The sequence below is a fragment of the Bactrocera dorsalis genome, chromosome 4 (genome assembly GCF_023373825.1).
Source record: "Bactrocera dorsalis isolate Fly_Bdor chromosome 4, ASM2337382v1, whole genome shotgun sequence".
NCBI lineage: Eukaryota > Metazoa > Arthropoda > Insecta > Diptera > Tephritidae > Bactrocera > Bactrocera dorsalis.
Window position 1 is genome coordinate 4,638,530 of NC_064306.1, and position 118,805 is coordinate 4,757,334.

General features: G+C 30.6%; 1 protein-coding gene across 2 annotated transcripts; it reads left to right on the plus strand.

The window, feature by feature from the left end:
* Positions 1-46,000: 46,000 nt before the first annotated feature.
* Positions 46,001-106,138, plus strand: LOC105232231 (uncharacterized). Of its 2 annotated transcripts, XM_049456191.1 has the most exons (10): positions 46,001-46,707; positions 68,771-68,843; positions 74,135-74,151; positions 90,794-90,850; positions 100,922-102,053; positions 102,264-102,439; positions 102,974-103,247; positions 103,340-103,637; positions 103,709-103,827; positions 104,020-106,138. In XM_049456191.1, the coding sequence occupies exons 5-10, from the start codon at positions 100,922-100,924 to the stop codon at positions 104,169-104,171; spliced, it is 2,151 nt and encodes a 716-aa protein (XP_049312148.1). In that variant the 5' UTR covers positions 46,001-46,707; positions 68,771-68,843; positions 74,135-74,151; positions 90,794-90,850; the 3' UTR covers positions 104,172-106,138. The 2 variants fall into 2 exon arrangements, with proteins under 2 accessions (XP_049312148.1, XP_049312149.1); XM_049456192.1 differs by lacking the exon at positions 74,135-74,151.
* The last annotated feature ends 12,667 nt before the right edge of the window (positions 106,139-118,805 follow it).

Here is a 118,805-nt window from a genome sequence, read left to right on the forward strand (position 1 = left end):
TATCAAAATCAATGTACTAGCAGTTTCATCATGTGTCTACTCCCTTATTAGACCTGTATGTGTGGTAGTAATTATTTTAATTTGCCTATTCCCTCTATGCGGCATCATCCGTCGCGGATATGCTGATCATTTAAGTTTTCTTTGCTGATTTTCTTCGCCTTCTGACAGCAGTAACGGGTTCCCAAGTGCCAGAGTGTGTCCTTCTTTCTTCTAAATAAATGGGCGAGTGTGTGTCAAATTTAATTAAATCTAATGGTTTCATTACAGTATTCAATATTACTTAGTTATTAAGCATATGACAGCTTAGATCGGATCGTCTAGAAGGAACGGAACGCTTATGCGGTCTTAATTACTCTCTCATGACTCTGCTGCAGTTGGCAATTAGAATAATAATTGTGCTGAGTCAGTAAAGAGTTATTGTCGATTAAATAATTTATCAATATCTTATGGTTCCGCACTTAGTTCAACTTTAGGTGTCAACAACCCTTTGTTTGTCAGGTTAGATAGCTGTAGTTTAACTTAAAGTCAGTTTGTATGTTTAAGGCTCGAGTTAGGAGCTCTGGAATCCTCTATACTACTTTCAGATATACGCCTTCTAAGATAGGTTACTTCATTCGCCCAATCATGTATACTAACTTCCACTTTTTGTGGGCTACCTTATCTAAGAAAAATGTTCATAGTCACTCTTTCAGTTCGAATATGTTAGCTTATAAGACCATAATATACTCATCTAGGCCATCGAAATGTGGTTAAGAACATAGATAGCTAAACCGATCTCTAGATGAGGAAATCCCAATACTAAACCTTTGTGTTGGACATGTTTTCTGATATCCTATGATTCCTCCAGACAATATTTTCTATACATCGCGCACTACAGCACAGACCCCCAATGTCCAAAGGCGATTGGCTTGCTATCAAACCATTGAAGCTTTGCGGCTGTGGCTTCAAAATGGGAAGCTAGAACAAAAACAAAAACCTAGAAATAATGGCCGGTTCAAGTTGCAACTTGCAAGTTTTGGCGGCAACAATAAAAACCAAAAACCAAAAACAAAAGAAAGTAGATTGGAATAACAAGCAAAATCTTTAAGCTTCACCAAATAAAACTAAAAATTTAGGAACACTAAAAAACAACAACAGTGTGTGTAAAAATAATGGCAGTAAAATTGCTTTGGGAAAATGCATTGTTAGAAATCCATTAATCATTGTATACTTTGGGGCATTGCGGGTCATCATTTGGTGGTAATACATACCGCCGGTTGCACTCTCACACTCACAAAGCTAATCTGAACTGGAGCTCGAATGTTTAGCGTTGGAGGGAGCAAAGAGGCAACACCAAAGAGCGAAAATGTGAGGAAAATATCAGAAATGATAAATTAATTGAAAACGAAAAACGAATAAGTTGAGGGATAAGGTTTATAAAAAAATGTAAAAAATGGTTAATACAAAGTATAGAATCGTTTTTATTGAATTAAAAGTGGTAATAATTAAAAAATAATAATAAAAAAAGAATTAATTTATTAATTAATTAAAAAAAAATAATTTTTAATAAAAATTTAAAGTTTTTTATTTTAAATTATATTGGAATAATTTTACAAACATTTTTTTTCAATATTATTAAAAATTTAATTTTTTCCAAAATTTTCCAAAATAAAATTTTTTTTTAAATTTTTAAAAAAAATTATTTTTTCTCAATATTACCAAATATTATTTTTTCAATATTTTAAATTTTTTTCAGAGTTTTCAAAAATTAAATTTGTTTTTCAATATTTTTTAAAAATCGAAGTTTTTTTTATACATTTTTAATTACTAATTTTTTTTTAATTTTCAAAAATTTAAATTTTCAAAAATTTCAAAAATTTTCAAAAATGTTCAAAAATTATTTTTTTTCAATATTTTTAAAAAATTAAAAATAAAATTTTTGTTTAAATTTTTCAAAAATTTAAGTTTTTTCTCAAAATTATCAAAGATTATTATTTCTTCAATATTTTTATTTTTTTTTCAAAGGTTTCAAAAATTAAAATTATTTTTTTAATATTAAAAAATCAATTTTTTCATACATACATATATTTAAAAAAAAAAATTAAATTTTTTTCAATATTTATAAAAATTTTTTTTTTTAATGTTCAAAAATTAACTATTTTTCGAATACTTTTAAAAATTTTCAAAAATAAAATTTTTGTTTAAATTTTTAAAAAGTTTTTTCTCAAAATTATCAAGTTTTTTCTTTTTTTAATATTTTCGATTATTTTACAAAGTTTTCAAAAATTAATACAAAGTAATCAAAATTTTAAATTTTTTCAAAATATTCGAAACGTAAGCTTAAAAAAATTAAAAAAAAATATTTTCAAATGAAAATTTTCCAACAAAGTGACTCAATGTGCTACAACTGTGTTAAGCTAGAGTGGAAATCCGGAGCAATTATCACTACATTTTTATTACCGTTATAATTTTTTTCGAGTGCCAGTCTTTCAAGTAAAATAAAGTATTCAATGTCTCCATTTTATTGGACTTATTAAATAGAGGAAGGGCGCTATGCACTCGACAAGCGCGATGCGTACTTTACAAGAGTGTGAGTGACCGACACACTTTGCTCGTGCGCAGACGCACTCGAGTGACACTTGAACGTCAAGTGCTGAAGGGCCAAGCGCGAAAAGCAAACACGGCCACAGCGCATGCCTTCATAAATTATGTGCGTAGGCTGAGCAGCCACTAGGGGAGGGGCTGTTGGTTGCTGTGGCGGGTGAAGGGAGCGTGGCAAGTGACAACGCATGCGCCTGCGCGCTCAAATGTAACCGAGTGGGGTTCGCCGCTTTGTTTTTGTTTGGTTTGCTTTTCACTTGTGGGTAGTGGTTGGTGTGGATGATACCCACAATTAAATGTGACCTACAAATGCTCTGAGAATTGCATTGGCGCACATTTTGTTCATAAAAGTGAAATAAAAATCTAATTATCTTAGGAAAATAAGCAGAACACGAAACGAAATTTCCACTGCTCTGATTTATTTCTTTTTGTTTTTCATCAAATTTTTTTTTAGGTCAGTAGGGTGTTCTTTCGGTGCGCATTAAAGGGAAAGTAATATTTTAATTGCATTTATTATTGAGAGGTACACTTCCTATACGTACGGCTAAATTCAAAAAAAAATAATTATATCGTCACCTGAAATGCAAAATAACGTATCATCAAAAAATTCGAAATTGAGTGTCTTATTGATTACGCTTCACTACTTAAAATTGTATACATAATATTAAATATGTTCAACATTTTCTGGTTCTGCGGTCATATATAAACCAGTTTTAACCAATATTAATATTTTGTTTCACTCATGTTCCATTTTATTCCGTGTTTCATTCATGCCACTGTAAATTTCTGAAAATGTTGTTACGTTAATTTGCATTTCAGGTGACGATATATTGTTATGAATTTTTTTTTGTCATAACAGATATTTTTACTATTTTTTATTAAGATTTTTTTTTAATTTAAAATTTATTTTAATATTTAAATTTTTTTTTTTAATTTTTTTTTTTTACTTTTTTAAAATGCTCAGTTCAGTATTTTTTATAAAATTAGAGTATATTTTTAAAATTATTTTTAGACCAAATCCTTTTAATTAAACGCACAAGAAATGCACTTTTTTGTTGCTTCACACACAAAAAAAAAATTTCATGAACCAGTATTTTACTCTACACTACCTTCGCATCTATTTTTACCCAAATTTCGTTTTGTTTTCCACTTTTCTGCTCCTTTCTGCGCAAATTAGTCATGACACCGAAAAACAATTGTATCGAAGTCGTGACTATTTGCCACCTTAAATTGGGTAATCTGGCTGCGCTTAAAAGGGTGAAGGCGTTAAATTCATGTACAGCACATGTAAGTGGCATTGCTTACCTATTTACTACATATCAGTGGCTAAAAATACGATCGCATCCAGTTTTTGATGCATACATATGTACATACATACATATATCTGCTTACTAACGTACGTACAGACAACCGTAGGATACTCACACGATAACCGCATATGAGGTAAACGTGCACAGAGAAAAAATAGTAAGTGGTTTCTTACATATGAATATGTGCATAGAAACGATGGAATGGAACACCGTTTTTTGAAATAATGCACGCAAAAGATAACATCAAACAGCAATATAACAATAGGAACGAATTGAGAAAATGAAAAATTTTAAGAAACGGAATGGAAACGGAACATAATGCTCAAAGTAAATACTATTTTACGAAGAAAGGCAGAAACATTTTAGAAAAATATAGATATGATAAATTATAATGACATAGGAACAGTGGAATCGAAACAATTTTTATAGCTTGCCAAAATATAGATATGATAAATTATAATGACATAGGAACAGTGGAATCGAAACAATTTTTATAGTTTACCAAAGCAAACACTATTTTACGAAGAAAGGCGCAAACATTGTAGAAAAATATAGATATGATGAATTATAGTGACATAGGAACAGTGGAATCGAAACAATTTTTATAGCTTACCAAAAATTACTTTAAAATTATGCGTTTTCGAAAGAAAAATTAATAAAACATAAAGCTAGACGTGAATGGAATAAAATGAAAATGGAATGGAACGAAATGGAATGAAACGAAACGTTATGGAATGCGAAACAGCAGAAAATTACACGTCGGAAAGTTAAGGAAAAAAGTGAAACGTGTTTCGAAAATGTCAAAAACCGAAAATTTTATAAGAAACGAATTGGCATGAAACATTGCAAAATGTAAGGAGACGATTAGGATTCTGCGGAATATATTTAAGCATGGAATAATTAATCATTGCTGATAATGAAGTTTTGGATTTTTATGCCGAAGAATTTTTTCAGATTTTGAGTTTTTTATGTTTTATTTTATTATTTTTTTATTTTGGTCCACTACTCGCCTTCTGCTATTCTACTTATTGTCTACTGTACTCCTGTGGTTATTAGCCAGCAATAAGCGCATTGAACGTGTTCATAAATTAATGGCAACCCACAAATATACCGACGAACCCACCAACAGACTGCGGATTCAGCGTGGCTACTGATTGTCGGTACTTTGGGGTGGAGCACTTACAGTGGCGCGTTTTCCCGCATACAATTGTAGACTTGTAGGAATGCAGCGAGTTAACTGTGTATGTATATGTGTGTGTGTATAGATATATACTTTAGTAGTTAGTAGGCATATTGACTGTCACTACATGTTTCCATCCATATATGCTGATTGTTAGGAAATGTCAGTCTCTGTCTATTGATCGGCTCGTCGATGTCTTTGCGGCTTCTTGGTTTCACAATAGTGACCTAAATTTTGTGGCAGCCACATTCTTGCCATCACACACATATTTAACTACAACATAAATAAACATTCAGACTTTTGTATAAGTATACGTTTGGTATAAAGATATTGTTGGGAATCAATGAATTGGCGGCTGCAACTGGTGTGGCCAACCATTGTGACGCAGTCAACGATTTAGGCTTGTCAGCGCAGCAGTCTTGTAGTATTATATTTGCATACTACAAGTAAATGCTTAAGACTATGACCTAAAGTTTGAGGTTTTCATAGAAACAACTTGAAATGTTTTTTTTTTACTTCGAAGACTAAGCTCGTCCTTCGTACTGTGAACAGAGTACCGGAGCGGTATTCCTGTTGACCTTCGATGGTTAGTGAGCTCGATTTTCTCTTCTTACTGTGATCAAATTTCCGGAGCGGTAATCCACTTGACCATTGATAGTTAGCGTGCTCGATGTTTCTTGAATGGCGCTTTTCGGATTTCATATTAGTCTGGTTGTATTTAGATTCTTTATTTTTGTGTTTTGTTGACTCACTCAAAGCTAGAAATATTTTTAAAGTCTACAGACTTGCTTGTGACTACTTTCTCATAACTTTTTCATGGTTATAACAATAGATTTTTTTTGGAAAGTAATATATCTTATTCCAAATATTCTGATATCCCTCATTAGATTGATTTCTCTTTTTTTCTATATTTGTTTCTTCAGAATATTTGTGATATTTATGCCAAGCTAATATCTAGATGTTCTGTTTCTTCCTCTCTCACACCCTTAAGGTTATCATCGGTTTCTCTCTCCTTAATAATACTTTCTTTCGAATAACTAATCGGATTACAAAACCCTGTTTAATTTTCGTTCCCTTCACTTTAGTTCACGATCTCTCTCTCTTTCTTTGCGAAGCTTTTATTAACATTTCTTCTTCAGTTAATGAAACTTTCTCTCTCTCTCTTTCTATCTACTTATTTTTTAACAACTTTCTCTCTCTTTTTTCATTTCTTCTTTAGACCATTACCTTTTTCGTTCTTCTTAAACTATCATCTCTCTCTTTCTATCCATTTATTTTTTTAACTGCTATCTCTCACTTTGGTCCTTCCTCATTGCTTTAGGCTACTATTTTACTCTTTCGTACTAATTTACGTAAGGTATTATCTCTCTCTTTCTCATTTTTGCAGTATATTATCTCCCTCTCTCTCTATCTCTTTCTGCTTCCTAATCGACCTTCCTTTTCACCTCCTTCAAAAATTCTCCTCCCCTTTCTCTTCCCTCATTGGAATTCCAATAATTTTAATCACTTAATTCACTTTCTTATATTTATAATCTCATATTTCGTTACATACAATACCTTTTCTATAAATATTTTCATTCCCCAACAAATCTAATCAATTAATTTCATTGCATGATTGTAAATTTCTAATCGCTTTCATCTCGGCATTCATTAATCCACCCATATTCCATGCTTACACGCTAATAAACTATCGTCGTACGTGTACATATGTGTGTGTATGTATGTATCTATGTCTGGAACGTATTTTTTTTAATCCAACGCTTAATCTTTTTTTAATTAGAAAGCGAAAGCATATTCATGACAGCTCATCAGCAATTAATAATATTAATTTTGTTAGTGTGGCATCACATTCTACATGAATGACGGGCAATGTGAAGTGAACGTATGGCGATTTTTTGTTTTACATATTTTTAGCTGTTTTTTTAACCTTCAAAACCGTTATCTATCATTCCGCTAATTACTTGCTTATGTAGATAAATGTAATATCTTTCGTGTTTTTGAACAGCGTTGGTGTTTCGCCTTGGGCTATTAGTTCATTCATCACTTCATATGTTTAAGAATGCTGAAGTAAAAGAAATGTATGGACTTTGGTATTCGTAATGGCATTAGAGTATATTAATCAAGCTTAAGTAGGCTGTATTTGAGACCAGGGACGTAATGGGTTCATGAAAGATTCAAGACGCTGAAAGAATATGTACCTTCTAGGACTTTGACCGTCATGAAGGCGGATTTTGACATCAGCGAACTTCATATTTATTCCTCGATTTTTCCTGGAACCTTTCAAAAAATTTAACAGCGAGTTGATTTGGAGTTCTCAAAGGGAATATTTAAAAAATTTACATAAACAGCATATGAGTTTTTCAAGACACCGGATCAAAAAGACTCCACTTAACCGCCTCGGGAAAAAATGTATTTTTCTAATAGTCAGTTTAAGGACGAGTACTTTAGTTTAAAAAATATTCAAAGTTGCGGAAAAAATCGAGGAAAAATGGAAGTACGAGTTTATCTGTAATCGATTGCATATATATACATGTTTTTAAAGAGTCCAAATACAACACTGCGCTTCATCACACCTTCTTTCAGCCTTCGAGTGGCTCCATCGCACAAATTTTCATCAAAGTTGATCATAAGCACTGAGTTCACAACCACTGCGCGTAACGATGTGACCTTCTGATGACATTAGTTGACATATAAATCTTTCTCCCTCTCTCCATCTCTCTTTCTCTCTCCTATGCTTCTTCTAACACACACACTTAAATGCATTATTGAAGAATTATTTAAAATTTAGAGCATACAAAATGCTTGGACCCAGTAATGATACCCAACCATATTAACTAATATTCATGCTTTCTAGCCAACATGATTATATTACCGTTACACATATGTATGTATATGAGTATTAACGCTAATAATGCATTTTAAATTGTAAATACAAGTATAAGCAATGAGAAGATTGCTTGCACTAAATAATAATGTAAAATCCAATTGTCTAAGGTAAAATATATGTATATGTACATACATACAGACTCATATGTCTTTACGCCGAAAAAAGAAAGAGTCACTAGACAGGCTACTAGTAGTAGTAGAGCGAACGGCGCAGGCAGCCAAGCTTGTTAGTATTTTCAATTATTTTTTTCCACATATTTGTGGCAGTATCTTACTTTTGTGCTTCTAAAGGCATTTGGTATGTACTTCAAACGCATGCCGAGATATTTTCTAGGGCCAACTCCCATTCTAATTCTACGACTTTTCTGTACTTTTGTCTGAGTAATTGTGCAGCAGGTTAACGGTAATGTTGAAGATGACTATTTACTTACAAATAAACATATGTGTATACTTAAAATTACATATTGATACGTTTTTAGACCTTGCTGAGTAGATACCGTGTAGGAAAAGCCATCGCTTTAATACCAAAGGTCAACTTTTAAGCTACTGGGATGCAGTAGACATGCCTTAGAAGTACTTCAATAGCATTTTGGTCCGCCATATTCAGTTTAGTTGTAGATTATGTACTTCAACTGGCGCTTAACTGAAGTTTATTTGAGTTAATTTGTTTTATGTTCGTTTGTATTTGTTTTGGTAAATATTACTTAAGTTTATAAATTTTAAGTTAAGTTAAGTTAAGTGAAGTTACGTTAAGTAAATCTTTATTACCTTATGGTAAGTTCAGTTAAACTAAGTTATTTTACGGTAAATAATATTAAATATTTTAATTTTTCTTAAGTTAAGTCCAAGTAAAGTTACGTTAAGTTAAGTTAGTCAAAGTATTGTTATGATAAATTATTTTTAATTATGTTAATTTACGTTTAGTTCAATTTTCATTATGTTAATTTGTGTTACGTTAAGTCTAAGTTAAGTTACGTTAAGTAAAGTTACGCTACGTTAAGACAGTCAAAGTTTTGTTATGATGAACAATTTTTAATTATGTTAATTTACGTTTAGTTCAATTTTCATTATGTTAATTTGTGTCACGTTAAGTCTAAGTTAAGTTACGTTAAGTAAAGTTACGCTACGTTAAGACAGTCAAAGTTTTGTTATAATAAATTATTTTTAATTATGTTAATTTACGTTTAGTTCAATTTTCATAATGTTAATTTGTGTTACGTTAAGTTTAAGTTAAGTTACGTTAAGTTGGTCAAAGTTTAGTTTTGATTAATTATTTTTAATTACGTTAATTTACGTTCAGATCAGTGAAGTCTAAGTTAAGTTAAGTTATGTTAAGTTAAGTTTTTTACTTTTTTTCGTTTAAGTTAAGTGAGGTTATGTTGGTGAATTCAGAAAAAATTACTACATTATTTATACACAGCTTCCATTGGAATACAAAATTTTAATCAGCTTTTTCCAACAGGCCACACGGGCACACATGTGATTGATATATGAAAGTTAATTTGTTAAGGTATTTTTATGTTCTTTTGCGGAAAAGCGTACAAAATGCGTGATTCTTCTTTCTTTCGCTTCGAAGCATATAAAATTAATACAAGATAAATATACATGAATAGGGAATTTGTGATTCAACAAATTCCAAATGCATACACACATACATACATACAAACATATACATATATGTAACCACCTAGCGACTTTAACATATAAGTTCTAAGTCTAAGTTCAGTCTGTGAAGAAATGAGTGATGTATGTGTATGTGTGCGCATACCGAGTAGCTAGCAAAGGTAGCTGCTACTAGCTGCCGAAATGCTTCACTGACTAGCTGGCTGACTGGCTGGCTGGGAGACGGCTTAGTTGGCCTTTGTGCTTTCGCGCTGCTGCGAAAGTGGGTCACTGGGAAAATGTACACATGAGCTCATGAGATGCGCCTAAAGGTAATCGCATACGTTTGCCAGACATTTCCCAACGTTTGCACTATGTAGCCGCCGCGAGCAAAAACAACACCAATGCCAGCGTCAACTTTTCCACAATGCGCTGCTGAGAAGTCTACAAAGTATCGAAGTACTTGCATGGCTGGCTATATTTGTGCAGTTCTGGTAATGTCATACCAAAAGCATTAGTTAACACACATACACACACACATACATGGCTATGCACTTATATTGCCATTGATATTCTTCTAATACCCGTAATAGTTGCTCATGACCATGTTTTTCTTGTCTGCGTTGTTGTTTCTGTTTTTTGTTGTTGTACATTTTCTATTTTTTTTTGTTTTGCCTTTTATGCTATCATTGTGCAGCTTGAATATCTGTTTGAAATAGAATCGCAGCTCTGTGGCTTCTATCTCAGGCGTCGGCGTTGTTGGTATAGCGATTCCATCTTGTTCTTCAACCTCGGGTACTACTTAGTACTTTTTTGGCTGAGCTTTAAAACCAATCTTTATCTTATTCTCATTCATTATTCATTATTCCTCCCTGCCTTTGTTTCCCCTTATGATTCCATTCCAATATGAACCAACCTTGGACTTTGTCTCCATCTCTATCTGTATCTTTATTTGCCCCTATAACTGTTTCGAACTCCATTTCATGTATTGATTATTTCTCCTCATGAGCTCTTACTTCATTTCAGTCTCATCTCAAGTTGCCGCTATCGACCCCGCCCTTGCATCACATTCATTTAAGGGCCTTGCCTTTTTGTTTTAGTCTCAGAATTCGATCGCCGTTTATGTCTGTTCAGCTCGATCCACTCAGCCAAGAACTTCAGCTTCAGCTACGTCTTAACTGCATCTGAGTCTCAGCTAATGAATTCTTTTTCAACAATGGAATACATTATCTTATACAACACATTAGTCTCAATTTCAGAATCTGGTCTCTGTATCACATTTGTCTAACGATTTCCTCTGTATTTCAGTGTCTGTCTATGGTTCGGATGTTATCATTGCTTCCTTCTCTATGTTCCATCGACTTCTATTATACCTTTTTATTAACTTAAAACTGCAGTCTCGGTTTACCTGAGAACCCTTTACCATGTATCTATGGACTACTAATTCACCATTGTATTCCCTTTCTGTATTGTCATATGCGTCACTTCAGTCTAAAACTAAGTATCCAGTCTCATAACCAATTCAATTAACGACTTCCTCCTGTTTTTCTGTTGCAGTCTAAGATTCGCATGTCAGCAACACTTCCCTCTCTGGGTTTCATTCATCCATCATCTTTTATTATACCACATTCTCAACCTAGAACAATTTTGTCGGCTCCATCCCTTTTTATCATTTATCTATGGACTCCACCTTCATCATTGTATTACCTTCCGCCATTGACGTAGGCGACTCTTTAGTCTCAATCTAGAACTAATACCTTTGCGTTCGATTCAGTTATTGATTTCTATTTGAGTAAAGTTTAAGCCTAGATCTCTAACTCCGCTTCCGTCGCTAACAACATCTCCTTATTTGTATGCTATTCAGTCAATAATTCGGTCTCGGTCTAGGACTCCGACTTCATATCAGTATTCGATTCAGACATGGATTACTATCTCTTTTGAGTTTAGGTCGGACTTTGGTTCCAGTTGCGGTTTCCAACTATTCCTAACCTATTTCAACAAAAGCCTACGGCTTCCATTATATGTATCTCTATCTCCGCATCGGCTTTGACTGTTTCGTAGTATTAGATCTATAGTTCGGCTCTAGCTCTTTCGTTCTCAGGTTATCTTTCGTTAGAAACATAGCTCTTGCAAAGGAAAAGGAGATGGTCGCTCATTTCAGGGAAGGACGGAACTCTGCTTAACTTTGCTCTCTGATAAGGTATCGTCATCCATTCGACCGAAGGACTTGGTACTTCAGAAACGCTTCTCAAGAACCAGTGTAGCCCTTCTATAAGTCCTTTACCTTCGTTCGCATTCCCAGCAAGGCCAAAGCTCACACATTCCACACCATGACGTAGTGTCGCACCGTGTAGCTCAAGTGTCACATTTGCAATTCCCAGAGCTAAAGCCATGGCAGTGGCATGAATGAATTGCCAATGAAGTACACGCGTACCGCTGTTCCGACACATGTACATTGAAATGTTTGTCTGTATGTTCCAGTACTTGTACCTACTGAATGGAATTGGAGCAAATGTGATTATTTAATCGCTTATAACGGCACTGAGTGGCGTTAACGCTAGGCGGGAGTTCGGTAGCAAACAAAGAAGCTTGATGAGACGCGCATTGTTATTGTAATATTGTGGCTGTTGCGGTTGCATGTGATATGTAATTAGTTGGGCTTATGGCAGATAACATCGAACGACAACAACAACAGCTAGTCAAAACCGCAGTGTAATGTGCAAAAAAAAAACGAATAAAAGCGGAGTAGAGTTTGAATTCATTTCCTCAAGATGCGCGGTTTTATAGCGTTCTGCGGCTTTTGTCTCCCATTTTTTCTCATTGTTTCATGACTTTTCTGTCATACTGTAGCGTTGCGAATTTCTTCAGTCATTTAATTATGGCCATTTGTCTCTCCCACACCACACATTTGGCGGCACAACTCGCGTCTTCCAACAATTTCTCGCCTCTTCCATTGTTGCTGTGGCTTTGTCGGCTTTGCTACTCAGGAGCTTCGTAGTCGGAATTAGAGCAGCTCAGAATTACAAATTAAGATTGTCATTTTTAATTGTAAGTTTGGCACCCAAGCATACAAGACTGTGCGCGCTTGCGCATCTTCAGCCTGTTAAGCCATTTAGTTAAGCTAATTACGCAGAAACTTTGTTTACCGTTTGAGCTTTGAGCTGGGAATTGGGCAAGCGTGAAAGATGGTACTGTGATTTGATTCGTATTGTTCTTGCGGTTTGTCAAATCTCTTTGTTTTACGCTTGTAAGGAATTAGTGTTCACTGTACTCGGCTGTTACCGTGGCATGGCAGCCATTAAATGCAACTGTTCCGTAGACTACAGCTAACTAGAAGAGCATATTTAATCTAGTCAACTACCGAGACCGCTAACTGGAAGCTGAAAGCATTAATTGAATGGCAGAACTACAAAAATATAATAACTCATTCAGTGGCACGACAACTGGAGTTACAAACTGCGTACAGCCATATCAATAATTACAGTTAGATTTGCGAGGATGAGCATATGGCTTTAGCAGAAGCTCACTGGAGTTCGCGTTGATCTTCGCGGTTTGAGATTAACTTTGTGGATTATCATCAAATGGTGGATGTGGAAGATGATTGAACCCTCCAACCTGCTGGATCCGATTGAGTTCCACTCCTGTCGTCTTCTCATAGATCGATCATTTCTGGGTAGCAAAACCGACTCTAGCTTAAAGAATATATTCATTAGATGTATCATATAAGCGTCCTGCGGCATAAAGAAATTGGTGTATTATTTCAAACGGTACGCGGCAGAAAAAGCTGAAAGATGGAGATGAGATCGTACGAACCGTGAGTGCTTTAAACCATCAGAAGTCCTTTTGGTTTGCAATTATGTACAATCACTTTTTTCGTATAGAATATATGAGATAGTTCGATGGGAGATCTATCTGAAGTAAACATATCTTCCACTGCTTAAAACTCAAACCCGTCTTGAATCTAAAGTTCAAGGAAAGACCCGAAGACCCTGACTCTGACGTTATTCTATATATACCAAGTTTATAAAAGTAAAGTGGCCAATTTTTAGTATTCGTGATGAGTTTTAAGCTTCATAATGGTTTGTTACATTAAGCGAGGTAACCAAATATAGCGTGTCTCCAGTAAGAAGAAAGGCCTCTCAACAAGGAATAAGGTTCCGTGCCTATATACGATTTGAAGAATCTTTGAGTGGTATATTAAAGATTTAATAAAAAATCAAAATTAGAATATTTGAAGACAAAATCTTTAATCCAGAGCTACAACATGCTGCAAGAAATATGGTGAGCAACTTTGTTGCTGGAAGGTGTAAAGAACAATTTTGTATAGTATTCCTATATTGAATGGTTTGAGCTCTTCAACACAACTTATACATTAATATATTATAAATGTTGCTAGCAACATGTTGCTAGAAATAATTTTTCTATTCTGAATCGCCTGAACTATTGGAACGAAACTTTTCAGTATGTGGTATGCTTGGAATATTTCAATTCGTATAAAATATGCAAATGTTGCCAGCAACATTTATTTAGCAACATGTTGTTGAACTTTTTATTTTTTGTATTATATTGAACTTTTTATTTAAAAAATTACAATTTCTGTAAAACTCTCCAATGCTGCTAGCAACATTTTTAACAACATGTTGCTCAATTTTTTTGTTGCTTTTATCCAGTATTATATTCAAATTTTTATTTAAGAAATATCAATTCCTGTAAACTTCACCAATGTTGCCAGCAACATTTTTTAGCAACATGTTGCTTAATCTTTTATTTCAGTAATGCATCGAAATGTTTATATTAAAAAAATAAATTAATGTTAACAGTAATATTTCTAAGCAACGAAACATATTTATGTTAGCAGTAAAATAATAGATATTATATCTAGAAATATGACAATACTACTCTTGCTAGGCACATGTTGCTAGAGGGAAATTATGAAACTGCATCATTTTCTTTTGTAATATTGCGCCTATTTTATAAACTTGAATTTAACTTTTGACCAAAAAATATAAATTTATGACCTCAGATTCAAAAAAGCTTTCACAATTGCCTACATCTAGGCGCCGAAACGTACCAGGTTTAAGAATTTCGCTTAAAATTACGTGAAAACTAAAAAAATTGCCACAAAGTAATTACCAATACTTCAAAAAATCGCCGCTGCACGTTTGTGTTTGTCGCTTTTGTCGCTCGTGTGTCGTTTTTTTGTTTCCCACTGCGCAGTTGCAGTCTCTCTGGCACTTTTCGCTGTCAACCAATTTGCCTATTGTTGTTGGTGGCACACAAACTGCACCAATTGCCGTTGCAGTGCCACGAAGTTGCTCCAGTTCTGTCACTTGCAACATCAAACCATTAAACGGCACTTCTTACCTTCATTCATTCATGCATTTCTTTTCATACTTCCGTCCACATGGCCTTCACCTACGTCGGCGCATCGTTTCCTTACTCTCGCTTTCCCTCTTCCTCTTCGCTTGTTGCACTTTAGCCATTGACGTTGCAACTCCGCTTTGTGATTCTCAAACAATTTCAATTCGCTTGTTGCTTCTTCTTATGAGTTTCTTCTACATTTTCTTCTTGTTAACGGCCATGTGTGAAATTTTACAGAAATTTACCGCAATTCTAACTGCTTGATTTTCTATTTTGGTATCTCTTCACCGTTTGGGAATTGAACATTTATTTATTCTGAGATTTTTTTGATTTTTGAATTTCTTCTTTTTTTAATTTTTTTCTTTGTTTTCTGTGATTGCATTTAATTTGCGAAAATTTCTCATGCTTAAAAATTTACTTTTTCGTCACACATTAAGCGCTAATTGAAATGCATCAAGGCTCGCTTCGTTGGTGCGCATGTCAGCTCTGTCTTTACCGTTAAGGCAATAATGAACCCAAGTACAAATTGATATTAAAATTGCATGCTCTTGTACATCTATCATTTATACGTGTGTGTGTGTATGTGTCTGAGTCGGCATGCTTGGCTGAAGTTGGATCTGTCAACGCCTGACCTTAAACTGTCTAAGGGACCACTTTGCAGTGAGTTGCCCAATTTTCTGTTGGATTGAGCAAACGGAGCACATTTTTACGATGCCATGGCCTGATAAATTTTGTATGTATAAATTTTTATGCTTCGTAGGATACCTTCTTCGGCAAAACTTTGCTGTGTTTTCTTGAAGTGCTGGGTAGCAAAGAATTATACAGAAATTCTGAGGCGAAAAGAATACTGTACCTTAGCTGCCTTCATCCCTTGACGTTCAGTCTTTCTCCTTCTAATATCTCTCAACAGACGGCGTAATAGTTTCGATGTTATATATCATACTTGAATATATATTATATATACATCGCGTATGGAGTAATGCTGGCGGGTTGGACAGATTGAAAACTGGAGCTCTAGACAGCGGATGATTCGATAGCTAGATGATTATTTTTGTAGATCCAAGCTCTAAGGAATTCATTAGGGCTATCGAATTGAACTATAATCTACTTAAATGTTTTCAACAAACGTCGATAAAAATCAAGAAAATTACCTCTTTACACCTTTTTATGCTATAAAAAATGCACATGTTCAGGGTATTAAAGCCTAAGTCAACATTTTTTCTTTGTAAACATAACCTATAAATTTGCTTATAAATTTATTTGACACGAGGGATTACACCTTCAACTTTTATGCTCCTAATTAACATGCCAATTTCGGAATACCAGCAATAAAATGCACATAATAAAAGCGTAGGAAAAGTGTAATGGTAATAAAAAGTAATTTTATTGCTCTATAAATTACCAGTGTGTATTATACCAGCACTATTTGTCCTACTTTGGGTCTAACAGTAGTGGCTCAATGACTTGAAAGATATTTTAATGCATTACTCTATGCATAATATATGCTTGAATATTCATATGCATATATAGATATATGTATATGTATACATCTTGTATATTTATATACTTATGATTATTGTTGTTGTTGGCAGTCATGACTGACTGTTGCTACTGTAAATGCATACCGTTTCCCCTGCCACAAATGCGGGTTAATAAAGTTATTATTTTGTTATGTATACATATATATATGTATATGTATGTGTGTATGCACGTATGCGCATGTGTCGTGCAGCATAATTCCACGCACCGCTATTCAAATTCCAACATGAAAAAAAAACGAATGAAAAGCATAAAAATGAAACATATGTAAATGATACACGCGTAATTACAATTACAATTTCACGCAATGCACAGTGGGTTAAGGGTGGACAATTCGCAGACAGAAAAAAACACAAAGAGAAAAAAAACGTTAACTGCCGCTGCACTGAAACTATTATACTCTTCAAATGTACATTTCTTATAGCCTGAAATGATATAAAAATATTGTCTAATGATTTGGATCGGTTAGCTTGTATGGCAGCTATATGCTAAAGTGGTCCGATCTGAACAATATGTTCTGGGATTTTAGAATTGCCTTGAATAATATTCCATGCCAAATTTCGGAAGGACATCTTGTCAAATAAAAAGGGTTTCCATACCAGAACTTTCCTCTGAACGATCAATTTGTATGGCAGCTATATGCTATAGTGGTCCGATCTGAAAAATGCGTTCGGAAATGGGTGCTATATCTTAGACTAAAATGCACTGTAAATTTTCGGCAAGATATCTTTTCAAATAAAAAAGTTTTCCATACAAGAACTTTCCTCTGAACGTTCAGTTTGTATGGTCGATATGTACATATGTACTATAGTACTCCGATATAGTTGACTCCAACAAATGATTAGATTCTTTTCGATAAGCCCAAAGTTTTTGTAGGCATGTGAAGAATTTACCCTATTTTACTTCTTATTAAAATATGTACAACCTTACATCTCCAGAAACAATTTTCAAGACTTTAAGAAAAAATTTAATATTGTCCACAAAATCGTCTTGTCCCAATGTAAGTCTTTATTTAGACTTGAACCAAAACTTCAATATACAACGACACATACATCAACAAGCAATAAAACACAAGGCTCATGCCAACGTAGAGTTATTTATAGAGATGTAAGTAACATATCCATGTGACGTTCTGGTTCATGTCACTGACATAATAAAGTGTTTTCTATCGTCGGCGTGTGATAGAGGGCAGATAAGGTTTAGAATATAACAAAAAAAAGTCACCCACATAAAATTGTGCAACAACAATAACAGCAAGAAGGGTTCAAGAATGTCGGAAGACTCATCATACTATGCGTGAGGCGGAACGCCTATATTATATGAGGAAGCTGACAACGGTATGCATATAAACAGTTGAAATTAATAGATCAATCGTAGAGATAAACGGTAGCCGACAGTTGGGAGTGTTAAAGAGCCGCGCACGTAGATTTCAAGTTGATGGATTACGTACTTTATTTGCTGACGAAGCTGGATTTGCCGACATGCAGCTCGTTTCTGAAGATTTTCATATACGAGTACAAGTAAGTTAGGAATGCGACGCGTCGTCGACGTCGCGACGTTCCTGTAGACGGCCTAGTAAGAAAAATAATAGTGGTGAGAGAGTGGTGTATAACAGAGCTCGCCTAAAGCTCTTTTAAACTATTATTCTTCCTATTTGTGCTCTGGAAGTACCACTTTGAACACCCTCAAGAATTTTATGGTACAGTATCTTCGGTTTTGTCATAACTCAAGTTAAAAAGCTTTCAAAAATTTCGGAGAAAAAGCTTTCAAAAGTGCACTTGAGAACTTTTAAAGCTCATTGGCTCACGTAAAGGGGATAATTATTGAAATATAATTTAGAAGTTTCAAAAAAGTTTTCTTTAAGTACTTTTGAAAGCTTTTAAAGCTCGTTAGCACTTGCAAGCTAGTTTTATATTTTATTTATATCCAGATTATACTGGATATTTTATGATATATTAAAAAATAAATTTTAAAGCTTCATAAGATTTCGAAAAATATGCCTCAAGAAAGCTTTTAAAGCTCTTTAGCACTTGAAGGTTTGTAGTTAAGTTAAACCAGCACAGATAAAGGCGGCTTTGTTAGGCCTTATCGAAGTATAATTTGTAAAGCTTCTTAGAACTTCAAAGCCAAGTAGGCTTGAGAGCTTTTAAAGCTACTGAGCACATAAAGAGTTATATTTAAGTAACAGAAGTACGGCGACTAAGAAAAGAACTTATATATTCAATTTGCGTATTTTTTTAGCTTAGTGACTTTGTATATGGCTATTAGTATACAGATTCTGAATTCGAACACACAAGTCTTGTTTTTTTTTTAAACTGGGTAGTTATAATGCTTCCGCCAAAATTTCCCTGCCAGATCGTGCAACAGGTGTTGCTTGAGGGCAACATTTTTTCTTTATTTTGCTGTTGTTGTTGTAGAAATTAAGCGCGTTGTTCTCCAAAATATGCCAAAAACAAAGTAAAAACATAATAAACAGCAGCTGATGTAGATAAGAACAGCTGGCAATCTCGCTGAATGTCTAAATTCTTTTGTTGCAACAACAACACAAGCAACAACAACAGCAATGCTAGCAGCTACAACAAACAAAACGGCCGACAAGCAAAAACAACGGTCTGCCAAGAGCATGACGACAATTTAATTTGACATATGGCACGCCGCTACCAACAACAATAACAACAACCATACCACAACTGCGTCTACCGCTTTTTAATGAGCAGCGAAGCGCAACGCTGCAGTTGAAAGCAAAAACAAAGCAAACAAAAATTAAAAGATTCTTGGCCACTTGCCACACAAGTGCCGCTACAAATGTGTGTGTGTATGTATATTTTTATTTGTAAGTGTATGTGGCAGTGAGCGCCGGGTTCAAATGTTAATGCCATTGGAAAGTTAAATAAAAGAAGTGGCACTCTACAAAAAGGTAAAGAACCAACCCAATAAAAAAATAAAATAAAAACAACAACAAAAATTTACATTTTAAGTAGAAATAAAACAAAAGAAAACGAAACAATGCCACACTTGGCGGCATGGTATTAGAGCGAGCGCCTGTGAAACATTCGTATAGCTCGACTGCCATTTGAACTTTGCGCGTTGACAGAATTTTCAATGCTTTCGCCGTCACACAACCGCCTTTCAACTGAGCCAAATTGTTTTGTGGCAGCGTAGAAAGCCATGCCTCACCTGGTGCATGTATCTACATATGTATGTATGTATGTATGCGCTGACACACAGCATGTGTTGGCAGTCGTTGCGCGCGTCGCGTCTATTTATTAGATTCTTTTAATTGCTGCTGCCACCCGTTGACAGGCCGCGCATGCGCATGCGTGCAGTCGCTCGAAACGCGCATGTAATTAAAAATCACTTTTCTCACACTGCCGCCCCGCAAACGCTGTCAAAAAGCAGCTCATTTGTGTGCTTAACATATGATATGGCTATTTCTAGCTGCAAAAGTAAGAAATTACGATTTTTGTATGAAAAAAATTGTTCAAGATTAAGTTATTTGGAGAAAGCGGTATTAGCGGGGAATTTTGAAAATTTTTTTTGTTAGGCAAAGGTTTGTTTTTAATTTGGGACAAGAAAATTTTTTATGAAAGAAATTATTTTTTAATATAAAAAATTTAGTTTATTTACTACTTTTTATTTATTTTAATTTTTAAGGTCTTATTTTATTTTATATTATTTAGCTTATTTTTATTTAACATTTTTTTTTTGATAAAAGTTTAATTTTTTCATTAAAATAAAGGAAAGGAAATTCATTAATTATTTAAAAAAAATTAAAAATTAAAATTAAAAGAAATTAAAAAAAATATAAACTGAGTCACGACTAAGTCTTTATTTTAAATAAAAAATTGGCAATATAAAATTATAAGCAAAAATTATACATTTTGTTGTAATATTTGACTTATAAACTTAAAAAATTTTATTTAATTAAAAACTAAAAAAAAAAATTAGTTTAATTAAAAAATAAAAAAAAAAAATGAAAATGAATTAAATAATAAAAATTAATATCAAAAAAAACAAATTTTGAAAATATTTGGAATTTTTTAATAAAAACCTACAACCTTTTTGTATAAAATAAATTAAATAATTTTTTATATTTAAAAATTTATAATATATTATTTAAATATTTTTGAAATAAATTAATATTTTTCTAATTTTTTCTTAATATTTAAAAAATATTTCATATTAAAATTTTATAAAAATTTAATTAACATTTTAATTAATAAGTTAAAATTATAAAATAAATTAATGAGTTTTTTTATGATAAATTATTTCATAATTTTTAATTAAATTTTTTGTATTAAATTATTTTGGTGTTTTTTAAAAGCTTTTTGATGTTGGGTTATTTTTTATTCAAATAAAAACTATTCTCTTGAAATTTTTGCCTTTTAAACTAAAAAAAAAACTAAATTTAATATAATTAAATTTAATTAAAAAAAAATTATAAAAAATTAAAACAAGTTAAATAACTTTTTGTATTTTAAAATTTAAAACATCTTATTTAAACTTTCTTGAAATAAATAAATATAAAATAATTTAATTATTTTTTTTAATTAATTTTTTTTTCAAATAAATTATTTTATAATATTTTTAAAACTTTTCTCTTACAAAATTTTGTTTACAATATACTACATATAATATTTGATTTATTTCCAAAATTGTTTATTAAAAACTGCATTAATACATACATATAAGTATATTTAAAATTTTTTTTAGCTTTTTTCCCATTTCTCTAATACCTTTTACTATCTCCCATTCACTTCCTTTTCTCGTTACTCTTCCTTTACATCTTCAGCAACAATTACGAAATATTCACTTATGCATTGGCGCGTGCGTGATAAATCTTTTCTTCAATGCACATAAAGCAATGAAATGCTAATAAAAAATTCAATTACATACAAACATGCATAGATATGCGCAACTTCACACCTGTGTGTCATATTTTCATTATTGATATTGTATTATTCTTTTACAACAGTTCCACATGCGCCGGAGTTCAATGACTCGGGTGTGAAATGCAAACAAGTAATTAGAAAAGTAAATACAAAATAATTCAAAGGAATAGGAATGAAAGAAAGATTTCAGGAAATTTTTTTTTAATATTAAAATATATTTTTTTTTAATTTCCTTGTTCAAATTATTTTTTTTTTATATTTATTTAACAATTTTTAATGAAAATTTTTTATTACAATTTCATCAAAAATTAAAAAAAATATATATATTAAAAAGCAAAAAAATTTTAAAATATTTGGAATTTAAAGAAAAAAGTAATGTCAACATTTTTGTATAAATCTTAAAAAAAAAAACTTATTAAAAATATTTGAAATTTTTGTTAAGGGAAACTTAATTTTAACTTTTTTTGTTTTGAAAAACTTATTTTGAAGATTTTGAAAAAATGTTTTTAAAAAATTTAACCTTTAATTTTTTTTTTCAAATATTAATATCAGTTTCAAAATATTTTTTAGAAAATGTTTATGCATTGAAACTTTTAATAAAAATGTATTATTGAAAATATTTGAAATTTTTGGTTTTTTTTTTATAAAAAATTTAACTTAAATTTTTTCAAATTTCAATATCAATTTCAAAAAATTTAACTTTCAAATTTTAAACACATCTAATTTAAATTTTTTTAATTCAAAAAATTTAATTTAAATTTTTTTTATTCATAGAAAACTTATTTTTAAAAAAATTAGCTTTATTTTTTTTTTCAAATTTGAAAATGAAACAATTTTTTTATAAAAATTAAGCTTTAAAATTTTTTGCCTTGAAACTTTTAATAAAAATTTATTATTGAAAGCATTTGAAATTTTTTGGGTTTTTGCTTAAAAATTTAACTTTTAAATTTTTTCAAATTTCAATATCAATTTCAAAAAATTTGACTTTCAAACCTTTAAAACATTTAATTTAATTTTTTTAATTTTACAAAAATTTAATTTAATTTTTTTTATTCTTAGAAAAATTATTTTTAAATGTTTTTTTTCAAAGTTTAATTTTAAAAACATTTAATTTTAATTTTTTTTTTTCAAGTTTAGTTTTTGTAATAAAAGTATTGCTTAATATGTACACTGTCTGTAGCAATAGCTATCGCACTACAACTATACATATTTACAAATGTACATACATACATACTCATGCATCTACAAACATAGTTCACTATCACTGCCATAACAACAACAAATTCAAAAGTTCAATGAACACTTAAAAAGTTTCCAAAATTCAGTAGTCATAGAAACGTGTATGATACCTGACAATCTAGCCAACAACAACAACAACAACAACATGCAAGCTTGTCTAATTCACTTTCACACCAAGTACTTATTGTTTGTTAAATGCCCAGCAACTGTCACCATATCATTGACCGTCAAATTTTCACCCTTTTTGGGCTTTTACTTCAACATAAAAGTAAAAGGTTGTGAGTACAGAAAAAAAAATTAAAAAAAAATGTAATAAAAAAAATAAAAATTTATAAAAAAATTTATAAAAAATTAAAAAAAAAATACAAATAAATTTTTGAAAAATAAAAATTTTATGATATTTTAGAATATTGTTTAACATATCTAATTTAATTTTTTAACAAAGCTTTTAGTATTTTTTTATTTTTATTTTTTACACAAATTGGAAAAAATGTTTGTAATTTTTTTGTAATAAAAAAAATTATATACATATATTATATTTAAAAAATATCAAGCAGCATTTATTTTATCTAATTTTTCTTTTTATGTTATTTTTTAATTTTGAAAAAAAATTAATATAAAAGCAACGTGGAGCAAAAAGTTTAAATATTTTTCGCTTCGTGGCATATTATTGGTATTTTTTTAATTAATACTTAGTCAATATTTTTTTCCAATTTATTTTATTAATTTTTTTCAAAGATAATTGCAATATTCATATTTTTTTGTAATTTTTTTTAGCGTTATTTTATAAGATATTTTATTTTTTAAATTTTAATTTTTTTATTTTTTTCTTATTTTTTTTTCTTAAAAAATATGTTTCATTTACTTCAAAAATTTTATTAATTTTTTTTTAATCAATATTTTTTTTTTCAATTTTTTCTATATACTGAAGCTGAATTTTACCACACATGCCAAGCTATTACTTAATTCACAATAAATTTTTAGCGAAAATTAAATAATATTTCCACTCATCACGCAATTGTAGGAATTTTTCGCACAAAAACTATTTATTATTTCAAATTATTATTACCAAATCATGACCGCTGAGCGCGACTGTAAACACGTGTGCCGCCCCGCTCGGTGCGCTTTTGTTGAAGTGAAATTTTTACACCACAAATTTTTCAGCTTTTTGTATGAACGCTTATTGTTATTGTTGTTGTTTTGTCTGGTGGCAGCACTGTACTTGTGATTTCATTTCATTCGGTGCATTTATTTCGAACGCACAGCAACAAACGGCCAACAATGTGCAGTCTAACGCGTTTCGGGTCTTTTCATATTTTTTTTATATCTTGGAAAATTTACCATTATATTCAAAATTAATTGTTCCAAAGTTGCTTGCTTGTTATTGCCCAGTCGTTAAAGAAATATACTTGGGCAGCAAATGATTTCTAAAAAAAATTATAAAAAATTGGAAAAAAGTGAAATAATTTCATTTTCATTTGAAGTGAAATTGCCGCATGAGCTTTTAGCGGCCGCGTTAGCCACACACTTGTATGTGTGTGTGAAGCGTTTTTTGTTCGGCGCATAATACGCATACATACATGTATGTATGTATGTATACACACCCTCAGTGCCGTATGTGCGCTTGCGTAGCTTGAACTCCCTGTGCAACAAGACATTGTAACGGTGTTTCAAAGTCATAATCAATCACAATGTGCACTAACACACATATCTGTACATATGCATATACATATATGTACATATATAAATGTATATTCAAATGTATTTCTCTTAAAATCACTTTGAAAGTCCACTTTTGCTTTCTTTTCATGCATAAATTGGTATTTTCTTTCTTCATTTAGCCCAAATTGGTAATTTTTTTTAGAATTTAGAATTTTTTTTTTATTTTAATTTTTAAATGAAACTTAGTTTTTATTTTTATTCTTATAAAATTTTAATATTTCTTATTAACTGTTCAATTTTTTAAATTTTTCTTCTTTGACAATTTCGAAAAAGCTTAAAGCATTGTTAATTACTTTATTTGTTTATTTACAATAGATTTGGAATTTGGAAAATTTCGATTTTTTATTATTGCTCTAAATTTAAAATTTTTCGTAATTTAGTTATTCAATTTTAACATTTTTTTCTAAATTTTTAGAATATTAAAAAATTTTAAATTTTTGAAAAGAAAATTTTTTTTTTAAATGTTTTTGTTTTGAAATTTTTTTTTAACTTTTAATAAAAAAATAGTTTTCAATATTTTCCAATTTCATCTTTCATATTAGTTATTATTTGGATATTTTTTCATTCATCTTTGTATTTCTAAGTATTTTCATTAATAGTTTTACTTACTTATTATTTATTTTTTCTAAATATTTTCGGCTTTAAACTTAATTTTTTTTTAATTTTTTATTTAATTTTTTTTCTGATCTTATATTTCTAATTAGATGTTATTTTGACATTTTTTCATTAATTTTTTTCTAAATATTTTTAGGTTTAAGCCTTTTAGAATTTTTTTAAATATATTTTTTTAATTTTTTTTTATTGAATATTTTGATTAAAAATAGTTTTATTTATCTACCGATTTTATCTTTCTAATTAGTTATTATGCTGATATTTATTATTATTTTTTGTTTTTTTTTTCTAAATATTTTCGGCTTTAAACCTTATGAAAATTATTTTTTTTTTTTAATATTTTCCGAACAAATTTTTTTTTTGGAAAATTTTTTAATAAAAAATAGTTTTCTTTATTAACCAATTTCATATTATTAATTTCTAACTTATTATTTTCTTACAAAATTTTTAATTTTCTCGCCAAATTTTTTATTGAAATTTTTTCCTGAATATCTGAACAGAAAATTGGTTTTTGAGCTTTCTGGCTGCAATTTTAATAATTATAAAATTTAATCGAAAAATAAAAATAAAATAATTTTTTTTTGATTATTATTTTGTATTTGACTATTATTTGATTAATTTTTTTAAATTTTGTTTTTGGCCGTCTCGTTTCTCTTGTGCTCTTTTGTGTCGTTTACTTTTCAATTAAGTTACTGAATTACTTAAACCTAATAAATTTCCGCTCAATGAAAAAAAAATAGCTCCAATTGCTGTAGTTGACATTCACTTTCGTTACAAATTGATTTTCCATTACCGTTATACAGCACTTAATTAGTAATTTAAAATCGCTTTGATGCGTCCGTTTTCTTTGCAATCTTCCAATTTGGCAGACAAAATTTCACTTGCTCATTGAATTGATGCGTTTGTTTTTGTAGTTGTTTTCATTTATATGTCTCTGCTTCGTTGTCACCACTTTGTGTGACTTCAATGAAAATGTATAATACAATTTTTGTTTGATAAATTATTATTTGTTGTTGTTTTTTCTTGTAGTCAGCTAATTGCTTATGCGCAATATAGAAAACACAACAAATATTGTGCAATAGTTTTGAATTTCACACGTCCAGTTGATTTTGACCGAAAGCTGAAGGGCGCTGCAAATCGAAGTAAGCTCAGCTCACGTGGTAATTAACGGCCTCAGGGTGATACGGGCACTAATCCTATGACCTAACATTAGGCTCATTAATTATATGCTAACAGGCCATCATAAATATGCGTAAATAAGATTAATTTTTACCACTAATTATAGTGTGAGTTGAGTTGGCCGATTATTAAAGCGAGTTTCGTAATTTACAAGTGTGAAAATTTTCAAAGTGACGAACTACATATATATGTAAATAATTGAATGATTTTGACAAAAAAAAAGTATATTTTTTTATTAAAAATTAAAAAGGAAAATATTAAATTTTTGGAAAATTTTAAAATTGAAAAATATTTTACATTTAAAAAAAAAGTTGAAAAAATCATTTCTGTTTTAGACAAAAATATTTTTTTTAAAACTAATTTTTCAGACTTTCGAAAAAATAATTTTGATTTTTGTAAAGAAAAACTTTTATTTTTAAATTTAAAAAATTAATAATGTAAATTTAAAAATTTAAATTAAAACTAATTTAATTCAGTTAATTAAATTTTTTTCAAATATTTTATTTTTTTTTTTTATAAATGAAAAAGTTAAAAGTAAATAAAAAATAATTTTTTTTATAAATAAAATTTTTGAAAACAATTAAAAAACAATTTTTTTATACAAAATTCAGTTTTTTTCACAAATCGCATAGTTTTTATAATGAAATTTTTTTTTATTAAAATTTTTTTCAAACTACATTAATTTTTATAAAAAAAGTTTAAAAAAATGTTTAAAATTATAAATATATTTTTTAATGTAAAATAATTTTCTTTCTGTTTTATTTAAGAAAACTATTTTTTTTTAATAGCCTTTTTATTTTAGTTAAAAAATTATATAAAAACATATTTTTTAATGTAAAATAATTTTTGAAATAATTTTATTTTTATTTTATTTAAGAAAACTAATTTGAAAAATAGCCTTTTTTATTTTAAGTAAAAAATAAGTTTTTTGTTTTTAATATTTCTGATATTTAATTTGATTTTTTACTTTTGTATAATTTTTAATTTAATTTATTTTATTTTTAAAATGTTATTATTTTTAATTTTCCTTTTATCTATAGTTTTAGTTTTTTGTTTTGTTTTTGATTTTTTTTTTCAATATTATTTATATTTACTGCAATTTTTAAAATTTCATCATTTTTTATTATTTGAAATTTTTTTTATTTTTTTCATATTTTGATGTTTTTACACCTTTGCCACCTAATAAAATTCTTTTATTTCTTTGGAAGCCGAAATTTCACTCAATTCACTCAGCCAACGCTAATTATTCCTTTGTTTATCTTATTAGTAACCTGTGTGATATATTTCTCTAATCTACTATTTGTTGTTGCTTTTCTTGTTGTTATTGATTTCTTTATTCACCTGCATAGCCGGCAAATAACCGTACAAGTGCGGTGATTAATTAGCATCTAACGTTCTTGTGACCGGAATTCAGCTCAGCGCCCGCAGCTCAACGCTTTCGGCTTCAGCCGCAACTCCACTTTGGCTGTCTGCTGCCTTTTATGGATTCCCTATTTCTATTTGTTCGCACAACAAACATTTATTCAAATTAAATTAGCATAGAAATGCCAGCGTACAACGGTTTCCAAGCGCAGCTTCCCAATTCTCGTATCGATTACGGCGACTGCGCGGCTTTGTCTGGCATTTGTGAAGCTTCCGCTGGACAATGACTCAGTTCCAGGCACATATATAAAGGCGCAGCAGCAGCGAACTCGGCGTTTTTTATGTTATGCGGCGAAACCGTTTAGAATTTATTCGCTTTTGTTGTCATTTGTTGTTGTTGTTGTGCGCTTTTTGTTTTTGTAAATTTACATTTTTCTCGATTACAGCGATTCTATAGACAAATGTGCGTTTGTGTGTGTATGTATAATATGTTTGTGTTTATCTTTTGATTTACATATTTTCACTATTCCTTTTTATGGCGTTCTTAACATTGCCATTAAGTTACCGAAATATTTTCGTCTGTCGTCTGCTGTTTTGGTCATAAAACGCTTTCCATTTTTGCTTTGTTTGGTTATTAACAGCTCTCATGCCATCATTGTCTACATAATCCGGTGCTGTCGTCAATTTATGATGCTGACTTGGTGAACAGGCACAAGAGCTTGGGGTTTGAACAAAGCCAAATAATAAATAAGTATTAATTTTTTATCCGAAATCGTTTACCGATAAATATAATATGTTCTTCTATACATAATGTACATAGGGAATCGAGCTGGGCCGGTTTAGCCAAGACCGCCTGTCTATCTGCTTATTTAAGCGAATTAGCCCCTCACTTTTTGAGATATAAGTCTGAAATTTTGTACACTTCCTTTTCTTCCTAAGTAGCTCTTGATTTGTCGGTATCACCGATATCGGAGCACTATAACATATAGCTGTCATACAAACTTAACCATCGGAAACAAGTCCTTGTATGGAAAACTTTTTCATTTGACAAGGTATCTTCACAAAATTTAGTATAGATTATTGCCTAAACTAATGCTACAATTTGCAAAAATTTTGTTTAAATTGGATGCCTATAACATATAGCTGTCATACATACTGATCGGAAAAACTCAGGTCCTTGTATGGAAAACTTTTTTATTTGACGAGATATCCTCACGAAATTTGGCACAAATTATTTTCCAGGGCAATACTAAAACCTGCGAACATATTTTTCAAATCGGACAACTATAGCATATAGCTGCCATACAAACTGACCAATCAAAATCAAGGTGAAGGTCTTTTTATACACTTGTTGCTATAAGAAATGCACCTGTGTAGGGTATTATAGTTTCAATGCAGCCGATCTTAACAGTTTTTATTTTTTAGCTCTTATAACAACAACAACAATACCCATATTACGTCTGAACTCTTGTGGGTTTTAATGTCTTGTTCAGAATTATGATTATATACATACATATATGTTGCCATAAAAGCCAGCTATTATTATGGGACTCAGAGTTCTTCTATATTTTCTGAGTAAAGAAAGGGCTTAAAAATCCTTTAGTGTGCCTTTGCTACTCTCATGATGACAGTGTAAACTCGATATTTGCCGAGATCTTCAATTATCCAATTATTAGAACTGAACTCAGTTATCTAGTTCAGCGAATTACTGAAATCTAAAGCTTTCTACGTAAAAGAACTCACCAATGTCTTAAGTTGTAAATTAAAAACCACATCATTCCTATAAATATAGCGGAAAATTATGTCCCCCAATTTAAAAATTGAGAATGAGCTCATTGCTATTGTCAACCCAACCATACACTTATAAGGTACACTCTGCATATTTGTGCCATTTTACTTTCTATTTTGTTTTAGCCAAGCTTCTTTCACTTTCCAAGCAGAATTTTTGAAGGCAACAAAAATAATAAAAAAAAATAAAAACAAGAAACCTGTACGAGCGGTGTAAAAAAATAAAAAAAAATTAAAAAAAAACAACATAAAAAAATAGCAAAAAAATATATGTATAAGAAAACTTAAATTATAAAAAACTAATTTTTTTTAATTTAATTTTTTTTTATTTAATTTTTTTTTTTTTTTTTCAATTTAGGTGCAAAAATTTCCTTTTCTTTTGTCACCTTAAACGGTTAGCGTTTGTGTTAATTCTTTATTGTTTTTATTTTGTTAACACATAAAGCAGTGTTTATTTAAATACACATTTGTTAGTGTCATAAAAACGCTGCGACAACTCCGAAAAAGTAGCGGTGAAAGAATAAAAGCAATTTGGCACTCATACTGACTAAATTACACATCTCTGTGGTGACCCAGTGAACTACTTTGCATATTTGCGCTTAAACGCGCAGTTTTGTCTTAAACACACACACACACACACATGCTCTCGCAGGCATTTAGCGGCACGCAAGTGTATTGTAAATGCTTAACAGTTGTATTTATTTTATTCCAACGCTAACGGTGACTATGCATAGTTATGATTTTGTTGTTATTTTTATTCCACGTGCTTTTGTTTGGTATTTATGCACAAATAAGGCGTTTAAATGGCTAACGAACCGTTTTACTTTCACATTTGCATAGAACGCGAGCGAGTGTTCAACGCTCTTGTTGTTGTTTTTTTTTTATGTTACACATACATATGTAATGAGCGTGTGTAAGTGGGCATATATTGTATGTAATTGTATATTATACCAAAAGCAACATATGCAAAGCGTAGTTGACCTTCTCAGCCTCTCAATTTCAATTGAATGCCGAGCAAGTTCGTTGCTTAAGTCTTTTGTGTGTAGAGTAAAAGAAGGATATGCATAGAGGGGATAGTTTTTGTAGTGATTTTTTGTTAAGAAGTTTAAAGGATATTGATTCAAATTCGGAAATAATTCATATTTAAAAAAAAATAAAATAAAAATCGCGAAAAAATACTTATTGAAAATGTATGTATATTAAAAATACTAAAAAATTAAAAAATATATATTTTTTATTTGTGTTGAAAATTTTGAATAATTTTTATGACGATTTTTTTTATTAGGGAAAATTTTTTTATCAGAAAAAATTTTAAATTTTTATAAATAAAAAATTTCAGAAATTTTTTTTTTAATATTTAATAAATTTAGATAAATACAAATATCGCATACTTTTTTTTCAGTTAACAAATATATTTACAACTTTTATTTTTAATTTTAAAATAAATTTATTATTTAGAAAATATTAGAAACAATTAAAATTTTTTAGAAAATAAAATTATGTAATAATTTTCAAAAAAAAAACTGTATAAAAAAACATTTAATAAATTTAAATAAATTTACCGCATAGTTTTTTTTCATTCCAAAATATTGCAAATTTTTTAATTTAATTTGTGTTGAACAGTTTTGAACAGTTTTTATAAAGATTATTTTATTTTAAAAGATGTTTATTATGGAAAAAATATCAGAAAACATAAAATGTTTTATGAATAAAGAATTTTGAAATAATTTTCAGAAAAAAAATGTTTATGAGAAAAAAAGTTTTTTATTATATCGTTTAATTTTTTTCAATAAAAAAAAAAATATTTGCAAATTTTATTTTTAATTTGTGTTGAAAATATTTTAAACAGTTTTCATGACAATTATTTCATTTAAAAAAAAATTTATTTTATAATAATTTTTAGAAAAAATTTAAATTTTTTGAAATAAAAAGTTTAAAATAATTAATAAAAAATAAATTTTTTATACAAAATTCAGTTTTTTTATATATGTATACAATGAATTTTTTTTCAAAATTTTATTTTTTGAATTAAATTTTTTTAATTAACATTAAATTTAAATTAAAAAAGTTGATTGATTTTTATCAATACCTGTATATAACAAACAATAAAAAATACAAGCATAGAAAATGTAAATTTTATACACATATTTTTTTTTTTAATTTTTAAAATTTTAATTTAAAATTTTTTATTTATATTTTTAATTTAAACAAATTTTTTTCAATAAACTCACATTTTTTCAAATTTTTCTGGCAAAATATAATAATTATACAAAATTTCAAATAATTTCCAAATTTTTAAAGACAAAGTTTTAAATTCAAAACCAAAAATCCATCTATAATATATCTCCTTTGAAGAAATTATAGAAAAATTTGGTTTTCATAAAAAATGGTTGACTCTGACATCTGTCACACGGTAGAGTAATACTTTATTGCCTAAAAAATGTACACAAAAAAAACAGAGCAATAAATATTGCCTTTTCAAAAATAAACAAAGTATTAAAAAATTTACTGTAACAAATACTCTTTATTTATTTTACAATTGCTCCGCTCTTAAAAATTTCAAAACTATCAATCCTCTGCTGCCTTTAAATGCCCTTTAAGTGTTTGTCTTAAGTTACTAATTGCTTTGCTAATAGCCTGTTTGCTCCAATTTGTACACCTGTTGCTTAATTTCGGATCATTTATAGATTTACTTTTCCACAAGCGTTTAATATATTTGCCTTCGCCCTAGTTCAGCAAATAAAATTTTAACAGTTCTGCAAAATTCTTTAATACTTGCTTTTTTTCTTTTTCACCTCAGTCTGCATACAGCGAAATGCTTTTAAGCGCGCTTTCTTCGTTCAGCTTGTAAACATTTTTGTTGCTTAGCTGGGTACTAAAATGAAGCGAAACATGAAAAACATAAAAAGTCAAGATTTACTTTTACTTTGAGTAATTTGTTGCAGTCTAATTGTTAGCATGAGAAAAATCAATATTTATTTATTTTATTTTTTTAGTATTTCCATATACACATACCATACTAATGTACATATTTATTCTGTTCAAACTGTTGGTAGTTAAATCAATATTAAGTTTTTGGCAATTTTGCGGGAAAAGTAACGCTTAGCTTAGAAAGTTGGTACATAAAAGAATTGCCACATTATTGCTGGCGATTAACGATCAATAAAAATACTGCTACAGTTCGAAATTACTATACTTAACTCGAAAAATGTTATAAAGTATAATGATCCAGCAAAAATCCATAAGTTGACTTTCACATCATTCGTTGTATTTTTTCCAAAACAATTTTTGTTTACTTCTTAATACAATATTTTCGAAAGAATTTCGTTTCACTGTTTCAAAGATTCTTTGTATAAATTTATAAAAAAACAACTGCGCCATCTACCGGATAAATATTTTTTGCGTTGTATTTTTTTGCTCATAAACAAAGCTTTGAACTGCACATATGCGACGTAAATCTGAGTAGATTCATGATGTAAATATAACAAAATATAATTCTATCCATCAAACTATCAAGAAATATTTTTCTAACTATTTTTTTTCTTTTGCAATTATTTGTATGTCAACAATCTCATCATTTCTAAATATATCTTGCATGGCGTCAATTAGCAAGTAGCTTCTTCACACTGCGTACGGACGAAAAGTATGCAAAACAAGTGTCGGTCGCTCTCTAGTGGTTGTCTCTCATTCAATTAACAGCAAATACAAATGTGTATGTTAATTTTGCAGATAGTTTTAATGAGAAAATAGATATTTTTAATAAGAAAAACCTTTTCCAGCTTTGACGTATTGTGAAAAATTGTGAAAATTTAGTCGATGGTGGATTTGTCAAGTCTAAAGTCACTCTGATAAGGTCCAACCAGTTTATTTGCAATGAATTAAGTCTATCACACAATACTGCCGATAGAACCTTATACGTATACAATGTTAATAAGTCTGATGCCGCGATAATCAGCGCAGACTTGTGGACATAGCAGACCACACTCATATTCCAATTATTAAGCATGTATTCATTTGACCAGACCCAATCATGTTTAGCAGCTGGAACGTGAGCTTCTTAAGCTCCACATCCCCGGCTTTATGCAGTTCAACGAGTAATACATCGGTCCCTGATGCTTTGTTGCCGCCTTACAGCTACCCATCTCTATAAAAAAAAAAATCCAAAAAAAAGCTTAGTTTCACCAAAAATGGAGTTTTTTTCAATATTAGTGCCACCTAGCGGGTAAACTACATCAACTCTTATTTAATATCAATTATGTGTTAAGAGTATCTTACTTAGTTACTTCAAAGATGGGTGTTTTCTGAACAGAAATTCTTATAGGAGGCTCCAAGAGAGATTGTTTCTGAATATCTAGCGTCACCTAGCGGACGTTTTTTGCATATTAGATATTATATATTAACAAACTATATCGAAAAAAATCAAAATAACACTTAATTACTAGGCAATGGTGTTTTCTTAAGTTGATGACAATAGCGCCACCTAGCGAGTATATAGTTTTCTAATAGCAATATCATTTAAATGTTTTTTACATATGAATTGAGACTGAAACCATAGTACGAAGCTATTTTCTGCATATTTTTGCTAAATACCATCAAAGCAGCTACTTATCGGGGTTTTACTGTTTTTACATAGTACAATAAATCGTTCGTATTTACGCGCACTACTTCCTCAGTTTTTGAGATATCGATCTGAAATTTTGCGCACCAGAGGTGGTACATTTGTCGGAACTGCCGATATCGGAGAACTATAGCATATAGCTGCCATACAAACTGACCAATAAAAATTAAGTCATTGTATAGAAAACTTTTTTATTTGAAAACATTTCTTCACAAAATTCGACATATAAAATTGTCAAAGGAAGGGGTACAATGTTCGAAAAATCGTTTAAATCGAATAACTATAGCAAGTAGCTACCATACAAATTGATTGCCCAAAATCCAGTCCTTGTATGAAAAACTTTTGTATTTAACTAGTTATCTTCTCGAAATTTTACATGCATTATTTTCCCAAGCAATGCCCTAACTTTCGAAAAAATTATGCAGATCGGTCGTAAATAGCATATAGCTGGCATACAAACTGATTGATCAAAATCAAGTTTTTGTAAGAATTTTTTTTTATTTGTGCAACCGAAGTTTAGTTTCTTTTTATTTTTATTTTTTTTCTTGTTTCTCATTTAGGTTTCATGCTCTGCCAGACAGTTCTTTTGCCGAAAAATAGAATTTTAAAAATCTCCCTCTTTTTAATTGTGCGTGCATATATATGTTAAATAACGGTGATCAGTCAATGATAAACACAGCTTATCATGATTTGTGTTTTTATTTTTATTTTTGTTTTACTTTGACTTCTATGTCAATTCTACAACTCATTCTGTCTGTGTTTCAGTTCAGCTTTAAACGCACATTAAAACAAAACAAATTATTTTCATTTGCTTTTAAATTGCTTCGCCATTTCATTCATCAAGCAAATTAAAATGAAATGAAGTTAAGTCAGAAAACAAGAAAAAATAAATAACATTTAAATGACTGCAAATGCCCAAATGAAGAGTATATAAGTCAAAGAGTAATTTATGTTTACAATATCAATCACTCAATCAGCGGGTTATAACAGTAAAACAAGGCACTCAAATGTCTAGGCATGAGGTGCGCAGCAAGAAGTACATTGTATGTGTATATGTGTGAAACAAAATTTTCATTTCATTACATTTATATGGGGAAACAAGAAAGTTCTGAAAAAAAAAATTAGAATAAAAAATAAAAAAAAATTTAAAAAAGTTAAAAAAATATATATTCGAGAGATATATTCAATTTCACTACATTTATATGGGGAAACAAGAAAGTTCTAAAAAAAATTAGAGTAAAAAATAAAAAAAATTTAATTTAAAAAAAGTTGAAAAAAAAAATTCTAAAGATATATTCCATTTCACTACATTTATATGGAGAAACAAGAAAGTACTGAAAAAATTAAAAAGAAAAAAAAATTTTAATTAAAAAAATTAAAAGTTGAAAAAATAAATTCGAAAGATATATTTAAAAAAATCGAAAGAATCGAAAAAAATTACTTTAAAATAGTTTGAAAAAACACACTTACAACACCAGCACCTTTATCGTCTGCTTAAAATCAATTCTCACCCAATTCGTTCGTTTAATAACCACGTCCATATCCGAAACTGAAAATGATAGCAACTGCACGCTTGCAACCCGCTGGTGTTTTTTTTTTTACCTGTTTTCTTTCCTGCTTGTTCCTCAATGATATGCCGCTACTTTGCTATTAACCCATTTCTCATTTCTTCTATTTGTAGTTAATTGTGCTTTAATTAATTTCTTAACAGCAAATTCTATTCTTTATTGTTATTGCGTTATTGTTGTTGTTTGCCAGCCACCCATTTCGTTGCGTGTTGCAATTGCGGTATATTAGCCGCTCGTTTGATTTGTGTGATATGCGCTTTAAGGCACAACTAACACCATTTTATATTCATTCAATTGGTTTGGCTGTGCAAGTTTGTCGCTTAAGTCTTTAGCTTTTAGGCAGCATAGGCGGAATAAGACTAGTAAATGTGTTGGAAATGATTGTTTGTAGTACGTATATGTTGAAATTGTTTAGGAAATTTGTAGCTAAGTGAAATTAAAGTGTAGCAAGAATGTTGCACCAATTTTCGAAAGTGTTAAATTAATGAAAATAATAGAAATATTTTTAGATTGCGATAAATGTGTTGTCAGTGAGTAATTCTTGGGCAGGTGTTTCGGCATTTTTTTTATGTATTTTTCTTTGTAACAGGAAAAAATTTTGGAAATGAGTTTTTTAAATTATACTTTGGGAAATTTGCAAATATTTTTTTTTTTGCAAAAATAGAATATTTTAACAATTTTACAATGTAAATATAAGAATAACTTTTTTTAATTCCTGTATTTTTGAAAAAATCCTTCAAAATATAAGTTTTTTCCACAAAAATCAATATTTCAGTTTTTCGATAATTTTTTTTTTGTCAAGAATACATTTTTTTAATTTTATAAATTTATATTAAAAATTTCTTGTTTTTAATTTTATAAATTTATATTAAAAATTTATTTTTTTTTTAATTTTTTCTTTTATGTTTTTCGGAACACGTGTAAAATAACACTTTGATACACAATTTTCTTAATTTTTTTCTAAATAAAAATTTTTATTTTTCAAATTAAACAAAACAAAAAATTATAACAATATAAATTTCCTTTAGAAAAAAAATTTATAGTGCAACATGTTCTTTAAAGAAAAAAAATTTATTTTTTTAAAGAAAAAAAAATTATTTTTAAGGTTTCTATAAAAAAATTTATTCAGAAAAGTGTTTTCAAATGTGCTACCATGTTTCAGCTACGTGAATATATATATACAATATAACGGACCTTCCTTGTTAGTCAAAGCATTAGCACCAGTTTAAACAATAATTGCTATTTAATTCCTTGGTAATAATTATTTATAAGATTTTCTATTTTGCCTTGAGCCACACACACATATACACACACACTCTCGAAGCGTATTAAAATTCAATTTTGGAAAATTTATTCGTTTTCTTCAAGCGCTTCGCTATCAAACTTTCCAGCTTAAATTGCATTTGTGCGTGCTAACTTCATTTAAGTACCGTTAGGCCGGCATTAAAGATTATTTACATGTACAAACACACACACAGACACGCGCGCGCGCATATGAGCGCAACAAATATGCGCTGTGGCCTAATCTGCAGCTATCTGCGCTTCGAATGACTATAATTTCAACGCAAAAACAACAACTTTCACAATTTTTTATTCGACTTTGACAAAATTGATTTGCTGTGCAGCGTTTTTCATTCTTTTTGCGTGCCGAAGATGCCGCGAGAGTGGGAAGTGCGACGCGGCAGGCAGCTTGATTAATCTGAAAATGGGTGTTAATAAAGAGAAACACACATAGAAATACAGAAAAAGCGCATACAAACACACAGAGCCACAAAAAACTCATACACACACACACACGCGCACTTAGAAAATTGGCGAATATACGGAAAACCGTAAAAATTGCAGATAAATTTAATCACTAAGTGCGCGAAATGTGCGAAATACAATAGTGCTTGGACCAAAAAAGCGAAAAAGCAACAACAACAACAGATGGCATGCAGAACCAGCAGAACTTTCTCGGCAACAGGAAAACCACACTTCAGTGGTTGTTGTTGTTGCGGCAGCTAGAAAAAATGCCATGAAAATAGTTTGCGCTCAATGATCGATGTTGATTTTGCATGCGGGCGACCGACGACTGGCGACCAGCTGCCAACTACTGCTAGCCAAACGAGCGCGTCACAGTTAGCATGTTTATGTCAAATTGTGCAAATATGTGCATGTGTGTGTGTATTTGCTTGTGCTTGCGTTGAAAATGTACACTGCCCGCATAATATGTAATGAGGCTTGCGTTTGCTATGAATTCTTTGAATCTTTTGCAAAAAAAAAAAAATTGCAAAAATTTGAAATTTCTTAATTCGGTATTTGGTGGTATGGAGTTGAAACTTTTATTGAAAATTATGAAATAAATTAATTAAAAAAAAATCATAAAATTTAAGTTGCTGATTTATAAGTTTCTAATATTTAAAATTATTACTAAAAATTCTAAAAATTAAAAAAAAATTGGAAATAACGTCTAACCGAAGAACGATTCTGAGGAGATTATACTTTGCCCTCGACACTAACCTTTGCCAAATTTCGTGAAGATATCTCGTCATATGAAAATTTTTCGTACAAGGTCTCGCTATTGATCATTCAGTTTGTATGGCAACTATATGCTACAGTGGTCCAATCTAAAAATTCTGCGGTTATTGTAGCTTTGTCTTGAACAATAATCCATACAAAATTTCATGAAGATATCTTGTCAACAAAAAAGGTTTTCCATACAACGTGTTGCAACGATTTGATTTTGGTCGATCAGTTTGTATGATAGCTATATGCTATAGTAATCCGATCTGAGCAATTCCTTCGGAGATTGCATTATTCCTTCAGATAATATTCCATGCAAAATTTTGTAAAGAAATCTTGTCAAATGAAAATGTTTTCCATAGAAGCATTTAATTCCGATCGTTAAGTTTGTATGGCACCTATATGCTGTAGTGATCCAATCTGAACGATTTCTACGCAGATTATAACGTTGACTTGGAAAATAATTTATGCTGAATTTCGTGAAGATATCTTGCCGAATGAAGAAGTTTCCATATAAGGACTGGATTTTTGTCGATCTATTTGTATGACAGCTATATGCTATAATGATCCGATCTGAGCAGTATGTTCGGCGATTATACTACTGTCTTTGATAATAATCTATGCCAAATTTCGTGAAGATAAATTAACAAATAAATAAGTTTTCCTTACAAGATGGATTACGATCACTCAGTTTGTATGATGGCTATATGTTTTAATGGTCCAATTTTGGCGAAAAGAAAGTAATTCTTACTGAATTTGTGTATTACACCTCCTTTGGTTACTATTTTTACTATAGAAAACATATAGGAGGAGAATTTTGACTTGTCGCTTTACTTCATCGTTGGCAAGGTCATTTAGTATCGCCTCCAATCGGAGAGTTGCAGCTGTTTTTAAAATCGATCCGTTTACTTTCTTCCCGAAGTACTTCCTTATTCTCGAGTTAAATTTTATGGAAGGTGAAGTAAATTCTTTCATAGCCTCACCGAACCCATTCACCTGCAACAGCAGAGCATCAACTAAATTTGTACAAAACTCTACAATAGTTACATGCAATTATCTGGCATTTAAGTAGCTGCCGTGCGCTGTAATCCTCGCGATTAATTTTCCACCAACACTCAAGGCGACTGACACCACAGCAAATGCGCTATGACATTTGTGGCCGCAGCCATTGCCAACCAGCAGCCGGCGGGTATAAATGGTAGCAACGACACTGCCGCGCTGTGGCGCCACAAATCGCCGATTCGATGAGAAATGACAGAGTGTCGTGCAGCAATGCCAGCGACATTAGTATTGGTGACGCTGCCGTTTGACGGTCGCACAGCGGCCGCAGCTGCAAGGGAGTGCTCAACCGGCAGCCAGCTATGCAGAAAGCTGGTAGCAGGTGGCGCAAGAAGCTTAGTCAGGTGGAAGCGACTAACATTTCTATTCGCCAGCCCAAGCAATGGTGGAAGAATTTTATAGTTTGTTGCTGCAACTGCCACTGCCACGGCGGCTGTTGCATGCTATCATTTATATGAAGCATTGCGGTGATTTGGTTTCTCAAAAAAAAAAGTGTAGAAGAAATATTATTGGAAGAAAATCTCAAGTATTTGCGCTGCCCAGTGGGAAAAACTGGAATCGTGCAAACAGATATTGGCGATCATGATGACACGTAAGCTGTACTTGTGTGGAGAGGTGAGGGGAAAAAATTAAAATTCGGTTAACTGTATTGACTGAGTATTGCAGTTGGGTCACGTGGGACTGTGAGTAAAAAAAAGAAAAATTTGGTTTAAATAAAGAATGTAAGGAATTTTGTTTATGAAGTTTTCCATACAAGGATTTGTAATTGATGGGTCAGTTTGTATGGCGGCTATATGCTATAGTGGTCCGATTTAAACAATTTCTTGGGAGAGTGTACCGTTACATTGAAAAATAATTCGTGCTGAATTTCGTGAAGATATCTCGTCAAATAAAAAAGTTTTCCATACAAGTGCTTGATATGGATCGTTCAGTTTGTATGGCAGCTATATGCTATAGTGGTCCGATCTAAAAAATTTCTTGGGAGAGTGTATCGTTACCTTGAAAAACCATGCATGCCAAATTTCGTGAAGATTTATCGTCAAAGACAAAAATTTTACATACAAGGACTAAATTTTGATCGATCAGTTTGTATGGCAGCTATATGCTATAGAGGTCCGATCTAAAAAATTTCTTGGGAGAGTGTACCGTTACCTTGAAAAATCACGCATGCCAAATTTCGTGAAGATTTCTCGTCAAAGACAAAATTTTTTCATACAAAGACTAAATTTTAATCGATCAGTTTATATGGGAGCAATATGCTATAGAGGTCCGATCTAAAAAATTTCTTGGGAGAGTGTACCGTTACCTTGAAAAATCACGCATGCCAAATTTCGTGAAGATTTCTCGTCAAAGACAAAATTTTTTCATACAAAGACTAAATTTTGATCGTTCAGTTTGTATGGCGGCTATATGCTATAGTTGTCCGATTTATACAATTTCTTGGGAGAGTGTACCGTTACCTTGAAAAATCATGCATGCTAAATTTCGTGAAGATTTCTCGTCAAAGACAAAGATTTTTCATACAAGGACTAAATTTTGATCGATCAGTTTATATGGCAGCTATATACTATAGTAGTTTTATCTGAACGATTTTTTGGGAGATTGTAAAGATGGCTTGGGTAGTAAACTATGCCAAATTTCGTAATGACAACTCGTCATTTTAAATGTTGGCCATCGGTATATACTCTTGTATTCCGAGCTCCACCACTAGTATATAAGTTTCTTCTTCCCCAAAAAACATCAACCACATTTATCTCAATGTATATGCCACACTAAAAACTTATGTATCCTTATACGTATGTACATATATGCACTACCAACACCACCCACCCGCCAACTCGCTGCCACATGCCGCTGCATCGCTTGCTGCCACACACTTACTTTGTTATCATTCGACAGTTCTAATGAATTTTAATGGCTCTTGATTTATCTAGCGACCAGCGTGTGTATGTGTTGCTAAAGCTCATATAAACACACATATATACTCGCATATATATGTATGCATGTGCGCGTACCGATTCTGTGCAGCTAGCAGCATACTAAAACACTTTTGCCATGACGACTTTCTTTTCAACTTTTTCGCCGCAACACCCACCAGCATAAGCGGGTTTCTGTTTTGTTTTTGTTATTATTGCTTTTTCTTTCAAAATATGTATATATTATATTTGCAGTACCAGTATATTTTCACTAAGTTTTGCACATAAATTTATGCAAATAATTTTAGTCATCAGCGCTTGCCACACAAGTTTTCAGCATTAACCGTTCAATATAGCAGCGTTGTGGCTTTCCGATTGTTGTTGTGGTTTTCTGTTGCTTCGTTTTAGTCAGATAATTGCCTTTCACGTCCGAATCGGCGTGTTTACCCAAATTCTTAAAGTGCTAAGCAGCTTCTTCGCGCTGCTTTTACTATTGCTAATGAGCGATTTTCACTACTCGAGCCGTTGCGGAAACAAACCGCAAACATACTGACATGCGGTGCCGTTATGCTAGCATAAATATGTATAGTTGTGATGTTCTAACGCATTTTTGCTAAATAAATATTAGATTGGTGTTCATTGTTTGCCTACCTTTCTGGCACAATTATGTTTACTAATGCTAAATGGGTTGCCACTTGGTTCGATTTCGACTATGCTCCTCACCAGTAGAGCCCTAACTTGTATCAGGAGAGGCGAGCTTGATTTGAGAGTGTTATGTGGTAGGAAATTTTAACAATTGGAAAAAGCATTCTAGACCCTGTACGGTTGGTACTCTTGAACAAGAGTGCCTGCTTCTTCTACTGGCTGTAAATTGATCTGAAGTTCTGATATTGTTTAGCACCTAGCACTTTCATGAAATATCCAGAGAACTCCTTAGATCGTATTATAAACATAAAAATATTTTTTTTTTTAGATTAGTTAAAGCGTTCTTACATTTAACATGGAAACATAAATAGGTAAATATCACACAAAACCCAATGAAGGTCATCCTTAGGGCTTGAATAATTTAAAAGGTGGGAGAACTCAAAGACCACAAAAAAATGTTTCTAAAGGCTTTATGAATATTAGAAATGATATTAAAGCGGACTATAATCAAGTTAGAGCAACATTAGAAATTTATTGCCAAAACTTACTTCTAAGCTAGATATGTAATACAAGAAATCCGATAGGCGTCTTGAATAGCGAGAATGTAAAACTATAGACAGAAGCTTCGTTGCCAAGGACTAGGATCATCGAGAATAGGTTTAACAATGTTTAAGTTGTTATAAGGCCAACGGTATGTCTTTCTATTCACTTTCACTTTTTCTTGGCCAACTTTATTATATAGCTTGGTCAGAGTTCCATGGCATATGTACATATAGTATATCAAGCAACAGCATTACTTGGCGGCCGGAGGAACCTTCCGAAGAATAATCGGGGATCTTTGATCTTCTATAAAATGTTTCTAGTCCACTTGAAAATTTTAAAAAGTTAATATTAAGTGAGATGCTCCGAGTAATGTATAGTAGAACTAAAATTTACTAGGTCTCATTAAACTTTACGAATCGTAAACCTCAAAAATCTAGGCAAAGCTAAGCCCCACAGTCTAAAACCTAGAATTCTGATAACGCTGTTTAGTACACAAAAATAACACGAAATACTGACTTAATTTCTTGATTAGAGGAGAAACGATTTGTAATTCTCAACCGATTTATAAGAGGTTTTTATCTATTTAACAATAATAACTTTCTGGATGGAACTCTTTACGTAATATCAATTCTTCAATGTAAAAATCGTGCCATGAAAAAGTTTTCCATATAAAGACTTCACTTTGATTGTTCACTTTGTACGACAGCTATTCGCCATATGCAGCTGTTTAACGATAAACTCGTCTTTCATTCATAATTTTAACGTAATATGAGTTTTTCAGTGTATTAAAGTGCGATATAAAAACATTAAATTAAATTTCTATAATTCTCAACCGATTTATAAAACATAAAAAACAGTTAAAAAAGCTGTAAAAGTTTCTCAAACAAAATTTAAACTATTTCATGTGTAAATATGTGCGGTATCTAAAACATTATTACTCCAATTTCATTCGAACTCTACTTCTCAACGGATTTATAAAATATAAAAACAGTTAAAAAAGCTTCAAATGTGTCTCAAATAAAAATTTAAACAAGTGTGTATAAAGTCCGGTGTGTAGAAATGTATTATCGAAAACATTAATCCTCAAATTTTATACGAACTGTAATTCCCAACCGTTTTATTATAAAATCAAAAAATAGTTTTTAAAGCCCCAGTTGTCTCTGAAATCAAAATGTGAGTAACAAATCTTACAATTTATGCCCGAAGCTAGAGCGAACAAATGAATACTACTAACAGTGCTAATATACTATAAATACCAGTGCGAAAAAGGTGTCAGTGTATTTTGTTCTCCTTGAAAAAAACTCTGCCGAAGTCTCACAACAGGTGGCAGGTATTTGCTTTTGTTGTCACATATTTTCGTTTCACTAATACTTTTTCTGTGTATTATTGTACTCTTAACCTGTTACATTAATATAATATTATTATTTTGGCTTCTTCTTTTACCGTGAGCGACCACTTTCCACAATAAACGCGTGCTAAAAATCTCATTTTCGCAACACTTCAACTATTCACACGCTTCTCTAAACGCTCGCACGAAAATTCTAAATTTAGACCACAGCCGTGGGCAAAAATAAACACGCTTGACCGACAGATGGGGGGAGAAAAGGCGAAAAGCGCGCATTGTCACCTGCTGCTGAGAAAACACATTAAAGAAACAGGCGCTAAATGGCGCAAAACTGGTATAAAAGAATTTAGTTAGATGAAAAATGTCATAAAATGATTGTTGGCATGAGATGCTTTAATGATATTAACAGCTTTTTGGCAAATCACGCAAAAAACTGTCATCGAGAAAGGCAATTAGTGAGTTGGCGAGTATAGTGGAGGAGTTTTTGAGAGTAAAGACGGTAGAGGAAGCGGATGAAGGAACGGGAGGTTGATAGAGAAAGGAAACAAACTATGCTTTCTATGACGAGAGATATATAAGAAGGAAAAGTCATCGTGAAAAGCAGCCGAAAGTCTAGAAAATTGTAGTGAATCTTGAATTTTTGTTCTGAATTGTACTGAAAGCGACCTTGAAGTGTAAAGCTCGCTGGAATTTTGCACATATTTTAATGTATTTGACGGGACATATCAACATAGCATCTATGGTATTTTTGTATTTTTGTTCTTTTCCGGTCTTTACTTTCTGTTTTCCCACTTCTGATATAGTTTGAAGAAGGAAAGACTCCGCATATAACAGTAAAATATGAACGTCCTTGTGTTCATCGCTAGCCAGCGGGCTCTGCTCATTGGTTTCTGTCTAGATAAGTTAAGTAAATGAGGATTGCACTGCAACCTATTTATGTACTTATCCAGGTTTCTAGCTGCTCGGTTTATGTAGATTTAATTTTTTGCATACAGGACTATTAACCTTCTCTTCTTAGAATTCGGGTTTTATATACCTTAAACTCCAATTTCTTGAAGCCAACTATTTCTAAAGAAAATCTTAGTTAAGTTTTTGCAAAAAATTATTCGAAAAAGCAGGTGCGTTGCTTAAGTCTTTTGTTTCGATATGTGATTTAGAAGTTTTAACTTGCAAAAAATACCATCGTAAATATTTTTCAGCATTAAAAACAACAAATTCATAAGTATGTGTGGATATCACACGCGCCATCCAACAACCACATATGCTGCCTACAATAATGGCCAGCAACAAATGCCAATGCCAGAGCTGCTACCAAAGCATTTATAAACAACTATATTGCCAGTAAAATATTTGCTGTAGAGCCACTTCGGCGCCACGCTGCTGCCGCTATGCTTTAAACAACAACAACCAGTTTGCTTAACAGCTAGCGCGCTCCACAACAAACAGTGCACTACATAGCAAAGAGCGCTCTCCTCTGTTAGCAAGTGTTCGTCCCAACAAAGCGCGCTCTCCACTGCACACTCATGCTGTTAAGCTGCTGTTAAAGCCACTACCCAGCCAAATATGCGGCATGCAACATTGACGTTTGGCTGGAGGACGCTGTGGAGTAACCTTGATCTTGTCAGCAGCGCACGGCAGTCGGCAGATGCGCGAAGGTGAGCACCAGTTAGTGTTCAGTGTTACGCTCTGCGGTTCAAGTTCAATGCTGGGAGCGCAATGTTGTTGGAGAGCCAGAGCGCGCCATCGCACGAGCGCTCATTTAATGAGCGCGTAGCTTTTCCTCTAATTATAGAGTTGGCGCTTATTTTTGAGCATCAGCGCCACTCATTGCGCTCAGCGCTTGTTTGACAAAAGTCTCCAAACCTATTTTGGCTTTATATTGCTAGCTTAAACACTGCTTTCTAATAGCGCTCTAAGCGCAGTGTGGCGCGCATGCGTTTGAGTATGCTTACCATTAACAACTGAGTGCCGCGCTAGGCCTTCTCTACTCATTTCTTAACTCTACACTATTCTCCAAAGTGCGCTCTATGCGACTTTTGCGCTCTTTTCTGCCAAACTTTTCCCTAAACGGCTTCTAAGCGCCTTCTTCGCTGCCACTGCATTTTCTTCACTGTCAAAGAAACTTCTTTAAAGCGCCATCGCTGACTTTCTCACCGCAACGGCAGACTGGAGCGCTTCGCGTTTTTGAGAGCGCATACTGAGCGCGCTGCTTTTTGCGTTCTTGTGCGCTTGCCACTTCATCTTACAGCCATTCTTGCGCTGCGCGCTACCACTTTTACCAACTTATCTCTCCATTGCTTTCTCCTTGTCAGCGCAGGCGCAAGAAAAGCATCACGCTGTTGCTTCTTTAATTGTGACTCTGTGCTCTCTCTATTCAACTGTGTGTTTGTTGTTGCATTTTCTTAACTGAGCTTACTATTTGGCTTGCTTGCTTAGCTATTTTGGGGCCAACTCACTGGCAGCGGGCGCTGAATGGCTGGCTGACTGACTGCAGCACGAACGCTGCTTTGGAGACCTTTGATGAAGGCATAAAAGAGACAAATTTACAGGTTCAAAGTCATTGCCCATGATGCAATTGATGTGGTAACAACGCTCGAAACGTTCGCCGCAAGTCCACACACAGTTTTTTTTTTCAACTGAAAAAAGCAAAACTTTTGAAAAAGTGCAAAAAATCATTTACCGAAAAAGCATCCCTGCGTAGTGTTTGCTATAAAAACTCAATAAAAACCAAAAATTTGTGTTGTGAAAGTGCGCTTTTGTGGCAAATTGTAACGGTCCCCCAAAACTAACGTGCAACAAAAGAAAATACTCACACCATTTGCTGGCTGCTGTGTGTCGAGACTCCTTTGAAGTGTTTTCGAAATATACACATATATATTGTAAATAAATATATGTTCCGTATATAATGCGAAAAGCAGTGCAATAGAAAACAAAAACGAAAATTCAAGCAAAAACGGGCAATCTCAATATATGAAAAAATAACTGCAAATAAGTGCCGCATCCTTGCTGTGCAACAAGAAAATAGAGAAAAATATATAATTTCGTTAAAAATTAAAAAAAAAATTGCGAAATTTTGCAAACTACAAAAAGTGCTGGAAAAGTACGAAAAAGTGTTTTGAAAATTTTTTTGAAAATATATTCAATTTGCTTTTGGATATTTGAAAAGCTGAAAAAAACTTTCATAAACCACAACTGGATACTTTTGCCATTTGGATACGCTTAGCGGATTTGCAGTTTCTAAAATCAGTGCTAGAAGGTATGTTTAGAATTATGATGGTTGTGTGGCAGAGAAAATATTCGAAAATATCTACTTTTGAAATAGCTATTTCTTTAATATAAAGGTTTGCATAATTATTCATCATTAAAAATATGAATGATGTGTGGAAGATAAAAGATTTCGAAAATTCTATTTGAAATAATTAAAAAAACAAGTTTATTGTTTTGAAAATTTTGAAGGCTGTTTAGGGAGTAAAATATTCAAAAAAAAAACGCTTTTGAAATGATCAAGTTCTTTTATTTAGAAATTTTGATATTAAGGAGGCTTTGTGGGGAGTGAAATATTCGAAAAACACTTTTTGAAATATCCAAAAAAAAAATTTTGAAATTTAGAAATTTTCGATATGAAATATCAACGAAAAATAAATAAAACAACCATAAAAATAAATAATTTTTGAAATATACTTAAATTTTTTGAAAACTATACATTACATTTTCTGACTTTTATTCAACATCAAAAAAAAAAAAATTCTGAAAAGTTAAAAAAAAACAAAAAATATTGAAAATCCTTAATTTTATATTTTAATTTTTTCCGTGTAAATAATGGCAAAAAATTAAATTTTTTGTTTAAGGAGTTTTTACAACGCTTTTTTCTGAATTAATACTTTTTGTAATAAAAATAATTTTCGAAATATGAAATTTAAAATTATATGAATGAACTGTTTGGAAATTTTGCAATTATTTTTTTCGAAATGAACTTTATTTTTTTTAATGAAAAATTTGTGGACAAAAAATTAAAAATATTTTTACGATTATCAAATTTTTGATAAAAATATATTCAAAGCTCTTATTTTAAAATTTGGTTTATGTTTTTCATTAACCTTTTTTTTATGATTTCAAACAAACAAAAAAAAACAACCCCATAATATTCAATCCAGCGTAAAATTTTTAAATGTTTTAAAAAATTTTATTCAGTAATTTTTTTCATTGAAATTTTAATAATTGAACAGCCAACAGTCTTTACTCAAACTACTTAAAACAACTCATTAGTTCTTCTCATATTAAAATACCCTCATGGACCGTTATTTGTGCATTTCTTTGAGGCATTTATTCCAATTACTTTGTATTTCATGCAAACGCGAGTTTACTTTACAACAACAATTATACGAGTATACTAACCGGGCATAATTTTTTGCCCTTCTCATTTTCAAAGCCCTTGCAGGCGCACATTTCTTAGAAAGTGCTGTAATATGCGCTTACACCTAATTAATTTCATTATAATGCCTTCATTTGTATAAATTCATTCCATTTTTATAAATACCATGACCGTTGTTAGAACTGCAATTAAAAATATGAACGTACAACATATGCTCATATTTGTACATATGTACATATGAACAGTCAACAACAATTAGAAACGCCAACAGCGTGATTCTTTGAAAAATTGGGGTGAAGAATGGATGTGTAGAAATGGAAAAATCTATTGAAGGAAAACATTTTAGAAAAATAAAAAAATTAAAATAAAAAAAAACAATAATAAATAATAATCAATAAAAAATATTGAAAATTTTCTACTTTTTGAAATTTTTTAAAATTTTATATACATATTTGCTAAAAATTAAGATTTAAAAAAAATTGTTAATTATTATATATTTTTTTTAATTTTTCGAAAATTAATGTTAAGAAGAAATTTTGGTATTGCCAAATATTTAAATATGCATTTAATAATTTAATAAAAATTTTCCAAAAATTTTCCCAAATTTTTTATACATATGTATTTAAATTTTTTTTTGAAAATTAATTTAACTTAATTTATGTATTTGAAAATACTTAAGTATTAAATTTATTAATTCGTTGAAAAATGTCTTCAAATGTTTATAATTTTTCTATAATAATTTTTTTTTTAATTAAAAATATGTTTTTAAATGTAGTATAAGTTTTTTAATTTGCTATAAAATTTCTTAAATCTTTAAAAAAAAATTCTATGCATTTTTAGAAAAAAATTTTTAATTAAAAAATTTATTTAATTTAAATAAGCTATTTATATTTAAATAAAAATTTATTAATTTCTTAAAATTTTTTTTATTATATTTATAAACTTTTATAATTATTTTTTTTTTAATTTTTTGAAAAACTAAGTATAAATTTAATAATTTGTTAACAATGGTTTTAAAATTTTTATGAATTTGAGACGATATGATTTGAAAAAATCATTGAAAAAATTCTTAAATTTAGCAAAAATAGTTTTTGAAGGTAAAAGACTCATATACAGTGGTGTCTAAAAAAATTAAAAAAATATATAATTTTGATTAAGGATATTAGAAGCCCAATTAAGAAAAGAAAAAAATTAAAAAATATATAATTTTATTTAAGGAGTAGAAGCAAAATTAAGAAAAGAAAAAGGGAAAATTAATTAAAATAATTAAAATTAAAATTAATATTTTCTTTAAATTAAAATATTTTTTTTAATTATTTAAATTTTTTTTTAATTTTTGCTTCTACTACACTTCATAGTTCCATATTGATAAGCTTTTCACTCATACTTCATTTACTTAAGCTGTCGAATAAATTGTGTGTAATTAAATTTGATACTTCCTCTCCCCCATTCACACTTGCCTTCCACTCTCAAGATATGCATATCTCTAACTTCCTTCATTATACATTATTAAGCCATTCAGTGCTTCTCAGCTCTCAGCAGCTTAGCGTCCACAATTAGAACACAAAAAAAACAAAAAAAGATCCTTACATTTCCTCCACTTACCATTCTTAAGTGCTCTGTTACTGATCTAGGAAATTAACAAACCCTCTCCATGCAACCGGCTCAATTAACTCGATTTATTGTGCGTCACTTGAGACGCAGCACCAGCTAATAATGTTATAAATTTACAGCAACAACAAAAAATGTAAACAACACTTGTATTTTGTGTGCGCTGCACTTATAAATGCATTAATATATGTGCGCAAGTGTGTTTGTGTGCGCATAATAATTTGCCACGCATGCGCGCGAGTTCGTTTCCTGAGTCTTTTGTTCTGCTTAGTTAATTTGTTTGTTCATACGTTTGCCTGCACACTAATTTGCTTTGGTAATTGAAAATTTATGCGGGTTTTGAAATTTCTGCTGGTTTTTTTAATTTTTTTTTTTGTTTATATGTTTGTGGTAGTATGTGTGTATTCGCTCACGTGTTGAAGTTTCTGGGTAAAATGGTCTTTAATATTTCTTAAGTAAGAATAAAAGCTGAATAATACAAAAATATGTAATTATATATTATATATGTATGTGTATATTTTATACATAGAAATTTTATATATAGATTATATACACGCCTCTCCAGCCGATTACGTCACAAAATATCGCCAAAAATCCGCCACAAGCAAGTTGATGGTAAAATTATTGCCATTTAATTATGAAATCCAACATTTCTAAGTCACTTTTTGTCATTTTTTTGCCGTTAACTGTTGTCCACGCAAAACAAAAACAACAACAAAGCAGTGGCGGTTAAAAAAATACCCAAAAAATACTTGCGCAGTGCATTGACTGCGCGGAAATGTCGAAAAAGCTGACAAAAAGTGCTACCAAAAATGTTTTCATACACACACTTACATTTACACGCATTTTCTAGTCACTTACTATATATGTATGTACTATGCGCGCTTATGAAATGATAACTGTCACACTCGCTGCCAACCTGTTCATGTCCACCGTTTTTATGGCCGCCGCTCCACTCAAGCGCCTTTCCTCGCACAGCGCGTTAATTAGGAGAAAGGAAAAATGAAAACTGTTAGCAATAAGAAAATCATACACATACTTACTTACATACATGGGTATGTATGTTTGTATTTGTCGTTGAAAACTGGAAATCACTTGTTGCAGCACCGCAATCACAACGGTGCTTCGGTAGCATTTTTATGACATTTTTTATGCGTGTGACACTGCTGTGCTTTTGTATGTTATTCTTACCATATACTAGCATGTATCTATGCTGGTGTTAGTGTGCGTGTGGCACATATGCATACATACTTTTAAACTTAGATATTTTTTACTGTTTGGCTTAGAAATGAAACTCTTACGTTTTAGAAGCAATAAGTAACTGACTGCTGAAGCATTTCTGATAAATTAAAAATAATTATTAAAATTAAAAAAAAAAGAAAAAAATTATAATTTTTTTTATTTTAAAATAATTATAATTTGTTCTAATTTTAATTTTTTTTTTATTATAAATATTTTTTAAATATAATTTTTTTAAGGAGTCTAACAGTGTAATAAATATCAAGCTAATTAACTTATATTGAAAAAAATATAAATTTTTTTAAAGAGTTTTAAAAATTATATTTTTTTTAATTTTAAATTTTTTCAATTTTATGCAAGTACCATAATCTGGGAATAAGATTTAAGTCCCCACAATTTATGCCAGCCATGAGCATTAGTTTAAATAACTTTAGTGACCTGCTTTTATCATCATCAATATACCGTTAAAAATTGCGGTAATTTGAAAACAATTTATTTTTTTCTATTTACCGTTAAAACAATTTGGCTAAACAATAAAAGTAAAGTAAAAATTTCATAATTTTTTGGCACATTTGCAATTCTTACCAGCCGTCAGAAATATAAGAAACAAAAACTGAAAAAAACAACAAATTAACCCAAAAATGCTACACTTTAAATGGCTAGCCATAAAACCGCAAAGAATTGTAATAAAGAAAAGGCAAAATAAAAGAATTTCGAAAAAAGAATCAGTGAAAGAACCAGCAGTGCTGTATGCTGCAGTAAAAAGTAGCAACAACAACAAGCACACACATTACAGCTGCATATGTGTGCACGCGCGTATGTGCAAGTGTGTTTGTTGCCGCCATAATTACAATGCCGCTGAGCGAGTGCGAGTGTGCATGCTTCGGCTGCCGGTCTCGCTAGACTTTGTCATTTCCGAAAAGTCATTAAAGCAATCAACCGTTGGCCGCACTAAACGGTCACCTAATTCATTAAGCGATTAAGGCGAGCTGCCATTGGCACTGCTGCTGTTGTTGCGCTTGATGCACCAACAACAATCGAGAACAAATGAAATGTACAAATTTGTGAGCATTCTAACAGCAACAAAAACAACAATAAATCTAAAGAATTGAAAAAAAAAACATTATTCTGCCAGCTGCATTGCCACAAAAGTCCGAGTAATGCGCTACGGCACGGTATGCTACTCAACTTGCTTGTTGTTTTTGTCGCTAAGCGCAGCATGCCGGTCAGCTAGTAGCATAACTAGCTAAGCTTGCTGGTTTGGTTGACTTGCCAGCCGCTTTGATAGGCGATTCTCCACACAACGGCAGTTTGCCGCGTGACAATTCACAAAAAGATTGAGAAAACTGGAAGAAAAATATAAAAAAATGTAAAATAAGTAAAAAAAATTAAAAAAAGCAAGAATTGAAAAAAAAAATGAAATGAAAATATAAAAAAATGAGTAAAACGAAAACAAAAATCAGAAAAAAAATCGGAAATAGAAACTCTCAAATTTTATACGCAGCTTTGCATTGTTGCTGCAGCTTAAAGCTTCCGCATTTTAGTCGCATCAGTTCTTCTTTTACGCGCACGCATTTTCTACTCAATATCTCTGTCCCATCATTAAATTAATGCAATGTTGACAACAACAAAGTAATTTTGTGAAGTTTTAGAAAATTTTAGTAAATGTACTTTGGAGCTTAACGTTTTCTTACAGTAAAATTGATGTCATTAAAATGACTTAGAAAGCGGAGCCGAGCTTAAATAGCTGCATTAATGCGATATTTTGTTGTTGTTGTGTGAGATTTATGTATGTTTATTGAGAAATCTTTTTATTTAGAATTTTCTAAAGAATTTTTACAAATAAGGAAATTGAAAATTCTCTAAAATTTTAATATTTTTTTGTTCTGTTTTTTTTATTTTTAGTTCTGCTTTTCGAGAAGCAGAAAACTCAATCGAAAAAAATTAATCTTGAAAAAAATATAATTTTCGTAAAGCAAAAAAAGTTTTAAAAAACAAAAAATAAGTTTCAAATAATGTGAAATTTTTTTATTTTATTGAAATTGTTAATTCAAAAAGTCAACTTTTCAAAAAAAATTAAATTTTCAAATATTAAAAAAATTTTTAAATTATAATACAAAAACAAAAAATAAGTTTCATGTAATATGAAATTTTTTATTTGTTAATTCAAAAAGTCAATTAAAAAAAATATATTTTAAAAAAATTTTATTTTTCGAAAATTGAAAATTTTTTAAATTGCAAAAGAAAAAAATTTTAAACTTTCAGATTTTTTATTCCAATCAAAATATTAATTCAAAAAATCGAATTTTCAGAAGAACATTCTATATAAAAAAAATTTAATTTTTCATATTTTGAAAAAAAATCAAATATTATAATAAATATTTTTTTTATTTGAAATTTTTGGAATAAAATCAGCAAGTTTTAGAGGTATTTCAGTTCAAATATATATTTAAAATTAAACAAATCTAATTATTGATGATCTTCTTCACTTGCAAAAAGTAATTTAAAAGAAACAAGAACTGAAAAATATGGCTTTTAGGCGGTTTCTTCTTTCTTTCTTAATTAAGTTGCTAATTTTGGAGAAATTTTAATTTTAATTACTTTTTTTTATGAAGCTTGTTAAAAGTAAGCAATTTTTAGAAAATTGTTAAAAAAATATTTTTAAAAAACACCAAGAAATATACGCCAAAAAATAAAAAAAAATTAATTAAAAATAAATTAAAAAAAAATAAAGAAAAATTAATTAAATTATTAAAAAAATATTTTCTGAAGAAAAAAGTATTTAAAAAAAGAATTTTTCGCCATTTTTCTGTAAAATGTTCTTAACCTTTTAATAAAAATTTATTTTTAGAATGAAAAATTTATTAAAAATAAAGTAGAAATGAATTAGGTTATTAAAAATATTCTTTCGAAAAAAAATTTTAAAAATAAATTAAAAAAATTTAAAAAATAAATTAAAAAAATTAAATTATTTCTCTTTTTTTCGAAGAAAATCGTTTAATAGCAATCAAAATTTATTGTTAAAAAAATTATTTTAAAAATCATCATTATATTAAAATCATTATATACAAATTTTACAAGTGAAAAAATACAATAAAAAATTAAATTTAAATGATATAATTAAAAAATATTTTATTAAAAAAATATTTAAAAAATTTTTATAACAATAATAAATTAATAATAATTTCTTTATTGCTCTTGCTCATAAATCTAATTATGACAATATTAAAATATGAAAGTGCCCGTCATATTTATATGCATCTAGATTTTACATACTCACATCCAACTATACTTACATATCATACATGTGTATATGTAAATACGGACATATACATATATGTATATACATATATTTATTTCCTTGCCCATGTGTCCATAAAGCATCTAAGCACCCTTGTGAATTCATTGCCAGCGCTGGCTGCGTGTGTAAAAAGTGCATTAAATCACCGCTGGCATTCAAAGAGCTCATAAATCATATTATCGCCCCACTACAGCAACAATAAATACAAATTATCCCAACTGCACTTTTACTGTAGCGAAATTTTTGTATAGAAATCGTTTAAATTTAAAACGAAAAAACACCCAACACTTGAACAATACGAAAAATGCAATAAAAGCAGCACACAGAAAAAAGTCCAACACAGTGAAAGAGAAGAGAAAATTCTGATTATCAGCAGCGACTAACAAAGGCAAATGACCATACTTGGCCAGTACACCACAAACAAACACATGCGCATATGCACACAGGAAAGCTCTAAAAAATATATATAAGCCAATAAAAATAAGTTATAAATAAGTGCCAACATTCACCTGAGGCGCTATAAAAACAACAAAAACATTAAAAAAAAACACTGTGGAAACATTTTTTCCCCAAAGACTAAAAATGTGGTTCGAAAGTGCAGTTGAAAAGTTGAAAGTGAAGGCAGCCAGCAGCCAATGCACCGCTACGTGCACACATACACATGTGCTTACTCGCATTTGTATGTATGTGTGTGTGTGTTGTCCACTGGTCGTCGGTGCGACGCTGGCGGCGTTGCTGCTTGCACTCGATGCCACGATGACCTTAATTTGCTGTTGCTGATGTAGCTTTTGAGCACTTGAGCTGATGAGGCTGATCAGCGTGTTGCATACCGCTTGTGTTGTTGTTTTTTTGTCTTATTTTTTTATTTTATTTAGTTTGACTTACTTGAGTTGACAGTCAACGAGTTGTAATTTGGTTACTTTTGTATGAAATTGGTAATTTCGAAGCGCTTGAGGGTGAAGCAGGAAGTGAAGAGAGAGTGGAGTAGGAGAGATTTAAAGAGCGGTGTTGTGCGATTTAATGAGCCTCTGACATTTTTGTATATAAGATATATATTTTTTGGAGCTTTCTTTAACTTAGTTTAAAATATTTTGAAAAAAATAATATAAAAAAATTGGAAATTTTTGACAATTTTGTGAAAAAAAAATTTCAAGGAGTATTTACAATTAAAAAATAAATAAAATATATTAATAAATGAAAAATTAATATAATAATAATATAATTAGAAAAAAAACGTATAAAAATAATTAATAAACGAAAAAGTATGAAATTATTTTTTTATCAATATTTATAAATAATAAAAAAATTTAAAATTTAATACATACATTAAAAGTCACAAAATATATTTTTTTTACTGAATTAAAAAATTTAATTTGCAAAAAAATAATTAATTATAATTAATTAACAATACCTTTTAATCCTTTTTATTTCCTGTGTTTTTTACATGAGAAAAAAAATTAAAAATATTTTCTTAACAAAAATTAATTTCAATTTTTTTTAATTAATTATAATTAATAAAAAATACTTTTTATTTTTTTACATTCCTGTGGTTATTTACATGAGAAAATATAAATTAAAAATATTTTCTTAACAAAAATTAATTTCAAATTTTTTTAATTAATTATAATTATTAAAGAATACTTTTTATTTTTTTATATTTCCTGTGTTATTTACATGAGAAAATATAAATTAAAAATATTTTCTTAAAAAAATTAATTTCAAAATATTTTTATTATGTTTATAATTGTTTATATAAATTTTTATTATATTTATATTTCAAAGGGTATTTCTCTTAGGTATCCAATTTCTTACTTTGTATCACTTTCTCAGCATTTAATTAATATCAACATGTTGCAAGATTATAAAATCAAAAACAACACCTACCAGAATCACACACAAAAACAGTAAAACAACAAAAAAGTTCCCCCACTGACCAACAGCCGCTGCGCACTTGATTTATTCTAATTTATGCAATTTGCTTTGTTTTTATTTTCATGTTTGCTTCCAACTTTTTTCTCTTTATTTTTTGCTTGTTTAATTGCCGTTTTCACTTTATTACATGCAGACACATAAATATTTATATGGGTGTACGTAAGTTCGGGCTCTTCTGGCTCTTTTGGCTGTTTTGCCGAATTTGCTTTGCGGCTTCGCTGCCATTGAACTTCAGCGCCGTTCGTAGCGAAAGTGTTGGCCAAATTGGTTTGTGATGATTTTGCGCATTTTTAAGGCTCACTTTTCGCATTTTTTTACATTTTTCGCACGATGATTGGCAAGTTGTTGTTTCAATTTTGCTTTTAATTTCAAAAGCGGATTTGTACGGTTTCTTGTCATGTCTGCATGACTTTATTATTAATTTTTTTTGCATTTCATGTTCCGATTTTTACTTTTAAATCAGATCAGTATTTAGTGTTCGATTTTTTAGCGAAAGTAGAGTAAATTTTCATAAAAAAGATAATAATAAATTTTTTTCCAAAATTTATTAATATCGATTTTTTTAGGTTTTGTAATTATTTTTCAAAAAATTTTCCAATTTTTTAATTTTGTAATTTTTTTCAATAATTAAATATTTTTATAACTTCCATTAATCTTAAAATTTTCGTAATATTTTTATTTTAATTTTGATTGAAAACTAATTTAATTTGAATAAAAAGAATTTATGTAAAAAAAATATTAAAAAAAAATTTTCAAAAAATTGTTTTAATTAATTAATATTTTTTTTAAGTTATATATTTTTTTTAAGTTATATATTTTTTTTAATATTTTATTTTGAAATTTTTTAAGTTTTAAAGCCATAAATTAAAAAAAAATCCTTTAATCACCTGAATATCATCACCACTTCAAAAATCACCACTCCTAGCGCACTTAATTGAAGATGCTACCACTTGTTGATAATCACATTTGAGCTCATCCAAATTTGGAGCAACACTTTCAAGTGTTCTCGTTGGCGCTTGCGAATTGAAGCCGCGCTTTTATTCACGCTCTTGCAATAATAATTGTTCGTGGTCTTAATGTTTCTCACTTCTTTTAATCTTTATGTCCGCGTAACCACGCAATTCGCCACACTTTTCACACTTGTCTTGCTCCATGCCCCGCTGCTTGTTGTTCTTAAACGCTCATGCTTTAATGGGCACTTCTTTGCGGTCAAACGACGAGCGTTTGACGCTTTTGTCGTTTTTGTTGCTTCCGCTGCTGGTGTTGTTTTTGCACTTTTTTGCTTTTTTTATGGTTTTTTCCATTGTTGACAAACCTTTTTTATTTATAGTTATTTTAAAATTTTTATTTTTTTTTCACTTGCTTTCTAATGTCCCTTAATTTTTGGTAATTTTATATACATTAGGCAGACATTTTTACCATCGATGCAGCAAAATATTGTTTTTATCATATTATAATTGTTTTTACAGTTCTGTATTTTTTGTTTTTGGTTTTCTAAAAACTAAAAAAAAACCTTTGTTTAATTTATTACTATTTTTTTGTGAAATTGTGTATTTGAAGGGATTTTTTACTGAAAAGGTACTTTTTTTTATAAACAGTGCTGCTTTTTGTTGACTTTAAATAGCTTTCTAAAGCCTCCACATTCTAAATTACTGAAAAATTTAATACAATCAAGTACAGTTACCCGTACAATATCTCACACCTCATCTGCCTCATCTCTTACACTGCTCAAATCGCCCAACACTTGTCACATTCACGCTTACAGCCATTAAATCTGTTTTTCTATGTCAATCGTATTGTTGTTCTATTAGAGTAATCCGCTTAACCGCGTTTAATGCCGGTGTCGCTTTGCCGAACTGAGCGCTGACTTCATAGAAAAAAGTTTTTGTAATAAAAAAAAAAATTATGTTCATTGATTTCTTTCACAAGTGATGAAATTTTTCCCGGAATTTTTTTATGAGTTTATGAAATATTATTTTTTTAATTAATCAATTTTTTCATATATATATTTTTTTTTAAATTTTTTGGTTCATATATACAATATTTTTTAATAATTTTTTGTTATTTATCATTTATTTTAATATTTTTTTTTAATATTTCCTGCTTTTCATTTTTTTTTTTTTCATTTTGATTCCCCAAATTTCTTTCTCAATTCTCCATCACTCTAGAAAATCACTGCAAAACCGCATAAAATCAATTTCTATGCTCGAAAATCACATCACACTTTACTGTTAATTCCTTTTGTCACTCCATCGCCGTGCCTTACCATCTACCATAATGCACACACACATCCGAACACATCGATATCTCTGCATTGTTTGATTTGCGCTCTGTGGCGGGCTTCATGCCGCGGCGTATTGATGGCATTAGAGCAGGCCAGTTGGCTACTGAGCACACTTCTTTGCTTGATATGAAATGTGTCAGCTTTTGTTGTTGCGGTTTTTGTTTATTTGCCCATGCTGCCGATCGCTGTCTCTAGTCTTCTTCAATCAACCTTATAACCCACTTTTTATAACAATTTTATTTAATTTTCTCATATTCGTGAGACATTCTTTCGCTGCTTTTTGTGTGGTTTAGTCTCATTTGCACGGTGATTTTCAAAAAATTATTAACAATTTTTTGCGGCAAGTAATTTTTTAGAGCACGTGTACTGCTTTCATTTTTTCTTAATGGCGTCATTTGGCTTAATTGTGTGATTTTGTGGCGAAAATTTGAGTTATATGGCATTAGGTGGGATTTCTCTTCGTTGAAAATTAAATTTGGGAAAAAATATTTTTTTAAAATATTAAAAAAAAAGATTTATTTTTAAGAAAAATAATCCGACATTTTTTTTAAGAAAAATTATTTTTGAAAAATTTATTAAAAAAATTTAAAATGTAAATCTCTTTATTCAATATTTATGTTTTTATATAAAAATGTTAAAATAATTTAAAATAAATATATTAAATATACAATAAATGATTTACTCTTTATAACAAAAAATAATTAAAAGTTTGATTTATATGGAATTAGGTTGGATTTGGAAAAAAATTATTTTTGAAAAATTTATTTAAAAAATGTACATAAATGATTAAAATGATTTTTTCTAAATTTCCGTATTCAATATTTACGTTTTTATAAAAAAATGTTAAATCAATTTAAAAGAAATATACTTTCTTGACTTACTTTTCTACTTTTTATAACAAAAATATTAAAAAATATAAAAACTAAAAAAAAAAATTTTTTTTTAGTCAAAAGTACAAAAAAAGGTTTTCAAAATGTTTAAAATGGAATTTTTAAAATTGTAATTTTTTATTTAAAAATTTTAAATTTTATTATTAAAATTTTTTTCTAAGTCAAGATTTTTTTCCAAAACATTTTGCTTTTGAAAAATTTTTCAATTTGTTTTAATTAATTTTTAATTTTTTCGCTCTTCAGTCGGTTGTGATATCTCAAAGCCACAGAGTACTCCTAGTACGCTCTAACGGTCCATTCTTTTATCTCCGCGCACCGTGTAAGGAATTTACATCAACAATTCCATCATTACCATTTTACATTTTAGCAATTTTTTACTCTTCTTCGAAGGAAATTCCAACAGCCGCACTAAGCAGCTGACCTCTGCTGACCTGAATTGCAGACTTTACATTACTGGTTAGTTAATGCAACATTGCATGCAATGGCAGCGCGCTATTCAGGTCATGAGCAAGTCATTACACACACACACATACATACAAACACATTTGCACCCACAATTGCACCGAAGTATGCAGCATATCGACAATGTTGCAAGCCATTGAGAACATGTTGCAAAGTTTTTCTCCTATATTTTTTTGTATTGTATTTTAATGGATTTACCAGAACAATTGCTACCGCCGCTGCGGCTGCCAATGCAATCAGATTGTAGTGGGAAGCGCCGAAGAAAGTCCCGACCAACGTGCACGCTCGACAAGCACGTCAATCACGGCGCCATTGTTTGCATACTAAATACCAAATAAAGAGATTGCTACTACAAATATAAATGAGGGAAAAACAAACACAAAAAAATAGCAGTTATTTTGTGGAAAAAAAGTTTTAATTTTTTTTAAATTATATTATATGATAAGTTGTTTAAAAAAAATATTTTTAAAATTTATAATAATGTTTTTATTTTCTTTGCTTCTTTTTCTTTATTTTTTTAATATAATTTTGGGTTAAAAAAAAATTTAATTTTTAAAAATAATTTTATTTTATTTTAGTTTTTTTTTTTAATTTTCAATTTTTAAGAACTTATAGAGATAAATTTATTTCATTATTTTTATAAAAAAAAAATTGTTCAATATTTTCTAAATTCAATTTTTCAATATTTTTAAAATATTTTTTGCATTTACAAACACAAATAACTTAATCTGTACGCTGAGTAAGCCATAAAATAAGCAGCAACAATAACAATAATAAATTATTGTCAACGAAAGTAGCCAAATGTCGCCGCGAAGCATTGAAATTGAGCTACACGACAAACACACAAATTTATGTGCATATCTACATAAATATATCTGCTTAGAAACTTACATACATACACTCATACGTACATCTGCATATAAATAGTATGTCGTGCAATCAGCAGTCAGCAATCGTTGCTGCTGTGAAAGTGTTCTCATTTCACCAGCGCCAACGAGACTAGTTTCCATAATTTACAGCACCGATAAAACGAAATACACAAACACATATAAGTATATGCGCGTGTCGATATGTATATTTTTCACTCTTACCATTTATTGAGTGAAATGTCAACGACAACTGTTGCTTATTTTATGCGGCAATTAAGCAAATGTATTTCAAGTAATTTTATTTAATTGCAAAAGTCGACATCTTAAGCGGCCGCCGAGGAAAGCAGCAACTGTGACTGCCAAATACATACATACACTCACTTAGTCTTATACATTTACATATAGTTGGTGAATTTTTGTGCGTATGTGTCATGCAGTTCGTTTCCAGGTCAAATGTCGTCTCACTTTCATGCGCATGCGTCACTGTCTGTCAGCGTTTCGACGCTGAAATGCGTGACAGACGAGATGAAAAAGAAATTGTTTGCTATAAAACTGTTTGTGTGTTGTGGAAATAAGAGAAAATTTTTAAATTAAATTAAATTGGTCAAAATTAAAAAAAATATTAAATATTGAATTTAGTTGAATTTAAAAAATTAATTAAATTAAAAAAATTAATTTAATTTATTAATTAAAAAAAATTTTAAATTTAAATTTAATTAATATTTTTTTTAAATAAATTAAATTAATTTTTTTAATTAAATTAATTTTTAAATTCAATTAAATTTAATAAAAAAATATTAATTAAAATTAATTTAAATTTTTTTTAAATAATAAATTAAATTATTTTTTTTAATTAAATTAATTTTTTAAATTCAATTAAATTTAAATATAAAAAAATAAATAAATTTAAATATAAAAATATATATATAAATTTTTTTTTAATTAGAAAAAATTAAATAATTTTAATTAAAAAATGAAAACAAAAAAATCGTGATAGAAAAATTATTCCTAATTTCAAAAAAAATTTTCTCTTTTCCCACTCAACAACAGCTCTCTTGTCGAAAAAAATGGCAATCAATCAATTTAAGCGCCCTAATTGCCATTACATATTTTTTCAAACCAAAAAAGGTTCCAAACTTGCTTTACAAGTTTTTTGCACTTTCGCGCGAAAATTTATCTGCCATATAGTATAATTTAACTCCTACCTATACAAACGAATGTTTATGACTTCTTTGCCAGTATATTCCCAAGACAAATTGCTTTTATTACATGTGTGGCAAGTAAAATGAGAAACTTAAACACTACTCATAGCTTTCTCGTGACATCAACATTAATGTGGCACGTTGCTGTAAGGCAAGCAAAGCTTCTTGTGACCATTTCCTTTGCAGTCTTCTAACTTTATTTATGGCGCAAAATCGCTGCAGTTTTAAGTTGCACGCCATGTTGCATGAAAATCGTGGCTAAGGCAGCTGTGTGGCGAGTTGGTGAAGTGTGAATATTTTTTCAATATTTTATGTATAGAAATGCATATATTTGCCTTTGTTCATGCATGTATGAAGGTAGTATATATTTATATATTACTTTTGTTTCAAATATATATCGATATGTTTGTAAGCTTATCTTCTTATAAGTATGTATGTGTGTTTTTAGTTTTTGCTTGCTCATATAGCAGCAAATTTGACCCACTTCCAATTGCATTTAGCTGCGTAAGCTCATATGTACATATGTATGTTGTTGTCTTGCATGCGATTCCAGCGCGATAAACTAAAGACTTAAGACAGCAACTTGTTTACATTGCTTGCTGTTTTTTGTTTATTGCTTGATTTTTTTCTTCTGTGTTTGCCTGTTTCACTGTGTTCTGGCAAATTTTTTGTGTGGACTTGATTTAAGTCTTTTGTTAATGACAAAAATAAAATTTCTTATGAAAGGAAAAGAGAAAAAGTCCACAGTATTTTTTTCAAAAATTATATTTTAAGTAGTAGAAATATTTTTGTTCCGATTTGAAGTTAGATATTTTATAATTAAAAAAATATTAAAATTTTAAATTTGAAATAAAAAATGTTAATTCATATTTAATATATTTTTTAATCATTTTTATGTTTTTTCTTCAATATCTTCAATTTTTTATATTTTGGTAAAATTTTTTTTTTGTTTTTTTAATTTTTCTCTTAATTTTGTTTATTTTTGGTGTATATTAAAAACATTTTTAGTCGCTTTTTAATACATTTTTTCATTTTTAATATATATTTTTTAAATATTTTAATTTTTTTTTAATATAATATTTTTTTTTTTATTTTTTCTATTTTTCTAATATTATTTTATTTTAGTTTTAATTCTCTTTATTTTTATATACTTTTTTTTAATTTTTTTTTTTTATTTTCTCCGTGTTCAACAATACCGTGACCTTTTCTCCAACGAACAAGTGCATTTCCTCAAACCCATCCAACTCACTGCCGTCAAGTTCGTTGCTTGAGTCTTCCGTTTGCGCAGTGACTTTGATTTTGGTATGCTTTATTGTTCTTTTGTTGTGTGGCTCTCCTGCCGCCAATAACATGTTGCATGCAGGAAGTGCATGCACCACAATAATTACCCATGTAAGCGCACAGCAGTCACTGCCACGCCTCGTACACGCTGTACTACGTGTTTTTGTTGTATTTGCTTTTCATGTTGCGCTGCAAGAATATCAGTTTGCCATTAAATATAATTGCCATAAATTTTTCCGAGCTTTTCCAGCGATTTCCCTGCTGTGATATGCTTGCTGATACAAGAAAAGCAAAAAAACAAGAACAATAACTGCAGCAGAAAAAACAGCAGCTGATGTGCTGCCACAATATTTTTCCTTTGGCGCACAAGTGTCCCAGTGTCGATGAAGCCGAGCGGCATTTCTAATGCTTTTTAATTAAGCGCATACGTGCGTCTGTGTTTGTGTGTGTGATGCTTTCTTCGCTGTGTGTGTGTGTATGTGCGTGTAATGAAATAGCTGTCGGGCAAACAGGTTGCACGCTGTCGGCAGCTGCGAGCAATTCGTGGCATCAACAGCTCATTACGGTCAACGTTGCCGCATGCCGCCTTTATAGGCGCCTCGGAGCATGTGTGTGTGTGTGTGTGCTGTCAAGAAAGTTGTGCCGTTATGTTCTGATTTCGATTCTCGATCAAGGCTTGCAACTTTCTTGACACCAACAGGTTGGCAGAACGGGTCGCCCGTTTGCTGCCTGCCTGTGGCAAGTCACAGTAGCTGCTGCCAACGCCATCTCGCCAGCGAGGCTATCATTACGCAGCAGGTTTGCGGCCAACAACAGAAATAATAAAACCTGGAAAACGTGGAAAAAAGTAGTCATTGATTGCTATGCGCTTTTGTGGCCGCCCGGAGTGTCTTCTATGTGTTTGTTGTTGTTGCATTTTCATTAAAGTGGCAACATGTGTCAGGTGCTCGCTGCTTCAACGCCAAATTAAGATGCAGCATCACCAACGCATCGACAATGAAGTGAATGGTTGCGCTTCTGCTGTCGCTACGGTCGCTTCTGCAGCTGGTTTGCTGCCCCACAAGCTTCCTACGCTGCCATGCTTTGCTCACCTTAGCAATTTTCTATTGCTTTTATGATACGCTGACATTGATTGCATGACTCTTTCTGTTGCTGCCTGTCCATTTTCGGCTCTAAGTAAGCCAGTTAGTTCGCTTTGTAAGCCATTGAAGGAACGAAAGACTTAAGCAACGAACCTGCTCATCTGGATTAAAGTAGCTGGTGGAAAAGCTTCAAAGGTAGACCACATATTTGATGAGCCGCGAAGAAAACGTTGCATAAAAACTTAGAAAAGGTAAAATAGTACTTTGTTTCAATGCAAATAAATAACAGTGGTGGAAAAAAATATTTTTTTTGAATTTTTTTTCTTAGAATTAAAAAAAAATTATCAAAATTATTTTTTTATAAAATTTAAAAATTCGAAAAACATAAAAAAATTAAAAATAATAAATAGACCAAAAGCATATATTTTTTGGTTTTTTTTTAATTTTTAATAAATAAAAAAACTTAATTCGAAAAAGCATTATTAATAGAAAGAATCTAGAAAATTGTAATAAAAAAAATTTTAATAAAATTGTTGTTGTAAAAAATATAAAATAAAGAAAATTTTAAAGTCCTAAGTAATAATTAATTTTGTTTTTCAAAATTAAAAAAATTCTAAATTTTTTTTAGATTATTTGAAATTCCGCAACAAAAAAATATAAACTCAAATCCCTGCATTTACCATAAATAAGTTTTCAAACGCCGCAATGCCAGTACAATTGTTGCCACAACATATCGCAGCCTCTATGCACTGCCACCGCATCGCGTGCAATAAACATTTACTTAACAGTTTCTACGCGTGTAGAGTTAATAGCACGAAATTGCTGAGCAATTTAGGTGTTGCAGCCTAATGGAGTTGGCGAATGAACCTATTTTTATGGCTGACAGCCAACCAGCATTGTGCTAATGTGCTGCTCTGAGTGTGTGTGAAGACATAAAAATAAAAAGGAAGGTTTATAGAACTCGGGTAAAAATAGTTTTATATGCCTTAATTTGAATATGATGGACAGTGATGGACGCGAGGTGGCAAGTTCGTAGCTAGAGTCTTTTGAATTTTTGCATTCAAAAAGAAACTTTGAGAATATAGTGGAAAGGATGGAGTTCGTTGCTTAAGTCTTTTGGTTTCAAGCGGAACATGTTGATAAAGGACAAGTTTGTTGCTTAAGTCTTTAGATTTTGGTAGATATTGTGTTATATGGTGGCAATGGTCGAGTTCGTTGCTTAAGTCTTTTGATTATTGTTGGGAAAGTGAAAAATGTTGATACAGTACAAACGTTTGTTGCTTCACTCCTTAGATTTCCGGCAAGAAACTGGAATATGTTATAGGTGATCGAGTTTGCTGCTTAAGTCTTTATAATTAAGACAAGGGATTGGGAAAAATGTTAATGGTAATGATCAAGTTTGTTGATTAAGTTTTTTGAATTCAGAGCGATTATTAGCAAATAAGTTGAGAAAGGTGAAAATTTTTGTTTCGAAAATTTTTGTAAATTTTAAAATGCAAAATTTATGGAAAAAAATTAAATAATATTTCAAAAATTTAAAAAGCCGTTCTAATAAAATAAAAAAATTAAAATTTTGAGAAAAAATTAAATAACAATTTCTAAATTAATTTATTTTTAAATCAATTATATCGATATTGATTGATTGATATATTGATATCTTTTTTTGGCAAGGATTTTGTTTTTAAAAATAATTTTCCTCTTTTTCTATAAAAAAACATTTTAAGTTTTTTCGAAATTTTTTTAAATTAAAATTCCATTGTACAATAAAATTTAATTTACAATTTTGAAATTCTTAAAAAACATATTGTTCTCAAAAATAAAATTTTTTTCTAAAAAAAATGTTTCTATTAATTAATTAATTTTAATTAAATTTTTTAAATTAAATTAAATTTTTTTAAATTTAATTAAATATAATTATATAATTAATATAATTTTTAAATTTGATTTAGATAATTTAAATGTTAAATTTATTTTAATTTAATTTCATTTAAAACTTAAATTTAAAAATTAGTTTTTTAGCTGTTGTTTAGTTTAAAAATTAAATTAAAATAAAAATTGTTTAATTAAATTTAAAAATTATTATTTTTTATTTAAAAATTTATGACGCCAGTTTTAACGTACTTTTTTTAAATTAAAAAAAAAATTCTACAAAATTAATTTTTTTTTAGAAAATTATATAATTGCATTTTAATTAATTTTCAATTTGTCCCGCTAATTGATTGTCATAAAAAACGCAGTTAGATTGCCATATACATAAATATTCATATTCATATACTATAAAAACATTTAATTACGCCGTCAAAGCCAAATCCGCTAGAAGCACTTGGCTGCTTCCGCACACGCCCACATTTATGCGCAAACAATGACGAACACATATACACATGCACTTAGCTTTTCAAATGCCGCACGTACCGGCAGCAATCATAATTGCTTGCCACACGGTGTGTTTGTGCAACACGCACACTCATTGCCAACTGTTTTGATTGTTGGCAGCAAACATGTTGTAAAAATAATTTTATTATTGCTAAGCGCACTTTTTTTCTTAGTTTTTTATGTGAATTTTTCACCAAATGCAATGCGCATTTTAGCTTTTTACGTCTTTAATGGCCACTTAAATGCATTGAAATGGGCAACCGAAGTGCTTGCCGCAGACGACATCGTGCATTTAAGTGTACATAGAAGAAAATTGTTTAACATGAAAAATTACATTACGCACACAAACACACACACATGTGCATACGCATGTAATAATAATAATAATGTAAAGGAAAATAGCAATAAAAATTTGTTGGGGAAAAACGTGTGGAAACATGCAAACAAATTAAAACGTCGCTTTGTCGCATGACAGGCGCTTATTATACTGTGTACAAGTGCCGCCTGTGGCGCCACAAGCTGCACAAATACATTATTTTCTATTTTTAGTTGTTGTACTTGCATGGAGTTGTGGCTGTATTATTGTTATTGTCTTTATATTGTGTTGGAATTTTTTAAAGACATTGAGTGTCGCTTGTGGCATGCCACTGCAGTTTTTATGTATGCTTCTTTAAATGTTAAAGAAATGCTATGATGCTTTCTGCGATTCCGTGATTGACAAAAATATTGGTTTTCGTACAAAAAAAAATATTTTCTAAAAATTTTGTCTAAAATTAAAAAAAAAATTATAATTTTTCTATTAACTTTTTAAATGATTTATCATATTTTTACTCCTGGACCTTTTCATTTCTTGTAAAAATTATAGCATTATTTATTTTATTAATATTTTCCACATTTTCAAATATTTGAAAAAAAAAATTAATATGGACGCATTTCAATTCATATAAAATTTTGTTTCGCTTCAAAAACTTTTTCTGGGAAAATTTTGAAAAAAAAAAGTTAGAAAAATAAATTTTGAGAAATTTCGAAAAATTTTGTTTTGGGAACTTATGAAAAAATTGTATTGGAATTTTTTTTCATATAAAATTTTGTTTCGCTTCAAAAACATTTTCTGGGAAAATTTTGAAAAAAAAAGTTAGAAAAATAAATTTTGAGAAATTTCGAAAAATTTTGTTTTGGGAACTTATGCAAAAAATTGTATTGGAATTTTTTTTCATATAAAATTTTGTTTCGCTTCAAAAACATTTTTTGGGAAAATTTTGAAAAAAAAGTTAGAAAAATAAATTTTGGGAAATTTCGAAAAATTTTGTTTTGGGAACTTTGGAAAAAATTTGTCTTGGAATTTTTTTTCATATAAAATTTTGTTTCGCTTCAAAAACATTTTTTTGGGGAAAATTTCGAAAAAAAAAGTTTGGGAAATTTCGAAAAATTTTGTTTTGGGAACTTTTGAAAAAATTGTCTTGGATTTTGTTTCGGGAAAATTTTGAAAACTATCTTGGAAAATTTATAACAAAAAAATATATTTTAAAAAATTTTATTTGTAAAAACCAAATTTAATATGGACGCATTTGAATTTATATGTACATACATACATATATGTACATACATACGTATGTACATATTTTTTGCGCTTTAAAGTTTTTTTTGGCAAATTTTAGAAAAAAACTTTGAACGAATAAATTTTGAATAAAATTTGTCTTGGATTTTGTTTCGGGAAAATTTTGAAAACTATCTTGGAAAATTTATAACAAAAAAATATATTTTAAAAACCCTTATTTCTAAAAAATTTTTTTTTTGGAAATTTTAGAAAAAATTTTGGACGTACGTATAAATTTTGGAAAATTTTGAAAAATATTTTGGAAAATTATGAATAAATCTTTTATGGAAACTTTCAAAAAAATTTGTTTTAGAAATTTTTTCGCAAAAATTTGTTTTAGAATTTTTTTAGGGAAAAGTTGTTTTTTATAAAATTTCTTTTTTTGGAAAATTTGTTTACCACTTATTTTCGAAACTTTCGATAGCACTAGTTTTGGAATAATTGTTTTTTTGTAAAATTATTTTTTGGACAAATTTTTTAGCCTTTACTTTGGAAACTTTTGTAAATTACTTTTCGAAGTTATTTTTGGAAACTTTTTTTTTGTAATTTTTTTGAAAAGTTTTTTTGTATGAATTTTGTTAGGTAACACTTATTCAACTATATTTTATTTTTATTTTTTTTCATTTTTTTTTAATTTTAATTTTTTTTTTTCTAATTTATTTTGCCTGATTTAACAACGTGATATATTTTTTTACTTTTGTGAATTTTTTTCTACCTTTTCCTCCATTCATTTTTTCGAATTACCCACACGCACTGTAATTTTATTTGATTTTCCCATAACATTTCATTAAAATCATTTATTTCTTCTTCTTCTTTACTTTCAGCGCTGCTACACGCTGCCCAAGCAATCAATTATTGTTGTTGCAGCATCAAATAAGGCTCATTGGCCGCAAAAAGGTGAGTAGAAAAAGTACTTACAGAGTCTAGAGAAAAATTACAAATAATTAACACACACACGCATGTGTATGTGTATATGTAATTAGACGCATGCGCACTACCTGCAACCCAACTGGGCGGCTGGTGCAACGCACGTTGGCAGGAAAATGTCGAAAAGAAAACTTAAAAAGATTGTTGCAACCTTCAGTGTGGCGCGCAGCAGGTGTTGATGCCTCACACGTTCGATTAATAGAAATCTAATTATTTATTTTCATTCTTTTTCACACAAAATAAAGCAAATGTAAGTGCGTGTGTGTGTGTGTCGGCGCTCGCGGTAATACATGTGAACGCATTGCAGCTGGCCAGCAACTCAGCTACGTCTATTTTGTTTTTGTTGTTTTTTTTACACAAAGCACTTAATATATTGGCGCATCAAAGCTCATACCAGCTGCCAGCTGTGCTTGCCACAAAACGCTGCTCTGCTGCCCACTCCATGCGCACGCCAACCAACTATTCAGGCATTTTATGCGGTCACTTTGCCTCTGATCTCGGCAGGTGGCTGTTGTTTCAGACAGTTGTTGCTTGCAACAAAAGGCGGAAGTTGCACATTGCTTAGATGATTACTGCTGTAGCATGCAGCCGCATGCGTGGTGAACTGAAATATTTATATATGTATATGTATATATGTATACTGCTGCTCTCAGCGTGTGTGTGTTTGTCTCAAGCAAATAGAGCGTCTTCAGCGTCTTCATTTATCGCGCCAACAACAGCTTTTAATTACAATTATTAAACACACACATGCATTTGCGTCACACATTCTTCACTTATCGCTTTTTTACACGCTGGCGTGTGTGAGTGTGTGTGTGATTTTTTTTTTCCAACAGCACATAATTGCCATTGTTTGTAATCACGAAATCATTTTCATTTTCAATTTTTTCCAACATTCAATTATTTTATCTAACCAAGTGATTTTCTCAAACGCGCTCGCACATACACACACCAACACACATATATTTACATGTGTACATGCCTGGTCTTTATCAATCAGGGAAGTGTTTTTCTTAAGTGGCAATTTAATATTATTATTAAGTTCTAATTTGTGAGCGCAAAATGCGGGAAAATCGCTGGAGTTTGTGTTAAAGTGTGGCAGCAGCGTAGTTATTATAATAAAAAAGGGAAAATTATGCATTTAAGCGCTTGTAGGAAGTATTAGAAAACATAATAATTACATTAGAATGGAATTTGACGGGCTTTTGTTCATCTTTCTCCAAGCAATTATGATTGTGACAGCTCGTATAGGCCACCGGTGCTTGGATGGATAGGCCTCAAATATATGCAAAGTACTTAAGGAGTTATATTCACTTGTGATTTTTATTAATATTTCATCATTTGCTCATCTAGTTCATATTCATTCATACATGTTACGGCGCTTGAAACACTCTCTTTCTAAGTAAAATTAGTAACGTTTTAATATTAGAAGCATACTTTCAGGGTCTTCCTACTTGTGAATTTGAATGGTCTTTATGGTTGCCGTCCAAACTCATAGCAAACGTCTCAAATATGTTTTTACAGAGTATATTTAGCATAACTTGTATTTTGAACGGTCTTGAAATGCCGCATTTCTCTACAGAATTCTTTCTCATCGTGATCACTAGTATAGAAAGCTGGACGTAACGATTCAAAAAAATTATTTTTCGCACTTAGCTGGGCTTGAAAGTCTTATTGGTTATAGATCTCTAGAGCTCTGGCTGGGTTTTCACATCTTTTTCTTGTTATATATATCATTATCATTTAGAATATCTAGCAATTTGTACTATATTTAATCCTTAAATCCACTGACATTTACTACTTTTTGAAAAATAAATTTCATATTTAAAAATCTGTGCAAAAGTAAAAGTTTTTTTCCAATACTTATAATTTTTTTGGATTTTTGTCAACGTTTTTATAATATTTTTTACAAAAATTATGCAACATGGTTGTCTAAGGGTTAAATAAATTAACAAAAATTGGAAAAAAATTAGAAAATTTCTGTAGTAAACACTGTGTATATAATCTCGTTTGACATTATGTTTACAGTAATTTTTTTATTACATAAAATGGTAGTATAAGGGTTAACAAAAAAAAAAAATTATGAATTTAGAAAAATGATTTTTTTAGATTTATATATTTTTAAGTAACTTCCAAGACTGTAAACTTTTAGGACATTATTTTTAATAAAAATAAAAAAAATGGTAGCCTAAGGGTTAAATATATTAACAAATTTTTTTAGAAATTTAGAAAATTGTTATTTTTAGAAGAAAAAATTAAATAGCGTTCGCCCATATAAACCTTTTTGGCAACCTTTTGAGCATATTTTCATTAAAAATTAAACAAACTGGTAGTCTAAGGGTTAAAGAATTTAACAAAGAATTTTAACAAAATTTTAGAAATTTATCAAATTTTTATTTTTAGAAGAAAAAATTAAATAGATTTCGCCCATATAAACCTTTTTGGCAACTTTTTGAGCATATTTTTAATAAAAATTGAATAAACTGGTAGTCTAAGGGTTAAAGAATTTAACAAATTTTTGAAATTTCGAAAATTTCTGTATTAGACAAAATTTTAAAATAAATTTCTTGTGGATTTTAAAATTTTTTTATTAATATTAAATAAACTGGTAGTATAAGGGTTAAAAAAATTATATTTTGTAAATTTAGGAAATTGCCATTAAAAAAAATTGAAATAAAATGGTAGTCTTAGGGTTAAAAATAAACAAAAACCAAATTTACAAAATTTTTATATTTAAGAGAATTTAAACTTTTCCTGAATTATTTTGAAAGCACACTTTTGCGCTTGAGTGTAAGAACGTGCTCAAAGCCCGTCTATAAACTTTCATTACGGCTAATACCTCAGTATATTTACTATAATAAAGCACTCGATGTCTCAATCCAAATGATTTTCTATAAATCATGGTTGATACACAACGTCGCTGGCACTGGTTAGCTGCCTATTATTTGCAGACTCAAAGGAATTCCAGCTTCAATAATGGCCAGTGGCTCAAAAGACTTTCAAAGCGCTCACAAAGCAGCGGAGTACAATAAAAGCAAATACCAATAAAGAAAATAAATATTACTAGAAGCACTCTACGGCTAGCAATAAAATAAAAAGCTAGAAAGCAAATGCAAGGCTATTAAAGTGCGGCAAATACCTGTGTTTATGAAGCAGCAAAAGCAGAAGTTCGCTTAAAAGAAGCAGCAGCAGCAGCGTGCCGCATTGTTGCAGCAACTAAGCGACAGCTCCTCGAGCACACAATAAATATGCGCACATTTATTACAATAACTAAGCAGCAATTCTTAACCAGGCTGCAATATTTGGTTTCTTGCAAGTTTCATATGATTACAAGCGGCACAAACACACACACTCATATACACATACAAATGTGCTTACCAACAAAAGCTGTCGGCTTGCGCTTGCTGTCTCTTTATTTATTATGTTAGGAGCATTTGTATTGCGCGCTTGCTATTTTTAAATGACCACGCAGTGCCCTCTAGCTGCCAGCCGCCACCCAGCCCCCGCTCGCAATCGAAATATGCTTTTAATTTCACTCCAACTTGCCGCTACCATCAAAGTCGGCTTGATTTACTATTTCACTAAAGTCACCCAGCTCAGCTGCAGGCGGCCGCGTAGCGTCAATGATAGCGCATCTTTTTTTGCTAGAGCTGGACTTGGTCACTTTGCTTGATAATTAAAGTGACAGCTGCATTGTGTTGCGCGGCGAGCCGTGGCTTTGTCGCTCTTCGCGTTTAATATTGCTTGAAATTACTTTGGGCTTCCTGAATATTGAATGGCGCTGGTACAGTGTCTAATCAGCGTGATCCCTCAAGTAGGTGCAACAGATATTTTGAAAGTCAGATGGCTTAGCCGTCTCCTCAAAACATCATGAACTCCTTTTCGGCTTCAAAAAATAAATATTTTTCTTACTTTAATCCATAAATATCCTTACTCCTCACTTCAAAGTTGATTTTTCATTGATTTGGGATTTTTCTGCTCTTTTTATGGATTCTTCATTAGAAACGCACGCTGAAATGTTGTTATTAAGTATTAACGTATATTTCATTAGTTTCCAAATCTTATAAAACTCGACTCTATTTTCCGTAGCTGTAGCTGTTTTGTACTCATTTCCTATTCTCTTCCAATAAATATGAGGACAGAAGCAAAGAAATCCCCGCTTGGAAACTAATACGATCTTATGTATGATCTCCTTCTTCCAATATTTTTATTTTCTTAGAGCCCAGAACCTAAATCCTAAACTTCTTCCGATTATCGTTAGCTCATACCGTTTTGTACCCAATTGTTTGAGTTTTCCCAGATTAAAAAAGGACTACTATACTTTTACTGTCTGATCTTCATATAAGTAATACTTAGTGAAGCCAACATCAGTTCAGCGATGTTAATTATTTTCTACAGAACTACGCTGTAAAAATGATTGTGAACATGGCTAACGTCGCGACGCGCCGGTTCGAAACCATGATAAGGTCAATATTTAAGAACGATTGGCAAATATCTAGCGTGTTTCCCTGACACTTGAGCAAGTCAATACCAAATTAGATATATTAGACTTTGTACCTCATCTCTGATATTCATTCGGTTGCGAAGTTAAACAGAAATCGGTTCGAAAATGAGTTAAGTTTCTTAAGTTACTTTTCACTGAGCAAACGAGTTCTGTAAACAAATGAAACCTCTGTTGTTGTTGAAACAAACATATACTTCCTGAGAGAGCTTTTCTTGACATCAAGTTGACTCTACACACAAATAAGACTCTTTCATGAAATCTTGCTTGATCTTGAAAAATCATCACCTTTGCCAGTACCCTAATATTACTTCCGCAAAATGTGTGAAATTATTCTCAAAAAACTCTGATAATTAATCAGTTTAACTCAGCGTACACAAAAATCTAATGAATGTCAGCTTTGTTGAGACTTAACTGAGGCTTTCATTGTTCCTTAATACACAATCGCCATCAAAAAAGCATTGAGATTGTGTAAGCTAGTACAAAGTTCAAATGACGATGCTTTTTCTATGAGAGTAGGTTGGTTTGGGAATGCTATAACAAAGCAAAAAGTTAATTTTGGCTACACATGTTGACGTAAATTCATGAAGCCTTCGAGCTTTTAAAGCGCTGCAAGCTCAATATGTGGTCTCTAAAAGCTGCGGCACCCTCTATGCATCTTTTTTATAAAATTTTGACCTCGAACTGCAAAATTTTTTGGAAAATTTAAAAAAATAATAATTATTATTTTAACAATTTTTTCTTTTTCTTTTTTTTCTTTCAGGCACTTTTCAAAGCAAAGTAAGTTTAAATAATTTTTGAAAATACATATTTGTAATGTTTTCGTAATTAGAACTGCAAATTTTGGAAAATATTACGAATTCTAAACAATTTTTAAAAATAAAATTAATTAAATTTAATTAATTTAAATTAATTTAAAAATTAAAAAAAAAATTAATTTAATTAAATTTATTTTTTCCGGAACTAGTTTTTGTTTTAAGAAAAAAATATATATATAAAAAATAAAAATAAAAAAAATAAAAAATATATTAAACCTCAATTTTTTTTTTGTAACAAAAAATCAATTAAAATTGTATACTGCTCACAACAACAAAAAAAATCTTCTCCTACAAGAACTTGCAGCCAGAGTCAGGGCAGCCAATCACTTCCGTCGCTCACACTCATGTTCGTGACTTATTTACAAGCCAGCACCGGCAAGAGAATTCGATTCTGACACGCTGATCTATTGCTCTTGCTGCTCTGCCGCTGCTGCTGCTGCTGCTGCTACCACTTGTGCAGTTGGCCACCAATCAAATGTCATACGAGCAGATTGCGACCGCTTGACAATGAATGTCAAGAGGCAGCCCAAAAAATGCACAAAAACACTACAAATCGCATGCAGCGGCTAAGTTGGCAATGCTCACCAACGCACACGCTTGCATGTATTTAACCGCAACTGTATGGGTGTATGTGTGTGTGTTTGTTGTAATTTATTTATGTATGCCTGCCAGTCCGCGGCTGATTGAATGCGACTTCCGCGGTCATACATTAATCAGCATAGCCATCGATTGATGACACAAGTGTTTGTTATTGTTGTTGTGTACTTTTTTGTTTTTGTTTTTGGCTACTGTTTGCTGTTCGCTGCAGCAGTCCGATTGACTGACTGTCTGACAGTCAGTTTGGCAGGTAACATGCCAAGCTCGTCAGCACGCCGTAACAATTGATGACATGTGCATGTTGCACGTTTTTGCTGCCAGCCAAATGGCCAACGGTTGCATGCTAAGCTGCGGCCTTGTCCAGTGGACTATTCTGGAGGCGCTGCAAGTTGCTTAGCGGTGGCACGCTGGCAGTATTGATGCATTGTGTGGTTCGATAGCGATCTGCATATTAGAAAAGCGCACATTTTGTGGCAAGAACGAACTTGCAACATTTTATTTTTAGTTTTTTGCTTAAAAGTTTTGTATTTTGCAACATTTTGCGGCACTAAGGAAGCATTTCGCTGTCATTTCAACTATAAATATTGCTCTCTGCTTCCCGCTCTCTCTCGCACTTCAATTTATTATTGTAAGACCTGGTCCATCTCCTGCCACATTTTATTGCTTATGCTAATATTTTTAATTTTATCACTTTAAAATCTGAAATGAATGCTTTGACTGGAAATTTAAGAAAATATTTTTATAAATTAAAATTAATCTACATTTTAAAAATTAAATTAAAAAAAATAAATTTAAAAAATTTAATTTAAAAAAATTTCTAAATTTTAAAAATTATTTTTTTTATGATTTGAGTATATTTTAATATTTACATTTTTTCTAAATTTTAAAAATATATTTTTTTTTAATTATCTAAAATTTTTTTCTTAATTTTTCTAAACTAAAATTTCGAAAAATTTAAAAAAAATATATTTTTAAAATTTAGAAAAATTTTAGTTTAGAAAAATTATCATTATGATCTTTTTTTTAATTTTTCGAAAATTCTTTTAATATTTATATTCATTTTGAAAATAATTTTTTTTTTAATTTTTATAATTTTTTTCTTTTTTTATTGTGATATATCATATTGAAGCAGTCTTCACTTTAAAAGTAATAGTCTGGCTTGAAGTATAAGATACTTTTCTTTTAATTTTTGGTAAATTTAAATTTTTTTTTTAGTTTTGTTAATTAAACTTTTTTAATTTTTTAATATGTTATAAAATATTATGAACTTGAAGCGTTTTCCAAAGTTTTTTTTTCCTTTTTCTTGCTAGTTATTGCACTGCATCAGCAGTCCTCAATAGATGCGCATAAATTTGAATTTTCTCTAGTCAAACGCATATCGATTGATTTGCCTGTCCTAGCACATATGCATTATTTAAGTTCCAGTAAAAACGGTAGCAAAGTTAATGGGCCTAACGAGCAACAAGGACAATTGTAATAAATTGACGTAGCAACAGCAAAGATACAAAAAGAAAAAGAAAAAAAATATTAACAACAGCTCGAGTCAGCCTTTAAGCAAATATGTTGCTCAGTTAACAAAAGACTTAAGCAACGAACTCGTTGATCTGACAGTGTTTCATTACATTATACAATATGTGATAAAAATTATTTATAACAATATTTCTGAAATCAGTTAACTATTGCAGTTTCCATGTATTTTTTTTATATTTTTCGCACATGTGATATTTTTAGATCACTTGATGTTTCGTCATATGATATTTTTGGTTGCGAAAATCCGCCAAAACCAAGCAAAACCGTTGGGATTTGTGGAAAATAAGCTTAAATATAAATTTTTAAAACAATTTTTAGTTATTTAAGTTCAATTAATAACATGTGATAATCACATGATGTGCCAGCTTTATATAAAATTTCGTATTAAAATCTCACAATCAGCACAGAAAATGCACATATATATTTTATTATGATAAAATTTTCTTCATTAATAATATTTAGCGCGCATTTGTCTTAATTTGTTTATCATGTGACTATCATATGATCTTAAGACTTAGCTTATGGCGCCGAAACGTCACGGCATCTCCTCATATTTACATTTTCTGTGTAATATATTAAAATATAGCGCTTTTAATATTCATAAATATTGCTGTATGTTTGTTTTTAAACTCGCGTGATAATCGCATGATCAGCGAGCTTAGTTGCATATCACATTAAGCATATCATATTAAAATTTTTTGTGAAAATATTTAAAATATGGCATTTTTGATGCTTTTAAATTTTACTGTATATATGTTTTAAATATCACGTGAACATCACATGATCTTGTGATTTACTATTCGGTACTAAAATGTCATATTAACGGCTCAAACGCACTCAAAGTTTATTCTTCGCTCAAGTATTGTCTCCCCGAAGCTTGTTTTAATGTTTTTCTTCTGAAATTAATATCACTTGATGATCATATGATTTACCGACTTAATTTTTTGCATTCAAATATCACATCAGCACATCACTAGCACATACCTGCTAGCATACAATACTAGTATTGCATAAGTAATGCTTTTATAAACTAATATTGCTTCTTTTTAAACCTCATTTGACAATCGCATGATGCCTTTTACACTATTCAAGCCAAGATTTCTGCGTTTTGACACACTGTGCCGCACACCAGTGCCTGTACTGAGCGCTGCGCGTCGAAAACAAATTACCAACTATGCTCTGCACTCTTATTGTTGTACTTGCTGGCAATTTTTTACGCTGTCAAACTTGTTGCAGCATTGCGCTTCAATTGCTGATATTTTCTGTCTCGCTGCTTGTTAATTTTGTAGACTATTATTATTGCTATTGTTGTGCATGTTCCCTACTGTAGGCATGCTTGTTCGATATTTTTCATTTTTATTTCATTTTTACAATCATGTGTTGCTTGCAACACGCACAATTGCTGCTTTAACACCTCAATTTGCAGCTAATGACAATACTGCGGCATAAGGCATAAGAAATAAAGCAAAACACAGCAACAACAACTAAAACAAAGTCAGAAAGGAGGAATTGGCAAATTAAAGCGCGTTGCGTATGCAAAAAGAGGCAGATCGAAATAATAGCATATATCGAACGTGTGTGTGTGTGTGTGAGTGCAAAATCACAACAAGCATCTCAGCTGCGCAAACAACGGCTCCGCATACCTCAGCGCATAGCGATATGTGGCTGTGGCTGTTGCCGGTTGTGTGGTTGTTGTATGTTGCACACGCATGCTGCTGTGGCAGGTAGCAAATATTTAAATAAGCGCTGTTGCATGGTAATGAATCATCTGTGTGGCAACAATACGTAGGAGTGCGCTGGCACTCAATGCATACAGGCGTCGGCATGTGAGTGTGTGCCTGTGTGGCAGCTGTCATTTACAGGCATCTGCAACATGCAGCAAGCAACAGCGTTTCGAAATGCAACAGCTAAAATGTTGCTGTTATTGTTGTTGCAGCTGTTAGTGTTATGTGCGAAAAGTTGTTATTTTTGTTGTTGTTGTTTGTTGCGACTTTTGTTGTTGCAGCTGTTATTGCTGTTTTCTTCGCTGATTTTGATTTTATTTTGTTGTTGTATTTGTTTCTTGTGTGTGTTGTTGTTATTTTTGTTTCTTGTGTTTGTTATTGTTGCTGGTTTTGCCAACATACAAGCAATGACAAACTTATCTGCCACTGTGACATGTAGCCAGCGAACTACAACAACAACAAACCTCAATATAATACAACAACAACCAGCATGCATGCTGTTCTAGCTTCTAAAACCAGTAACAACAACAATAACAGCCGCAAAAAAATGTAAAATGTAAATTTCTGCATGCAAATGCAAAATGTTGCTAAGCAAATATTTGCTGCTGAAGACATTGGAATGTTGCTGTTTGCTTAGTGGCTTGTTTCGCTGGTTGATTTTAGTTGTCTTCTTCATCTTCTTGGCAAAAAAAAAAAAAACAAATGCTGACTGCCATACATAGTTTGATCTATGAAGAAGATGTATGGGACATTCTAGTCATATCAAGCCGACTAAAGAATGAACTCAGAAGATCTGATAACCGAAAGGCAACGAAACTGTAGCTAAAAATCTTAGTAGAGTTCCGATAGGGAGGCAAAAGAGCTCAGAAACTGTAAAAAAGTTCCTAAACTGAAGAAATTCTCTCTGAGGATATGAACTTGTGAAACAGAAGCTCTCATACACGAACCAACATTGATTTATCTTGCTGAAGATCGATGTTCCTTACTCGTTGGACTCATCGATTCGCATGCCAAAAGAATTTAACACATTTTTTATGATTTTTTCCAACCAAAAACAATAACAACAAATGCGATACCAATCGATTTGCCACACCATTGCACTGGCCTGGCAGATTTTGTCACGCATAATAGCTGACATTGATTGAGAACGCTATTTACCACAAGCAGGCATTTGCAGGGAACTCAAAAGGTAAAAAGAAAAGCTCAGTAACAAAAAATTAAAAAAAATATGAGGCAAAATGGCAGCAAAAGTACCTGAATATAGCATAAGCTTTTGCAGCAATACTTGCGAGACATTTCCAAGCCGACAAGCGTCTGAAATTGCATTATTTCCGCTGCATGCCACATGTTGGGGCAAGCAAAAATACCAATAATCAGTATAATAATAGTAAAATTTTCGCATAGCAAACGCTAATTGCCAGCATTGGACGTCTGCTACACGGTCACAACTGCCACAAGCAGTTTAACTAATGATGCATCAAGCAATAGCATTTATGCCACATGCAACATATCAGATTTACGCACATATATCAGCGCAATAAAGAGTCGAGACTTGTTGCACATGCAGCTGTGAAGCTTAAATGGTTTATTTGCAAACAAAGGAGTCACACACACACACATACACATATACCAATGTTTTGTGTTGTTGTGCGCCATTTGGCATTAATAAAAAGGCGCCAGCGCACGATTAGCTAGCACACGCTCGTGCGTGGTCTCCCTACCCTTTGCGGCACTACACGACAGCATTTTACACCGCGTCTCTCGCCCCTCTACCCGTTCAATAGTCTTTTCGACTCTATGTGTCTAATTGTGTGCCCAGCAGCGTGTTGCTAGAAAATTTATGCGTGCCACATAAAGTGCGCTCGTTAGGGCCAAAAAGCCCTTTTTATTGCCAACAACAAACGCCAATAAAATAACCAAAGCAACAACCACAACAACAATGTATAATACTAACGCCATATATCAAAGCAGATGCTGTGCAACATCTTTGCATTCGTTTTTTCGTGCAACATTTGCTACCATTAGTAGCTGTTGCTGTAGTTGTACAACACTCTTGGCAAAATCCCACGTTGGTATGTGTGTATAATTAAATGCTGTGCGCTTATTTGATAAAAGTTGCCATATTAAAGTCACGAATTCGCCATAAAATTCATGCGGCAAGTTGCCATGTTTGCACACTTAGACATTTATATGTGTAAGAGATATCATAATGTGGCATTGTTGTTGTTTGTTGTAGCTTCTTGCGACCGACAATTAAGTTTGGCAGTTGTAGTGTCCACTAACCGACACTTTTATGGTAGTTGGGTACACGAGCGCGACTCGCAAAATAAATTCTAATGATGTGGCAGTGAAGATGGTAAATAGAAAAGCGAAAATAAAATAGAAAAAAATATAAAAATAAAAGAAATTAAAAAAGCCTTCATTTTTTTCAAGGGATGCAAATATTCAGCTCTACATACAAACAAGCCTCTTGAATATAAGCAGATTTTAAACACGTTTTTTAAATAATAATAAAAATATTTTTTAAAAATTCATGGCAACCCTATTCGTAAATTCACTTTTAAATAAAATATTTTTAAATATTTCTGGTAGTCACATTAAACTAAAAATATATTATTTTTTTCCAAAATTTATATGGCAACCCTGCCCGTTAATTTTATATAAGAATTAAGCAAATTTGTTTTTAAATTATTAAAAATTCTTGTGGCGACCATGTGGTGCTTAAAATGTAGGATTATTTTATTTTCAAATTTTTATGGCAACCCTGCTGGTCAATTTTATATTAGAATAAAACATTTGTAACTTTTTATGGTAACCTTGTTTTGTTAATTGATATTTGTAGTAACTTTATTTTGATAAAAAAATTAATAGTTTTTTTCAACATTTATATGGCAACCTCGTTTCACATTTTTTTTAAATTAAATTAAAACGTTTTTTTAATATTTTACACCATCGTATGTATTTAGCCTTGATTTATAAAATTGTTCTATACAAAAAAATTCGAAATACTGAGATAGTGAGGGGAAACGTATTTTAATTATTTTCGTATTTTAATTCGTTTTCGTTAAAAATTGTTTTAATATTAATAATTTTAAAATATTTGTGGCAACCCTATTTTGAAAAAAAAAAAAAAATTTTCTAAAATGTACATACATATGTATGTATATGGTCACCCTGTATGCGAATTTCCCTTCAATTTCAAAATTTTTAAATAATATTCTGCACCGTGCTATGCTGCTCAGCCTTTTAATCGAAGCTAAAATTGTTTTAAGCATTTTAAGAAAATTAAAAATTCAGTGGCAACTCTATTCCAATTTTTTTCTTTTTTTGAAAAAAACCTAATTTTAAATATATATTTTATGTTTCATTTTGGAATGGCAACTATTTTCGAAAATATTTTTAATAAATATGTACATATATTAAAAATATTAAGTGGCAACTCTATTCGTGTTTTTTTATTTTTATTATATAAGTCACACTTTTGTTTTCTAATTATATTTAAAAAAAATTAGATTTTAAAAATTATATTAAGTGGCAACTCTATTCGTATTTTTATTTTTTTTTATATTTGCCAGCTTTCTATCTGTTTCTTTCCTTCTATAGCTTTTATTCACTCACAACAAAGATTTTTTTACTAAAAATTTTTTTAGTATCTATCCAAATTTTTTTTTTAATTTTTTTTAATTAGAAAAAGAAATTGTTTTCAACGAAAAATTAAATTTTCCTTCTACAACTGTCTGTGTAAATCTAGTCGCAACCCAATTGCAAGCACTCTCACAAACCCACAACCACGTCACCGTCCCACTTGCCACATACCAAGCACCACCTCGTTTGCAATGAACTTGCAACATTTGTGGCACATGCAATCAGTAGCCGAAACAAAGGAAAAGTAGTTAGCTAGCAGCAACTTAAGTGGAACTAGAAGCTGCGCACACTCACAATGTCCGGCATTGCACAGTTGGCATGAAGTCGCATTGTGGCAGCACGCTTTGTTCTTGTTGTCAACTCGCAATGGCCATTGTGGCCAGTGAAGCAGCAAAGTGGTAGAACTAGTGGTCAACACCAACTAAGCAAGTTGCTGTGCAGTTTTTCTTAACTCGTTTGCTGTGTTCTATTTGTTAATGCTTATGTGTGTGTTTGTGTGTGTGTGAGAAGGAAAGAAATGAGCACTGGCGTCGCTAAAAATAAGATTTGACCACAAAAAATCATGAAATCAATATTTTTTTTTAAATTTTTTACATTTTCTCCACTTTTCCTGTCAGGTTTTATTTTCTATTTTGCCGCTTTGTCACCAGCATTCAATCTCTTAGCGTTCAGTTCTAGTTTTTGATACCATGTAGTGGTGTTAAACCCCCCTCTTACGCCTGCTTTGTTCATTCTCATTGTTTGCAAGCATTTTCTAACTGTTCACTGCTGACTGACCAGCCGAAGCTTCTAACTGGCATCGGCAGCAACACCGGAAGAACGCCTATTACTGCACATATATTTATATGTGTGAGTGTCTTTTTGTTTTTTTACCGCGAAGTTGTATTTTTCATGCAACATTTGCTATGGTAGATAAACGACGGCACTTGTGGAAACCTAAAGTAGAAAACAACTATGAAATATTTGGAGAAAAGTTAACACCTTTATTTGCATGAGGTCTCAAATTGAAAATACTTCAGTACAGGTAGTATGAAAATAGCATATTTTAGACTTACTAACATGAAAATTCTTGGAACTAACCCTAAATGTAGGCAACGATTTTCTTTCAACTGATTTAAAAGATAGTGTGGTAGATATATTAAGAAAGAGAACTATTAAAACAAAATGTGTCACAGCTTGCTTCAATTTTTCGAAAATGCAAGATTACATTATAAAAATAGAAATAATATTAAAAAGAAATAAAGATTATATAATAAAAATAATAATAAATTTTAAAACATTAAAAAATTATAATTCTAAGTAATTTAGAAAAAACAAAATTTTATTACTGAAAAAATTTCAAAAATATTAAAAAATATTATTTTAAGAAAATTTGAAAATTGTATAAAAAATAATTTTTTAAATATATGTACATATGTATATTTTCTTACAAAAAATTTGAAAAATTGTTATTATTTCAAAATATCTGGAAAATTGATACTTTTTTAACTTTCATTTCTTGAACTTTGAAAAATATTATATATAATAAAATTAAAATTATTTAAAAATTTTAAAAACAAATTAATTTAAAAATTTTAAATTAAAGACAAAAATATGTTTAAATATTTTTAAATAAAAAAAGTATTTTATTTTATTTTTTTAATTTTTATTTAATTAATTAATTTAATTTCTTTTAATTCTAATTTTTATTTTTAATATAAAAATGTATTAATTCTTTTAAATTAACTTTTTTTATTTTTTTATTAATTTTTTTTTTAATTATTAATTAATTAATTATTTTAAGTTATATTTTTTTAATTTTAATTTTTGTTTTTAATAGAAAAATGTATTTATTTTTTTATTATTTTTATGTTAATTTTTTTCATTTTTAATTAATTAAATTAATTTTATAATTTTAATTTTTGTTTTTAATATAAAAATTTATTTATTTTTTTTTATTTTAATTTTTGCTTTTAAATTTTTTTAATTATTTTAATACAAAAACTTAAAATTAAAATAAGAAATTTCTTTGTATTGAAAATAAAAAATAAAAAAATTTATGGAAAATTATTAAATTACTTTAAAGCCATTAATAAAAAAATTAATAAAAAAAAATCACGAAAATCAGAAAATATTCGAAATTGCTGTGAAATTAACAGAAAATATCTTAAACAAAACCACGTAAAACCCATTGAAATGTTATACAAATGAGGCAAAGATAACACACCGAAAACTAAGGCAAACAAGCTTTAAAAATAGAAAAAATAAAAAAAGCAACAACAACAATAAAGCAATAGCAACAGCGCTTCATTAGATTGCTTGAATGAGTGATTGCATAGAAGACAGACATAATCGAATCATTAACGGTAACACCGTTCCAACCGCCGACGTATGCAGCTTAATTTATTGAGAGACAGGAAATGAAAGTGGTAAAGCTTAAAGCTTTCATTTCAGATTTTAAGCAGATGATAGCAAATGTTTTGCTGTGGCTTTAATTACTTATGGCACATACATATGTGTGCACGTTGTATTCATAAAAATTGATTAACAGCAGCTTAATGATTTAGACTTGTTGATTTCTTCATTAGATATCCAAATATTGCAAATTTCACTCGCTTAAATTAAAAAAAAAAAAATATTTCATATAAAAAATTTTCTAATACAAAATATATAAATATTAAGAATAGTCTAAAAATGCACAAAGAAAATAAAATAATAATAAAATGAAAAAAGTATTTATAAATAAAAAATTGTAACTGGTTAAATTACAAAAAAAAAATTTTAATATTTACATTTTTTTTCTTAAACAATTTTTTTATTTATTTTTTCTTAAATTTTTTTTTTAAATATCATTTTTTCCATATAATGAATATTATCTGTATCCCTTTACTTCGAAGTCTTTGATAACTAAATAATTTCTCCTCCCTTCCCTTTTTGTCCAAAGTTCACCCTATCAGCCATTTTTATTATTTTTTCTTTTTCCATTCTTTCGCTTGACTGATTTTCGTTCACAGTAAAGTTTGTTTAGCAACTTAATCTTGCGCTACTTATATTTTCCAACTTGTTTGCTGTTTTGTCTTCGCTTTAGCCCATCACCTGCTTATCGCTAACTTCTTTTCCGCTTGTCAGCTGTCACCGCCTCATTGTAAACCGGTCAGTATTAACCCACTTTTTAAAAGCGCGTTCTGCCGGATAAGCATTACTTAAGCGTTAAGTGGAAGATTAGTTGCTGATAAGTCGGACTGACATATATTGTTTTTCACTTAAATTCTTGGTTATATCGATATTATGTATATTGGAAAATGTTAGATATATAAATAAAAAAAAAAAATCCAAAAAATTTTGTATAAAACCAAAAAAAAATTATATATATAAATTACCAAAAAAAAAATTAAATTGCGAAAAAATATTTAAATTAAAAAAATTAAAAAAAAAATTAAAAAATAATTTAAAAAAAAATTTTAAAAATATCAATATAAAAATAACGAAACAAAAATCAAGATTTTAAATTTCATATAGTTTTTCACATTTTCTCTTTTTTTTTGAGAAAATTTGTCTTCACTTGAAAAAGTTTAAATTCTTCGGAAATTGATTGAAATTTTCAAATATGTCTTGACTTGCAAAATATTGAAAAAATAAAAAAAATATCAATGTTTTACTGTAAAAAAATTTAATTATTATTATTTTATTTTATTCAAATTTTAATTTAATTTAAATTTTTAATTTTTTTAAATTTATTCAATTCGAATTTTCGAAAAAAATGCTAACAGTTTTTTAATTTAATTATAATTTAATTTATTTTTTTTATTTTTTTTTAATTTATTTTAAATTTTTAAATATTTATTTAATACGATTTTTTGCCTGCAACAAACATTTAAATACAAAAAACACAAAAATGCCACCAACAATTTTCTAAATTAGTTCTATTTTTTTAATTTGTTTTTTTTTTTATTTGTTTTTTTTTTCTACTCTTTTTCTGCAATAAAAATTCAAATGCGCCAAAAAGCACAAAATACGCCACCAAACCTCATATACTACCTGCATGTTTGCGAAAATTTGCATTTCACGCCCGCGCATGTTACCAGTAACGCCAGCAGAAACACCGCCAAAACAACAATAATGACACTAACAACAACAACTGCACACCTCAGCTACTACTACTAGCAGTGCTGTTATCTGCCTGCCACAAATGTTGTTGAAAAACGAAAGAAAAACACCGCCAAACAAGTACCACAGGTACTACTTATTGTTGTAGTTATGTAGTTGTTGTTGCCCTTTGGTCGTGCCATACATGTTTTATCGCGACTGTTTAGTTTGCATTTATTGCCACTAAAAGGCGTCCTGTACACCAATACGCCCAGCTTGTCATTTATATATTGGCCGACAATGTGAAACAAAAGACTTAAGCAACGAACTCGGTCGCTTGTACTTTTGCCACTGTATGTCTGCAGCGTCAATGCAACTATAAACAATGTCAAGCGTAGTTGGGTAAAAGTGTTTTGCTGCACGATGTGACTTAGTGGCAAATAGCACAAGTGAAACAAGGCGACACAGTGACAACAACAACAAAATGAACAACAATAGTAGTAAGCGTTGTGTTAGGGAAACATATCTAACAAGAGAAAAGCAACTGTGCTGCCATAGAAAAGTGAACTTTATGTTGCTTTCTTGAGCTTAGACTTGAAAATATAATTTCTAATTTAAAAAAAAAAAACAAATAAAAAACTGTTTTATTTTTCCAAAAAACAATTTTGTTTTTGAAAAATTAAAATAAATTGTTTTAAAAATGAATAAAAAAATGTGCCGTATTAAAGAAAATATGAAAATATATGACAAATTGCTTTTAATAAAAAGTTTAAATATTTTATTTTTAAAATATTTTTTCCCTTAAATTCTTTATTTTTAATTTTTTTTTTTATAAAAAAAAGTTTGGTCTATTCTTATTTTTATGTTTTTCAGATTTCATTCGTAAATATGTTTCTAAGCTGAAAAAATATTAAAACAAAATTTTAAAGTAATTTCGAAATTTTAAAAACTAAAAAAATATTGAAAATTTTAACATTTTTGCCTTAAACTAATTAATGGAAAAATTGTAATAAAAACAATTTTATAAAAAAATAATAAAAAATAACTTTGGCTTAAAAAATTTTATGAAAAAAAAATTATTGGAAATAAAAATTTTAAACAAAAAATAATTTAAAAATTTTTTTTTTTTAATTTAATTTTTTTATTTTTTTTTATTTTATTGGGAAAAAAAATTTAAATAAAAAATAATTTTAAAAAATTTAATTTTTTAAATGATTTTTTTTTTTAATTATGGTCAACAGAAATCGATTTCCAACAGTTTCCTTAGCTACTTTGCTTTTTTGTGGCATGTTGCAGCAAAGCATGCAACTTAAAAAGTGAAAAACCTAAAAGCTTGATGCCCTCACATTACCGCACGTATACAAAAACAACAACAAAAAAATAAATACACTGCAATAAAGTGAGAAAAATAGGAAAACTAGCATTAGAGTTCCCAAACAATGGTCAACAACGAAGCTGTGCTGTTCTGCACCGCTGTGGCAGCAATAACTAACCAACCGCATGCGGCGTTGCAAAGCGATAAATGTAGCAAACTTACAACGAACGAAACCCAACTAAGCACCAACAGAAATATACATATATGTATATATATATATATATATATACCCTCGTTTGTATGTATATTTGTATATGTGTACATATGAAAGTATCGACGACGCTTCGCCCAGCGGCATGCTAGCGCTCAGCAATGCAGTTAGACAGCGTATTTACTATTATTGTGGTGCTTGTTGTTGTTTATTTTTTTTTTGTTTTTGTTACAAGTATTCCATTTGGAAGCATTGTTACCATTATGTGCTGTTGTTGTGTTTGTGCATTTGTGCAGTTGTTGTATTGTTGTTTCCGTTGTTGTTAGAAATATTTTAACAAGCCACAGCGTTGTTTATGACACCAATGAAGCATAAAGTAGTCGAGTCGGCGAGCGCATAAATAAAATTTATGGTCGCAGCAATTGTAGCAGGAGTTGAACGACTGTTGGCCGAAGAATGTTGGTGAAGTGGAAAAAAATTGTTTTAGTTTTCTTTCAGTAAAATTTAAAAATTTCATTTTTAGCAGAAATCTAAATTTTTCTTAGAAAAAAGTCAACAAACAATTTTTGTAGTATTTTCTTTAAATTAAATTTTTTAATATAAAATAAATTTTTTTTTAGTATGAAAATTTAATTTTAAATTTTTTAAATTTAATTTAATTTAAAAAAATTTTAATTTTAATTTTTTAAAATTCATTAATAAAAAGACAAATCAACCTTTATGTTATTTTTTTTTAATTTTTTATATAATTTTCCATAAAGAAAGAGTTGGCAACCTCGATATTTATTTTAATTTAAAAAAATGTGGTAACTTTCATACCTTCTTTTCTTCAATTCATATTTTATTATTATAAATTAACATTTTTCGTATATTAAAAAAATATGGCAACCTTGGAAGTATTTCTCAAAATTTTTTTAATTTTTGTAAATATTTCCGATATTTTCATTATTGTTTAGTCAAAAGCTGAAATTTGCAATTTTATTACATATTTCATATTGCAATTACTTGGCAACTCTTATTAAAAAAAAATGTATTTACAGCGCTGAAAGCTGCTTTAATATATACATTTTTATTTTTCCTACACTTACATCAATTATCTCCAAACAAACATTCCAAATTTTTGAAAAAACATTTCCAGAAGCACCACATAAGCTCCCTAGTCTCCTAAGCTATTGTTCTTACTGTAGACCACATTACATAAACAAATCACACATCATCTAACGCTATCGCATTACGTATCACTCCCGCATATTTGCATACTCTTATGCGCTGGCTGGTGACTAGTCAAAATATTGCCCCTTCAACCCAAGACAAAAGACTTAAGCAACGAACTTGCCAACTCACCTGTTCTAAATCACACTTTTATTTGACTCAAACGTGTGCATACACATGTATGTGTGCATGTTTGTGTCTGTAGCTACACTTTCCATGTTGCTTTTGACTTTGGCATCTTTTCGTGGAAAATTTTCACCATAAAACCGCGCATCGCCAACACGCCCCAAATCTTATCTGCCGCTGCCAGCCGCCACCAACAGCAAGCGCGCAGCCCAACAATGCCATAAACTTAACAATTTAGTAGAAATCGCTACTCAGCTGACCGACAACAACAGCAATTTATTTCTTTTTTATTTTATTTTTATACTTTTTATCCTTTTTTTTCTGGCCTCGCAGTGTTAGGGCGTGTTTGGTTTTTTTCTGTTCACTATATTTGCCATTCTCAACGCTTTTCCTTTGCAACTGCAGATTTTCATCTAATACCAGGCAAATGGACGTTGCATTGTCGACTTTGGCTGCTGGCGAGTGCAGCAATTCAGGGGCCCTCACAAGCGCGCCTCCGCTGCATGGGCGCAAATAGACGCTGTTGTTGCTATTTCACTTTTGTTGCTGTTATTGTTGTGGACACTACCCGGAGTGCTAGTGCTGGCCATGGCAGTGTTGGTGGGTGAGGCCACGCTTGCAACCCAACATACACACACACCAAGCACACACATATAGTATAAGTGTCTATGCCTTTGCCGCGCACGAAATTCCTTGGAAAAACAGATAAAATTGCAAGGCGCGCGTTGCAAAAAAAGCGCGAAAAATAAATATAAAATATTTAGCTGCTGTTTGCAGCAGTTTGCCATGCTGCCGCGACCTTTTTCTCAGTTTTTGCATTTTTTTTTCATTTTTTCTATTTTTATATTACCTTTTTTATGCCACAAACTGCCAGCAAATGCCATTACAACAACTGCGCAGTTACAAGTGATACCTTCGGCATTTGTTGCTGTCTTTATTCTAAGCCAGCGTTCAATGAACCGCCGCGCGTATAAAAGCAATGCTATGCAATAAACTCACAAATCAACGCAGATGCGCAAGGAGTTGAAAGCCGGCAGCGCTGCATGCATAGCTATGTGTGCAAGTACTACGTGCAGTTTCATGCAGTCATGCAGTAAGCAGCTCCTAGAATTGTTGAGAGATCAGCCTGGGGTCAGCGGAAACATTGCCATGGCCACATTTAAGTTAATCAAAGTGCAGATTCGCTATTTGAGAGGATTAAAATACCTCTCTGCTTTCAAAAGTATAAATATTTTCATGAAAAAAAAACATTTTTAAAAAAATTTTGATTTCTTCGTTAAACATACATATATAAAAATATTTCAAAAAATTAAAAAACTTTAATTTTAAAATTACAAATTTAAAACCAAATTTTTTTTTTTAAATGTAGATTACTTCAATAAACATACATACATATATAAAAATATTTCAAAAAATTAAAAAACTTTAATTTTAAAATTACAAATTTAAAACAAATTTTAACCAATATTGAAAAGGTCTGTATTTAATTTTGTAAAATATTCAAATTTCGAAAACATAAAAATAATGAAAAAATATTTTGTTTGTAATTTTTTTTTTTAATTTCGATAAATCAAAAATATTGAAAATTACAACAAATATTTAAAATTAAATATAAACATTTTTGGAAAATATTTGAAAATTGTGTCAAAATTATTTGAAATATTTATTTTTAATTTTTCAAACCAATATTGAAAAGGTCTGTATTTAATTTTGTAAAATATTCAAATTTCGAAAACATAAAAATAATGAAAAAATATTTTTCTTGTAACTTTTTTAAATTTCCTTGAATCAAAAATAATGATAATTATAAAAAAATATTTAAAATTAAATATAAACATTTTTGGAAAATTTTTGAAAAGTACATCAAAATTATTTGAAGCATTTATTTTTTATTTTTCAAAATAATTTAAAGAAAATATTCTTTTTTTTCATTTTCCAATATATTTAAATTTGGAAAACATAATATTAAGGAAGAATAAAAATAAATATTTTAAATGAAATATACATATTTACCAATACTAATTTATATGTATGTATATTACGTTTAATAAAATAAAAATAAAATAATTTTTGAAAAAAAATTTTGATAAAAACAAATTGTTTAAACGTATTAATTTTCTATTTTTTTACTTTTTATTATAATTTATTAATAAATACCTTTTTCTTCTTTTCATTACAGTTCTTAAGCCGAAAGTCACAGCAGTATTGTGACAACTCCGCTAAAAAATAAAATAAGGTAAGCAAAATATGTACCGTTATACGAATTTTCAGTAATAATTTTTTTAAGTTTTTTTTTACTCCCGCTCTTACTTAGAGTTAGTAAAAAATATTTTCCTCATACAAAAATTTTCTTTATTTAATTTGCCTACTAAATTACGAATGTACATATTTAATATTATTTGAGCGAGAGAGAAAGCGTTTCGGCTCTTATCTCTTGCCACTTAAAAAACATACCATCATGCATGACATGAATTGCATTAAGAGTTATTACCATTACTATTGTATTTGTATTTATTAGAGCATGAAATGAGGCTTGATTGTTTTGGCTTAGTAAGTAAAGAAAGAAATTGTTTTGAATTTCAGTTTAAAGAGTAAAAACAATTATAATTAAAAGGCGCAAAACTAAAAAACAAGAAAAAATTAATTTAAATAATTAAAATTTTGGGAAGTGTGACATGGAATATGCAATAAATGCAAGCTAAAAAATTGAAATGGTAGCAAAAAATAAAATTGAAACTACAATTTGAATTCCAAAACCTCCAAATCAATTTTAGTTTTTATAATTGAAAAGTATTTGAAAATATTAAATTCGGGATCCCGTTTTCTAATCCCGAAAAATCGGGATTACCATATTTCGGTATCAGTGTAAAAAACAGGAATTTGAAAAAGAAATAACTATAATAAATCGCGATACCGTTTTCTAATCCCGAAAAATCGGGATTACTAAATTTCAGTATTATAGTGGGCTTCAGTTAAATTTTTTCTGTACATAATACCACTAAGATTTCATTAGTGAGCTTGAAATTAATACGCATCACACTTAGTTACTTAAACGATGTGGCAACGTTGGCCAGAAATTCCAGCACATCACCTGACCGCAAAATTTCCACAACAGCCGGCTTGTTTGGATATTATTTAAAAGAATTCACACCAAAACTTATGGAAAATACGACAAAAATGCCTCGCACACCGAGCATAGCATTTGCTATCACTACAACAAAGACACCCAAGTAGGCTTAGTGGCATAGCCGGCAGCTGACAATTGAAGCCTGCAACGCCGTGGTGACACACCAAAAGCGCACACTGGGTCACTTGTGCGCCACTATTTAAGTGTTAGTTGTTGTTGTAACTTAAGCGTGCTGTTGTTACGACTAAAGCTTGTTGTTATTGTAACTTAGGTTGTTATTTTCTCTTGGACGCCTATAGTTTGTAGCTATTTCTGGGCAGCTTTGAGTGACAGCTGCGCAAGCTAAAGACGTTCAAAATAGGCTAAGCGCAACCGCTGGTCATAGACAAAAGCCATGTGTTGCATGTGGCACGATGCGCCATATTTAACTGCCTGCCTGCAGCGCCCATTGCGGCATGACCATCAACTAATGTGGCCATATGTCAGCGTGGCGGCAAGCGCACTCTGTTCGCAATTTATTTCTTTTGTTGTTATTGTTGTTACGCACGGTAGTTGTGTTGCATACAAGTGTCACAAGTGTCATTAGCAGTGGCACATCACTCCAGCACTCAGGCGCTGCGGCCGGCACGTGCTTTCAGTGGGGAACTTATGCAAATTTTCCGATGTATAAGTGCGTATATGTGTATTTGTGCGTGTGAGCGTGTTGAGTGATAAGTCACAGCTGCTTGCCTTACACAAGCGCTGAAGGCTGGTGACAGCCGTTGCAAATGCAGCTATGCGTAAAAGTGGGTCAAGAGGATGTAAATTGTATGTAAGAAATTATAGTGTTGTTGTTTTTGTGCCATTGTTTTGGTCATTATGGCGTTGTGACAGGTGAGCGCTGATGCATAGAGAAATTTTGCAATTGCATTGCAAGTGGATTCTAACTGAAATCGTGCGAGTGCAAAAATGTTGCACATGTGAAAGGTGCATTTTTACTGAAGCATGGCGGTGAAGTGAGAGGTGGTAAGAAGTGTGGCAAGTCGCTAAGCGAATGTAGCAAGTAATTGCGGGTAATGGTTTAACGTGAAATATCGAAATTGCAGAAATATATACAGTGGCAGTGGCTGATAAGTGGACTGTAATGAATTTTAGTTTAAACGAGTTCGTTGCTTAAGTCTTTTGAATTCCGCGTACTACAGCTGAAGTGAAATGCGCTAAAAATGAAAGCAAAAGGCTAAAAAAGTTTTTAAATAGTGGGTACATTTATGTAGCAGTTGTAGGATATCTGAACAAAATATTAGTATTCGGGATTCGGGATCCCGAAATTGTCAATTACGTAAAATATGAGTAAAAATGTTTTTAAATGACCACAGTGATCTAAAATCGCGTGCAAAGGATATACAATAAATTCCGAATCACGAATCCCGAATCCCGAAAACCGAAAATTTTTAATCCCGAAAAAATTTTGTGAATAAATATGTCTTACAGCAATCTAAAAATGTTTTAAAAGAATATACAAAAATCCCGAAAACTGAAACTCTCGTAATCTATGTATATGTAATATTTTACCTCAAATAAGCATCATAGTAATTTTTAGGATACTATTTTCGTAAAAGAGTTAAAACTTATTTCAATATGCTTCAAAATTGTTAGTCTGGTAAAAAAACGAGTATCAAACACCCAAAAGTATGCAATAAAATTATAAATTATCAATGTTTTATCATTTACTGCACCTTTTTCTTAGAAATTATATATTTTTTTAATTTTTACTTAAATTTCAACTCAACACTTCCACCAGTTTCCGTAATCGCAAGATTATTCTCACATTACATGCCAACAACAACATTTTCCTCGACGAGTTTCATATTGCATATAAAGTCATTCTTGCTTTAGCTGCTATGAACAGTAAAGATCCACACTTCAACAGCCCGACAATCACTAGCTGGCATTCTCACAGCCATTTACGCATAATAAGGCCGTATAACGGCTTGCCGATGCAGTTACAAAGCCTGCAACATGCACACTGGCACCACACACACATACAGCCACACGCATTGCAGACAATGTTGAGCAGCAACTGAGAGGTTGTAACACGTCAGCTGGCGGCTTTCGGCGCAGAAAGCAAGTATCACGTCTTTAAGTGGCTGCTGCAGCAACTTCTGCGCCCAGAGGTGCTACTTTGCGATCTCTACTAGATTTTTTCTTACGTTTATAGCAAATGCTATTTAATAGTTATGCTAAAAGCTTTTTGAAGCTGCAGCGTGATTCTAAAAGCGGCTGAATATTTGATGAATTGCCGCAGGAAAATGTTTGCGGCCAAAGCGTTTTGTGTAATAATAATTAATAACAGATGAAAAACAGAAGAAAAAAACATTAAACATGTTGGAAAAAATATTCAAAAAGTTAAAAAAAATTTCAAATTTTTTCTACTAGAGTTCTGACTTCTTTTGCCTTCAGCCAGTTTATTAAAATTTTGACAGCAATTAAACTGCATTTCAAGCCATCATTAAAAGCCACGACTATTTTCTCCTAGTTCAAAAAGAAATTCAAAACAAAAAAACATCATTAATTAAGAAAATTTCAGATTTCATACGCCGCCACTTTCTTGCTTCATTTATTCTGCTGCAATTAATCACATTTTGTTGCACAAAACGAGCAACTTCCTGCTGTTACAGCTATTAATATAAGCCTGCAGTCGGCTGCAGCTGTTGGTGGCACCACAAAATGGCTTCCAAGTCGCATACAATGTGCCACCAATTAGCTCTGAGAGCTATCAATCATTTATGCTTTTCTTCGCCGGCTGATTAATGAGCGGCGAGCAGCGGCAATTAGCAGAGACAGAGTTGGGTGGAAGCGAATAAAAGTTCAATGAAATACTGAAATTGTAGTGAAATTATATTTATAAAATAAATTAAGAAAATTAAATATTTAATTAATTAAAAAATTATGAACGTTAATTATTTTTTAAATAAAAAATTTAAAAAAAAAAATATTTGAGAGACCCAAAATTTCTTAAAAAAATATTTTTTTTTAAATTCAGTATTAAAAAAATAAAAATAAAAAAAAATTAATTAAAAAAGATTTAAATATAAATTTAATAAATTAATTTTTTTTAGACATTTAAAAAAAATATCTTTAAAGTATTTGCACTGAAAAATTTCACAAAAAATTTAATTATATTTATAAATTAAATTAAGAATTAATTATTGTTAAAATAAAAATTATTTTAAAAAAATATTTGAGAAACCCAAAATAATTTTTTTTAATTAAGTACAAAAAAATTAAAAAAATTTAAATTTAATAATATAAATATTTAAAAAAAAATTAAAAAAAAATTATCTTCAAAATATTTGCACTGAAAATTTTTACAAAATATACTAATGTCACAATTTTGTTAATTAAAAAAATTATATTCATGAACAAATTTAGAAAACTTTAATTAATAAAATATTTATATATAAACATTTTATATTATTTATATATAAACATTTTATTTTATTAATTAAATTATTATAATTTAAATTTTGTAGTCCAAAAAAAATTAATTTTTTTTAATTATTTTTTTTTTTGCTTTTTTTCATTATACTCTTAAATATTTTCTTACTTAAAAAAATTTTTGGACGCAATATTTTGCAAAAACAACCATTCTGCATTCAACAAACTACTATCATTCGGTCTTCTTACTTTTCAACGCCTTCTATGGCTCCGCCCAACAAATTACGCTGCCTTGCTTTGCGTGCAAAATAATGCAGCACTAGCAATTCAATTCAATATTTTGCAATGGCTTCGAATTCTATTTTTATGCCATGCAATTATTTCTGCTTTACCAACAACTGGTCTCGCCACACCACCAATTATAGGGGCAAAAATAAGCAAGCGCACAGGACGAGCCACATAAATGCCTCCAAAGCGCAGCAATGGCACATTATAAAGGAAGCCACAGCAACAACAATAAATGATGCTTAATAGCAGTGGCAATGCACTGCAGTCTTGTTGTTGTTGTTGCCATCAGCAAAAAAAAAGTTATTAATGAAAATTACAATTCAATGCAAATTGCTGTGGCATGAACGATTGTGACACGGTTGCAACGAATATGCACTCTGGCATTTGTAGGTGGTCACAGCAGGAGCAGCTAAGTGGGGGGCAGCTGCAATATGAAAGCGCAGTTACTTGCAAACCAAATGCTGCGCTTGGAAGCGCTGAAGCGGCAGTGGCGCTGCATGTGGCAACGGTCAGCCGTTGCTAGGCTGCCTGCTGCATGCATTTTCACGCTCGAATTAAAGTAATTTCGCATTTGTCGCTGGCCGTTGCATTTGTTTCTGCAAGTTCGGGTATTGCAACAGCGATTCGCCAACACCTCACCGTGGCAAGAACGATTGATGGGCAGGAAGTCAGAGTTTATATATTCAAATTTGTTTGTTATTATTGTTGTAGTGGTGGCCTTCAGTCGGCATTGAGGTGATTTGGCTGTGCAATGGGAAAATAAAAATTTTAAAGGTGGAACAAAATGAAATAAATTGCCAAATAAAATCTAAAATTTCCCTGAAAATTAAAAAAATATTTAATAATATTAACAAAAAAATTTATTATAATTAAAAACAAAAACTAAGTTTAATGATCTTTCTTAGAATAACAATACATTAAAATTGGTTTGTTAAATTAAATGTCACAAAAAATATAAAAATTAATTAAATTAGAAAAAATTTCGTTAAAAAGTAATACTTTGAATCAAAAATTTAAATTAATTAGTTTTTTTAATTAATTTATTTTTTTAATTTGTTTAATTAATTAATTTAATTTTAATTTTTTATTAATTATTTTTTTTAAATTAATTTAAATTTTTGATTCAAAGTATTACTTTTTAACGAAATTTTTAATTAAAAAATTCAAAATTAAGTATAAAAATTTTACAATATCAAGAAACCTAAAAATAATTTATAAAAAAAAGAAAAAAAGTTTTCAAAAAAATACGATTTAGAATCTATAAAAAAAGCACCTTAAATTAATTAATTAAAAAATTTACCAAATTAAAAATATAATGATAATATCCCAAAATAATAATAATAATTTTAAAAAATTTCAAATAAATTAAAATAAAATTAATGAAGTCAAACACAAAAACGAAATAATTTAAAAATAAAATTTCAAAAAAATTTTAAATATTCAAAAAAAATAAAACTAATTAACATAATTAAAAAAAAATTCACTACAAAATTCCTAATAAATTGTTTCAATTCAAGACGTAAACAATATTAAATTAATTTATTAGAATAAAATGAATTTCAAAAAATGAATAAAATAGTTAATAAAATTAGAAAAAAATTAACACAAAAAATTTCAGAATTCGTATTTATGAAATAGTTTTAAGTAGTAAATTAAAAAAAAAAAATTATATAAAAAACATTCCAAAAAATTTTAATTGAATTCAAATTAATATAATTTTTTTTTCAAGAGTGATTTATAAAATAAAATAATTCCTTTGAACATACTTAAAAAGTTAAAAAATCATAAAATAAACAAATATTTTTTATTGTCAAATAAACCCTAAAAGTTCTTTCATACTTTTTTTCAAACTTTTAATCTTTACCACCATTTTTATAGCTATTTTACTTCCACAAAAAGAATTATTAAATTAAACGATTCTGAACTTTTATTATATAACTTTCCATGCAAATTAAATGACCTTTCCAAATCGTTGCTGAACTCACCCACAATAGTTTTTACTACTTCTTTTGTCTCTTCACCGCTCAGCCTCTCTATGACCACTCAGCTCATTTGCTAAGCGACCGCTACACACCCAACTTGGCAGGCTGCTTCCATGCCCACGCACCTTTGCGGCTCACCACTGCACTTTGGTCATTAAAGCTGGAATTTACGATGGCAATGGAGCCTGTGATGTTTCTGCAGATATAAAATCTACAATTCGTTTGTTGTTGTCGTTCGTTTTCTTGTGATTTTCCTCAGCATTGCACCTATTGCCGTTTTCCTGGCAGCATTTTTATGCGTTGTAGTTTTATAGCTGGTTTATGACTTGAGTGGGCGTTGTAAAGGCCAAATCTAACGGTGGTATTTGCCTGGCAGCAAGATTTAAGTGGAAAAATGCCAGTGAATTTGCGATGGAAAGGTGATTGTAAGCGGTCTCAAAAATTGAAAGGAATTTATTATAACTAAGAATAATAAAATACCGAAATATAAGTAAAAGCTTTGCGTGTGTACTCTATAAAAGCTTTTAAAAGTAATTTTAAGTGAATATTGAAATGTTGATTCCCGAAAATTTTTTATTATTTCATTCAATACAAAATTAATAAAGAAATACAAACAAATGTGAGTTTTTAAAATCATCTACACTGCATAAAAGTTTGAAGGGAAGCTTTTAAAGGCTTTTATATTTGAGATTTCAAGCTTTTCAAATGGTTTCCTGCCTTTTGCTTTGCTTTTCAAAATTGCATAAATAAATAGTTTTTTTTTCAAAAGCCGTTTTCAAGAGCTTTTCTGTTATAACTTTTAAGCTTTAATAAATAATTTTTTCATACAACATTTAAAAACAAAAATTACTTTCATCTTTACATCAAAAGTTTGCTGCAATTTCCAAAAGCTCTCTTGCTCTTTTGGTTTTTGAAGCTTCAAACTAAAAACGTTGACAAACTTCACTCAAAAGCTGTACAATTCTTTGTTAGATAATCAGTTCTTTATACAGTTCAAGCTTTGCTCGAAAGCTCTGAATGAAAGCTTTATAGGATAGATTAATAAAATCTAAAATTGTACTATGATCTTTTTTAAAGCTTTTTAAGTACAAAAGTTTCTGAAACTTTACTAAAAAGCTCTAATTTAGTTTAAAAATTTTCGAAAGCTCTAAAAGCTTTATAGTATAGGTTTATAAAATTTGGAAAGAAATAGAGACAGAGCAACTATTAACTTCAAAATAGTTCTGGAAAATTTAAGAAAGGTTATACAAAAAAGCTTTCAGAGCTTTTAAAAAGCTTTTTACCATTTAGATTTGCAAAGCTTGGAGCTTTGAAGTACGCAAATTTGACTGAACTATTTTTCTTAAGCTCAATCACAATTAGCTTAAAATTCATAATATTTTAAAAAACCTCTGAAGCTTTTAACAAAGCTTTGTGCTAAAAAATGTATACTTTTAAACCCAGCCTTAATGCCGAAATGGTCTAACAAAAATATATATAATTTCCCATTCTTCTGCGAAAGCACTAAACCGCCCTCATTCGGTGATTATATAGCATCTGCTTGACATTACTTTGCACTGTTGGTATAATTTTCCATAGGCAGCCGCATTCCGTACCCATTTACCACACTGGCTTCATGTTTCACTCGCTGTTCGCATCAATTCCGAAACAAATTGTTACAATATGCCACATAATGTTGCAGACTCTGCAGCCAATTGGCTACGTTACTTTATACCGCTGCTCAATCAGCAGCTCTTTCTACACATGCACGTGTGTGTGTGTGCATAACCTCAGCCTCAGTGGCAATCGAGAAGCATCTGTTGTGTCGTGGCCTCACTTTCTTGCCGTTTCGTTTGCGGTTCTTTGAGTTCTTTGTGCCGTTATTTGGCATGAGTTTACCGCAACATTGTCACTGAATGCGGAAAGCGTGTGGCGTGGCGAGCAGGCGCAGTTGCACAGCGTTTGGAAAATCTAAATCAAGTTGGCAATCAAACGGACCTGAAATGTAATAAAAGCGTAGAAACAAAAAGCGACCACCAGTGATAATTTCTTGGCTGTGATTTTGTTGCTCTTTTTCGTTGACGTTTTTCTACCACTGCGTTGTCTAAGACAATGATGATGAGCGCTGTGAAGCAGGCAAAAAAAAATGGTAGAAAATAAAGACATTAATTTGCAAGTGAAGTGAAGAGAAATGAGGAGGGTAAGGGGTATAGATTTTTTTGTTATACTTGTAGTTATTTAAAAGAACCGTTAGAAAGAAACACGTGCACGCATGACAAAATTTTCCAAATTGAGTATATTGAGAATTGTGTAAAATCCAAAAAATATAAAAATTAAATAAAATTTTTATATTTATTTTTTTTAATTAATATAATAATAATCTTTTGGCGGTTTTTTGACTTTTAAATAAATAATATCAGAAAAAATATAATACATATTTTTAAATTTTATTTAAATTTTTTTTAAATTATTTTTTTTTAATTTTTGTTTAAAAAAAAAGCGAATCCGATTTTTGTTAAAATTTTCAGAGCCCAATTATAATTAAAATTAAAAAAAAAAATTAATTGTAATAAAAATTAAATCTTTTAATTATATTAACAATTTTTAATTTCCTATTTTTTAAACTACAATTAATTAAAGTTAATTATAATTAAAAAAATTTAAAAAATAAATTAATTTTAATTATAATTATAATAAAATTTTTTAATTTCCTATTTTTTAAACTACAATTAATTATTGTTTTATAATTATAATTAAAATTAATTTTTTTTTAATTTTTATTACAATTAATTTTTTTTTAATTTTAATTATAATTATAATAAAAATTCTTAATTTCCTATTTCTTTAATTAATTTTATTATTTATTGTTTTGCTGAGATTTTAATTTTTATACCTAGTTTCAATACTTAAATAATTAAAAAAAATTCTAATTTATTTTTTTTTCGAAATATTATTTTTATCTTTTCAAAATTTAAATAATTATAACTTTACAAAAAACATAATTTTAATTTTAATAATTTTAATTTTCCAATTTTTCGGAATTTAGTATTTGAGTTAATTTTTTTTGCCGAATTTTTTAAGTTTTATGGTTTTTTCTTTCCCACCAACTGCGATATTGAATTTAGCGCTTTATTATTTTTTTCACGAGTTCATTGCCGTTTTCTTATTACAACAATTCCTCACACTCTCACCGCATAATGAACATAGGTATTCTTTGAAGCATAACAACGCGACCGATGTGCATTCAAGTTTAAAATTTATACGGCGACCACATTTAAAGATCATTGCTGTCTCAGCTAATTTTCTCAAAGCGCAAATCTACATTTTATTGCCGCTAAATTAATTTCACATAACGTTACACGCTTACAGCATCACTGAAGCTGAAAGAAGGCTGCAAGCGTAGAGTCTTGCGATAAATTCCTATTTTTTAGATTAGTTTTTCTATTAATAAATATTACGTCAGCGCCGCAACACATCACATTTACACTTACACCCATTCTTCTTGTCTTTGCAGATGCGATTAGTACACCGTCAAACCGCAGCAATCATGTCCGGCTGGACAACGCCGTCCGCCAATCTGCGCTTTGTGCTCGCCCTCTGCCTAGCCGTCGCGCTGCTGCCCAGTCCCGGTGCGGCGCGCATGGCCTTCGAGAAGCTCACAGACTTCGACTTCGCCGGCACCACATACTACAGCGTGAAGAATCTCTCGCTGTACGAGTGTCAGGGCTGGTGTCGTGAGGAGGCCGATTGTCAGGCGGCCGCATTCAGTTTTGTCGTCAATCCATTGTCGCCCTCGCAGGAGACACACTGTCAACTGCAGAACGATTCGTCGGCACATAATCCGTCCGCGGCGCCACAACGCTCCGCCAACATGTATTACATGGTGAAATTGCAGCTGCGCAGCGAGAATGTTTGCCATCGGCCGTGGGCGTTCGAGCGTGTACCCAATAAGATTATACGCGGTCTCGATAATGCGCTCATCTACACCAGCACCAAGGAGGCCTGCTTGTCGGCTTGCTTAAATGAGAAACGTTTCGTTTGTCGCTCGGTCGAATATGATTACAATAATATGAAATGTGTCTTGAGCGATTCGGATAGACGTAGCTCGGGTCAATTTGTGCAGCTGGTCGATGCGCAAGGCACCGATTACTTTGAGAACTTGTGTTTGAAGCCGGCGCAGGCTTGTAAGAATAATCGTTCATTTGCCGTGGCGCGCGTGGGTGTATCTGAGGAGAAGGTGGCTCAATATGTTGGTCTGCATTACTATACCGACAAGGAATTGCAAGTGACTTCGGAATCTGCTTGCCGTTTGGCCTGTGAAATCGAAACAGAGTTCTTGTGTCGCTCATTCTTGTATCTTGGTCAGCCACAGGGTTCACAGTACAATTGCCGCTTGTTCCACTTGGACCATAAAACACTGCCCGATGGTCCCTCAACTTATCTGAACCATGAGCGTCCACTGATCGATCACGGCGAACCCATTGGCCAATATTTTGAAAACGCTTGCGAGAAGACTACCTCACCGCCCGGCACTTTGGACAAGTTGGACACACTGCCTGTCAGTCTAGATACCACCGAAGATCCCAACTTGACCAACATCACCAGAAATGATGTCAACTGCGATAAGACTGGTACCTGCTATGATGGTGAGTAAGAACGCAAGTAAAGGGTTCTCCGAATCGGGTTTCGAAATCTTGGGAGATCCCACAAAACCCTCTAGTCATGAAAGTCCATCATACCTGCTTTTACTTTCTTGCTATCTAGAATTTAGTGAGCTCGTTAGAGCAAAGTCTACCAAACCCTCAATTTACTTACCCCCACTTCTCTCGTTTTTTTCCTTCCTTTGCTATCCACAGTCTCCGTGCACTGCAAAGACACCCGCATCGCTGTTCAGGTCCGCACCAACAAACCATTCAATGGTCGTATCTATGCTCTGGGACGTTCGGAGACTTGTAATATCGACGTCATCAACTCGGATGCGTTCCGTTTGGATCTTACCATGGCTGGACAAGACTGTAATACGCAAAGTGTGGTAAGTCAAATAAAATTGTTTCATATTATTATGCATTATATTTTTATAAGACGAAACCGGTATCCAAGAAAGTGTCTTCATGAAAGACTGGTCTCAAAATTTGAAGCCAGTACGGTTCAGCTCTCGACATTGTTTTTTTCGTGGTCTTGCGTTATATGACCTTTGCGATATGAGTGTGCGACATACAGATCTCCGCCTTCGGCTTCGTAGACCTGCTTCTGGCATGAAGTCCTCTGAAAATACACCACGCCGACAGCTCGATATGACCATCGTAACTACTTATGACTCAAGGTCGATTCTCTGCCTCTGCCTCGATTCTACCGTCGTTTCCCGTTGCTGTGCCGAGTTTCAATCTGTCTTGACTCTACCGTCGCTTTATGTTGGTGAGCCCGCTCCGTCTTCCATCGTTCGGTGTTTTTTTACAGTTTTGTATATTTATTCATTTTTTATAAACCCTATTTTTTGTGAATTTGTTCCCCCCGTTTTACTCAAACCCAATCTAATCTCCAAGCCCACATCGTTTCTCTATTTTAGACCGGCGTCTATTCGAATACTGTCGTACTCCAGCATCACAGCGTTGTCATGACCAAGGCCGATAAGATCTACAAAGTTAAATGCACCTATGATATGAGCTCGAAGAACATCACCTTCGGCATGATGCCCATACGCGATCCAGAAATGATCCATATCAACTCATCGCCTGAGGCACCACCACCAAGGATTCGCATACTGGACACACGTCAACGTGAAGTGGAGACCGTACGCATCGGTGATCGTCTCAACTTCCGTATTGAAATACCCGAAGACAGTAAGCGAAACGACTTGCTTGGCAAAGCGCGCCGAATGTCAACTAATAATTGGTTTATTTTTACCCTTTACTCCCATTTGATTTTGCTCAAGCTCCCTATGGTATCTTTGCGCGTTCTTGCGTCGCGATGGCTAAGGATGCACGCACCAGCTTCAAAATCATTGATGATGATGGCTGTCCCACAGACCCAACCATCTTCCCTGGTTTCACCGCTGACGGCAATGCATTGCAATCGACCTATGAAGCCTTCCGTTTCACCGAGAGCTACGGTGTTATCTTCCAATGCAATGTTAAATATTGTTTGGGTCCTTGCGAACCGGCTGTGTGCGAATGGAATATGGAATCCTTCGAATCGTTGGGTAGAAGACGTCGTCGTCGCGCTGTCGAGGGGTGAGTGCGCCGGGCTTTCTCTTCTCTTAGGCCCTTTAGGTTATTTGTCTGTTCTATTTCTCTTTCGTTAGCAACGAGACTAAGGAGGCTGATGATGATATGAATATCTCGCAAGAGATTCTAGTCCTGGACTTTGGCGATGAGAAGCGTGAATTCTTCAAGGCAGATCCCAGCACAGACTTTGCCAAAGGTAAATTGTGCTTTCATAAACTTGCGAAGCTTTATGTGACACTGATTTTTTCCCCTCTCTCACCCTCTCATTCTCTCACCCACTTTTACGATCTCTTTTTCGGACTGCTTTCTATATTTTACCTCTCACCCCGTCTTACTACCTCACCCACCCTTTGTTTTTGTGCCGCTCTCTCTCTTTTCTCCACCACAGATAAGACTGTCACCATCATTGAGCCCTGCCCCACGAAGACCTCCGTTTTGGCGCTGGCCGTCACATGTGCGCTGATGATTCTGCTCTACATTTCGACGTTGTTCTGTTATTATATGAAAAAATGGATGCAACCTCATAAGATTGTAGCATAAACAAAATGTTAAGCAACACAAAAACACACTCACACACATAAATTTACGAAAAAAAAATTAACAGAAGAAACTCTAAAGTAAGCAAGAAAAATTTAATGGAACACAGGGGTATCGGACTAAATCAGAAAAGTAATTTTATGTTATGCAAGAAATGATATTACAACAAAAAATTTACGAAAAATAAGTTTTTAGAAAAAAAGCTCGCAAAAAGCTTTTGCAAAAAAGTTTCAAGCTAGTAATTTAAGTTTAAAATTAAACAAAGAATAATGCATTTCATAATATTAAGCTTAGCAAGAGTCTAAAACGAAAAGCTGGCGAGCCACTTTTCCCCGATTTTGGTGGTAGCGAGAAAGCTTGAAAGTTTACATAAGCTTCGCAATTTCTCTAGAGGGGTAGAATAGGCCTAATGGCACGCAAGGAATTATGCAATAATAAGTAATAAACTATATGCGTATCATAGTTTTAGTTTTAACATATAGAAGTACTTATGCATAAAAGCTCAGTGGAATAGAGCTTTTATTTAAAATGTTAGTCTTAATTATAATACTTCATTCCTACATACATACATATTTATATACACTGCACTCTCATCTTATATGTTCCACGAAATTTAAGCTATCGATTGAGTAACTGAAAAATTGAACGTGCTTTAGAAGCTTTAAAAAGTGGATGGAGCTTTCGAACACCGCACATGCGGTATTTATATACAACGAAAATTCGTGAACTGCAATATATTCTTAAATGCTTTTAAGAGCTTATGATGCGATTTGAGCTTTTTAAACTGCAGTGAGAGCTTTTTAGGCTAATAAATAGTTGAGATTTTTGAATAAGCTGACGAAAAAATTATTTATTCTACTATATGCATTAACCGTAATGCATGTATAAGATATAAACATCATTTCTAAGTAAAAAAAAGCTCACAAAAATTAGAGCTTTGAGAAGCACTCAGTTGAGCTGGGTTTAACTAGAGCTATACATTTTCAATAATAACTTTAGTATTGATTATCGCTGACTTAGATAATATAAATATTAAAAAAAAGCTTCTGAAAGCTCTTAAGCTCAAAATTTATCTGAAATTTAGCGTTTTGATTTTAAAAAGTTGTTTTGTAAAACACTGAATGTGTGACCATATGCATTTAGCTGAATGCTTTGAAGAATACAACTTTTAATTATATTACATCATCAGACTGAAAAGCTTTTGCTTATTATTAGTAAAAGTTCTACCAAGCAATACTCCCAACCAAGCAATTATTTTCAATTACGCATGCCAGTTTCAACATTGATGCCAATGAAAGCTCAGCTATTCTGTATGGGAAAGCTTTCACAAAAGCTCTGGCTCTACTTTTTGCAGCCAAGATCGGTTTCTTTTTACACGTTAGCAATATTTCAACACTACCAACGAAAGCGTATCTCTTTATCTTTAATATTTTTTTAGTATTTATCTGAAGCTTAACTATTTAGCAACAAGGCGCACTTTCTATGAGGTTCCGAAAACCAAAATATACACATATTTCGGAACCTACTTATAGAGATTGCAGCTTTGACTAAAAAATAACAAAAAATATTTAATTTTTAATGTTTATGCAGACTTTGTACTTTTACTCTCGCGTTTATTTATTTAATTGTATTTAATATTTAACTAATTTATATTTAATGACTAAAATAAATAAATAAAAACTACACAATAAAAAAACTGTGCTTATTTATATTGCATTTATCAAGCAAAAAAAGTCGAAAAAGACTTTTTTTTAAGAATTTTAGCAAATTTTAAAACCTAACCTATAAAAGCTTAAATTACATTATATTCAGAAGGTGTCAATATCACTTAATAACTATTTTTTGTGCATTGCTTAAAGCTTTTTTATAAGTTTGTAAATAAGTTTAATAAATGAAACAACAACAAACATCAAATTATAATCGATTAAATATTTTTTGTTTGAAAACAGGAACAGGCAATAAAATTCATACCTAATATTTAATGAAAAAAGCAAACAACGAAACATTCATGCGCACTCACACAGGCATGAAGCTGTCTTCTAGACATACATACATATACAAAAAATAGTAGAGATTACTTAAATTTTATAAAGCGTAGATGAAACTGTAATAGGTGAAGCTAATACTTAAAAATAATTTTGAAAAATAAATAAAGCGAAACTTTATAAAAAATATTTTAAGGAAACGTCTTTTATTTTAATTTGTAAGGAAATATATAACGAAAAAAGCTCTCAGAGGCGGCTTTGCAATTCAAAAGCTTTTAAGAATATGTTGCAGATTTTGAAGCTTAATTTAAAACCACAATATATATATTTTTTTTAATTATTTTTTCAAAAGCTTTTACTCAAGCAAAAGCTCTAAAAGCTGTCATCATTCATTTTTCAATACTGAGTTCAAATGATTGAAGAATGCCTTAAAAATATATAAAAGCTGTATGCACGTTTTTTTATAAAAAAAGCTGTTTACAACCGTAGAAGCAGGTCTTCAATTCAAAAGCTTTTAAGCATATTCAGCTTTTCTGAACTTTTTTCAGTTTTATTTCGTATCTCACTATAAGCTTTTTTATTACATTAAAGCTCAAGCTCGTTAAAAAATGTTTTACTGAAGACAAGCTTTGAAAACTTTGAATACAATACAATTTTTTCAATGCAGAGTTTAAATGATCGAAGAAAGCTTTAAGATAACGGGTGATTTTTTTTGAGGTTAGGATTTTCATGCATTAGTATTTGACAGATCACGTGGGATTTCAGACATGGTGTCAAAGAGAAAGATGCTCAGTATGCTTTGACATTTCATCATGAATAGACTTACTAACGAGCAACGCTTGCAAATCATTGAATTTTATTACCAAAATCAGTGTTCGGTTCGAAATGTGTTTCGCGCTTTTTTATCGACAAATTTTGTTCAGCGATGAGGCTCATTTCTGGTTGAATGGCTACGTAAATAAGCAAAATTGCCGCATTTGGGGTGAAGAGCAACCAGAAGCCGTTCAAGAACTGCCCATGCATCCCGAAAAATGCACTGTTTGGTGTGGTTTGTACGCTGGTGGAATCATTGGACCGTATTTTTTCAAAGATGCTGTTGGACGCAACGTTACGGTGAATGGCGATCGCTATCGTTCGATGCTAACAAACTTTTTGTTGCCAAAAATGGAAGAACTGAACTTGGTTGACATGTGGTTTCAACAAGATGGCGCTACATGCCACACAGCTCGCGATTCTATGGCCATTTTGAGGGAAAACTTCGGACAACAATTCATCTCAAGAAATGGACCCGTAAGTTGGCCACCAAGATCATGCGATTTAACGCCTTTAGACTATTTTTTGTGGGGCTACGTCAAGTCTAAAGTCTACAGAAATAAGCCAGCAACTATTCCAGCTTTGGAAGACAACATTTCCGAAGAAATTCGGGCTATTCCGGCCGAAATGCTCGAAAAAGTTGCCCAAAATTGGACTTTCCGAATGGACCACCTAAGACGCAGCCGCGGTCAACATTTAAATGAAATTATCTTCAAAAAGTAAATGTCATGAACCAATCTAACGTTTTCAAATAAAGAACCGATGAGATTTTGCAAATTTTATGCGTTTTTTTTTTTTAAAAAAAGTTATCAAGCTCTTAAAAAATCACCCTTTACATACTTCAAAATCTATATATGTGTATGTAGATATTGCTTACTTAACAAAAAAATTTTCAAAAGCGTTCAAAAACCTAAAAAGCACCTATTCATCTCAAAAACTTTTAAGATGATTTTGCAGAATTTTCTGAAATATTTTTTAAAGTTATTGGAAACCACTCTAACGTTTTTAAGTACATAAAACTTCACTTTTTTAAAAAGCTTTTTCTAATGCAAAGCTTTGTAAGCTGTCAACCTATATGTATATCTGTTTAAAGCTAAACTTAAATAATAATAAAAATAATAAAAAAAAGCTCGAAAAATATTGTGTAAAAGTTAAATTGGTAATTGTTTGCTACCTTTTTCGATAAAAAAGCTTAGAAATAGAATTTGGCCAAAGCATTAAGCTTGGCAATGAGCTTTCAATTGCTTTCACTTTATTTTTTAGTGAAATATTTTTTCAAACGATGATGCTGAAAGCTGCATATGCCACTAGACTAAATAATTTTTAATGCATCATGCTGAAAGCTCTCTAAGCTCATTTTTCTACAATTGTTCAAAACCTTCAATATTTCATGAAAATGAAAACAACCTCAAACTTAAGCTTAAGGTTTGAACATCAATTTCTCAAGAGCTTTTGATTAATGCTTAATAAACTCTGGAATATTTTAATTTTTATATAGTTTATAATGCGATTATATTTTAAAAAATCTTCGTAGGAATAGTGCAATCGATGAAAGCTCTCTTCACTTGCAACATAAAAAGCATTAAAAGTACAATAAGCTTTTAAAAATGGCCAAATCATGGATTCTGTTCTGCTGAAAAGTTAAAAAAAGGCCCAGAGGCCTAGAAAAAGCTTTTAAGAATTTAAACAAATTTTATGAAATTAATCTAGAAAAGCTAAAATTTTTAAAGAAATTAATTGCAATGAGTTGCTTTTAAGAAGCGTTTAAATATCACAAAAGCACGACGCCTTTATTTACAAAAAACTTAAAATTGAAAGCTTGCCCTGTGAGCTTTGAAAACACTTGAAACGCCAGAGCTAGAGCAAGCTTTTTTAAAAACGATTTAAATCTTTATAAGGCAAGGAACGCTTAAAAATTATACAGGGAATGCTTTTATAGAAAGCTTTTATATCGATACAAAATAAGTGCAATTATAAATTCAAATTGAAGAAAACAACAAATACAAAATACTTCACTATTCGTTACTCAAATTAAAAATTTAGCGTGCCAAATGCGATGAAAGTAAAGCAAATTAGGTAAAAGTCATCTTGGAAGAATACTAGACCAGTGAAAAGAATAAGTAAATTCAATTAAAAAAATTTGGTTTAAAAAAAGGCCATGGAAATTTAATGTGCCCCTGAATATTAAAAGTGTTGCCAATTTGTTGCTACCGTAACTAAAGCAAGCAATTTCACACACTTTCCATGCAAGCAAAGAGCACAAATGAAAGTAAATACATAAGTAAAGTAAATAGCATTTGAATTTATGCGAATCATTCAAACACTTTATTTGCATTGGCGAAATAGATTGAAATTGCAAGACAAATGGAACGAAATCATTTCAATTGAGCCATAAATTTAATGGTTTGCAAACTAATTACACGCTTTGTCGGCAGCGCGACTAATGCGATTGATGGCAGTAGGTGAGTTCATCAAATTATACGCACAAGTGCAGTAAACGTGTTTACAGAGGATGAGGAGGAGAGGAGAGGAGAAGAAGCGTAAAGTAATAAACTTGGTAGTAGTTTTGAGCAGAAATATACCTTTATAAATAAAAAACTAGGTTAACCAGAGTATTTATGAAGTGTTGTATGGTAAGCAGCATGAATCCCTAATACAAACATTACTTTTTATAATTACGGTATCGGAAACATTACCTCTGTATTTACCTTTACCTTCACGAATCATTTCATTATGAATTTAATCCTTATTATTTAATCATTACTTTTATCATTACATTACCACCACCATTACAATTACTTTCAACATGCACTTAATCATTAATTTTACAATTACATATCCACCACAATTATTTTACAATTACTTTAACCATTCCAATTACTGCATTTAAACATTACTTTTTCAATTACATTACCGCAACCATTATAATTAAAACTATCTTCACCATTACAATTACTTGTAATATGTATTTAATCATTACTTTTCTAATTACATCACCGCAAGCATTATTTTTGGCATTTCCTTTTCTAGAACTACTTTTACAATTACTTAGGCAAGTACATTACTGTTACCATTATTTTTTGAATTACCATTTCTATTACAATTACTTTCAACATTTACTTAATCATTAATTTTACAAATGCATTTCGCTACCATTACCTCTAGAACTACTTTTACCATTCCTATTACTTTCAATTTGCATTTAATGATTACTTTTACAATTACCTTACCGCTACATGTAATCATTACTTTTACAATTACATGACTACCAATACATTTAAAATTACCTTTTCCATTACAATTACTTTCCAATTACTTTTATATTACAATTTTTGTGCTGTTCAGCATTACATCTAACATTACCAATGCATTTATTATTTTCATTACCAGGCAGTGATACTCTTCAATTACCTCTATTATAACCAATAATATCTACCACTAAAGTAATTACCATTTTAATTACCACGGCCATACATATTTCATTTATTTCGCTAATTCCAATAGCCAATATCATTACCCAACGTGTTTGTTGTTAATATTACCATTACTTTGTGATTATCATTTCCATTATCGTTACCATTACCCTACACTTTTTCATTGTCAGTACTTTCTATTATATTTACCACTATCTATCTCTAAGACTACCTTCACTTTGGATTACCATTACATACATTAAATTACTATTGCCATTATAATACTAATCGATGATCAGATCATATGGTAGTTGTTATGACGGTACAAGCAATCTAGCAGAGATAAGGAAATAATTTGAGCTCCAACTTAGAAACTAAGTCTCTCTTCAAACTACATATCTAAAAGAAACTTAAAGAATTTCTAGATAGGTGAAATACTCGTAGATTTATGACCCGATTTGCATCAAAGCTTTCGATAAAATATTTATATACAAAATATTAAACTTAATTTTGAGTCAAATATTATAGACCTTCGAGACTTTCAGAAGGCACAGAAACCTCTTGAATATTTTTTCTTGTAGAATTTTTATAAAAACCAGAAAGCACTAGCCTTCTGCCCTAGCAAGCTTTTTTTATCAGTATTTCTAAGCTTGAATACAGCTTTCATGGCATGTAGATACTAAATTAGGTAGACTTTTTGAGAGCTTTCATATTAAAAGCTAAAGTTTTAAGAGTTTATAACCACGTAAGCGGTGTCTACGCCAATAAAGAAGAAGAAGAAAGCTTTAAAGATCACTTGAAGCTTCCTTCTCGAGCCACATTTCATATCCATCCAAAGAATTTATTTTTTTTTTATTTAAAGGTACATAGGCAGCTATTTTCCAAACTTTTTTCATCTGCGACCGTCCGTATTTCCGCATTAAAATTTCCACTTCAGGCGGCAGATCACTCATAGAGGAAGCCGCTAATTTTCCAACGCAATTAGTGCCTTCAACGACACCTTCGTTTTCAATGCAAGTAAGAAAAAAGCAGTGGCAACCTTTTACATAAAAAAATAATCCGTAAAATTAGTCATACTTCCTGCAATCGTGCCCGTGCGCTTGCCACTCACCACACAGGCTATAATTGCGATCATTAGGCGCCTGGCTAAGCAAGTAAAAAAAAGAGTGAACTCTGCGCTTACACTTGCACATGTATGTATATAAACTCTAGCTGCCCTACCACTTAACCAATTATCCGGTCACTCATTGACTTCATACCTCATTCGCGCACTTGATCTCTTCATTGCTTTGTTTCTTTTTTCGATTTTACATTTTATTCTTACTATTTTATGATATTGACCTCACTCGCCTTTCCATTGTTGTTGTTAAATGCTGGTCTAGATCAAAGATTTCCTTTGTGGGCGTGTCAATGGGCCTTTATATTTTTCCCGTTTGTTGTCTTTTTTGAGCTCTCACTTAAAGCGGCGCGTAGCAGAGTCGCGATCTGTTGCTTCATTTGTTCTTTGTGTTATTGTTTTTACAACTTTGTTTTCAACTTTCAACTCTTGTGTGTTAACTGTAATTGTTGGGCATTTCGTAGGCCTCACTGGCCACTCCTTGGCATTGCAAAAGATTGGCTATTTCTCATCTTCTTTCAAGATTTTCTTCCTCAAACAATTGCTAGTTACTGCAAGCTGGGTGTGTTTTAGGCTGAGCTAAAGATTTTGCTATCCAAAATTTGAATATAAAGATAAGATAAATTGAAGAAGTGAATTTTTTTCATTTTTTAGTTCTAAATTCTTGCAGCAGAAGGCTTATATGCTTGATTTTTCATGTCTTTTATATATGTAGTATAGTATATTCTATTCGGCTAACCGCCTAAGCGGTGTTTACGCCAGTAAAGAAGTATATGTTCTCTATATTTTATGGTTATTTTTTTAAATCAAAATTGTAAAAGTTCTTGTTCTCTCAATTCAACTACCTCATGGAGTAACCGCTCTAAAGCCAACTCTGCTGTCGCCTCCTTCATAACTCACTTCTTACGATACTCGTTCTCTACTCGCCGCACAATCATTCATGCCACTGTAATTTTCTGCCGATAATTTGCATTGAATTGTAATTTTCATTAATAATTTTTTTCTCGATCACAACAACAACAACCACAATTTTGTAGCATCAGTTGTTGTTTCTGTTGTTTCTTCTTTATAATGTAGCAATGATGTACTTTAGTGGTATTTATGTAGTTCATCTTGTTTCTGGCGTCTCTTCTTCGACATAATTGTTGGTGTGGCAAGACCAGTTGTTGGTATGCCAGAAATAATTGCATGCCATAAAAATAGAATTCACAAGTATTACAAAAGTGATCGCTTGTTGTTGCGGTAATATATTTAGAATAACTACAACCTCAGCCTTGAGAGGGGCTTGGGTGAAAGACTAGTGCGACTTAAAGCTCACCTTTTGAGGTCTCGATGGCTTACTGATACTCAGCGGTAATGGCTCAGCACTTTTCTAGGCTTAAGCTTGATTGCTGAGCCAACTCTCAAAGCTGATGGTTTTGCCAGAGCTCTCTTCTGTAAAGTAAGTAAGCATCAGGAGATTACTATCCGCCTTCTTTGTGAAGTTGGTATGCCAGAAGATCGAGAATCAAAGGCTGTAATATTTTTCCGAGCCAATCGCTAAGACTAGAGTATAATCCGTTCACCATACAATCGGGGTACCCACCACTTCACAGAGAGCTAAGTGTTCTTTCATGGAATCCAAATAGGGAAGAGTCACTAGATTATATACCTTTGGCTTCGCTTTTCTTAAACTCTCCACTATATAAGACTTAATTGGTTCTTTCATAAATCCGAACTAATGAAAAGTTTTTCCGAACTCCGGTCTGCACTTTTCTAAGTCGTCTTCTGAAGGAAAGAGTGGTATATGGTTTGTTTGATTGAAATGTGACTTCTTCCCCAATATATATGGTCTTAGAGGGTATTCCCTGGAGTGGGTTGTTTTCCTCGGTTATGGAAGATCGTACTGTTGTCTCTGTATAAGAGCATGTACGTATATGTATGTATGTATGTATGTATGTATGTGCTGCACAGTGCCGCAAAACAGCTGAGTTGGAATGTAATCAAATGTCACCGAGACAGCGTAGAAATAGGTCAAGCTTTGGTTCTGCTTTCCGCACAACCACGGTACCAACAACAGCAACAAAGAATGAATAACACGCTTACATGTCTTAAGAATGGCGTAAAGATTGAGTTAACACAGAGTGTTAAGAACATTGTTAGGCCAAACAAAGCAAAAACAATAGCAAAATAATAGTAATCTAAAGCTGAGCAAATCTCCAGCTATAAAAGAAAACAAAGCGGAACTTTTTGCCGTAGATAACAACAACAACAACAATAACGGCAAATGGCTATTATCTGCTAGCGGCAAGTTTGTCAGCTTGATGAGCAACAACAACAAGTGATTACCAACAGTAAAGACACTGTGATTTCAAACAAACAAATGAGAGAATGTGTGTGCACACATACCAACATATGTACATACACACAAATTTACAATCGTAGTAAAGCATGTTTGTTTGTGTCGCAAATCTCATTCCCAAACCACTTGGCTGCATTCAAAGTGAACGGAAGCTCTTAATCCGCAGCGACGCGCGCCAAATCTTCAAGCTATTTCATACTCGTACATATGTATACACAAACACACATGCATGCGGCACACACTTGCTGCACAATATGTAAAGAAATCATTGCTTTTACACAATTACAATTTAATTGCGTTGAATGGGAGGAATGTGGGTCAGCGCATTCTTAGGAAATGAATTGAAAATTTCTTCAGCTCGCGCTAGTATCTAATAATTGTAGCTCAGATAAAATCAAATAAAATAGCTATAATTATTAAAATGAACGTACATTGAGAGATTCAACTGAATTATATACTAAATAACGTGATTTTAGTTAACTACTTTGAGAATTTGAGGAAAATTGTTTGCTATAAAATTATAGCAACTTTTTATGGCAACAATTTATAAGTAAAAACACATTTCCTTCAGATTATTTATTTTTAAAACTATTTTTAACGTTGTGAGGAGTTGCTATAAAAACTATGGCTACACAAATTTGTGCAAAACATCTCAGAAGCATCACAAATCTATAAAAATAACTTAAACTAGGGCTTAAACATAAGAATAATGTGCTATAAAAATTATAGCAACTTATTTATAGCAAAAAAAGGGTAAAAGTTATTTTCGTGCTTATATAAGGTACAAAGTGGCTTAAATATTGGCCAAGGAAATGAACTTGAATTAGTATGTATTATAGTAATAGTAATAGCAAAATGCCACTTTGTCTGAATTAAATATATGAAAATTCTGTAATTAAGAATAGCATAACGTACAGCACCAAAATCGTTTTTTTTTGTCATAAAATTATTAAATTTAGTTTGCAAGAAAAATTATAGCAACCTAAATATTGCCAAATTTCATACAGGAGTAATTATCTAAGTAAAAGAAGGCAACAGGCGCCCTAAATGTATGTCTTATATGTTGCTATAAAATTATAGTAAACAAATTTTCCATAAATATAACTAAATATTCAGCAAAGACGATCTTCTGTTATCATTAAACATAAGAAAAGTATTAAATTATTTTACATCTTGTAATTTTTATAGTTTTATATATTTTTAAAGTTAATATTAAAATGTTCGCTTTCCAAAGCGATTTGCTAAATTTTTCGTCATTGACACGTATTTGTGTTAATTATTGCACGATACATAATTTAACGGTAGTTGGAACACCTTTCGCTTGCTGCTGATAACAAGTTGATTAAGTGCATTGCCACATGCCAACTTGTGTATTTGTTATTTACGCGGGCGTACAGCAACAAGCAATAGGTTGTCTATACTATTTTCGCTTTGTTTTTGCTGTTTTTGTAAATTTATTTATCACTTGGCCGGCACACTTTTCGTCGCGGTCGACTGCGCAGTGTTTAAGTGGAGTAAGTGTGAATGAATAATTACTTATGTATATGCATACATATGTATATTGTACAAATATTTATAATGCGTACATACATATGCACTTACAGGTATGTACATATGTACATGCATATACATAACTATCTGGCTATTTGTTTGCCATAACAATAATGTTTGTAAAGTGTTGAGGAAATTATAACCCGTTTTCCATGTTCGCTGACTCTAAATGGGTTGCCAAACTGTTAAACTATGCAAATTTTGAAGGCACTGTATGTTAAAAAGCTTTTGAAAGCTTCAACTATGCATAGTTAAAGCTTTTGTGGTGCAGACTTTAGATTTTATACCCTTCAAACATTTTTTTTTTTTATTTATTACATTCTTCTCAAGACTTATTTCTTAGTTTACTCAACCTGGTACAGCGACACCAAGCTTAAAACTTTCCGAAATAGATGTATTTATACCAAGACTATACATAAACTATTTCAATTTGGCAGCTTTTACATAAAAGGGTTTAAAGTCTGTATCCAGAAGTATTGCTACGGTTGTTTGTATCACCTAGAACTAATCGAGACAGATATAAGGCTACATATTCGATATATGTATATAAATGATCGCGATGACGAGACGAGTTGAATTCCGAGTAACTGTCTGTCTGTCCGTCTATCCGAGAAAGCTGTAACTTAGGTAAAAATTTTAGATATCTTAATGGTACACCTCTTGCTTGGCAAAAATAGACTACGAATTCATAGATGGGCGTAATCGGACCACTGCCACGACCACAAAACGTCATTAAACAAAAACCTATAAAAAACATAACTAAGCATTAAATTAAGATTTAGAACTGTAATTTGGCACAGGAAAGCGCAGTAGCAAGGGGCATCTGTGGGTTGAAAATTTGGATAAAAATGGGTGTTCGCTCAGGACAAATCCCTTAAGCACTCCTACCGGAATCGCAAAAATTAGTTGAAATCCCTCAGATGGTATGAGAGAGCTTTATAAGACCCTGAGTCAAAATTGGACAATTGTATAACTAAGAATTGCATAACATTATATGACACCAAAATCCAAATTGCTTTTTTTGTCATAAAATTATTAAATTTAGTTTGCTATAAAAATTATAGCAACTTAAATATTGATAAATATCATACCAAAATAATTAACCGGGTAAAAGAAGACAATAGTCGTTTCAAATTTATGTCTTATATGTTGCTATAAAATTATAGTAAGCGTTTTTTCATGTAATTTGGAACAGGAAATCGCAGTAGCAAGGATCATCTGTGGGTTAAAAAGTAAAATAAATCAAGCACCATTGATAGTAACGGTTATAATAAACGGAAAAGCATTCTAAAATAAATTTCTCATAGATTTCAGAATTCGAACATTTATTAGAACACCGAATCGCTATTGTAATAATCTGAAAAATTATTTTTCACATTTTTTAGTATTTGAAAACTTATTTTTTTAACATTTCCATATACAGCGGTTGTTAGTGAAAGAAAATGGATAAACATTTCCAAAATGCGAGTTAAAAGATTGAAAAAACCATATATCCAAAAATGTTCAAAACAACACAACCATAAATTTTTTAAGCTGAATACTTTATTTCATAGGATCTTATTAATAAAGACTCAATATTATACACATGTATGTATGTATGCATGTATAGTTTTATTTTAGATATTTTTAAACATTCACATTGCATGCTTTTTAAACAAATATTAGTTCAGTATTTTTATTTTTCTCTAAATTTTATTTAATAATAAGTGTATATGTGTTTCTTTTTTACTTTTTACAAAGTCATAAGATGGAGTTATCAAAGTAGTGTGATCAAATATTGAAATTTGTATTTTTCAAATATTTTTTATAATTTTTTTTAACTTAGTTGACTATTTTTTTGTAATAATTATTTCAAATAAAACTAAATAATATTTATTACTAAGAAGATATACAGTTAACAGTTACAGTACTTAGTTTTTAGTGTTCCAGAAAAGCTCCATAGCACTTTTTAGTGTTTTAGACATACATAGTTGCAATTTAGAAATGTTTATTATAAATATTTTTTTTTATAGAAACCCGCTTGCCACATATATTTTGCTATATTTTCAATATTACGCTTCACTCTCGCCGCACTTTCAGTCCGAAGCAAGCTTATTTACGGCTATACATTTTCAAGTTTATCAAGGCACTTTTGGCAAACATTTGCATAACTGTGAATCCGAAAAGTGTTGCTGAATTACGAAATTGTGTTCGAAAGTGATACAATTTTAGTGCTTTTATGCTTAATTACTTACTAATGATTATGTATATATATGTATTTGTGTGTATGCATGTATTGGTATTTCAAATATTTACTACATACATTTTAGAAATAAAATTATTTTCATATTCTTCATTAATAGCTATAATTATTTCGAAGAAAAAAATAAGCGGTATAGCAAGGCAATCGAAGAAAAATTATACAAATTAGTGGCAGTACTCTAATATTTATATAAGATAGGTTAACACAAAAATTTTTCTGTATTGATTTTCAACAAAAAATATTTTCAATAACAAAAAAAAAATTACGGACTCAATGCTATTCATTTCTTATCTTAAAACCTAAGCATTTAAAATTAATTTACAAAAACAAATTACTAGCTTGAAACTCAAACCTTAAAAAATATATAAAATAAAAAAATAAATAAAAAATAATATAAAACAAAGCAAAAAATTTCAAAGTTATCAGAATACAAAAGTATAAAATAAATAACTAATACAAAATAATAATTATAATAAATAATATTATAAAAAATTTAATCAATCAGTATTATAATTTTCATAAATAATAATTTTAATATAATACAAAATTAATTATAAATATAACATAAAATAATACAAAAAATTGCAGTGTTGCATTTAAATTTTGTATTCAAAACTTTTCTCACCAAAAAAATAAAAATATTAAACTATATGCAAAGAAAATTACAAAAAAAAATATAAAAAATTAAAAAAAAAAATTTTAAAAAATTAAAAAAAAAATTTAAAAAAAATAAAAAAAAATTAAGATAAATGAAATTAAAAAATAATTAAAAATAAAATAAAAATAAGACACAAAAATAATAAAAAAACTAATAAAAAATAAAATAAAAATATATACATATGTATGTAAAAATAAAAAAAAAAATAAAATAAAAAAGCAAATAAAAAATAAAAAAACACAAAAATTAAAAAAAAAAAACATCAATAAATTAAAATATATAATAATTAAGTAAACAAATAATATTTATTAAAAAATATCTTTAAAAATTAATTTTTAACTTTTTAAATAAAAAAAATAATTAAAATTTTTTGATTGCAGAAATACATAAAAATAAAAAAATAATAAAAAAATAAAAAAAAAAAAATAAAAAAAAAAATAAAAAAAAAAAAAATAAAAAAAAAAAATAAAAATATGTAAAAATAAAAAAATTAAAATAAAAAAAGCAAATAAAAAAA

Bases quoted from the DNA above. Each gene is read 5' to 3' on its own strand.
- LOC105232231 (XM_049456191.1), top strand. From the start codon at position 100,922: ATGCGATTAGTACACCGTCAAACCGCAGCAATCATGTCCGGCTGGACA. The intron at 102,440-102,973 runs GTAAGTCAAATA...TCTCTATTTTAG, and splicing joins ACTGTAATACGCAAAGTGTG to ACCGGCGTCTATTCGAATAC. The intron at 103,638-103,708 runs GTGAGTGCGCCG...CTCTTTCGTTAG, and splicing joins CGTCGTCGCGCTGTCGAGGG to CAACGAGACTAAGGAGGCTG.